General features: G+C 43.8%; 1 protein-coding gene across 1 annotated transcript; it reads right to left on the bottom strand.

Moving 5' to 3' along the window:
* Window positions 1-22,388: 22,388 nt before the first annotated feature.
* On the bottom strand, window positions 22,389-71,270 carry LOC144752124 (indolethylamine N-methyltransferase-like). The gene is made up of 3 exons (XM_078640067.1): window positions 71,123-71,270; window positions 41,711-41,918; window positions 22,389-23,040 (listed from the first exon to the last, which is right to left on the bottom strand). Exons 1-3 carry the CDS (start codon window positions 71,268-71,270, stop codon window positions 22,614-22,616), a joined length of 783 nt encoding a protein of 260 aa, XP_078496193.1. The 3' UTR covers window positions 22,389-22,613.
* Window positions 71,271-144,179: the final 72,909 nt, after the last annotated feature.

Raw genomic sequence — 144,179 nt, forward strand, 5'->3', positions numbered from 1 at the left:
CAGGGTGTGATTCTCAGGGAAGAGCAGCGCAGATGGGGGGAGGTTTATTACCCATGCATAAGACAGAGAGCGGGGGTGACCACTGCCTGGGTGAGATGCTTGCGAGGGTGGGGAGCCATGCTAAGGATCGACAGCGTGCACAGAGTGGGTCTGGTCAAGGCATCTAAAATGGCTGCCGTGCACGACAAAAGTGTGGCATTTGAAAAAAGACAAGATGGCGCAGACAATGTTTTTCAACACTTCCTGATTTCCTTCGAATCGAACGTTAACAGACGTTGGGGCATATTACCAAAGTTAAGCGATATTTATCCCAAACGATGCATTGCAAAGATTTTTTTACCGTCAGAAATTATCGCAGATAAACCTTGCTATTATCAAGGTTTATCGCAAATACGATAAAAAACGACCGCAATGCATTAATATCGCTGAAAACTCAGCGATATTCATGCATTACCGAGCTAATGCTCTTAGCCATGTTATCCACCTCCCATTGGATAACATGGCTAAGAACTGCTCAGGGCAGCTGTTACTTTTTGGAGATATTCGCGCTTATCTCGAATATTTCCAAAAGTTGATAATAGGAGATAGCGATGTTAGCGACTGTTTCCAGTCGCTAACATCTTGGCATGCCCACTTTGCATGTCATTAGTGATAAATATCACTCACATGCAAAGTGGGGCCCAAGATGGTCGCTATCTCCTACTAGCCGTCGCTAACTGGTGTTAGCAACAGCTAGGTAATACAGATATAATTTTATCTCCGCGAAGCGGAGCGCTGTTACAGATATATATCTTGTTTTTGAACGTTAATTTCTCAAAATGCACTGAAGCACATATATTGAGACCTAGCAAAGGCACATCGGGCTACCAGTCCCTAATATTTTACCAAGTTTCGTGCAAATCCATTCAGCCGTTCGATTATTATTATTATTTTTTTTTTTTGCCCCGCGGGGCCCTTTTAAAACCTCCACATCAAACCTAGGGGGTCAGCGAGGATCTACTATGCCCCCTTATGGTCATTTGCCCCTTCGCTTTGGCCTCCTCTTGTCTCTCGATCCTACCGAGAGACAAGATGGCGGCCGCTACGTACTGTTTGGAATGTTTACAGACACCGGAGAGCCAATCAGCTTCGCTTCGCAAAGCTCCGTAACGCGAAAAGTACGCGAAGCGGTGCGCTGTTACAGATATATATCTTTTTTTGAACGTTAATTTCTCAAAATCCACTGAAGCACATATATTGAGACCTAGCAAAGGCACATCGGGCTACCAGTCCCTACAATTTTGCCAAGTTTCGTGCAAATCCATTCAGCCGTTCGATTATTATTATTATTATTTTTTTTTGCCCCGCGGGGCCCTTTTAAAACCTCCACATCAAACCTAGGGGGTCAGCGAGTATCTACTATTCCCCCTTATGGTCATTTGCCCCTTCGCTTTGGCCTCCTCTTGTCTCTCGATCCTACCGAGAGACAAGATGGCGGCCGCTACGGACTGTTTGGAATGTTGACAGACGCCGGAGAACCAATCAGCTTCGCTTCACAAAGCTCCGTTGCGCGAAAAGTACGCGTCCTGGAGCGCTGCCCGGTCCGCTGTTACAGATATATATCTTTTTTTAAACGTTAATTTCTCAAAATCCACTGTAGCACATATATTGAGACCTACAAAAGGCACATCGGGCTACCAGTCCCTACAATTTTGCCAAGTTTCGTGCAAATCCATTCAGCCGTTCGGGCTAAAAGTGAGGCCAACCGCCCTATGGAAAACTCAATGTTAAAAACACGTTTTGGGACCCCCCTTTTTTCTCGACCCCCCCTGGACGAACCCCCCCCCCCAATTTTCAGGGGCTGCTCAGAAACAAAATGTGCCATTTTCCTGAAAATTTCAGCCAATTCCGACCACAAACGCCAAAGTTATTAGACATAGAATTTTCAAAAAACCCATAGAGAAAAAAATCCTAACTATATATACCTACTGGCGACCGCCAGTAGGTAATATATATATATATATTCACTGAAAAAAACATAGGTTTCAGGAGTTATATAGTTAGGAATTAGCTTTTACAAAACCTTTGAAATTCACTCAAAAAACTATAAGTTTTAGTGGTGTTATAGTTAGCTGGACATTTTACTCATACAAAACCATTGAAATTGCTCCTATATAGTTAGTTGTACTAAGTATATATCGCGCACCCACAATCCACTGCTGATGATGTCACATATTAGATCATTCATGACATGGTCAGTGACATCACTGATGACATCTCAAATGACATCACTGATGGGGCACCCCCTCAAAAAAATAAAAAAAATAATGAGTGTGTCTGTGTGTGTAGGATGTGTGTGTGTGGGTGTGTGTGGGGGGTGTGGGTGTGTCTGTGTGAGAGGAGTGTGTGTGTGGGTGTGTGTGTGTTAGGTGTGTGTGGTGTGTGTGAGGTGTGTGTCAGAGGTGTGTGTGTGTGGGGGAGGGGTGAGGTGTGTGTGGGGGATGTGTGGGGTGTGTCTGTGAGGTGTGTGTGTGTGTGTGTGGGGGGGAGTGAGGTGTGTGTGGGTGTAGGTGGGGGTGTGGGGGTGCCCTGAGCTCAGTCACTGACGACATCTGATGCTTCCTTGACCAAGCAGAAACCGCAGCCTTCATCCTTCTTGACCTCTCATCAGTCTTTAATACAATCTCCCATCACACCCTCACATCAGACTCCACCATTTGGGCATCCAAGGCACCTACATCCTCTCCAACTGAATGCAGAGGTTTGACCTACCACCTTCTTCTTTGAACCCAAAAAGATCATTGGCGGCATCCCCCAGGACTCCTCACTCAGAACACTACCAGCACAAACTTCCAGAACACCTTGTCTAACATCACCAACTGGATGCAGGCCAACTGCCTGAATCTCAACTCAGTGAAAGCAGAGGCACTCATCTTCAGAAACAACCCCTCACCCTGGGATGACTCCTGGTGGCCCCCGAACTCATACCCACTCTGGCTCCTGCCAACCATGCACGCATCCTCGGATTCAGCCTGTGCAGCCAACTAACCATGAAGAACCAAGTGAAAGCTGTCTCTTCCTCCTGCTTCCTCACCCTCCACAGGCTCCACATGATTTTCCGTTGGATCCCCATCTCCACCAGGAAAGCAGTCACCAAAGTCCTTGTCTCCAGCCACATCGACTATGGTAGCGCACGTTATGCCAGGACCACCAAGCAACTACTCAACCATCTCCAAACCATCCAGAGCAGCCCAACAAGATTCATCCTCAATCTCCCCAGGAGTTCCATCACCTTCTCTTACCTCAGAACCCCCACTGACTCCATGTACAGGAAATATGCCTCTGAAAGCTCCTGACTCATGCATACAAAGCCCTCAAGAACTGCTGGCCCACCTCCATCAACCGTCTCCAGACATCCCATCAATCCACCAGGGAACTCCACTCTTCCTCCCTCACCCTGTCCCAGACCCCCCACATTCGCTGGGACTGCAGTGGAGGTTGCTTTTTCTCCTACGTGCCAAGTCACGGAATAACCTCAATCTTCACACCTGCCCTTCACTTAAAGAATTCAAGAAGAAATTCCAGACATGGCTCTTTCACCAACAACATTAGGACCGAGTGGCCGGAGACCCATGGGGTGACAGGCCACGCTTTATAGGAACCCTGTGATTGATTGACAGAGTGATCGATTGATTGATTGAATATTGAATGATTGACTGAATGAATCATAGAAGGCCAACAGTTTAGTGATAAATTTAGTAATGAGAAGTGTAAAAAAATGCATTTGCAGAGAAAGAGACGTGACATAAATTTTAGAGTGGGTGATGTCTGAGTCAAAGATCCTTTGTTGCTGCAAAAAGGAAAGTTGAAATTCAGGGAACCATCTTGTATCATTGAAGTACGAGGCCAGGCGGTGAAAACTAGTAATGGACAATGGTGGAAAACAGCTAGTTTAGTCAAAAATAAACAAGGTCAACTATGATGTATATAATGATCAGGAATTGGGAAGTCAAGAAGCACCAGTGTTGCGGAGAAGTAAAAGAATTTGAAAAATGCAGAGAAGATTGAACAGTTAATTTTGAGCAGTAGTGGATTTCTGTAATGACTTTCAGATGCATATATAAATGTTTTTTTAGTTTTTTTGTTTAAAACAGTGATGAAAAATGGTAACCAGCATGCCAAAGCGTTTCTTTCGTAAGTAGTGTACATGTGTGGATTGGTGTCAGTATAACGCGTTGTATTACAACGCATTCCGTTACAACGCAGATTTTACAACGCGGGATCCATTACAACGGATGTCATTACAATGCATGGCATTACATCGCAGATGCTATTACAACGCATGGCATTACATCGTAAGTATAGGTAAGTTGAATTTTTTGTTAAAAATGTTATTTAGTTTATTGTAAATAATTTTTTTTAAATAATTTAATTAAAAGACATTTAAAAATTGTCATTAATTTAATTTAATAAAATAATATCTATTTAATAAATGTAAATATAATAAAAATTGTAATTAATTTAATTTAATTAAAAAAGTAATTAGTTTAATGTACATATTTTTTATAATGAAATTAAATTAAATTAATAATATTAATTTATTTAATTTAATTAATTTAATAAAAAATGTTATTAATGTAAAATAATTAATTTAATTTATTAAATATATTTCAATTAATTTTAAAATGGTAAATATAATTTAATTATCCCTAAACCCAAACCCTGCCCTAAAACCTAAAAACACCCCTGTACCCCAAAACCCAAACCCTGCCCTAAAACCTAAAAACACCCCTGTACCCCAAAACCCAAACCCTGCCCTAAAACCTAAAAACACCCCTGTACCCCAAAACCCAAATCCTGCCCTAAAACCTAAAAACACCCCTGTACCCCAAAACCCAAACCCTGCCCTAAAACCTAAAAACACCCCTGTACCCCAAAACCCAAACCCTGCCCTAAAACCTAAAAACACCCCTGTACCCCAAAACCCAAACCCTACCCTAAAACCTAAAAACACCCCTGTACCCCAAAACCCAAACCCTGCCCTAAAACCTAAAAACACCCCTGTACCCCAAAACCCAAACCCTGCCCTAAAACCTAAAAACACCCCTGTACCCCAAAACCCAAACCCTGCCCTAAAACCTAAAAACACCCCTGTACCCCAAAACCCAAACCCTGCCCTAAAACCTAAAAACACCCCTGTACCCCAAAACCCAAACCCTGCCCTAAAACCTAAAAACACCCCTGTATCCCAAAACCCAAACCCTGCCCTAAAACCTAAAAACACCCCTGTACCCCAAAACCCAAAACCTACCCTAAAACCTAAAAACACCCCTGTACCCCAAAACCCAAACCCTACCCTAAAACCTAAAAACACCCCTGTACCCCAAAACCCAAACCCTGCCTTAAAACCTATAAATACCCAAACACCCCAAAAAATTTACCTCAGTACCCCAAAACATATACTCCTATACTCATACTTATTTAAAAAATCACTTAAATTAATATATTTAATTTATAATATTTATAAACAAAAATAAATATTTTTTTTTATAATTAATAATAATTAAATCAATTAAATAATATTAAATGAAATAAAAAAAAATTAAATACTTACCAATACTTACGATGTAATAGTATGCGTTGTAATAGCATCTGCGATGTAATGCCATGCATTGTAATGACATACGATGTAATGGATCCCGCGTTGTAAAATCTGCGTTGTAACGGAATGCTACGTAAAAGTTGCGTTGTAGGTGTAACGGGGTGTAGAATGTAATGATGTAGTGGGAAACTACCTTTAATTCAATTGGTGCTGATCTCCTTGTCCCTTCAGACCTACTACTTGTAGTCAGTGCTTTCTTCAATGCACCCATATATTTTTGAAACTATATCATTGGCTGGATTATATGTCTTCAAAAGATAGTCTAATATATTTTCAAAATGTGTATGGTACAAGGAGTTTCATCTATGCCCATTGAGACATATTTAAAACATAATCTAAGACTTAAATCTGTTATTACATGTGGCCTTGTCTGAAATGTGTTATTCAGTGTCTGCATAAGTGCTGCTTCCTAATACCTTTGATATCTATAATTAATTGAACAGTGAAGAATATAGAATGACTTTAGTGGAAGATGCAACTGAGCTATGTAACTAGCCGTGCTGTGCTGTGCTGTGCTGCATGACAGAGAGAGTGGCTGTGCAAAACAATCAAGCTATGCTGCATTCCTGATCTCTTCTAGTGCTGGTGCACTCTGTGCATTTTCATGCATGATTATGTGTGTGCATTAAGGGGCAGCTTCCTGTACCAAATATCCTTTACATCCTTTATCCTCTCACTGGGGATCTTTTTGCCAACATCTCTCTGTCCAATAGTGAATAAAAAAATTTACTGCACCCTTTGATGACTGATAAATTCCCCCTGAGAGAGCAGGAAGGCCCCCGTTTGTTCTGCTTTGAACGTAGATGAAGCCAAATTGAAATATTCATGGGCCTGCCTGTGTTCACAATCACTCATAGCCTCACAGACAACTGTCATAAGTTGTTGGCAGAATTTCAAATATGCCCTATTCTTTTTAAATTCTGTCTTTGAGGCTCAAATTCTAATCGAATGTGTGATGTCAATGTCTGCTGAGGGAGATTGAACAGGAAACAGAAGGTTCCTGTCACAGGCTGATCTAGGATGATATCTGCCTTCCTTTTTAAAATCTCCACACTGTGTGTCAGAGATGGAACATGTCTGGCTGACACACCTTGTAATTGTGGTATTCTGGATGGTGGCAAATTCTGCATTTAAAGAATTGTTCCTTCTCTCTAGGGCAGCACACTGATTCTTAAACAAGCCCCTTGTGTCTAATATCACACTCAAGTATTTATACTCCAAATCCGATCCAGCCAGGACCCGTCTATGCTCAGAAGTGGGCGAGCTGCTACACCCCTTGACATCAGCATGGATTTTGTCTTTTTTAAGTTCAACTTGAACCTGTGGGATGAGGCATACATAACAGTTTCACAAATTACCCGCTGCAGCCCCAGCTTTGTATAGCTCAGCAGAACAACATCAACAGCAGACAATAGGTGGAGACCTTGAAGCCAGCCATCAGCAGAGAGTGTGATTCAAGGCTATTCAAACCTGAGGAAATATCAGCCCCTGTCTTTCAAGTCTATGACGCCAAAGCAGCCAGCTCTGCTCTTCACAGAGCAGAGTTTGGGGATTTGACAATCCTGACGACCTTTGCAGATCCAAGCATGAATCTTTGAGAGATCTGGTGATGTTACTAAAACATCCCTCTCACCCCTCTGCTGTTGGATATGGGCAAGCGGTCGATTGGAGATGTATCCAGGTTACGCCCATTGCCCTTCTGGGCTCGCATCAGGCAGACCTCAGAGCTTCTCCCTATGCCAAAGCACTTACCGAGATCATCCGCTAGATACCGGCTGCAACATAGGTTGGATTGCCAATGTTAGAATAATGCTGACAGCTGTGGGGCTGCAAGCTCATTGGGAAAGCCAGGAACCCCCAGGGAGAAACATGCCTCAACAACTCTATGGGGAATGGGTGGACCAACAGGAAAGCCATAAACCTAATGTGCGCAGACCATCAAAGGAATTTTATTTACATAAACAAACTAGATGTCTTGAGCCCTTTCTTGACATAATTCAGGTCCCTAGACAGAATGTGGTATATTTATTTTAGGTTTGGAACTCTCCCTGTCCGCAAAACGACCGTGAAATGGCACTCATGTAACGAGACATCAAAAGATTGCCCATGCTGCAGAGCCCCGATAGAAAGCATCACCCATGTCATGTTTGCCTTACCAGCATATAACTTCCCGTGGGCCAAATGGCTAAAATCAATTTGTCAGCAATTGGGCACACAGGACTACCATACAGCCCTACTCATTCTTAGGTCTGATCCCAAACCTCTTTTTGTTTGATGCATAGCAAAGTTTCTTGGCCAGGCATGGCTTATCAGGTGGGAAAGCCCTTTCAAGAGTGGCACAGCTTCAACTTGATTGAGGTTGTGACGAATTTGTGTCCCAACTCTAAGTCTGCTCAATCAAATTGCAAACCCAGATTCCATGCACAAGCACTTTACTTGTTAATTTTTGCTGCTACTCCAGGAAAATCTAAAAGTCTTCAGCAAATTAAAAATTAACTATAACATTACAAAGGCTCGTTATCAAGATGAAGTGCTATTTATTTTTAAACATGATATCTGTTTTTATCTTGTTTTTATTGTACATAATGTATATTTTTATTTTATGTATCAACTTTTAACTAATTGAATATGACAAATGTATTTTTTGTGCCAAGGGTTTCACAGGCTATTATGTTGTATTGTCTGTGCATACAAGTTTTATGACATTGTACAGTACACTCGTCTTGTTTGTATTTCTCTTTTAATAAATGTATTTCTATAGCTTTTATGGCAGGCATTTTCTGTCAAATAAAGCTTATACAACAACATTCATACATCCTTCTGGTTTTTCGTTCTAGGCACATATTTAATACTCAACTCCTTTAGCCACTGGCATGCCATTTTCCAATCTCTGCACATCTGCACAATCTTACATCATATGTATAGGTCTTCTGGAAACAGTTTTCATTTATGAATCCTAGAATTTCCTAGTCACCTAGTCCATCTGACATGCCAACACCACCATATTGGGTGACTTCATTCTCCAATACCAAAGAAGTTCCAAATAAGAGGGACCACCTTTGCACCTGAACACACTCAACAAGTTACTCAGTTACTCATGTCATACAACTAGCACATTCCAAAACCAGCACACTCAACCTTGTCTTCTCAGCAGCACAAACACCACAATGTTCCTCTTCAGCACAAGGTCAAGGTCAACAGAATGAGAAAATCAAAGCTTTACATCCTTCAGTGACAACTCAATGCTTTAACTCTTCTCTCACCAGAGCAAGGCCACAACCAACACTAAGAGTATTCTAAACAACTGTAAATCTTTTTGTAAAACATCACCACCCCAATTAAAACAGGCAAGTGCAAGACAAAACATTCAGCACTGGTGTATACTTTGTTGACAATAAATTATTGATGTGCAGATGTGAAAGAAAGTGGTAAAAAAAATAGATCTCTTGATAACCTCATGATACTGAAGTTCCACTGTATAACACACAGAAAACTCAACACATCAGCCAAATTAAAGTACTATATCAACAACAGGAATGAAGGCCCACATATTCCTCAACTCCACAGACAACTGCAAAGCCGTCAACCTTTTTTTCAGTGAAATACACAGAAGCTCGAACAGTAGATTGACAACATCATTCCTGCTATAACACTTAAGCCCACCCTGCCTATCGATCCAGCAATGGCCAGCCTTCAAAGCCTTATCCATTAAGAATCCCACTAAAATACTGAACTCTCTCACAGTCATTTCCCGTGAAAATTATGTTAAAGTTGTCTCTGAGGACATCCTCTCACCCTGCTTACCATAGTCAACTCCTCCCTAACTCAACGCATCTTATCAAAACCCCACAAGGCAGACCAGATCCTCCCACTTGGAAAGAAACCTACAGTAGACCCCAATCGCCCTGTCAGTTAGTGGCCCATCACTTCCCATCACTTCTCTACATTTGAGAAAGCAGTCTATTTCCAACTCCAATATCACATCAGTGCTAACCATCTCTTACTTGACTTTCACTCTTTCTCCAGATCATGCTGCAGCACTGAGACCACTACCTTTCTCACTGTAGATAATGCTTGCCTGAGGACTCATGAAGAGTACCCTGCCTCCTGATATTGCGCAACGCCTACGCTGCATTTGATACGGTCGACCTTTTTACCCTCAAGCAATCTTTGGAGGCTTGAAAGGGAATCCTCAGAAATGTCCTTCAGTTGATCCCCTCCTACCTTTCCAACTTACACCAGTTTTCTGACATGGTTCACTGCAGAGTGCCCTAGGAGTCCACACGTTTTCCACTAGATGATCTATTCACAGATAACAGTATCAAGCCTCAACAGTATGCTAAGTATATATATATTCAACACCTCCACCACTACCTGCCTTTTATACAGACTTTGACTTCCAATGCCAGCCTAAAGTGCCATCCAACCCAGGCAGATTTCCTGTTATTTACCAAGAACAATAAACCAGATACTGTGCTCACCTGGCTCAATGATATGAGCTTTGATGAATACCAACCTCAACTTTCACCCAATGCAGAGTCACCAACCTCATCCTCAAGGAACACATTGTCAAAAAAACAAGAAACATCTGCTGTTCAAGCCCTTGTACATGTGAATCAGGTAACACCCTGCTCTGCTGGCTCACAGATTTCCCATTGGCATGCCTTGCAGTCAGTCTCTTCCATTGCCGATAGACATATAAACTAATCACTCACAACCAGATAGAACACCATGGCCCCCCCTTGATAGCGAACACCATCTTCGACCTGTTGCGTCATTTACAAAACAATGATTATCAGCACACTTGCAGCCGAAACACCATCTCACTACCATTGAAGAAATCAGGTTCATTACGGTTACCATTATCAGAAACATTTAACTGAGGATCTAACATGCAAAATGTTATTCCTTTACATTTAGGGGAATAGCACAATAATCATCTATGCAGAAAGTTTGTAGAGTTTACGTGTGAAGTGCTGAAGACAAATGAATTGTAATGTAATGTACTTTATTATCATTCATGTTTCATGCAGTATTAATATAATGATGTCATATTTTGAAAATGACTGTGAGGAAATAGGGTGTATTTTATGGTGTGGTTGTGCTGCCTCACCATGTAATAACCAACCCTGGGCGTAGTTCGCGAAGTGGCGCCACGCGTAGCTACACAAAGTGCACTTCTCACTACACGAGCTACACGTAGTACTACGCGAACTGCGTAGTACCCTGTTCGAGATGATTGCACAGTGCCGGATGCTTGTCCGCACTGTGCAATCATTGAAAACGGCATCTTGCACAGTGTGAGCTGTTTTTTACTGCCGCTCAAGTAGAATTTTACTCGAGCATCAGCTTTCTCAACGCGGACTGGTAGTTTCTCATCGCGAGCTGTCACGAGCATACGCGACCACCCGCAATGAGAAACCTGACCTTCCCGCGTTGAGAATCTCACCGGGAGGTTTATTTTCCATGCTTGCGATCGGCAACTTGATGTTGCTGATCGCGAGCGAGGAAAAAGTCTCGCCGGGATGTCATTTTGCTTGCTCGCGGTTGCCAACTTGACGTTGAGGACCACGAGCAAGCAAAAAATGACCGCTACGCTACGTGAGTTTGCACTGTGCTACGTGCAGTTCGCGTAGTGCGAAGTAGCGCAAACTTTACAAACTACGCTAGTGTAGTGTAGTGCTTTGACCAGGGTTAGTAATAACCATACCAAACCTTTTGGGTCCTGTAGGTTTTGTTTGTGAAAAGCTCAGTGCAACCCTGGGTGGCTGTGGGTCTGAGAGATCAAGCAAACACAAAGGAACCAATGTTAAGAATGTTTGTTTAAGTTATCCTGACTGCTCAGCTACACAAAAACAATTGCAGTAGAAATACACAAGACAGTCAAGATATAGATTTTACAAGTAAATATGCAATTTTTCCTTATCTGTTAGCAAGCTTTGGCAAATTCAACAAAGATATGGGCTACCAACTTGCCCCATCAGGCTTCTTAAGTTTTGGTGGTTGTGTGCTAGGAACAGGTGGCAAGCTTGCTGACCTTTGGAGTTTCTTGCTTAGGCTGGTTCATAACACAGCTGTTCCATGAGCAGGATACAGCAGGAACAGTCTCTTCCACTTTAGTAGCCACAAGATCCAACAGGAGCAGTCCATGTTAGTGCAGCCGCCCTCCGGTGGGTCCTTGGTGCAGCAGGGCAATGCTTCTTTGTACCACTTCTCCAGTCTATTGAGATGTAAGTTCTGGGTGCCAGGGGTACCCTACATACTTATGACTACTAACCCTCTTGGGTCATAAGTCATCAATCAGTACTCCCCTGCCATCCCTGTCTTGAGCTTTTCTTTCAATCTGTAGCCCATCTCCAAGTAGCCAGCCTCAAGGCCTTGGCACCTGGTGTTTCTTGGCCTTCCTCTTCCCCTTTTCCCTTGAAGGATGCCGTTCAGGTCTTGCCTGATAGTGTTTTACACTGTGTTGTGGAGGGTGTGACCGTTCCAGCGACAGGAGATTTTCATGATTTCTTCATAAGCACAGAGTTGGGATGTCTGCTGCCACATGTCATTGGTGTTTAGCCAGCTTATTTGATGGCTTTTCCTCATATAGGTGTTTATGAAGTTCTGGACTTTGTTGGTGGCGGTCACTGTTGTCCTCCAACTTTCTGCTGCATTCAGAAGGGCAAATTCTATGTTGCAATTAAAAAGCCTGACTTTGGCTTGCCATAATAGGTCTTTATAGAACCAGATTATCTGTAGCTGAATGAAAGCAGGCCTTTCTTTGCCAATTCTAGCCTTGACATTGGCATTGGTGCCACCCTCCTTGTCTATGACACTACCCAGGTAGGTGCATCGCTTGCAAGAGTGACAGCAGCTGTACTGGCCATGTTAGCCTTCATGATCTTGGTTTTTCCCTTGTGGATGTTGAAGCCAACGTGTGCTGCTGTGGCTGATACATTATTAGCCTTCTCTTGCATCTGCTTATAGGTATGGGACAGTAGGGCCAGGTTATATGCAGTAAAGTCAATGGCAAGCATAAAGAGAAAAGGCGAGCACAATAAACCCTGGAGGGGACTTATCCTCACTTAGAAGGCTTCAGGAGTTGTCCTCCTTACAGGTCATTCCCTCATAAGAGATCCTGATGAGTCTCACAAGTTTATCTAGCACATCCTAGTGGTGGAAACATTTCTAAAGGGTCTTTCTGTCCACACTGTCAAATTCCTTCTCATACTGTACTGGGTGGATTGTGTAGACTTGCACTGTTGTGATAATACAGTTAGTTCCACCCACAGATCTGTATAGGTTGTGTATTTCCCTCCATGAGTTGCAACGGCTCTGGGCTCAGTGAAATTGACCCACTTAAAGATTGGGGGCACCTGGACATGAACTTGTTGGCCTTCACGTGGGGTCCGGGTGAAGTAGGTTTGGGATTGGAGTTAGGGTTAGGGGTCATCAGGGGTATGATTCTTTGGAAGTAGCTATAGATTTTCCCCTGTGGGAGGGAGCCCAGGGATTAAACTGAAGTACAGGGTGCTGTTTGTCAAGTAAGCATGGCAGCGTCCCCCAGGGCAACGTTTTTGGGACACACAAGATCTTGCCCAGTGGCCCCTATCACAGGGATGCTTAAGCACCCTAGAAGCCCAAATAGACACACAAATGGAGCATCCCTAACTTAAATGCCATTGTCAGTGAGCACATAAGCCACAAACAGCAAGCTTTACCGGATACTCCAGTAGCATGACGAGAGTTATGGACAAGCTTCCCCATCTAGTCAGTCAGTCGCTATTCAGGTGGGTTTCTCCTCCTTTCATAAACAAGACATATTATCCAAAGCCCTATTGTTGCAGGCGCATAAAACGGAGCTCCAGATTGACCTCATACAATAGATAGGAACAGACTAAGCTCAACAGACCTCACATTTCACCGGACAGACGCAGGCCAATCTTGCTTGTGCACCCAATTAATGGACAAACTGATTTCACTTCCAAAAATCCTATGGGCCTTACTAGACAACGTTAAGAATAACAAATCATCAGAGACTAACCAAAAATAAAAGGGAGCAGCTGCGATTAGACCCTCAACAGCACTCCAGTTGATAAACTCATGCCCGGCTACAGATATCCATTCCAAGGAAAACGTAATTTGTTTGACAAACTTACAGCCATCCGTGTGCACTATTCAGCTAGACTTCACGGCCCATGTCTCTGAAGAGCCTGCCCTCAGCCCCCTTCAAGTTTATAATTCTCCTGTTTCAGGGCTGCTTTCTCTCCCCGGAAGGGCAAAAAAGAAACTGAGAAAACCCGCCAAAAATGTGTGCCTACGAAAAAGACACAGGGAGCTATAGGCCTAAGACAAATACGCTACCAAAGATCATGAAGAGCTAGTCAATTTATTTCCAATCTTTAACAAGAGATACAAACTGGGTATCTGATCTAATCTAATCAACTCAGATGACAAGGAAACATTGGTCAGCACCCAGAGAAAGGAACTGCCTCCCACTCCATGAATCACTCAGAGCCAGCAAAGATCACCAAACAATGACTCAGCACATGGCATGCCACGTGACACATCATCGTCTTCAACCTTAATACCAGCTGTGCCTGAATGAATGGCCGAATTTCCATTGTAATCCCTGGCCGGCTCAGGAAACCTCTCTATTCCGCTGAGTACACATGCTCCCTCTCAAATCGGGAGCAAAGCACAGACCTAACAACAATCTCTGGCTAACTCTCTAGAGCTGAAGCACCGGCCCCTTCAAATGGGGCCGACACCACCTCGGTTCAGCCTCCAGCATCTGTCTGCTAATCGCAGATGATTATTCAAATTGGACCTACCCGGTGAAATATAATGATCACCGTGGCCAAATCCACGAGGGACAACAACCACTCCGGGACCGCACATCAAGTCCCAGCCTGCCTCAATCCAGAAAATACTCAAGATCCCACAAGAAACTGTAGCCCCCTGCTCCACCAACAAGTATGGTCTAACCAAAAATTTGAGCCCAGGACACCAGCTCCATGAGATAATAAGGATGTTGGCCCACCAGATCTTAATAACTGTGCACTTTAAAAACTTCAAACCAGAGAATCCTCTCACCCCGTCCCATCAAGGATTGGCAAAAAAAGGGCAGAAAAGAATCAGGCTGGCCTAATATTTATCCCTCACTACCCTTCCAGTGGCCACGCGGACATTCTGAACAGAGGGATCCTGCTTGAGATCCGGTCAATTGAAGCTAATTACTGTCCCCAGATTTAGACGAGATAGCTGGGTTGGAAGAAGCTTCCTTGTACATGCAGCATGAACCTGGAATCAGCTGCCTTTTGCCGTAAAAACGTGTCCATCTTTGGAATCCTTTAGAAAGGAAGTAAAAACCTGGCTGTTCTCGGCATAACTCTAGACACCGTTCTTGAGATACGAGGATCTATCATAGCGCCAACACGCCCACGGGCATTTGCGCGCTTTACAAGTTGATAAATCAAATCAAATCAAATCTAAAACTACTTCATCACATCCTGTCGCTGTCACACACCACCACGGTGGAACTACACTCCGAAAAATTAGCCTACATCCCTGGTACACGGGTCCTCAAATCTACCATCACACAATGCGACTCAAAAGCAGCAAACAATGCCATACTGAAAGAAGCCTCAACCTTTGATTAATGGGGCACAGTACTAGCACCTACCTACCCACGGAAATATCTACACATCTTACTTGAGGCCCCTCAGACAATGCACACTGAAGGGAGCTTGGGGCGTATTACACAACTGGTTTGTAATCTCATTGCTGACTACAAACCCCTCTGTGGTGAAAAGGAGTGGATTATCAGATGGCAAGCAGTAGCGGAGTACGGCAAGGGGATATTCCTGCATCCAAATCCTAGTGGAAAAAAGCCACAGTATGACCCAAGCACATGGGAACCCCCAACCAGGCCAATCACCTAACTCACCCAGACCGGGAATTTGGCTTTGAAAGATCATCTCTCCATCCTCTCTTGGAATATGTTCGGGCTGGCCTCAACACTTCGCTCCAATCAGGGGCATGAATTTTTAAGCAGGTACAACATTATTTGCTTGCAGGAGACATGGGAACTGACCCCCATTTTAATCTATGGGTTCCACAAAGTCTTCCAACCGGCAAGGCAAACAAGCCTATTTGGGCGGCCCTCGGGCCGGTATCCTTCTGGAACAAACAGTTAAAGCAATGATCTCCTTACCCACGCAGGTTCAGAAGAACATACAGGCTTTATCCATCGAAGGCCTACAAAGTGGCCAGAATTTCTTCTCCTTGATTTTTATTATCTGCTATTTAAATCCACCCAAAATATCAAAAGCACACGGTATGGGGGCCCTGTGCTCGCACATCAAGGAAATTATTGAACCCAATCTCAAACAAAATTGAACTGGTAGGGGACTTCAACACCACACTTGAGCCTTCGTCACAACCCCGCCCAAAGGAATAATGAACAAATGCAATTCAAAAACTTACTTACCACAACTGTTCTAAAATCAGCAGACAGGACTCCATTAGCTGCTCACCCCATTGTTTATGAATATCTTGACAATTGATTATATCTTCATGACAAGTGGCTTAATTAACCTTCTACGGAGCTTTCACATTGTAAATCGTACAGATAGGGATCACAACCCTCTGGTTGCAGGCTTGAATTTAAATGACCTGGTAGCAGATCCATGCCAAGACCTTGGCGATTAGATGGGAGACAAACTGGCATGATGACCTGAGAAGCTGTCTTCAGGAACACGCGGGAAACTTCCTTTTAACAAATTGGGACCAGCTGACCAGAGAGTTGGGAGTTCCTTCAATAAGACAATCATGCGGATCAAAGTAGCCCTGTATAGGGGCATTCAATGTTTCCCAAACAAACCACTGGCATCATGATGAATTATACTTACTTGAAGGAATCTGAGGAAGAAAACCCGCCATCTCAAATGAAACCCAACATCAGGAAACATTTTGGTAGCAAAAGAAGCGAGGAATGCTCACAAAAAAAAGTTTGGGCCTTGAAACAAGCCCAAGAAGACAAAGAATGGAACACAAATGTTTTCATGCTCAAAGATGGATCCCTAGCTAGATTCTGCCAATGTATAAACTCCTTAAAATCCCTTGGACTTCCGAGATCTAATGCAGTTCCATCAGCAGCATGAGAGAACCAATGGCAAGGATGGCGGAGGTGGTCAATCCACTTGTGAATCCTGTGCTGAATTGTTCCTTGACCAGCGGCGTTGTTCCTGGTGTCTGGAAAGAGACGAGGGTGGTTCCGCTTCTCAAAAAACCGGGCCTTGACCCTGACCTTCATGCTAACTATCACCCGATCTCTCTCCTACCTGCTTTTGCTAAAATCGTCGAGAAGCATGTCCATAAGGTCCTCTATGCCTTTCTTGAGTCACATAGCCTGCTGCATGCCACCCAGTCTGGCTTCCGTACCAACTTCAGCACCGAAACGGCGCTTCTCGAAGTCAGTGAGGCTATCAAGGATGTGCTGGATTCAGGGGGCAGGGCCATGTTGGTCATGCTTGATCTGTCGGCGGCCTTCGACACCGTCCCTCATGAAGGTCTTCTCCGCAGACTGTATGAGATAGGTCTGCGTGGGACGGTGTTGAAGTGGTTTCAATCTTACCTGGTCGCCGGCACGTGGTCTGGGCCCCCCCTTACTCAGCCGAAGTGCCGCCGCTGGAGGTTGGAGTACCGTGCTGAGCCGTGCTGAGCCCGACACTCTTTAATATCTTTCTGACCCCTTTGGCGGTGCTGGCTGAGTCCTTTGGGGCCCAGATAATATCATACGCCGATGACACCCAGCACCTTTTCACGTGCGCAAAGGGGGCTGAGTTCGATGGAGAGAGTATCTGTGGCTGCCTGGGAGCTGTATTTGAATGGTTTCAGGGTAATAGTCCTAAGTGTAACCCTGGAAAATCTGAGGTGCTCTTTTTTGGGTGCCAATCTGACCCGAGTTGGCAGGAATGGTGGCCGCATGACATGTTTCCACCGGCATCTTCCTCCACCGTGGCGAAAAACCTGGGGGTCAAAATTGATAACGGCCTGACTATGAAAGCCCAAGTTCTTGGCCTTGTGGGCGTCTGCTTTGGCTTGCTTAGGATGCTTCGGAGCTTTCTCCCTCTGCTCTCATTTGACCATCGAAAGATTACCGTCCATGCCCTCATTGGCTCGAGGCTGGACTACTCCAATGTTCTCTACCTGGGTTTGCCCGACTACCTGCTGCAGCGTCTTCAGGTAGTCCAAAATTCGGCGGCCCACGCCATTTATGGTCTTCCCCGCCGTGCCAGTGCCTCTGACCTTTTATCCACCTTGCACTGGCTCCCTGTCAGAAAGCGAATTGCCTTTAAGGCCCTTACTTTGGCCCACAAGGCGCTCTATTCTACTGGAGCGACCTATATCCGAAAAAAGCTAGCCTTTTATAAACCTACCAGGGCTCTGAGATCAGAAACTCTCTCTCTTGCGATGGTGCCAGTGGTGAAGAAGGCCCGGACTGGTGGACGCTCCTTCAAACGTCTTGCTCCTCAGCTCTGGAACACTCTCCCCTTATCACTCCGCAGCACTGCCAATTTGCTTGCTTTTAGAAAGGGACTTAAAACCTGGTTGTTTTGTCTCTAGTTTTCTGTTTTCTTTTTCCACTGGTCCTATTTCCTGTTGTGTTATCTGTTAGTTGCTGACCTGTTGGTCTGAAAGCGCCGGAACACTTCTTTGGAGTAGCTGAGCGCTATACAAAACCCCCCCATAACATAACATAACATAACATAACATGTGAGAAGCCAGTTTTTGACCCCCAACAAACGGTTACCACGGCTTTCGAGCTCATCGGACACAGAAGATTTACAAACACCATTCCAACACTGGAAAAGTACAAGACTTATAAAATATATGAAACCAAGCGGTGTGCCGGTTCCAAACGGAATGCTGGCCAGGATCTTTCAATCCACCCCAGAGGCTTGGCAGTGGTTCTGGCCCCACTATTCACCACTGCCTACACCCTCGGAAGGGTACCTGATGAATGGAGGGGCTCAATATTTTGCCAATTCACAAAAAGGGAGAGTATCTAAACACTAGTAACTATTGCTTATATCACTATTAGTCTTGGAAGCTACAGCATACACCTTTATCCTTGTGGAAAAACTGGAAACCTGGAACAAAGATAACAAATTGCTCTGCTTCTTTCAAACTGGCTTTCGTGGAGCTACTTTGTTGACCTAACCACAGCTTTCAATAAGGTTGGCGGACATTCGCTGTGAAAGAAACTTGCAAACTGGGGCATACCACCATCACTTCTAACGGCCATAATATCACTCCATTCAGAAACCTGGGTACAGATAAAAAAGGACCCACATCTCAGTCAGCAAACATCAAGACACCCAGAGGTTTGAAACAAGGGTTTCTGCTTGCCCCTCCTCTTTAATCTGTATACAGCAAACCTGGGAAACGCCCCAGCCAAAAGCAGCCTGGCTCCTCATCAACTAAGTAACCGAACTTTACACATTATGCAGTATGCAGATGACATTGTCATCATGGACAACAACATAGTGGGTGTCCCACGAGCCTTGGCAAGCTTAAACAAATATATAGTACACTGAACCATCTCATTATCAACTCCGATAATACAAGATCGTAGTAGTAGATTGGCAAAAGCATAAATATTACATGCACTATAGGTTGTAGGAAAATTAACTGTTTGCAGAAATACAAGTACTTGGGGGGTCTGGATCACAGAAACTGCAAGTCCCATTGCCCACCCAAAAAAGTGACCAAAAAATCAGCGGCTATCACGTATGGTTTAATAAAACTGAACAAGAAGCTCAAAACTCCCTGAGCAGAGTGTATTAGGAAAGTTACCCAAGTTGCGCTTCTTCCAGCATCAAGCATTTCCAGGCCAATGCATGGCCTACAATAAATTCTTTCAACTGCCAAAACACCTCTCCAGGGCAAGACTCAGGTTGGAGCCCGGGCTAGTCAAACCTTCACTTACCCTTGAGGCCGACTACTTGAAATACTATATTTAAATCTTAAAAACGCCGTCTGTGCAACTACAAGCAAGAGTCTTGGGTACACCCATTGTGCTGCTGCCTAGCCCTAACAATCAAAAGGTGGAATCTCCCTAGATAATTATGCCTATGTGAAAAAGCAAACACCTGCCTCGAGGCCTCTACTATATGCTTCACACAAAGAGAACCTAACATGGCCCACTGTGGAAGATTGCACAAACAATCAGGCAAGCCGTACACCCCGCCTTACAACTGCACCTTGGCCTTGAATAGTGCAAATGCTGATCCCAGATTACTTCAAACAAAGGGCTTCAAAAGGGAACAAACCAAGCCTAGGAAGCTTACTGGTCGCGGCCACCAGACAATCAAACCTACAAGTCCACGGAGCAGTATCCCCAGATGGCTCTCATAAGTCATATGTGATCATTCACACATCTGGATTACCAGGGCATGAATTAGCCATGTAAAAGCACCTTCCAAAAAGAAAAATCTCAAAATAAGATGTACTGCAATTAAAGCAGCCCTGGTGCCCGGAACATCCTGGGCTGTGATAATCCCCCGTTGGAAGGGGCCACAGTGCTATGGTCCAACCCACATTTGAAAACAAAACCTGAGACAATTGCTGGCACTTAAGAACCGTATTTTATCAACTTATTTTGCTCTACAAGAACATGTTTTTCCTTTTTAATTTGTAATGCAATGGTTTTAGTTAACTTATGCAAATAAACGTATTCACTGATTCATAGTGCCTGACTCCCTGTCAATTCAAATACCGTTTGCAAAACACTTTCAGGACTCAATAATGTAACACACACTCCTGCAGCCTTGCATGGTGGTTTGTGGGTTCCAGTCCATCAGATTCCCTAGCTTGGAGCCTGATGGTTTGACAGACGGGTTATGCTTTCTAAATCTTTGCAATTTGTTGCAATTCAAGTTGTAAAAACATACAAAGAGGAAAGTGTAACAAGGTAGATGTAGAGGAAGGAAATGAGGGTGGTACAGGCTATAAAGAGGGCTGGTGGGGGATAGTGATTGCTTGTTAGAGTCTGGAGATGGGAGCACCAGAGGGTGGAATTCTGGTCAGGGGAGGGTGGATATGGATAACAGAATCCACAGGGGAGTTGGCTTTAGGATGGTTGAAGTGATTGTAGGTATCAAGATAGCATTTTAGGGCTAAGGTAGCAGTCTGAGAAGTGATTCAGGTATTACAGCAATGAAGCCAGAACAACCTCCTGCAGCTTAAGGACCCTGCCTTGGTGAGAGAGTAGTGTCTGCTACATCTACCCTGAAAGCATTGTGGACATTGCTAAGCCTGTTGAGGGTTGGGCTAGTATGGTCACTATGATGAAGGCAGTTGAAGGGCTGCAGAGCTTGGTTTCCATGGAGGAGTGGAAGAAATGATGCCACCTTGTTTGAATGGTTTGAGGGAGAACAAGGCTGCAAGGTATCATGAGAAAATACTGAATTATGAGTAAGTTGAAGCTGGAGATTTGGAGGACTTGGATATCCTTGGGACCCACGTGATAGGGCAACTGAACACAAGGGGATGAGTGGCATAGGTGGGAAGAGAGCCAGGCACACACTGGAGCTCAGTATTACATCCCAGGATGTTTATGGGTGTCCTCTTTTTGCCAGTTCCTATCTGCATGGTGGTGAGAAGGTGAACACCTGAGATGTTTGCAGATCCCCAAAGGGTGAAAAGAGGTGTTATTATTGTGCAATGCAGCATTGCCATCATGTATACAATATGTACCCATGAGAGGGAAACTTTTGGGGGCTACTGTTATTGGAGCCATGTGCTGCCCACTGCCCACTGCTGCCCACTGCCCCTTCAAGTAGACTCAACAATTGGATGCAGTGGCAGGTTGAAATTCCAGAAGGCCTTTAATGTGAGTGATTATAGCAAATTGGGAAAGGTTTCTTGATGAATCTTGGCCAGTTTTCAAAACATGGAATATAAAAGTCAATCAAACAGCAGTATCATGAGATATGTGGAGATATAGGCTGAGAGTTCCTGGATGTTTTATTTTATGGTGCGGTGATAGCAGGTGGCCAGAAATTATACATGTGCACATAGTTGCATTTATTGTTAAAACAATACAAGAGATTGGGAGTAATTGTGCTGATCGGACTCACCTGGAAGAGTTTAGCACAATGTGTTAGAACCTAGCCTGAGCAAGTGACAAATATGTGATGTGGGCATACGTGTGGTGGTGAACATAAAGGGAGGATGTGACCTAACTGGAAGACGAATTACATGCTCCCGGCCTTCAAAGAGGGTCAGACAGGAAAACTCACTCTAATGTCCATTTTACTGCTTAGATTTTCTGGCAGGTAAAATAAGGGCCAGTGCTCATGTACACCATACATCTGGGTTCAGGAGCACTAGGTCACTTATGTATAGATAGAAGAACATCTCCCCTGGAGAAACCACTCTGCCTAACTAGTAATAAGGCACTAACTGGGCTATGAGTATGTGGACATCTAAACTAGTCTGTGCTATAAAGGACCATCTAGCACTTTCATTTTCATAGATTTACCAAACCATTAACCAGTGTTATCATAGCTAACTTTATAAGTGTTTTAAAATGTAGATGAGCGTATCCTTAAGATCCGTGGGAGGCAGACTGCAGCCTCTTTTTGAAGAAGGACAGTTGTGGTTCTAGGTGTACAATGATAATGTGAGGTGTAGCATTGGAAGAGTAAACGTTTAATTGTAGAATGAAGCACAAAACTCAACAATGGCACAATTTATTGAAAAGTAAAGTAATCAACACTATGATCACTGGGCCACAAAGCCACAGAAAGGGAACTTGACTGAATGATAACCTGGCTGTGTTGAGACAGGTCAATAACTGGAAAAGTAAATGATCAAGTAGTAGGAAAAGAGGGAGAAAGTAAAGTAGAATTAGTTTGAGCAAACATTAGGTGAAACAGGAACAATTTGCTGATTGATATTCCAATTTATCAATTAGCTATTTCTTTTGGGCCCTCACATACATAATACCTTTATAATCTGCCACATCATGCAAAAAATCAACTGTCCTATGCAACAACTCTGACTCCTGAATGACATATCCTGCATCAAGCATACATGTTCTCACAAAATCATCTTCGATAGATAGATTTGGAAACTTGAAGCCCTCAACCACGTAATATGTTTGTACCAGGCATGCTATAAATATGAGATGTCCTCCACTTTTTAACTGTGATGTGACATTTTTCAGGGAGCTGCAGAATTCCTTTTTGTTGGTCGTGTGACACTCCAAGCAATGTTTCAAGAAGAGGCAGTCAACCGGGGGCAGGGTCGTCGGAGACAAGGGGTTGCAATTGTTGACATTATATTTAAGAACTTTTGTGGTTTTTCCTCGCAGCACATCTTGCTTCTCCACCCATGTTTCCCTAAAAATAAAGATATATGTACAGTTAGTACCTGTATTGGTAATATTTAATAATGTTTTTTTCTCCAACTGATGAATCCCTCTTGTTCTATGTAAAGCCGCATCATGCACTTACCTTAGGCCAGGCCCTGCACCCTTCACTGTGTGAATGCCCATCACACATTCTAGTCCCTTTGATTTCTTAGTTATATTATGTTATAACTTATTTAAAATAACCAGAACACGCTAGTGGTGAAAATATTGTTTTTTGCTGAGTTTTTACTAGGATATTTCAGTGTTTTTAGTTTTTTTTTTACATTTCCTCATGTCTCATTCCAAAACTTCAAAATAACATCTATTTCGCCTTTGTTATTTTTAATTTCAGTATTTTTTTTACATCAGCATGTGTTAAGGCTTTAGAATGTAATCTAACTTATAATATGACTTTAAATTTTGAATTCCTGGGGTTAATTGATATTATTTTTAATTGGGCTAATGTCCACCCTATGGCTAGGTTGCAGGGCCTGTCTTTTGGCCATGCCCTGCAACCAAGCCTATATATGGCCAACTACCTCGGTGCTTGGGTTCCAGCAGAGTGGGAGTATTATTTTTTTTAGTAACTCTCACAGACATCAGATCTCAAGCTTTTTCCTCAATATACTTTGATACTATACTTTTGATGAAGCTTCTAAGGTACTGCCTTACAATGGGGTGGACGCATGCAACATGGGCACCACAAGTGTACCACAGTACCTCACGGGAGGGCCACACTGGGTTGAGTGATTGTACAGCGATATCGCTGACCTGATAAAATGATTTAATTTATTATGGGAGGGCTCTCTTTGGGACTCCTCCACACTCTCAACAAGTGCCTGGGTGTCAGGGTTTCCCTGGCCTGCCACCTGAGGTTCCTTAATTTTGACTCCATTTTACATTCAAACTCCATTTTGTGTTGCCTTTACGCAGGCTGCATGATTCACGAAGTGTTTCTGACCTTTGGACTGCAACGTGTTGAAAACCCCCTCTGTCCTTGTCTTGAAACCCATCTCAGACACCAGCTGGTCTAACTAATTCTTGTCTGGAGTACCTAATCCTTGTATCAACTATCTGTTAGCCTTTAGTATTCTTCTCTTGTCGTATCTTATCGTTTGGCCTTCGCTATTCTCTCCCTGTGTTTTCCTATTCCACAACCTTTTCCTTTGAAGCACGCAAACATGTCCTGCCATTACTGATTGACCTGTAGGTGGTGTAATTGATTGACTTATCGGGTTGGGCAAGAGCACGACTCAAGGGGGATGTTCTGGTTACATGATGCCTTGTTTTGAATGTTTTCCTATTCGCTAATATTTAGCAGATCTTGTATGTCCATATTAGGCATTTTGAATGCTTGCAAAAGCTAGGACTGCCCCTTTCTTTTATGCTGAGTTTGTAACCCTAAGCATTTAAAAGGCCTCTGTGTTGTGTACTCTTTAGACTGCCTCATTCAGTTGCTAAGGCTTCTGTGTGACGTAGTCTCACTTATAAGTTTAATAAAGATGTCTTTTCATATTTCAGCTTCTGTGCCAACTTCTTTATTATCAAGTACCCCTGAGAATGAAGACTTGAGTTTCTTCAAATCGCGCGGCCAACGTGGGATTCATCAGAGAAGTGACTTTCTGAGGGAGTGATCTTGTCAGGAGACTGAAATCTACTGAGGAGGACAGGACAAGACTCTACTACGGAGGTACTCTGTGCACAGGGATTCTGGAGATTCCTTGTCTCTGCATTCCAGTATATTTCTGATCTTCCTGATTTTGATCCTCCACATGATGTCACTCCTGACTGAGAACCTTTTTGGCGTGAGTATTCTAAAAGAAAAAAGACTGTTAGTTCATGTAGAACTTGGCAGTTACTGTAGCTTTGGAATTTTGGAATTTGTGTTGGCCAACTTTGAGTTTAATATGGATTTGATATGCAAATTGCAATTTGTGTAGGCAGGTAATGAGGAGATTTTTCTCCATCTGGTTTTGTTGAACGGTGCACGTACGAAAAGTACATTAAGCACTACTTTGATTGTAATACTTGCATATTCTGCAGTATTTTTGGCATGCCTGTTTTCAAGCTCACATTGAAGAATGTGTTGCTTTTTCTGAAAGGTACCATGGTGTGATGTGAAGTAACTTAGCCAGGTTCCCCTAGAGGGAATATCTAAATAGGTTTAGATTTAAAACCATATTTCTTCCTTGGTGATTCTGTATCCCAGGGAATTAAAATATGACATAATACAAAACAAGGATCCTTTGTTCTGTGCATTTTTTTTTTATATGCAGAATGATTTTTTGGTGTTCTGCTAGCCAAAGCTAGTGAATTGAGTGTATTTTCGTTTCTTGGATATACATCAGTCTGTTGGGCTGTTTTTTCAGTCTTTTGGAACATTATTGAGAAGCGCTTCTTGTAAATATGGCTTACAACTAGTATTTACAAATGGTTTGGTTTAAGTACAGTCTGTGGGCTGTCCTCTGTTTTGTCCTGAGTATTGATTTGTGGGTTAAATGTGTGTTTAAATGTCTATGTGGTTTTCCCATTAGTGCAACTTCTGTAAGTGAATAGCGATGGCGCTATTCACGAAATAATTGGCTACAGCGCGCCATATTGTGTGTCCTGAGTGTTTGACACCTTTCTGTTTATGTCTGAAATGAGCTCAATGTGTGGTTGTGTTTTTTTCTTGAAGTTTTCAATCTATTAGGCAAAATATCTAAATGCTTAAAAACTAAAATTAAACAATTCACATTCACTAGGAATTAAAAAGGCCTCAAAACGAATTGTGTGTTTTGTAGAAAAATAAACTTATAGCATTTTTTACTTACATACATTGTATTAGATATTAACAGGCAAACACTTCAGTTGAAGTACATTTTTTGCTGAACTCAGACGCATATTATAGAACACGCATTGATGTGTCGTAGTTTGAAAAAGACTGCCACCATGCTCATGTTACGATACTGAGAGGAGAACTTTTATTGCCACTGAGCAAATAGCTGTCTCCTTTGTAGGTCACAGAATAGACAGGAATATTTACTCAAGCCTGGACTTTGCCATCAGTTAAACACGGGTGAATGTTTACATTTCAGAATGTTGTTTTCAAAAGGTTCCAAAAATAAGGTTCATTATTTTGTATTACAGGAAGACATTTCAATTAAGGGGTTTCCTCTCTTTAAGCATTTTTTTGTACGCATATTCTTGGTTCTGTTGCTAAATAAAAATTTTCCTTTTTAGAAAGAAAAAAATGGCGCAAACATTTTGTCATGTTATAAGTTAGGCTTCTGTGCTTATGCTTATAAATTAATGCGTCTAAAATGATAGTCAAGTGTTGCAGCTTGCTTTTATATGTGGTATTATCAAACATGATTGGGTTTATTAAAAATAATTATTAATTATGAAAAATAATTATTGAAAATAAGTGCTACAAAATTCTTTTTTTAATATTTACAAAGCTTAATACTCATACTGTGACCTCCTAGCATTATAATTTGATTTACGTTGTGTTGTCCTGCGTAATGAGGACATTAGCATATGGAATTTTACTTAGCGCAGGCGTAAAAAACTCATTTTTCTAAGGATTTATATGAGATATGTCTAATGTCCAATCTCTGCAATGTGTAAAGAACATTCTGAGGATGATTAATATGTAACAAAATTATAGGATATTTATTTTTAAGTGCCCCAAGTATCAAAATCGAATGTGTGTAAAATAGACCCTTTGGTGGTTTCGAAAGACCATTCAAACAGCATTCTTGCCATTTAAAATAGCTTTAAAGTGCCTTAGGCTTCAGTAAATTCACACATTTAGGTATAATATATATTTGCAGGTTGTTCCCATGTGGGGTTGCTTTTTATGGCTCAGTGAGCCAATGTGCCTGGTGCAAAGGTTTGAGTGTAATATCAGGGTTGAAGGTTTTAACTCTAAGCTAGATCTACTGAGACGTTCATCCATTTAAGGTAGATGAGCTGAGTACTGTTGCATAGGGTAGTAACACACATTTCTTCTAAAGCTGGTATGTTGTGTTATTAGGTTCTGTGAATTATTCACAGTAACTGTTTTAATAATCTAAGTATAGAAATAAATTGTAGCCCCTAACAGAAGTAATATATATATATAACATGTGTTTTTAAATAGAGTGAATTATTGCAGGTTAGGCGGAATTAGGAAGGCCTTTTGTCTTTGACAACTCCAGAGTGAGCAGAAGCTGGGGGCTACGAGAGCTGCAGAGGCCGGCTCAAGTCGCGCTGAGGTGTTATCTTTAGTTTCCCTGTAAACAATGGAAGGAGGCTGTCATGTCGACATCTGTGACCTCGTAAATTAGGGCCTTGTCTCTGTGAAGTGCACAATGACCTTGCTAAGCGGGCCTCTAAAAGGAAGGGTTTCTGGTTTCTCCGTAAGAACATCAAAAAAATTAAAGAACTTAATTCCAAAAGGACGATATGAAAAAGGGTTTCTTTGAAAGTCCCAACATCATGCTAAATGCTCTGCAGAACTGATATATTTGTATCTCTGCTCTGGAAAAATAATGTCCGCTAGTTGCTTTTATTTGACAGAAAACTAAGTATTGCATTAAGTCTTACACAGAAAATAAGACAAAGCTCTTTATTAAAATTTTGAAAGCTACATGCCTAAGTGAGAACGATTTGCCAATTAAGAATAAGTGGAAATTGTGGCGCGAGGCTAACATGGAGTGTCAGTGAAACAATTTTACTTTTAAAAAGTTAAAATGGCTTAATGTTGCAAGCTCACTGACAAGATGGTAACAGTTAAGTAATGGAAATTTATTTTTGTGTCTGTTCATGTATATCATGTTTTGTCTTCTGATTACAAGTTATAAAAGATATTTGTTTGTTATAAGAAATGTCTCTATTTTGTGTGTTGTGTATTTTTTTTTTTTTTTGCTTCTGCCCACAGATCATTCATGGATTGTTCTGGGTGATTTTAAGGCTGACAAGACACGTGAGGTTGAAAAGAGATGTGTTTTTGCATAACTCCTTTGGAAAGAAATGTTTATGTGCTTTTTATGTTTGTGTATTTGGTCCTATCATGAATTTTTCTTGTTGGTCCTGTATGGCAGAAGTGACATAGTAGATTGTATTGATAGCCGATCACCACTTACTAGTGTCCAGCTGTCAAAAGGAGGGTGAGGAAAGTAAAAGAAAGTGAGTAAAAGAAAGTGTGAGGGAAGTAAAAGAAAGTGTGTAAAAGAAATTGTAATTAAACCTGACAAATTAAGCAGGCCTGAATATTGGGTTTTGGGCTGCAGGTTCACAGTGCATAAAGTACATGACATGAAGTGTGTGCGTCACCGCTCATTTATATATGCTATTGTTTTGTCTATTCTTTTTGTGCTTGATATACAGCAAGTATATCTGATGGCTTGACATGTGCGTTTTTTTAAATGTTTTGCATGTGTTTGTTTTATGTTGCTGCTTTTGATACTATTATAAGTTTACCTGTGTTGTGAAGGAATATACATGACGATGCGTATCGCTGCACAACAGGTGGGTAGATTTGCTCTGACACTAAATTTCACAGATATGATATTCTCATACTGTAAACAAGACAGACAACACTTCATTAGTGTATGTCAAATTTGGCTATAATGGTATTTGAAGAAAAATAAAAGAGATATACAGGATCAAAGTGTGTCACCTGCTGTTAGTCACGTTACTGCCCCCTTCCCTTAAGGAGCAGGTAGCCCTAGATTTATGTATCCTGATTGGACGTAAGGATAAATTATAGATCTGTGACTCTTGTACATGGTGACCTAATTTCTATATCACATTAGTCAGTTTTGTTTTGCTTCCTAAGTAGTGTATGGCTTTGTACCATAAAGGAAACAAGGTTTCATTTTTCCCTGAAGAAAGGAACTGGAACATTAGCTGAGATTACTGTATATGGTGTAGCGGCCAGCGGTAGAGTTAACATTTGTGAACTATTTTTGATTTTTGTTCACCGAAGTAATTTCTTGTTCTTCCTATGGATTTTTCTTTTGTCACTTCTCCCCTGACCGATGTCGCATCGTGCCTAGTTATTGGGGATTTTTGCTGTGTACTAGTTCCATTTCCCTTTTCCATATTCCTTTCACCAGTCAGCTTTTATTATTGTAGGTGTATTGTTCAGGTTCACACTTCCAGATTTCAGTAATGTACTAGGAACCCCTATATTATGTATAATTCCCTTTTGTATGACTAGACTGGTTTTCAAGAATTTTCTTTAGGCCTACTTCGATGTTTTCCAGTCTGACTGTCAGGGTAGTGATGGACTGGTTAACTGACTCAATACTATAGTAAGATGCGTTTTCCACCTCAATAGGAGATACCTTACATTTATTTTTTTGAACATGACAAATTTTCAATGACAATTTTAATTTGGATTTTTACCCTTTTGTTCCTTTTGCACTATGATACTAAAATTGATATTGAGATGAGAACATAAAGAGATAAGAACGGAGATCATGAATATAGTGAAAGAAGAAAGTGAATGGAGGGACAACAAGGAAAGGGAAGATCATGACAAGGAGAAGTCACATAGGATAGCCTTACTTACTGTTGTAGTTAGTTTGTGTCAGTTGATGGATTTGCTGTAGAATGATGAACATTGGTGTAAGGGATTTGATTATGTGGAATAAGGGATTTGACCAAGTTGCAGTGTTTGTTTGATGTTCATGGGGGCTCATGGGGATGACATGTAATCAACACCTCCCTGTGTTCTGCCAGCCAAGATATTCCCTGTGTAGGGGATCGGGCTATACCAGCCCTCCTATACGCAGAAGATGCAGTATAGCTAGCACGCTTTAGAAGCTTTTGGATTCCTTTGGGGCCTTAATGGGATCCGTGGATCTAACGGTTAACATAGCCAAATCACATACTATGATCATGGGCCAGAGAACAAAGAAGCCTAAAACATTCTATGTTGAAGGTGTAGACCTGTCTAGAGGGGAACTCTTTTACTTATCTGTGGGTATTGTTTGATGAGAGGGGTTTGTGGGTATCTCAACAGAAAGCTAAAAAACATTCTGTGGCAAGATCGATACCTGCCGTTCATGGTATTACACAGCGAGCCAATCAAAGCCATGCTTAATATCTACAGATCCAAATGTATTGCCATCGCAAAGTATGGGTCTGCAATCTGGGGTTATAAACCAGTAGGGGGTTGACAAATAGTCAAAAATAATTTTCTCAGGGACCTGCTTTCGCTCCCTTAATCTACCTCTACGTACATTGTACATCAAGAATTAGGACCTGGCTTTGTTTCAGACTTGATAGGTCGGGCGCTAGTTGTATGTTGGCTAACAATCTGGTTTAAGCCAGAATTGGTATTGAATCGAGAGATTGCCCGGGAATGTGTTTCCATGGAGAGAGCAAGCTGTATTCCATGGCTACGATATGTTAAAATGACTTTAAGTAATCTAGGGTTAAAAAACACTTTTTGAACATGATGTTTTAAGAGAGAGAGGAGAGTGAGATAACAAAAACCTCAGTCAGAGTATACCACTTGCTAAAAATGTCACCACTAGTTGATACGTATCTGAATATTGTCACTAAGCCTTACCACAACTTCCTTATTATCAGATTTTGTTTTAACCTTATGCAGAACCTCAGGGTTGGGGAAGGGTGAAAGACTTAAGGCCATGCACATGTGATATTTTTTCTACTCAGAACACCATGCACTTTACAAAGTTTTGAGATCACTCTAGCGATATGCATAGAACGTTTCTAATACATGTTTTGAAGGGACATGGCTTCACTCAGGTCAGACCTGCACTAGTATATTTGTAGATGCTGTATGACTCTTGGGAGACTTTTAGTGGCCGCAGTTAGTTTCTGCCTGACTAAATTAATTTGTCTGTATTCCCTCCTGAGAAGTTTCGCTGGAAATATAATCTGGATTGTTTGCCTTCTCCTGAGATCTTATAGAGAATTATTATTATTTTTCTTTTCTAGCGGTAGCTTGTTTTATCTGTTTTTATCGATTTGGCAAAGACATTTTTTATAGTACCTTATTGTTGTGGTATATGCTGTACTATGTGTACTTTTATGGCTTTTATTAACCGAATAGAGTGGTTTTGACTAACAGACATATAATCATCGAGCTTCCTCCAAAGGATAGTATTTGATTGAGTCTTTAGGTGGAATGTGCTGAGGGTATTTTTGGTAATTCTGGTGAATTGCGGCTAAGCCCACCAGTTTTGTACAATTAATTGATGAGAATCTTTCCATTCTCATAGAACGGATCGAATATGGTGTGAAACAGTAATTTCTCTTTTTATTGTAATTGGGATACCAGTCTCAAAATTGTGGGTATGAGTAATGAGTTCATTTTTTAAAAGCTACATGTCCGCTAGAGCTCAGATTATATAGAGTAGGTCATGTGTCCATTTCTTGATGGGGGTCGAGTTTATATATTAGAACATTGATCTGTAAGACATTTGAAATGTCCAGATCACCAAGCTTAAATGGAAATTTAATGGTTGAGAGGGGAAGGGATCAGAAGGAGGGCTATGGCCCTTTCTCACTGCTATTCATTTTTCTGCAGAGTCATTAAAAATATTTTTCCCTTCAATCTTGCATTTGATATTATGCCAAAGAGAAGCAACTGAGGAGTTTGATTTTGTTTGATTAAGTTTGCAATCTAGTTTACAGATAATATGGGCTGTGCTTAAAAGCATTATTAAGGAGATAAGGATGGGGAAGATAGGTTGAACCAAGGTATGCCTTGTCTATTTGGTACCTGTGATGATCCGGTAAGTTAAGGCCATCAAGGTGTTTTGGTAGTCTGACTTTCTTAACTGCCGTCCTCAAAGTTTGAAAAGTATCATGATATCCAGCGTTTTAAAGGAATCATCAGATAGAAGAGAGGGGGACGTGCTTATGAGGGAGTGATCAATGGAAGATCACCCTTCTGATGGTTTCTATGTAACCTCACCATGTGATGTGCTTGGGGGGCCATTTCTCTAATCATTCTTTAATGTGTAGGACTGTTTATTTTCATTTTATCGTATGGATAGCATCAACTTATTTTTTCACCCTATACCCAAGTATTTCATTTGCTTGCTTATGTTTTAATCCTGTATTGCTAGTTGATGACGTAATGCAATGGTAACTAGGTTGGAGAATTTCTGTCCTGTCTTTATTGAGGTTTTATACACAGATCGGTGCATATTCGTGTATTGTGTCAAGGATAGCTGGCATGGCCAATGTGGCTCATTCTGGAAATATCAGTACATTGTCTCCATATGCTGTTAGTTGTTGAGGGCCCACTGAAAACATTATACCTGGAATATTTATGTTCATTCTTAAGCTAGTGAGGAGGGTTACTAACCCCAATAAAGACAGTAAGAGGGAGAGAGGACAGCCCTACTTGGTACCTTCTTTAAGGTTGAAGCTGCTGGTTAATTTACCATTTATATTTATTTGGACTGTAGGATGGTCATATAGAGATATATTAAGTTTGCATGTTGTGCCCTAAGTTGAAATCATCTAAAGTGACTTGTAGAAAAGTCCAGGAGACTTTTCCAAGCACTCTTCAGCATCTAGTGCCAAGAGATGAGAGGGGTTCCCCAAGGTATTTGCTTTTTCAATAGCATGACTGAAGAGACTAATGTCTGCACTGAATCTGCCTTTAATACAGCCAGTTTCTGAAGGCTGTATAATCAATTTAAGAATTGGTTCCTGTCTAAGAGCTATTTTTTCAACAGAGTTGCAGTCAGTATTTATAAGAGATATCAGACAATAGTTTGTCAGTATTTTGGGATCTTTGCCTTACTTTGGGATGAGTATCATAGTTGCATCTGACGCTGTACCGATGACCGCCTGTGTGAGTGATCAAAATGAATCTAAGGAGGCTGCAACTAAGATGGCCCGCAAGTGCTTTAAAATGTAGAAGGGAAGCCGCCAGGTCTTGAGCTTTCCGTGTTTTTTTTTTTTTGATTTCAAAATATTTTATTTATAAAGAAGTGTCAAAGAAAATAAGGAACAAAATACAACAAAAGTGATACAATTGAATCAAGATAAATACTCAGTCAGGGGATAAAAAATAAGATGTAAACAAAATAAGCGCATAAAAAAGTAAAGGCAACGTAGTATATAATACAGAAACTGAGTAGGTAAAACTTATCATCAAAGCAGTAAATAAAAGTATCACTATCAAATTTTGAAATAGAGATAGGGGAGGAAATAGCAGAAAAAGAAAGAAGAAAAAAAAAAAAAAAAGACAGAGCACTAGGAAAGATGAAAAAGGATAGAGGAAGAAAAGAGAAGAAGGAAGAAGGAGGATTCCCACAGGAGTAACCCATCAGATAAACTCATAGAACACCACGGAAACAGACAACTCAAAAAGGATACTGAGCAACCAACCCTTTTGATGACAGATCCATATAATCATCCAAAGCTTTCCAAACCCCACTAGAGATAGAAGGAGAGAGATGAGCATGATCAATTGAAACGTGAGCGCTGCGCAAAAAGGAAACCCACGCCCACCATGTATGATAGGAAATCGAAGAAAAGGATTTCCACTCCATAAGTATAATTTTCACCGCAACAGTCAAAAGAAGATCCATCAATTGTATTTCCATGGGAGTCAAGGGGAGAGGAGTAGGGGCAGCAAGTGGTCCCAATAATATTAAAGGGAAAGAGAGTGGAACTCAATACCAAAGATAAGAGAGAGATGTTTATGGATGAGGCTCCAAAAAGGCTGAAGCAGGGAACAGCCAAAAAACATATGTTGAAAATCGCCCGGCAACAATCCACAGCTCCAACATAAATTGTCATCTTTAAGATTGAGCGAATGTAGACGCACGGGCGTCCAGTGAAGGAGATTGAGAGAGAAAAATTTAGACTGCATCAAAGATGGAGCAATTTTATTGCGAAGAGAGAGTTTACCAATCAGATGCCAAGTATCTGAGGAAATATGATCCGTAATGTCAGGAGGAAAATGATGTAACCATTTTTGCTGAGCAACCGTCTGTGCGGGTAGTGAAGCAGATGATAACAATTTATAAATCTTGGAGGCAACGTGACCAGATTTAATCCATATATGAAAAAGTGAAACAGTAGAAGAGGTAGGATGAAGACGTACCTTAGCAAGGGCTACTTTAATTTTGAGAAAAGTATAAAAATCAAGATTTGTTAAAGAGTGTTTCGTAGCCAAGGTGGAAAAAGGTAATGGCTCATCAGAAGCGCCATAAAGGTGATTAACAAGAGAGATCCCTTTAGCTGCCCAGTATGACATGCGGAAGGGAGTAATGTCGAGTTTAAATTTAGAGTTCCGCCAAATAGACATCCACCTAGTTTTATGTAAAGGAATTGCCATTTTCTTATCTATTTTCCTGACCGCCGCAATTGTATCTATAATTATAGCACGAGAAAACAGGATATGCAAATTAGATGTGGTGCAAAAAGAGGCAAGAGGCAAAGGAGATGCTAATTCCTGTTCTATTAGCAGCCAAGAAGGAACATGAGGAGATGGAGGAGAGAACCACAAGGCACCTTGAGAGGCCAAAAAGGCAGTTTGGTATTTGTCCCAGTCAGGAAAATTGCACCCTCCCATATCGCAAGGCCGGCGTAAAAATTTGTATGCAATTCTAGCACGTTTGTCGTTCCATAGAAATTTAGACGTCAAAACATCAATTTCGCGAAAGAAGGAATCTGATAACTTAACTGGAAGCATGGATGAAACAAAATTTATAATAGGGGTGATCATCATTTTGAGAGTCTGGAGGCGACCCCACCAGGAAATATGTTTCGGAGACCATGTGTCCAAAAGACGACGCACTTTAAGGAGAGTCTGGGATTCATTATAGGCAGTAGTGGCATAAAGGGTAGAGCAAAAGTAAATCCCTAAGTATTTCAGATGTGTAGACTGCCACTTAAAGCCCGCAGAACCCATATGCGAAGGGAAACAGTAGGCATTGAGAGGGAACATTTCCGTCTTATCTCTATTTAGGGTATAACCTGAAACCGATGAGAAGAGGGAAATGATATTTGAAATAGCAGGTATTGCTAGGGGTATATTATCGGAAAAAATAAGAACATCATCTGCGTAAGCAGCAGTTTTAATACAATGAGATCCGAACGAAAAACCTTTAATATCTGGGTGTAAGTCAATTAGTCGAAGAAGAGGATCAATAGATAATAAGAATAAAAGTGGAGATAAAGGACAACCCTGTCGAGTGCCCTGACGAAGATTAAAAAATGACGATGTAGCCCCATTAACTCTAATGTTAGCTCTAGGTTGGGAATATAAGGACATTACCATGTTAATGAAAGAGTCCCCAAGGTTGTGAGCGCATAAAACCGCTCGAAGAAAAGGCCAAGAGACCTTGTCGAAGGCCTTTTCCGCGTCAAGGGCCAAGGCCGCGGCAGGGAGTCGAGATCGCTTAGCTGCACCAAGAATATGACAAAATGTGCGTATATTGTCTCGCGCAAGACGACCTTTTACAAAACCGGTTTGGGAAGGATGAACAAGATGAGGGATAAGGGCTTCCAATCTTTTGGCCAGGATTTTAGCAAAGATCTTAGCTTCCATATTAAGAAGAGAAATAGGACGGAAGTTTTTGGGATCTGAATGGTCTTTCCCTTCTTTTGGGATCACTACTATAGTTGCTTCCGCAGCAGTACCAGAAACAGACCCATCTTTAAGAAAAGAATCAAACACAGATTGTAATTTGGGAACAAGTGTAGGGAGAAAAGTTTTATAAAATAAAATAGTATAACCATCAGGGCCTGGGGCCTTACCAGAGCGAGTAGCTTTAATCGCGGCAAAAATTTCCTCAGGGGAGATTGGTCTATTTAATAAAATGCGATCATCCTCAGAGAGCGACTGAACCGGAACCGATTTTAAGAAGTCCTGACAGTGATCAAAAGAGGATTGATTAGAAGGAGTATATAATTTGTTATAAAAATCACGAAAGACTTCAAGTATTTCATCAGTTTGGAATTTTTTAGATCCCGAGTGGTCAGTAATAGAAGAAATGTGCGAGGACTTAAAGGAGCAATCTTGGAATTTCAGTGTAGCCGCCAGAATTTTCCCAGCTCGATTTTTTAACAATAAAGTTTTGGATTTCTGCGCTTGTACTCCAATATGGGCTCTTTTAGTAACAATAGTATTATATTTGTATTTTAGTTGTTTTATTAGCTGTAGACAAGATGAATCCTTAGAATGTCTAAAAGTGGCTTCCAGAGTTTTGATTTTAGAGGATAAATCTGTGAGCTCTTTTTTAATAGCAGAATTCCTTTTTGACATACAATTAATAACTTGACCACGGAAGGTGCATTTAAACGAATCCCAGAGGACGATTGGGGAAGAAACAGAGCCTTCATTCTCATGGAAAAAAGTATCTATAGCCTTAGAAAATTCATGAACCTGAGATACATCTTGCAAAACCTCGGTATTCAATCTCCAGGAACGAGCATGTGATTTAGGGGCAAAGGAGGATAACGTAAAAGTAACCGCAGCGTGATCAGAAATCAAAATAGGATGTATAAGCGGAGAAGAGGCAGATGAAACAAGAGAAGAATGAACAAGGAGATAATCAATACGCGAAAAGGAGGAATGAGGCGAAGAAAAGAAAGAAAAGTCACTACCAGTGGGATTGTGAAGACGCCATATATCTTGAAGGTGAGTAAAGGAGCACATGTTAAGCATTTGTTTGTGGGATTTAGGGGGCCGAAACTGAAATGCAGAATTTCTATCTAAAAGAGGATCCATTGGTAAATTGAAATCTCCGCCAACAATCAGATTGCCAGCATGCGGGGTGTCATTCAATTTTTTGGTAACAGATTTCCAAAAATTCGGATCGTCAACGTTAGGAGCATAGATATTCATCACATAGAGATCATGATGCCCATCCGACAGTTTAGATAGCAACCAACGACCCTCAGAATCATGATCAGAAGAGATTATAGATAAGCCAGAATTTTTTGAAATTAAAGTAACAACCCCATTCCGTTTGCCCAGGGCATCCGAACAGCAAACATCCGCAACCCATTCTTTCTTCAGAAATACTGCCTCTCTGGCAGTAACCTTGGTCTCTTGAAAAAGGACCAGATCAGAAGATAGAGACTTACAATAATCTAAAATCTTCGACCTCTTCACCGGATGATTCAATCCCTTAACATTAAGGGATAATACATTTAAACCCGGCATGGAAGTACATAAAGATAGAGAAAAGACGCCATGGACAATAGTGAAGCAATCATCCTCACAGAGACAAAAAAACACTCAGAAAACAGAAGGAACAAAGTGGGAGAAACCATGTGGGGAATCCGAAGAAGAAAAAAAGAAAGAAGAAAAGAAGAAAGAAAAGAGAGAAGGGAGAGAAGAAGCAGAAGCAGGAGGGGAGGCCTAAAAAAGACCAACTTCATACTAGGGAGAACGTGGAAAGGCGAGCAAGGGACCCGTACAAGGAGGAAAAATAACGAATAACAATAGCCCCAATAATATACTACGCTGATGGCATATAAATGAGAGCTGGGAACAAGCAAAAGTATCAACGAGCAACAGAGTAACATTAGAAAATATCATAGTGCAATGAAAAAGCATTACAGTCTCAATGAGTCATTACTCCAATAACAAGAAATATAAGTATACTAAGGAATAAAACTAGACGATTCAATAAAGAGACAAAACACTGTGGTAAATCATGAACAATATATGAATGCATGCAGATAACCATGTATATCCTAGAAATAAAGATGTAATTAATGAACAAGCTATAACTGTATAAAGTAAACAGTAAGTACCAGAAATTGAGAATTCAGGAACATATAAGCAAATAGGAGAAGAAAAGGAGAAAACATGAGAATAAAAGTCCAGAAGATAGAAAATGACACATGACAGGGAAAAAAAAAACAAGATATCAATTAGGAATAGATAAAAATCAAGAAAAGAAAAGTGGACCTGAAACGAAGAGTGAACGGAAAGAGAAACAAGAGAGACAGCAAGGGCAGTACCAGAAGAAAGAGAAGAGAGGCGGACATATAGAAATAGAGTAAGCAACACTAGTAGGAAAGAGATGATAGTCTAGAAAGGAGAAAGAGGAGTAAAATAGAAGATCGGAACACCTATAGAAAAAGGAATACGAGGAGTAAGTGAAAGAGGAACAGAAGGAAATCGAAAGAAACCTAGATCCAAGGAAGAGGGATATGAAGACCTTGCGGACACAAGGAGAACAGAGAAACTTCAGCAACAGAGGTAGAAGTCAAGAGATAAATAGAAGCTCAAGAGGAGCAAGGAGAAAAACTCAGGCATATAGAAAACCATCACCAAGAAGACATAAGGAGACATTTCAAGTGCCCGAGGCACCAGGAACATGCGATGTCGCTCTTTGAATCTCCATCTCGATCTCCAATTGGTTGTCCAGGAATGTAGCTAAGTCAGCCGGTTCATCGAAAAGTCTGGAACGCCCTTTGTAAGTAATGCGAAACTTCGACGGACCAGAAAACGAAAAGGGAATGTTCATCTCAGAAAGACGTTTCCGAAGATTAAGGAAGCCCTTTCTTCTTATAACCGTGTCTCTGGCAAAGTCCTGAGAAATGGAAATTCGATGACCTTCCCAGACGACCTGTTTCACTTTCCGCATATGAGAAAGAATCTGTTCAGTATGTTGATGTCGCAACGGCTTGACAATTATTGCTCTTGGCTGGGTTGCTGCTTTAGATCGAAATGTTGGAACACGATGTGCTCTTTCTATCTCAAAGTCTCTCAGGAATGAGATTTGTAAGGTGTCCGGAAGCCAATGAGATAAGAAGTCGATCATAGACGAAGATGATTTCTCTGTATCTTCCGGCAGACCAAAAAGGCGTAGGTTAGATCTACGGTTACGGTCTTCCTGCTCAGTGAGATCTCTTCGCAATGCCGCCATTGAACGCTCCAAGTGGCTGAGGGATCTGGATTGTTTCTGCATACCATCCTCTGCACAGCTGATTCGTGATTCCGTAGCAGATACACGAAGAGAGAGGGCTTTGAAGTCAGATCTAATAGCAGACACCTCCACTTGCAGTAAATCCGTATTAGTTTTAGTTGACTGCGCAATATCATGCACTTCATTAAGGCGCATTAATATTGTGTCCAGAGTGGAGTTAGTATCTGACTGAACCGACTCAGGCGTAGGGGACACTGCCTTAATCCTCTTAAGCGACGTGCCAGCATCCTTTGAATCCTTGTTGGTCGAGGAACGACCCATATTTGCAGCCATGTAGGAGCAGCCTCCAAGAAAAAAAATGCGCAGCCACTTGAGGAGAATAACAAAGACTGCGCAGTCTGTGCCTCAAAAAAAGAAAGACAGCACACTGAGCACACTGGGCGTTAAGTAAATACTAGCGGCGGACTTATATGCAAGGCAGGCAGACACCACAGTAATGCCAGAACCACAAACAGAGCAGAAGGGCACAGCAATGATATGTAGTAAAGAGCTCCACACCAGCCAGGGATAGCAGCACTGAAGAAAAAGCGACAGCGCAGGAGCAACCTTAGTATCCAGCCAAGCAGCAAGAAAAAAGCAGGAAAAAGGATTAAATGTTACCAACTGGAGACATCCTAGAAGAAATGTCCTGAACAGCCACCACAACCGGCAATAATGTAACCAAAGCGGCACTTCTGAGGAGAAAGATGCCAGCTGCGTCAGAAGCGCGAAAATGGCGGCCGTCCGTGAGAGGAACAGGCGTCACAGGCGCTCAGCAAAGAAATCATGCCTCTGATGTCCGGAAGCTCCGAAAATGCCGTCATTCAGCTCCCAGCATAATACGCTGTAGAAGGCTGCCGTTTCGGCACACAGGGGCAGTCAGGAAGCGGAGAAAACAGTCCGACGGGACACCCTCGCTGCGGAGCTCAAGCGCGACCCGCCATACTTCAGCGGCGCGCAAGCCACGCCCCCTGAGCTTTCCGTGTTTTTAATGAAAAGGTGGCTTTAACAGTCTCTTGATGGGAAATGTGCTTGTTTAAAAGTGTTCATGAGTGATCCTAGTTTGAGGGATACACATCCTATGTATGTTGCTTTATTGCTTCTGGAACAGAGTTTGAAAATGAATTTGCAGAAAGATCAAAGAATATCCGAATCTTTAGAGGACAGATTTATTGTGGACACAGAAATTAAGGCCTTTGTTTTTCCAAGATGAGAAGGTAGGGTCTGTTACTTAATATTTTGCTAAAGTTGCATTTACGTTTTACTAGAGTGTCCTGTGTCTCTTTAGAAGGCTTACAAATAAGATTCTTTTCAGGATTTTTTAGGTTGTCCTCTATGTTTTTGTGGCTATAATTTGGATCATGGTTCAGAAAATTTCCATCAATTTGGGGTCTTCTGAAAGGATATTGTTCATGCTCCAGATTTTGGATGGGGGCAGTTTGTGAGGGAGAGTATTCGATTAAGATAGTTATGCAAGCCTGATCAGATATCAAGATCACTTCAATAGTAGAGTTGGAGGTGTTGCCTACGCGATCCTCATCTACTAGTAAGTAGCCTATTCTTGAGAATGAGTTAAGAGGGTGGGAGAACAATATACAATCTTCTCCAGTAGGATTAGCTAGGCTGCATAAACCCTTAAGTCTACATGTGTTTCACAGGTTTAGCATTTATTGTGTGACTTGTTAGTGCTGAATATACAGTTAGACATTCTATCAGTAGTTCCATCCCAAAAGAGATTATATTCCCATCTAATATTAGTTTGGATGTATGGGAAATCATAGATAGCTTTTTAAATATTTGTAAACAAAGCACAGGTTTGTCAGATGTAAGAACGTATATATTCATCATGTAAACTCAGTGTCATTCTTTTGTAGTTAGTAAGTAGCCATTCCCCTTTATATTCCCATTCTATAGATGTGGTTTGGAGGTTTGAATATTTGGATATGAGAGTTGCTAGCCCATTCTTTTTCAAGATAGTTAGAGAGCAAACAACATTGTTGACCAACCTCTATATGATAAGATAGACTTCTCAATAAGATAGTTTCCCTCATTCCTATTCCTTTTCTTGAAGTTGCACAATATTTCCTTTCAGTTTGCAGCAGTATTCTAGGGTTTGAGGCTAAATCTTTTCACCTCTAATAACTCCTGTAATTTTAAGGGTCAATAGACGTCACCCCCCGCAATCCCTGGCTTGTCCCGCCCAACCCTAGAACTACCTTTCCAAACTTTAGTTTTTGAGGTCCCTGCCACACAGGGGCAGTCCTGTGTTTTCTGGTATTTTTATATTACAATATTCATGAATAATAGTAATTGAAACCTTCATATAGTGTCAATCACAAGGCTTTTAAATGTATGTAGTGTGGGTGCAGGTGAAAAACAATGCTAATACCCATAAGCATTGGTATGTTCATTCTCAAATAGGTTTGGCTTTGGGTTAGCAGTACAAAAGTAACACTAACATGATGTTAGACCTTTGTGAATCTGAGACTCATTACGCTAAAGCAGGGAGAAGTGGAAGTGGCACATTCTTTCTCTTGTCCTGTCATGCAACGCAGCACAGTAAAGTTTTTTACTACGTTGCGTTGCGTTGCGTGACTTTTTCTTAAATCTTGTCATGAAATCTGTGGCTTTTCATGAGTTTTATTACACACGTTTTTTAATATCAGAAATGTTGAAAGTGCAGAAGTCTGTCCAAAACCTCACACTTTTAGTCATTTATTGTGCCCTCTATTTGTAGTACGCCAATCAGTACAGAAGACATACCTGTTGCCTTGAAGCTCACAAGTCAGCTTGGCAGTGTGGCTGCAGTCAATAGCCCCAGGTGCATTTTTCAGCCATTTCTCCACCTCTGCGATGCCTTTATCAGTCGAGACACTGATAATGATCTCTGTGAAATAGTCACAGGCTGGAAACATGTAAGGGAAGTAAGGACCAATGGACAACAGCATCAGAGTTTCTCCTTTCACTTCACCTTGTTGGAAAAGAGTTCATGAATAGAAATATTAAAATCAATAGAAATGCCCTAGGGAAATCATATTCAATTCATGTTAAATTATACATTAGACTAAGTTAATTCAGTGCATCCATACTTTGAACAAGTGAGATAATCTACACTTTGTTAAAATATCTGGAAAACAATTAGAATATCCCACGGAATGCAGGAGAGCTTGAGTTGGAAAGCAATACGGAAATGCCAACAAATAATAGTGGGTAACCCTCTCTTGCCTACCAAAGATATCCTGAAGTCGTTGTCACAGCACTGAAGGAGTAAGCAGTTTATCATTTGAACTTCTCTCAACACTTAACCACGACCTCTAAGAGTACCTCAAGGCTCAGATCTCTCCATCACCTACTTTGGTGACATAACCCTCTCTTGTTTTTTTGTCATCTCCATTCTGATTTCACTGAGGTCTTTATCACCCAATTCAGTTGCAATGGTCCATCAAGCAAAGCATTCTGTCACTCCTGCTGCTAGCATCTTTTTTCTTATTTTTAATCCTTTAATTTTTTGCCTTTTACTTTTTCTTGGTTAATATAGTGTTTTTCTTTATAATTGGTCAGCACGAGACAGCAGCAAGATCAGTGAAAGCTTGTCCTAAAACTTCAAACATGCTCAACCACAGCAAGAGGCATCAGCCCTGATTGCTTTGGCAATCAGACTGGGGAGGCTTACCTTATTCAACCCTGTCATATCGCCTTAGGAGAGTGTTTTGAGGCATGCACCCTTTTAATATAACAGTCATTGCACAGTGCTACTGGGAGGGTGATTAGGGAGGGCACAGGACCTTCAGGTGGACTAGTAAGGTGAGTGTTCTGTGCTGCTGTTTTGCCACTGTGTCGTGGACTTGTGGACGTAGATTGCTCCTGGAGAGGAGAAAGAGGGCCTGCTTAAAGTTACCTATGCTATTAAAGTGCCTGACACCTCCCGCAGCTTGCTACATGCACGCGCTGCACCCGGGCCAAGGATGTGCCGGTTCAGTCCCAGGAAGTGACAGGGCTTGGTGGCTGGGTGTCATCAAGCTCCTTCAAGATCTTCATCCTCACCCTCTTCATGCCCAGGTATGCCTATAATTCCTGGTTTTGGCCATGATTGCACTTTACTTTTAGACTTGTAAAGGGATATGACTTTGTTATCTGTGTTGTCTTGGCCTAGGAACCAGGTGTAAGCTTTGTGGGGTTTTGCTTGGGAGATTCTTTGATCTGCTGCACAAGAGTTGGGGGTCTAACTCATTTCATAACCTTGCCTTTAATTTTAGCTATGGATCCCTTTGTGACGCTTTAAAGAACATTTCTCTGTGGCTGTACTTCTTGGGGGGGGGGGGGGGCAAGGTCCTGTCTCTGTGCAACCTGCTATATATTGCTACATACTATTCATCTTCCTGGTTTGACATGTTGTCCTGTACATATAGCATTTTATACCATCAGCATGGTGAACAGAAAAGAGGCCCCCTCAAAGACATGACCCCCACAAATGGTCCCAAGTATCACCACCATTGATGGCTTACTGGCACGAGCGGTAGAGATGGTCCCTCTTTTGCTCTTCCAAGTTTCCCCCGGCATTCTGGTTATTCCACTGAGCATCATAAATCTCACAACACAAATGAGGCCAGTTCATTAGAGGGAAACCAGAACATGACTCCAGTACCAATAACCACACCTTTGAGGTAGGCGTGTCCATTTTCCTCACCTATGATCCCACTCAGCCAAGCTTAAGCCCTAAGAACAAGCACAGGAAACAGGCGGCAGCCCCCAAACAGGGGTCCAGTCACTTATGCGTGAGCATGAAAACAGAGATAATGCAACACTCCTCCAACCCAGGGGCTACTTGTTTGATGCTTACTCAGAAGAGTTTAGCAATGTTTTCAATGATGTGTTCAAAGCCAAAATGGAACCCATCTTCTCAAGGCTTACGCCTATTGAATTTAAATTGTTACAGATTTCAGACTGTTAGAAATATCGTTCACCAGGACCTTATAATTTATTGTGTGGTGCATTGAATACGGCCTTTCCTGCTCAGACATTGAGTTTGCAATAGAATATGGTTAGGCCAGAACTTTCTCAGCCTTGTAGCATGATAAACATTGTTTTCCTGGGTACCTCTGTCCCATTAGGCCCATCAGTCTCTACCTCGGGATTTAATTTACAACAAGTCTCTCTGCCTATGCCTGCCAAGTCAGCTAACCTGCATGTAGCCGTCTTGTGGAATGTTCCCTCCTTAATGATATCTACAACAGAATCATTTGAGAAACTGAAAATAAAAGTGGTTAATTGGTTAGACTTGCACTCTAGTTTCGGCTAGCAGATATATGGTTTTATCAATATGGTTTGAAGGGTGAACTGGTTGGGCTCTGATTTTCAGAGGTGGTCTGTGTTGTGATAAACTTAGTAGACCCACCATAGCCTCACATCTTTTGACCATGCTAGACTCATTTTGATCTTCCAAATAGTCTAATGATCATGTACTGCCCCTTGGATATTCATGTAGGCCATAAAGGGTTTGTTCAACCATCTGGAAACAGGTTGCACAGGGGCAGGTCTCTCTGAGCTGACCAATATCTTCTACCCTTGTGTCTCCAGTCTTACAGAAAAGGAACTGATGTGTCCATTTGACTAATCATGATACCTGTGATTGACGTATTCCCCCTGTTATATCCTTGCCCCCTGCTGTATCCTTGGGCATAACCCACCTGACGATGTCTTGGCTAATAACTCTTTTGATTTTCTGTTGTTATCTTGGAATATTGTAGGACTGGCAGCCAAGTTTATTCATTATAATTGGGTGCATTTAGTCAGGATATACCATGTGATTTGTCTTGAAAAAACATGAGAGGTGCAAACAATGTTTTACCTAGAAGGATATAAAACTTATTTACCTCTGGCTGTGTCATTAGGTATTGTCAGGGTTGCATTTTTGCAGTTGAGATTTTTTTATTGTGGTGGTATTGTTATACGGTTTTATACTCATTTATGTATAACTTGTATTTATATTGTGTGTATGTTACTATGAATATATTAAGATACTATGTTCTTTTATGGTAACTAATCTAACCGAATAAAGATCTACTTCAACTAGTAAGGCATGTTTAATATTTTTTTGTTGTTATATTTGATGTAATAATTTAATAAAGTTGCTAAGACACTTGCTTTGAATCTTGGCTTTTAAACAACTTTTGATATATTTGAACAGTAGCAAAAAACAGAAAATGTTTTCAGAAATGTGTGGGCTTGGTAGGTTTCCCTAGATGGCCACTGACCCGGGGCCAAAAACCGAGGTGACCCTTCTTGCAAAACTAGGTTGAGTTGTAATGGGTAATTTTGATGTCTTCTCAATACATTTTGGGCCTTTGCCTGTTGCGGGTACTTGACCCACCCACACAAGTGAGGTATCATTTTCTTCGGCAGACTTTGGGAAACACAGGGGGTTGGAATTGTGTGGATCAAAGCATATGCCAGGACTTTCCACCACAGAAATGTGAAGAAAATGTGTTTTTTAGTACTTTTTTTAGGTTTGTAAGTGATTCTGGGTAACAGAACCTAGCGAGAGACAGTCAAGTCACCCCAACCTGGATTCCCCTTGGTTTTTAAAAAGGTTCAGGGTGTGGGGTTGTCATGCCCATTTTGGGCTGCCCCCACCCTAATTACATATGGCAATGAAAAATCCCTGGCGTCAAGTGGGATTTCTGCGCCCTGGAAGGGCAGATTGGGGGCTACTGCCCCATTTGTCCCCCAGGGGGCAGAATGGCTGAAATGGTGGCGGGGGCATTGAGGTGCCCATTTCAGTTAGCCCCCACCCTAAAAACAAATACGCAAAAAACAAATCCCTGGTGTTTAGTGGGCTTTCTTCCCCCATCTACCCCCGAGGGAGGGGCAGGAAGACTGAATTATGCCAATTATTTATGGGGAGAGCAAAGGCCCCTTGCCCAAGGGGCCGCTCCCCCTCCCTGGTGTCTAGTGGGTGGATCCCTGCTTGGGGATGTAGAAAGTAAAACTGAAGGCTCATTTCAGTCTTGGTTTCAGTGAAATGACGTCAGAGCGACGTGCGCGCTGATCGTCATTTAACTGAATTGGGGGGCCTCAGGAGCTGGGGAAGCTCTTTCCCGGCTCCCGAGGCTACACGGGAGAAATAGAATTCACTCTGGTGCCTGCACCAGAGAAATTTCTGGGGTCATATGATGTGACAGCTGGGAGCTGTCATGCTCACACGAGCACTGCTGCACCCGTTGGCCCCCGGCTATCGTGAGCATGAAAGGGGTTAAACCACATACTCTTTCTGAGCTGTGCCGACATAAGGAGCAATTGAAATCCCCCACCCAATAGATACACAGGGGCTGCACTTCCCCGCAATCTTATCAATTTCCTCCTTAAGATTAACAATAATGTCACATCTATTTGAATCAAAGACATAGTAGTACCAATTAATTAAAAGGGTCTTTACCCGAAACAAATTAAAAATCATAATCAGTTGATACCAAGGTGAATCTCTAACAGACTATGCTTTGCTAGACCCGTATTGGAGAGCAATCAATGTCGCCAGTCCTACTTTTACTCTGCCTGCTGGTGAGGCGATTTCACGGACATTGAGGGAACAGTAACCATCTAACTCAATAGTCTCCCTGGACCATGTTTCCTGGGTACAGATAATATCAAAATCATTTACATATTTTACCTTCTTTGGTGCTCATGGCGAGACCAGCTCGTAATGAGTCACAATGGAGCTGCCCTCATGACGAGCTGGTCTCCTCATTATGGCTTCGCTCCGCCGAAGCGCGATTGATTTGCTGCCTGTGTGGGCGAATTAATCAATGGGCGGGGTCGTGATGAGACCGGCTCGTCATGAGCACAGCTCCACTGTGACTCATGACAAGCTGTCCTCATCACGAGCACCGCGGTGCCGCGCTCACCCCCCGCCCCCACACGGTAGAGGAATTACCCACGCAGGGAATTGGCTAACCACATTTCATCCTCTAATTTAGTGCGGATGCCGGCGATGTTCCAAGAAAGAATTCTAAAAGGACAGGTTTTTGCGGCCTTGTACCTGTCTCCTCCCTATGACTAACCATCATGGAGACCAAGCCTGACCCCCCAATCCTACATTTTGTGAGATAGAGGAGCCGGATAAAACATCCCCAGCCCCCAGCCTCCAACTCCTCGTCACTATTAAAAGTGTCAGATTGTTTATGTAAGTGAAGATTCAAGTAGTTTATCCCCAGCTTGTTCCCTTCAGTTCTGTCCACTGAAAGATGAAAATCCCTGGTTACCCCTCCTGTCATTAACATCTTGCTTGGGCTAGTCAATAAGGGTAGTCAATCACTTTCTTTTAAACCAGACAATGCTTCAAAGCTATTGGAGTGGAACCATATGGGGGGCTGAGAGAGGGGGCAAGGCATAGTGCCCCCTTGATGGGGAGGATAAAAGAAGAGAGAGATCCCTTAGGGAAAGAGGAGCACTCAAATATTTTCCTTAAACTTAGTTAAACAATGTTTGTACAAGGGTGCTACACTACTAAAGTGTGATGGCTACACACACAATTCAATGACAGTACCAGAACAGGAGTTATCCTGAATGTAGTGTGCACTGTGCCTTATGAACCTTAAAGTTCAGTACATTTTTATCACAATTTCACTATCAACGTGTTTATACAAAAACCAAATGTAAATTATTTATAACCACAATAAACCTAACGATTTGCGTTGTTGAAAAAAAAATATTTTTTATGAACATTTGTTTTCCTTTATCATGTATAACATTAATGTGTTTTCTCTTCACATATTAATGTATTGTACATTCAATTTAAATAAATCAAATTGTTGAACCATTCTCATGAATACATTTATCGATTTCATAAATTTTTCGTTTTAAGACATCTGTCAAAGGCTGGCTCAATGCATTTCGGAACACATCGGTTCCTTCTTCAGGGGAAGTGCTCTAATATGTCTTGTCTTGAACCTCCAATCAAAATCTGATGCCTCTATCAAAGCGTAGAAGTCCACTCAAAGCTGAACTGGGGTAAACAGTGCAGCTGTTTCCTTCACAGTGTCGCATAAGGTAAGATACGTTCTCGATCGTGACTGTTTTAAAAAATGAATCCTCCTTTCCATGCACACCATCAACCTCTTAGGCGCGCAGAATCCCAATATCGTGTATCCACCCTTCACTGTGTCTTTCCTTCGTGACTCTATCTGCCGAAAACAGTACATTAATACGTGAAGAGAATAGTGAAATTGTGATAAAATGTACTGAACTTTATGGTTCATAAGGCACAGTGCACACTACATTCAGGAGGATAAAAGAAGCCCAATGGGTGGGTCTGTATCTGTTCCAGAGGGGAGTATCCTAAGATGACATTGGGCAAAGTCCACCCACCTCTCATCATTACAATTTAGGACCACACAATCAAGCAGTTTATGATGCTAAGAGGCAAGATGGCGGCCGTGGTGTGGGCTGTGTGAGCAGCTCTGTCCACTCTCCCGGTTCCCTTTTGTCAAGCAACGTTATCGGGTCGGAGCGGATCACAGCGTCTTTTCCTTAAAAGTGCACGGAGAATGTAACCGCCTCTTTTCGGCGCTGTGGGAAAGCTTCATACCGAAGGGAAAGGAAAGAAAGGCAGTAATGGCATTTTCCTTATGGACGGACTGCTTGTTTGGAGTGGCGCATAGAGGTCCTCGCTGCACCTGAGCGAGGGCGCTAACCTGACTGAGCCGTGAACGAGTAATGCTCGACAGCGGTGTTTGGCAACGTTTGTGAGGCTGACTGAACAAACTTCGTACGGAGCGAATTATCATTTCTCCCTGGAAGGAACCGGACATTGGAGAAGGGAGAATGGAAGCGCCTTGTCCTGGAATCGTGGCTAAGCTCTGAATCAAAAGGGGAAAAAAACACTGAATCGTATTTCGCTATTGCTGCACTCTGAGTGAGGGCGCTCCCACAAGCGAGATGTGTCAGAGCAGCGTTTGGCAGCAGTGTTCGGCATCTTCGTGGGACTCGGTCTTTTAATGTTTGGACCGTTGTTTCTATTGCACAACAAGGAAAGTGTTCGGTGGCTGCACATATTTCACTTTTGCCACAGATTTCCGGTGGTCCGTGGTCGTGGGGGTGCCGCAAGACGGGGGAAAATGCCGCCGAAGGGTCCAGCCAAGCAGACTGATACGCCGAAAGTTACCACACGGAGTGGGAAGAACAGAGAACAACCGGCTACTGAAGGTTCTGAGAACCCGGCTGGTACTTCACCCCTGGACGCCACATTGACTGGTGAGCCTCTTGATAATATTGCAGTTAATAATGCTGCAATAATAAATGTTAAAAAAGGTGGAGACAGTCAGTCTAAAATGGGACTTGCAGCGCGTGCAGTTAGGCAAGGAGGCGCTGCCGGGGTACAGACTCTCCCTGCTATGTTCGAGCGGCAGAACGCTCGCAACATTGTATCTGCACCACTGATTGAGCTACCTGAGGGAGAGAATGAAAGTACTGTATCTACTGCAGTGGCCCCCCAAGTGCTTTGATAATAGCAGAGGAGCTTACGGCTGAAACATTAAGAGAAATGGCTCAATCAAAAGATATGAATATAGACTCGGAGCTACGTTGTACTGATTGGTCTGAGTTAGCACACTAGACGCAAATTATGGAGGTTGGAGCCCTCATGGGTACAGATGAAACTATTAGAGAGCACCAAGATAATCTAATTCCTGAGAGGGACTCTTCAGATATATGTGATCAGATGCAGGATGGTGTAGTGCTAAATGAAATGGGCGAACATTTTTACTCGCTGTCTGAGGCCTCGCAGGAAGAGGAGTCGAATGCTACTTATAATTCTGATGACGATAGTGCAGCGAGTAGCTCCGAAGGTGATTCAAGAGCAAGCATGAATTCTACAAATGTGACGGCTACCACTGTCAAACGGCGAAGGAAGAAGAAAAGATCTCAGCAAGAAAATCTTACCCCTCCGGGGGAGAATTTGAATGTGGCAGAAGCTATAATGGGGTGTGATAAAGGGGCGAATCGTACTTATCCACAGGCAATAGTGACGCAGCTAATAACTGACCCACCACAGGAAATCACTTTAGCGACAATATATGAGACTATGATGAATCATAGAAGGGAGAGTAAGGTGGAGAATGCACGTATGCAGGTGTCGTGTATTTCTATAGGTTCTGAATCAGTCCCCCTATTCCTGACCCTATTCTGGTTAAACTAACTATCAAGTTAACTAACAGTCAGCCCATGAGGCATGAAAACCCCCATGATGCAGATACCGTTATCTGACGCAGTCACACTACGGCACAGGAACGTGTTATCTGATTAGGTCATAACGCTTGAGATCTAATTAGACAAGCGACATTCCTCCAGCCCCTGATAAGGCATACGACGTTCTCATAACAAATCAAACCTATGACAACCTGGAAAATCCGTGCGGCCATTGTTTTGATTTCACAGAGAACTTTAGTAAAGAATGTGCTAACGAGCAAGTCGTATGACATCTTTATTGACGTATCTATGTCCATCCTTACGTCAATCTCGGCACCTTTAAGGTATAAATATTGCCGACCTTGCCCTATGCAAACCCACGCGTGGTGACAAGACGGAGCAGCCATACTTGCCGAAGCCGAGAGCAGAAGCAGACCCCGCTGGCAGCAGCCCCGCCTTCCTGACGCGCTGAGAGACGCGCTGCTATCTCAAGCCGAGAGACCCAGCACCGGCGTTTCTGGGCAGCCCTCGCAGGCAGCCTGGAATATCGAGAGCAGAGAAAGAGATACCATTCCTCATTCATCCTAACTTCCAGGTACAGAACTGAATAACCCCTCACAGAGAATTCTTTAGTTATTCACTTGGCAAAAACAAACTTAACTTAAACTGTAACTTTCTATTCCCGCCCACGCATTAGACTTAGGTCAGGTACACGGGGTAGGCGTATTTAGAAACACCAGTTGAGTACGTTTAGTCAAATGTATATGTGTATGTAAATATATTTTAATCATTTTAAACATCATATGGCTCAGAAACCATATCAATGTTTTTACAGTATTATTTTATACTATTGCTTTTAATGTATGCACTTTACTTAACTATAAGTATTGCAATAATATCGATCCATTTCTCTTGTACGAGAAAAGAGACTGATCAATAAATAACACCTTTTTATTGAACACGCCCGTCTCTTCCTTTTCTCTACATTCTGATGAGACTAAGAATGCACGTACTGACTGAGTAAAATAATTGCCTTGTGCTCACACGACTCTTGAGATTGACTCTTGATTAGGGGAGAGCAAAGTTGTCATGTTCTATGGTTGTCAGAAACTAAATCCCTTCTTGTCTAATCAGGGGAGTTAATCCTTCCTTGAACATTCGAGAAAGTTTCTAGCGAACTCTGAGCTTAGCTGGCAAACCCAAAAATTAAGTCTAGTATCGACAGTAGTAGACCTAGTTAACGTCTGGCCTAGGCCTTTACTGCTGTAGGTACTATTCCAATGCGCAGAGCCTATTGGGAAAATAGGAGCTACACTACATGGCGCCCAACGCGTTTGGAAAGGGCGATAAAACTAACGTAAGACATTTAGAGTAACTCAGTCGTGCTTTCTCACTCAGACCCCTTTTCCCATTATACTCCAAAGACGTCTGGAGTGGGTGAAAGGTTATATCCTCCAAAACCTCGCAGGAGGGAACTCCTATGTATGGTTCTTGGTATAGTCAACGTTGAAGGATAAACAGTTCCAAATTATTGTGCATCTAATCTCTGTTTCCATAAAGAAACCTGATCTGCAAATAGACATAATACCATCCTGTCTGTAAAATGGCAGAGAGTGATGACGAAAGAGAGGCAGTTAGATTAGCTACTGAACTCGCAGATGCTGATGCTACCATGCAAGCAGCAGACCCAAATATAACACTCATTCCGGTCATTAAAAGGAGATCTATAACCTTAAAACTTATAGAAAATGGACTGACACCTAGAGGTGGCACAGTCATATTCGTAATTGAGGCACACGAATATCGGCAGACAGAGGTATACTATTCATGGATACATTTTCCAGCAGCAAATGCTGTAACAAAGTACTTCCACTATTACAAAGTAGAGGAACCTCCTGAAACATACACTCCTTTCGAGGAGGTGGAAGTACCACTCAAATTCCAAGAGCATTTGCTCTTATTTGATGGCGCCCTAAAACATAATAATCACATTACAAGGCTCGGTCCTTTAGGAAGACCAGGAGCAACGTGGCCGGTCTTAGCCGGATACACACCACATCCAGACATCGAAAGAATGCCTGCAGCAGAGCTATTAATACAGCTAAAACAACTACTAAAAATTCATAGACAATTAGTTCAGTATGTAATGCGGACTTCAACAATTCAGCCAGCGATTAAACTTCCACAGCTGACCCCTCACCAGGGGAACACAAATAAAATTACACCACAGAACATCCAATCCTGCCTAGGTAAAGTTCCAGCTAAACGGGAACAAACACCATTCTGGTTGGCACAGAAAATCACCCAAATAGAGGCGGTGTTTCCTGACACCACCCCGCTGGAAAAACACAGGATTCTGACTATATGTCTCCTAATGGGAATCGCACCACACATTGAGGACTGTGACACTTGGGGTACAGTCTTTGCTTCCATCTACACAAAAACGCACGGTGTTCCATCCATTTCGGTAATACCAGATGTGCTAAAACAAATTCAAGATGAATACGGTCCAGAACCTGCTTTAACTCTTGGTATGAAATTACTGAAAGACTTCAAGCAGGTCTCGGCTATATTACTAGCCAACATAAAAGGTGAAGCAGCAAACGTGGCGATCCGCCAGAGGTTAAAAGAGACAGATATAGCAGACCAACCAGCTGAAATTGCAAGAATCATAGAAAAATCCTATGAAGAACTAGGCAGAGATAGTCTAGGTGGAATACCAGTAAAACCGCAACTGACTACAAGTCCAGAAAAAATATTTTTTAATAATAATAATTCACCAAAAAAGAACTGGGATGGAAATAAACAATCCAATCCTAAAGAAAAGAAATTCCAGTCCAGAGGAAGGTCTCCGAGGCGAAGAGAGAAATCTCCAAACCAAAGACAGAGGTCACCGCAGAGTGACCCCTCTGGGAATAGATATAACCTTAGAAATAGGGATAATATTAAAAAACCTGATAGATATCAAGACATTGATACACGTCCCTCTCAAACTTTTCAGAATTCCTCGCAGAAATCGGAAAGAAGAGGACGATCAGAAGACCACGCCAAGTCCAAAGACAAGGAAGCTGCTCAGCAAAAAAAGAAATTACAATTTCCAAAAAAGAAGGTAGCCAGTATCAAGGTAGTTAACAATGCCGAGAATACTGAGGACACAACTGAAAAACGGAGAGTGGGCTCAGACAATGCTAGACAGCGCAGCAGAGGTGAGCATAGTTCGCAAAGTCCTTATGAATCATCTGGAGACAGTGGACACGAATGAATACCTTCAAGTGGAAACTGCAGACACCAGAGTTAGCAAGCCCCACAAGATATACGAGATAACATTACGTATAGAGGGAGATAAGACTAGGAAAATTAGGGGACTATTTTGGGATAACCTGTCCAAAGGCTATGACATCCTTCTAGCTGAAAAAGACTGGCCACCAGAGTTTGTCAGAAAATGCCCTCATGGCGAAGAAGTAATTATGCCGGCCTTCTCGAATCAAATACCGATTCATAAAAAATATACACTTGCTAGAAAGTGGGCAGTGGCCTTAGCACCTGCTTTATATAAAAATCATGTAGGATAGGATGAGGATTCTCCTCCTCACAAAATCCAGTTAAAAACACAACCAACTGCACAAAGGCAGTACCCAATTAAGCAAGAAGCTAAAAAACAAGTAAATGAAATACTAGATCAGCTAGAATACCAGGGGGTGATTGAAACTTGCACCTCACAAATGAACAACCCTTTGTTTCCGGTCTCCAAACCAGACAATTCATACCGTCTAGGTTTGGATTACCGACACCTTAACACATGTTGCAAAACCTTTGCAGTGCAAAACTCACACAGTGCTGCACTAATGAATAACATAGTGCGCAAAAAATACAAAACTACCTTGGACATCTCCAATGGATTCTTTTGTCAAAACATAGCACCAGAGAGCAGATACTTAACTGCATTCTCAGTAAATGGCACTCAAAAACAATTCTGTCGGTTAGCCCAGGGGTACAAGAACAGCCCGGGGGTATTCTCAGCGAGAGTAACAGAATTACTACAACTATATGATGATGAAGCATTATCTTATGTTGATGACATTTACTTAACAGATGATGACTTGGAGACTCACTTGAAAAGGGTGAACACCATAATACTTGGGTTCGCTGCAGAGGGTTACAAATTCAACTTCAAAAAATCCAGAATTGCCCATCTAAAAATTCTATACGAAGGATATGAATTATCAAGTATAGCTTGGTTGACAATTTTTTAAGAACTAGAAGAATTAAAAAATCTAAAATATGAAAAGACGTATCCTCTGCCAATCGACATTCTGCCTCTACGACATTACGCCTGTGTAATCTATACAGACGGACATGCTCAACCCTCCGTTTGGGGAGAACAAGCATACAACCCCACATGTGAGATTACAAAAGAAGTGTGGCGCGGAGGTATATTAAAACCTCTATTTACAAAATCACACTCAGTAGAAACTAATTCAGAACAACAAACTGAAATAATCGCATTAAAAATGGCGCTAGATAATGCGGATCGCGAATTCCCGACACTTATAGTGTCAGATTCATATTACTGCGTCAAATCATATAACAGCGATTTGCAGACATGGATTCAGAACGGTTACAAAGATGACACAGATGCACCAATAAAGCAGAGACTGCTCTGGGAACAAGTAGCTCTTTTGAAAAAAGAACTACCAAAGACTCACGTGACTCACTCACTGAGTCATCAGCGTGATGGCGTTCACGTTGTGGGGAATTCATTGGCTGAAACAGCCGCAGCGGCAGCCACTAAATCGGCTCCCGTAGATCGAAAAAAGCGTACATTAAAATACATTGACGGTGAAACATTGCTGGCGGTGAAAACGTCATCAAAAGGCGACTGCTCAGCGTTACCGATCAACTATCCACTCAATTACACATACATAATCGATGCGAACTCCGTCCCTTTTGCTCGAATCCCTGGAGTGGGGGATAGAGTGATTCCAAACATGGACAGGAGACACTTGTTAGTCGCAGACGCACATATGGGTGAGGGTCTTGGACACCTCAAACTAAAAGATTCTCTGGAAGATTTACAATCACGGTACTGGTGGCCAGGCATGAGCCTACATCATACCATGTTTGTAAAAAACTGCCCAAACTGCAACAGAAATCGCAGTGGGGAGAGAAAAAATAAAATACGGTGGAATCTGACTGCAGATAACATCACCAGTAAAAAGAATGGCTTGCGATTAACATATACAGGCTAGTTTCCACTTATAATGTAGATCCACAGCACTCGGCTGACGTCCGGACTATTATACAAGATTTGCGAGTCTAAATGGCATATACGCTAAGAGCATGCTACGTTCGACCATTGTTTTCACTCAGGCAATCCAGCCTGGGGGGGAAACATGGCCGAATGAGCACAGCCCAGCGGGAATCTTCTCACTTCCTTCCTGAGGGTACTGGATGGTGTAAAGAAAAAACCAAGGCAGAAAGCAATCTATAATGGAAAGGATATTAGGTTCGGGAGCTGGGTGGGTCAAACATCTAATAAGTGTCCAACGTAGTCTAAATAACTTGCCAAGAAATTCTCTGAAGGGATTCAGTCCGTACGAATTATTATTCGGAACTAGGATGTTGATCTCTGACCTTGATAGTCAGACTTCAGTGGTAATAGAAAAAACCTTTGATGTCAAAGACCGTTTGGCTATTTTGCAGGACTTAAACAAAACAAGAAAAGACCTGAGCAACATACAGTTGAAACAACAGCCAACAACCACTGAAGAATTACCACCTGTCCCAGCAAGACCTGTCTGGATTCCAAAAGTCGGGGATCTAGTCAGGGAGAAGATCGCGGTAAAGAAGGAATTTGGGCCTTCTTACAGAAAAGCAGTTCCTGTCTTGTCTGTCAACGGGACAAGATCAGTTGTACTACCGCCACTTGCTGGAAAAAAGGAGAACCGAGTTGTATCCATCGACCTGGTAAAACCACAACATGTGGCCGATAACAAACAGTAGGCCAAGTGGACTCCCAATAAGTAGCAGAACACCAAGGTTTGCTACCAGTACAGAGGTCCTAACAAAGAGGCTCATCACATTCGAAACGCCTACAGAAGAACAAGAAGGACTATGCAACAATGCAATAGAACTGAGACCTCTGAAAACCCAAATAAAAACATTTAGCAGAGACACACCAATCTACAATGAAGTACCAAATGACAATGCAAGAAACAAAAATCCTGAAGCAATTGGAACAATTGACAGAACTGCATCCGGGTACTTCATCAACTTCGATGATTCCTCTGAAGGCTTCAGTGAATCAAAGACACAGCCCTCATCAAAATCCTTTAAAGTCAAAGCTAAGGAACTTTTGAAACAACTGAAAGAAACATATCTGGTTTCACCATGGATTGAATTTTGGGTGGGTTTTGGTGCATTTATCCTCATACTTTGGCTCATCATGGTATTTACTTTGGGACGCTTCATTGAGGGAAAATATGCTAAAATGGACACAGCAAGTCAGAACATCAACTTGGTCCTCAAACCACACACATCTTCACACGTCGAGAAAAGAGAACTTTCTCCAGAACTTTCTTCAGCCAACTTCACAGCCAATCCAATACCTGGTGGGGTAGCCTGGGACAACACTGACTATGAAATTTATGGTCCGGTCGAGATCCTTAAGTATCCACACCAAATCAAGATCTCTTTGAGTGACTTTGCAAAACCAAACTCATTTGCTGATGATTGGGACTTCGAAAGCATCAACAACATGATGTCTGACTTAGTAATGTCTGCTAAATTTACAAAACATGATTATTTGCAAGGTTCTACAAATTATGATAGTATGTATTGCTATAACCACTATGGTAACAGTTTTTTGCATAAATCTGCACAACCTAGAAATGTTTTAAATTATAATCAATGGGAACATTGTGCTACACCTCCAAAAGGGAGCTCTAGAACCGTTTATGACAAATATTCATATTTTTCAGGTTTTAACATAAGTAATGCTGAAACATTTTATTTTAAATTGTCAAACAAGACAGGGATGAAAACCATGATAACCAACACAAAATTGATATATTCAGATTCATTCTTTGAAAAAATTAATACTTTTGGATTTGATTATTGGGACAAAAATGTTGATTTGAAAAGTGTTTGGGGTACAAAAGAATGGCAAGTACAGGGTTTAGAAGCTTTGTTTAGAGCCTGCATGATCCCAGAACAAATGATATTTTTAAATGACACTGTTCAACAAACCACCTGTCTTGGCTTAGCCAAAATCAAAGATTTCAATAATCCGTCTATTCCAAAGCCAACAATGTTTAGCAATAGCTCTGATACAGATGAAGAGATAGACGTAAACCATATATTAAACCAAAACAGAACACATCCTGATTGGAAACAATGGTTGATCTGGCCCACAGATACAAATCACTGTCAAGATAGATTCCTGAATAAAACACAGGGTTTTAAAATGACCAGGCCAGACCCTAGATATCCCCAAAGACATCACCCAGGGATAATAACAACCTACAGTGTGGGCAAATTATGCCTTCAATGGCTACAGACTTCCACACTGCCTGAAATGAAGCAACACCTTACTTTACTTACTGATGGTGCTGACTTGCGTGATTTCATAATGGGACCACGCAAACAGCGTCAAAAGCGTTTCATAGCAGCCTCTGTATATGCAGCATACAATGAGGCCTGGAAGGTTACTCAAATTGAAACAGCAGAGAGAATACGTGAAATTGATCGTATTAATTTGGAAAAATCACTTTCTGTAGTGGACAATGGGTTAATGACTCTGTCCTCCAGAATTTTTTCTTTGGACAGCATTGTGTCGTCAGCAATCGATATATTATCGCAAGACTTACTGTTATTACAACATGGTCAGTCACAATTGCGTTCTATTGTACAGCTTGGCTGGACGTTACAAAATCTGCGTTCAGGCTATGTGCCTTGGCGTTTAATCAACACAACGTCACTATTCCAAATCTTTAACCTTACTGATAGACAAATCGGTATGGCGCAAAAGGGTGCTGATTATACAATCTTGAGCATTGAAAAACTAGAAAGATTACCAATGACAATGTCAGAACGACCTGTCAGTGAATGGATAATCCACGGAATCATAAATATTCCAATCTCAACCTTCAGGTTTCAATACTGCCAAAAATATATACAGGCTGGCATGTACGAGAAATTGGGAAAGGGGTACCTTAAAACAACTTGGAACCTGCCCTATTCACATGCATGTGTCAGTAATAAAGGACAGAAAGTGTTTCTTAGTGGCAACAATTGTGCTATGTCACTAAGCGGCACGCTTCTGTGTAACGGTATTAGTTTGCATGGAGCCTGTGAAGGGAATTCATACAACCTTTCATGTCACCAGCAAGGCGCACCTGCAACTGAAATAGAACCATTCTTTCAAAGACTCTATAATGGGAGTTACATTCTTATTGTAGACCGCAGATGTTGCAGTCTTATGCCCGGGACTCCTTATCTAGTCACTACAACGGCGAAGGTCAAGTGCTGTGGACTTTCTTTGTTCCCCAGCTCCTTTCCAGACAGGGAGGCAAAGGCATGGCCCAGTTTGAAAATTACTTCTATTCGAATAGACACTTTAAGCAGAATGAAAACAGTGCTTCTTCAGACGCCTACAAGGCTCACGTCATCAAAAGAAACGTATGATCTACAAGTCGCAAGGACGACTGCAGAGATACATACATTATTATCAACTAATTCCCCCGTACATTTCGTGGAAATCCTAAGCGAAATCTTAAATATTTCCGATACCACTGGGGTCTCAAAGGTATTTAAGACAGTATTTTCGATGGCATTAACACTATTCAAAGCCATACTGGGTATTTTTCCAGATTTCGTCCATTCGATTTTTGGCGGACTTCCCCTGATCCTGGGACTAATTGCAGGAATCCTATTCCTAGTCCTTATTTTTCGTTATGGCAACCCATGTCACAGATCAAACTCTCGCGACAATGGAAGATACGATCCTAGCCATTGGATACCGGGACCGGATATCAAAAATCCTGGGACTCTCCCGGCTTAGAGACCTGAACATGACTTGGTTTCTATCATTTCGACCAATGTTGCAAAGGTGTGTTTTACCTGTACTAAGGTGTCTGCTATGCGGAGAAGAATGCGTGTTAGACACCTGTCTGACGCTACAATCGGATGCGCCAGTGGATGCAGATACACTGTTGGTTCCTACCAAGGTTCACGCTTTGTGCTGCCCTCAAAGGCTGCCAATCCTGATGACGGCATTCCTGGAATCTTCACCACTACGATTGAAGAGTAGTGAAGTTCAAGATGAAAGCAGCATCGAACAGGTACGACCTTCTGTCAGCAATGCGAATCAGAATGTCAATGCAGACAATCATGCGCATGAATGCATGGTTACACCTATTTCCGACTTAGTGGAACTTTCCCATGAAGCTGTTGACAGTTTTTTCGAAAGCCTGAATGATATGATGTTCTCTCCGGAACAGAAATAGAGACTTTTGAGTAAACTCGCACACGGCGTTCCCTGAATTCGGCCTTCAACTTTAAAAATAAAGTCACATGAACAATTTCACTCCAGTTCACGGACAGCCATTTTTTCAGCATGCCCCTTAAAATATTTTTCTACATATTTTTTTCCCGGGACACTGATCTTCTGCTTAAAGTAAGAAACTATTCCTAGAGAACTAAAATTTCTATTTTTAGATACTTTATAGACTTTAGCTGCCCGCTGGTATGTTCACAAATATTTTATTATGTGATGAAATGGTCTCGGACTTCCTTTCTGTATAGCCATATTAAGAGCCATTTCATGTGTATTTCTCATATACCTATAAGCAATAATGCATAAAAATGCGTGTTTACTTTTGCATTTAATTCATAGCTTAAGTGCATACAATATATATGACTGCAATTTTTCAGTATATTTGAAAATTTCGAAATGCATTTATGTATTTTGGGGTGGTAAGGTATACACTGTACTCTATAGTATGTTGTACTATGTTATACTATGCATAGATTAGTAGATATGACCATAGTTAGCGTGGAGTGGGTGTCGTGTATTTCTATAGGTTCTGAATCAGTCCCCCTATTCCTGACCCTATTCTGGTTAAACTAACTATCAAGTTAACTAACAGTCAGCCCATGAGGCATGAAAACCCCCATGATGCAGATACCGTTATCTGACGCAGTCACACTACGGCACAGGAACGTGTTATCTGATTAGGTCATAACGCTTGAGATCTAATTAGACAAGCGACATTCCCACAGCCCCTGATAAGGCATACGACGTTCTCATAACAAATCAAACCTATGACAACCTGGAAAATCCGTGCGGCCATTGTTTTGATTTCACAGAGAACTTTAGTAAAGAATGTGCTAACGAGCAAGTCGTATGACATCTTTATTGACGTATCTATGTCCATCCTTACGTCAATCTCGGCACCTTTAAGGTATAAATATTGCCGACCTTGCCCTATGCAAACACACGCGTGGTGACAAGACGGAGCAGCCATACTTGCCGAAGCCGAGAGCAGAAGCAGACCCCGCTGGCAGCAGCCCCGCCTTCCTGACGCGCTGAGAGACGCGCTGCTATCTCAAGCCGAGAGACCCAGCACCGGCGTTTCTGGGCAGCCCTCGCAGGCAGCCTGGAATATCGAGAGCAGAGAAAGAGATACCATTCCTCATTCATCCTAACTTCCAGGTACAGAACTGAATAACCCCTCACAGAGAATTCTTTAGTTATTCACTTGGCAAAAACAAACTTAACTTAAACTGTAACTTTCTATTCCCGCCCACGCATTAGACTTAGGTCAGGTACACGGGGTAGGCGTATTTAGAAACACCAGTTGAGTACGTTTAGTCAAATGTATATGTGTATGTAAATATATTTTAATCATTTTAAACATCGTATGGCTCAGAAACCATATCAATGTTTTTACATTATTATTTTATACTATTGCTTTTAATGTATGCACTTTACTTAACTATAAGTATTGCAATAATATCGATCCATTTCTCTTGTACGAGAAAAGAGACTGATCAATAAATAACACCTTTTTATTGAACACGCCCGTCTCTTCCTTTTCTCTACATTCTGATGAGACTAAGAATGCACGTACTGACTGAGTAAAATAATTGCCTTGTGCTCACACGACTCTTGAGATTGACTCTTGATTAGGGGAGAGCAAAGTTGTCATGTTCTATGGTTGTCAGAAACTAAATCCCTTCTTGTCTAATCAGGGGAGTTAATCCTTCCTTGAACATTCGAGAAAGTTTCTAGCGAACTCTGAGCTTAGCTGGCAAACCCAAAAATTAAGTCTAGTATCGACAGTAGTAGACCTAGTTAACGTCTGGCCTAGGCCTTTACTGCTGTAGGTACTATTCCAATGCGCAGAGCCTATTGGGAAAATAGGAGCTACACTACACAGGCAACATGCAGCAAAGTAAAAAATGCCATGAGACGAGCAATTAAAATTGGGACTGAAACTGCCGAAAGGGTTACGGAAGCTTAGGCTCGTATATCAGCTCTTAAAGATCAAGCGACCATACAAAAAACGGAGTTAGAAGCAATCAAGGCGCATAGGGATGACTTGACCCACAAGTTGTCTGAAATGGAAAATCAGGCCCGTAGGAATAACCTATGCTTTTTGGGGATCCCAGAAAAGAAAGAAGGAACTGATGTTCGGAAGTTTATTGTGAAGCTATTGGAAGAAGCATTTCCTGAACTGACTGCCTGGGATTGGTCTAAGGAGGTCCAAAGGGCCCATCGGTTTCCGTTTAAAACTAAAACCCCCCGCCAAGGGGAGCAGATCCTCCCGAGGGCTATATTGGTTTGTTTTAACAACTTTCGAGCTCGTGAGGATATTTCTGTACTTGCACGACCAGATAAGAAAGCCTTAGCTAAATATTGTAGCTTCTTCGTCAGACCCGATTTTTGTCAAGCCGCGGTCTCCAAGCGATGGCACCTTCGTCAACTGATCCCAGACTTTCAGAAAAAGGGGCCTGTGTTTTTTTTACAGAACCCGCCAAATTAAAGGTTGTGTTTAAGGGCCAGACGAAATTCTTTTTGTCTGAAGTGCAGGCTAAAGACTTTTTGGACACATTGGGGTGATAAAGTGTTGATTTATTGGTATTCCTTGCAAGATTGAACACATTTTCTGGTCTGAACTTTCTTTTCTTTCCTATTTTTAGGGGCTACTCTGGTGCTGTTATTGCTCCAGGGGGGGAATATTTATTGAGCTTTCCACTTCAATTTTTTTTTCCAGGGTTTTAGTACCGTTACTTTTCTTTCTATCTTTCTTTTTACTGGTTGTAAATTGAGTATAAATAAGCTTGTGTGTCTTGGTACTTGGAACTGGGGGAGAGGAGCCCGGTAACCATTGTAAACAAGGACTTATGGTCCCTGGGCCTCATAGGATGGAGCGGGAGGGGGGGGGGAGAGGGGGTAGGCGTGTACCAGGGTGGGAGGACAGGGGGGGTCACGGGGGTTTGGTGGTTGGGGGGTAGGGAAAAACCAGCAGACAGGAGGCAGTTAATGAAGAAAGAAACAAAACAGCAAGAAAGTATGTTAGACATATCTATAAAAGTGGTACGAATCTTAAGTTTTTTTTGTTTGTAATATGAACCAACAGCAGAGACAGTTCATAGCTGAAACAATTATTAGTTATGTTACCATCTAGGAAAATTAAAATTTGTTCTTTAAATATTTGTGGCCTTAATGATCCTAAAAAGCGACAGGTCCTGGGGAAACTCATGCAGATTTTACAGGTAGACATATTATGTCTACAAGAAACACATATTCCATTGTACAATAGAGGGTATCTAAAATCAATGGGTATGGAACTGATAGTGTGTTCCAAACAAATGGGTATGAAAAGAGCAGTAGCGATTTTGAAAAGATGAGGGTTTGGAAGTATTCTTAATGTAGCAGCCGATAAATGGGGTCGTTGGGCCATTTCAGGGATTAAAGTAGGCCAAACGAGGTTTACGCTTTGCAATGTGTATGGACCAAATCTAGATGATGCTGAGCTATTTAATTGTTTAAACTTAGAACTAGCCCAATGGACTGTGCCTATGGTATTATGTGGAGATATGAATATCAACCTGGAAGCAACTGTGGATGTTAGATCTAACTATGTATTTAAGGGTTGAAAGAGGCTGGTGTTTAAATCACTTCAGGCATTGATTCTGGACCATGGCTTATATGTTGTCTGGAACTCAAAATTTCCAGAGGATGATGGCTTTACCTTTTATTCCGCTCCCCATGCAAAATTTGTACGACTGGATTATTTTTTATTTCAACTTTATTTTTGACAAGTGCTAATATCGAGATCCAACCCAAGCTGGTTTCCGACCATAATCCGATGATACTTGTGCTACATCTTGACCAGGGAGAAAGGGAAGAACCTCAACAGTGGTCGTTTGATAGGAAACTATTGTTGGATGGCGAATACTGTCAGATTATGGCCTACAAGATACAGGAATTTACTGAGATAAATAAAGGCACTGCCCCCATACCGATTGCTTGGGATACATTTAAATCTGTGGTCCGTGGTGAAACTCTAAGTTTTTCTAATTTTAACCGGAAACAGACCCTGTTAAAACATCGACAGAATTTTGATAAAGTGTTTATGGCTGAGAAAAAGTTGGCTGAGGCGATAAGGGTCGGGCGGAAGTAGCTGTACTCAATCTAATCCAGAAGGAGCTTTCTATTCTTAGGTCTAGGGCTTATGCAACTATAGCTGACGATATAGCAGCACAATTTGTTTTACATAAGGAGGAAGCATATGAATTTGGGGATAAAACGGGTCGAGTATTGGCCAAAAGGGTTAGGGAAAAAGCTTCCTATACAGACATTTCTAAAGTAAAAGACGTGCAGGGGGTGCTTCAAGAGACCAAGGAGGGCGCGTTGACCGCCTTTCAAGGATACTATCAGGACCTCTACACGGAGGATGTTGGAGAGGTTTCATCTGAGGAATATTTAAATGATGTAATCCCAACTACATTGACTGAAACAAAAAAGAACAGCTTACAAGAGTCACCAGGATGGGGGGAAATAGAGAGTGCTATATTAGGACTTGCCCAAGGGGAAAGCAATGGGCCCAGATAACATCCCCCTAGAATTTTACCGTTTTTTTAGGCACAGTATGATAACAGAGTTGGTTGAAATTTGTCAAGAAGCTTTCAAAGGGAATCCTCCCCAGTCCTGGTCTAATGCTATAATAGTAGTTTTTAAAAAGAAGGGCAAAAAAGATATAGAGATGGGGTCATATAGACCAATATCTTTATTGAATTTGGATAATAAAATGTATTCAAATATGATAGCTAATAGGCTGAAGGATATTATGCTGGGCCTGGTGTCATTGAGACAACATGGCTTTATACAACATAGGGAAACCACGGACCACATAAGAAGAATTATTTCAATGTTGGATTGGGCACAGGGAGAGAACTCTCCGGTTTGAGTGGCCCTGTTGGACGCTGAAAAAGCGTTCAACAGGGTCTCGTGGAGCTTTTTGTGGCAGGTCCTGGTGAAGAAGGGGTTTCCAGATGTTTTAATTAAAGCAATAAAGGCATTATATAAGTAACCAGCTGCATTTATAAGGATAGCTGGGAAATTATCAGGGAAGGTATCGATAGAAAGAGGGACGAGGCAGGGTTGTCCCTGCTCCCTCCTTCTTTTTGCTTTATATATAGATCCTTTTATTTTGTCATTAGAGAGAAACTATGCTATTAAACCTGTTCAGATTCAAAATTCCGAGTTTAAAAATTGCGCTTATGCAGATGACATTGCGGTTGTGTCAAACGATATTGCAAGTTCCCTTCCTATTATTATAGAAGCTGCAGCGACGTTTGGACGGATTTCTGGTTACAAGTTAAATGTAGGCAAGACCCAAATTATACATTCTGTAGCAGGTCGACCAGAAAATATCAATTGTGATCAAGAGGCCACATACCTGGGTGTAAAACTTATGGCTAATGTTGATAACATCATTGCAGCTAATTTGGATCCGATAATTGTTTCCTCGAATAAAACATTAGAGAGATTAAACAACTTAAAATTTTCGCTGGTAGAACGTACTAATATATTGAAAATGCTTATCTTTCCAAAATGTTTATATATATTTCGAGCTATTCCTTTCTTAATACCCTCTCATTATTTTGCCCGAATAGATAGAATGTGCTCAAGATTTCTATGGGGATATCACCGAGCAAGGAGATCTTTTAAAAAATGCACTTTATCAAGAGAGAGAGGAGGCTGGGGTATTCCCAATTTTCAATTTTATCATTGGATAGCATTATTCCAACATATGGGGGTGTTGGTCTTACCAGATGACCCTATTGAAGAATTTTCGGCCCCTTCCATTTATGAGATGCTTTTGGGTGAAGAGGCTAAACAATGTCTGAATAGAATTGTGGAACCAAGCTATTACAAAAAGACTAAATTTAAAATATTCTACACTGCTTACCTGGTTTGGAGGATAATTAAGAAAAAATTTGGAATCTCTAGCAAGTTAACATTGTATACACCACTTCAGAAGTGCCCTCTCTTCCCTGAAATATTTAAAGATCAGGTGATGTTAAGATGGGACGAGCGGGGAGTGCAGGACTTGGGAGATTTGTTTCAGGGGAAGAGATTTGCCTCCTTTGACTTTTTATTGGGCAAGTATAAATTGCAGCGTGCTGGCTTTTTCAAATATCTCCAGCTTCGGAGTTTCTGCGAAGAGAAGCTGTTAAGAAATATGTTTTTTTAGACAAAATAGAGATTATCGAAGCAATTAAAAGGAGGCTTAAAATGAGTCCTCTGTATCAACTCCTTTTGGCAACGGAGGAAGATGATCTTCTGGCTATAGAAAAGAAATGCAAGACAAGCTGGGTGCAGAGGGAAGTATGCTGGAAAGAAATTTGGAGATAGCCACCAGTGTATTGTTAAATGGCTCTCTTCAATCCCAACATTATATGTCAGTGTTTGATCTGTACTACATGCCAGCTAAACTAACAAAATGGAAGTCTGGTCGGGGGACCTATAGTAGCCGTTGTAATCTAAATGCTGCAGATACTATTCATGTCTTTTTCCTATGTCCAAAGCTCTCTAAATTTATAGGAGATATTGAGAGATATATTAAGGAAAGCCTCGGCATCTGGGTAAAACTAACTGCACAATTGGTTATATTTGGTGTGGAAGAAAGTATATTGCCCAAATGGTCGACAGCAGAAGAAGCTCTTGTTTTTTTATGCATGTCTGTATATAGATTCTGTATTACTTCGCAATGGATAGACCCGGAACCACCAAATTTTGTAAAATGGCAAGCTAAATTATTATCAATATACCATCTTGAATCTTCTTTGTACAAACTTAAGGGTATTAGACGGAAAATATTTGGGTATAAATTATGGTTACCAATTGTGAATTGGATGGGGCAGTAAGGATTTTGTTGGCTATATTTGTGCATTCATTTTTGAGTCTTTTGCTGTTTTTGTTTCATAATTCATGAAGCTTTAATGTATCCATCTGGGTATCTATTTTCTTGTCTGTCTGCTGGTATAAAAACTCAATAAAAAATAATTTTAAAAAAAAGGACCACACAATCACCTTCTCTAACTTTTTGTATTTTCCCCAACCAGCTCACCCGCCTTGCCATTATGATGTGCTTGTGCCAGTTTACCTGGGCCTGTATTTTACTGGTGCACCAATAAACGCATTTGTTGATGAGGCTCAGACAGCTTTTACGGTGACCTGGTGGACCTGTTCGAGCATGAGGAACCCCTGTCAGGACCATCGTGCAGGGGGTATACTCCAGGGGAGGTTTAATATGATATTATTGTCCTGCCTGGATGACTGGATGCCCATATTAGGCATTTTTTGTTCCGTAGGTTCCCTCTACGATAACTTTCAGAGCTCAGGGTTAGGTTCCCTTTGCTCACTGTTAACCCTCCTCTATTGACCACTTGCCTGGTTTTACGGCACTATTTCAGGAACGAAGACGTTATCCCTATTCTGAGGAGGATCTCATATATTGGCCTCCATACCTATGAATATAACTTCGTCTAATGCTGTCCTTCCACTCTTGGGAGCACCCAGGTTAGCATTTTCTCCCCTACCTATCACGCCTTTACACAAAGAACATCTTTCATTGAAACCATTTTTTTCGCTGTGCTCCCCCCTGTCAACAACAATTGGCCAAGCTCTCTGCTAGCGATAAGATAGGCTCCAGGGAGTCTGACACTATTTTATCAAATCAGGCTGACATCATGTCCACATCAGACAAAGTCTTTGACTTTACAGGCCCTTCTCCCCCTTGGGGTCTTCCCACAGAAGTAGGGAGGTTTTGTTTTGTTCTCTTAATCCTTGCCAAAGTCCAATGATCAGTCCCAGACCCAGTCCCATTTTGGTCTCCCATGATTGTTGGTATCACAACGCCCAAGCCTTTTTGCTAACCGTCAAGGGGTACCTGGCTTACGATAATGACGGTGGGTGATAGTGCAATTGGGGGTTCTTCTTGGAGAATGGGGGGTTACAGGTGTTATTTGGTTAGAGTCCTCTATCAGAGGGACAGCCTGGGCAGAGACCGTGTTCATGGTTGCATGCAATGGTATTGGGCCCAGCGAACGACTGCATTTGTCCACTTCAATATCTTTATTGAGAGCCACCACAAACTTCTGTAAGAAGCCGTCTAATGTGGCATCTGAACATTGAAGCACAGGCATAGGTTTCTTTCTCCTCATCTCAGTGAAAAACATAAGTCCTCAATGTGCAAATGCAAATTTCAATGAGGGTGAGTGTTGTTTCCCTACCATTCCGACCCCTCTCCTTACTTCTGCTTTTGTCTGATGTCTCCCCAAAAAAATCCAAAGAATGTGGCCCACCCTGGCCTCCCCTGGCCGCAGGATCCCGCCGCTGCTCTTATAAATATTTTTTAATTTTACTGTATGGTACCGCTTTTATTCACAGAGCTATACGGTAAAGTTACACTACACTTGCACAAACCACCTTGACTGTGATTCCTGTCAATGCTTGAAATGTTCACCAGCCAGATGGATATTTAAACATTTGTCTGTCATGACCTTCATAATGGTGACTGAGTAATTTACTCAATCATCCTGGTGAAGTACTATGTGACCGCCAAATTATACATCAGACCCCAAGTCACTGTTCTCATTACACAACATTTAGCTGAGGCCTTCGCAGGATTTCCATAGACTGGTAAAGCTAAACATAGGAGTCCACACTACAAAGATAGTAGATACACCTTCAAGTTGGGTTTTGATGCTAGAGGTGAATGTGTTGCACTGCACCGTGCCTTTAGCAGTTTATTGTGTACCTTCATGTATTGTGTTTAGGGGTAGGTGGAGCTCACAGAGTTTCCCTCTGTGTGATTCCACGGAGTTACATGAAAACTCAGCGAGATTCAGCAAGTTCCTTGAACATGCGTAAATCAGCATTTTGCATTGCTCATGCTGATTTTTAGCGCTGGTTGCTTGTTCTGTGCTGTGAGATCAATGCAAACAGCCCTGTGTGGTGTGCCAGAATGCACTTCTTTGCTGCCGCTCGAGTAGATTTTATACTCAAACAGCAGCTTTCTCTCTGCAAACCGGTCGCAAACGCCTGAAGGAATTATTCAACATCGTCAAGGAATTTACCAACCCCTCGGCCAACTCCAACGACATCACCCCCTCTCAAGCCCTTTGCGACTCCCTAGCCTCATTCTTCCACAACAAAATTGCAGACATCCACAACAGCTTCGACAACCGACCCGTAAACCAACCCACCCAACCCCCTGCAGGACCCCCACCCCCCCTGAACATCCTCAATGACTGGAAGCCAATCTCTACTGAGGACACCATCCGTCTGATGAACTCTATCCACTCAGGATCCCCCACAGACCCATGCCCTCACCACATCTTTAACAAAGCAGACTCCATCATAGCACCGCACCTCAGAGACGTCATCAACTGCTCCCTCAACTCCGCAACCTTCCCGGAAAGCTGGAAACATGCCGAACTCAGCGCCCTCCTGAAGAAACCCACAGCTGACCCCACCGAACTCAAAAACTACCGCCCTATCTCACTCCTTCCATTCCCGGCCAAAGTCATCGAGAAAGCGATCAACAACCAGCTCGCCGCAATCCTCGAAACCAACAAATCCCTCGACTCCTCACAATCCGGCTTCCGATGCAAGCACAGCACGGAAACCGCCCTCATCGCAGCAACAGACGACATTCGAACTCTACTGGATAATGGAGACACAGTCGCCCTCATCCTCCTCGACCTCTCCGCATCCTTCGACACGGTCTGTCATAGCACCCTTCTACAGCGCCTCAAAAACATCGGAATCCAAGGAAAAGCACTGGAATGGATCACCTCGTTCCTCACCGGAAGAACCCAGAGAGTCCGCCTCCCACCATTCAAGTCAGAGGCCACTGAAGTCATCTGCGGCGTACCCCAAGGGTCCTCACTCAGCCCCACCCTCTTCAACGTATACATGAGCCCCCTCGCGGCCATCGCACGCCAACACAACCTCAACATCATCTCCTACGCCGACGACACTCAACTGATCCTATCACTCACCAAAGACCCGAACACGGCCAAAACCAACCTGCATGAAGGAATGAAAGAAGTAGCCGAATGGATGAAGCACAGCCGTCTAAAACTGAACTCAGACAAAACAGAAGTCCTCATCCTAGGCACCTCCCCCTCCGCCTGGGATGACTCTTGGTGGCCAGAGGCCCTTGGAAAAGCACCTATCCCGACGGACCACGCACGCAACCTGGGCGTCATCCTGGACTCCTCACTCTCGATGAACAGACAAGTCAACGCCGTTTCTTCATCTTGCTTCAACATTCTCCGCATGCTCAAGAAAACATTTCGCTGGATCCCCACCGAAACTAGAAAAACAGTCACTCACGCTCTGGTCACGAGCCGACTGGACTACGGAAACACCCTCTACGCCGGTACCACCGCAAAAATCCAGAAAAAACTGCAACGCATCCAGAACGCTTCAGCCAGGCTCATATTAGACATACCGCGTAAAGAACACATCTCTGGCCACCTGAAAAACCTCCACTGGCTCCCCGTCAATAAGAGGATTACTTTCCGGCTCCTAACCCACGCACACAAAGCACTCTACGAAATCGGACCCGAATGCCTCAACACACGATTGTCCTTCTACACCCCCTCCCGCCAGCTACGATCCTCCAACCAAGCCCTTGCCACTGTACCTCGCATCAACAAAACCACCATGGGAGGTAGATCCTTCTCCTACCTGGCAGCTAAAACCTGGAACTCACTTCCCACTCATCTTCGCCTTACTCAGAACCACCTAGCATTCAGAAAGCAACTTAAAACGTGGATATTTGACAAGTAATTCCCCTCCCTTCTTCAAGCGCCTTGAGACCCTCTGGGTATGTAGCGCGCTATACAAATTTACTGACTTGACTTGACTTGACTTGAATTGATAAAATCTCACTGGGTGCCCTACTAGTCCCTGAAAATGGAACTAGGGGATACCAATTCTCATTTGTGCTTGCCAACTTACCATTGGCGAGCTGCCCATGAGAATAAACTCTGCCATACGGCGGTTGGCGGAGTTTGGCTATAACTTTGCTTTTCTAGTGTAACACATAGTGGCCACAACTCCACAAACTCTGCTGGTGAAGTGGAATTCATCACCTATCCCTAGTTGTTTTATCAGTTTTTGACACCTTTCCCTGTTTTTTATTACATTCACAGCACACTCATCTCACAGCTGCTTTTTCTGATTACAAGATCAAGTAATTAATATACATATTACATCTTTTTATCAGGAAACCAGAATTGGAAAAATCTGTGATTGTCAAATTAAATCTATTTTCACCAGCATGTTGAGGTGTCAATGAATACCAGCATGTTATCTCAAGAGAAGTGCTACTCCAGTCACCCACTATAAGCTTATATTGTACTTAAACACACATATGGATGTGATGGATTGGAAGGGCCACTTACCCAAAGAGAAGGTTTTGTTCAATCGAGTGAATATCCATTTAACAGAATCTTCTTTAAAGCCAGAATTCTCTCCTGAGTATGTGTCAAGCATTGCCTTGGGATCCAGGTGGAGGTCATGAATTGCTTGCAGGGCAGCAAAAGACGCCATTCTTGATGATACAAAATGATAGGCTGTACTTCTATGGCATGTGCACTGACATTTATACTGAATAATTTAAATTGTAGATTATCAAAAAACAGTCATAAATCATTTGTAAAAGTCACATGCCCCAAGGTTCACAAAGAATGAATTCCAGACTTGTTGACAGTTAACAGCTGACTGAAGTTGTAAATTGCTCATCTTGTTCGCAAACATAACTATTTGAATCATAAGACAGACAGAGCAAGACAAACAAATGCCCTATACACTTAGTGGGAACCGGTAAAGCAGTGATGTTTCACGGTCCTACTGCTACAGTAATGTTAAAGTTTAAAGTGTTTATTTGTTATCTTCATTGAATACTGAAAGTAGGGCAGAATACAATCAGTGACATACATCCCAAACTCTGCATGTAGCAATGCACCCCCTTCTGTATCCCTCATGTCCAGTTTCAAGCTTTGGTATATGAAATAGTTGCATTTTAGCACTTTCCAAAGATAGGGGGGGGGCAGGGAACAAGTAAAATGTGGCAGGTAAATTATTGAAAAATGCTAATTTATCACATGCTAAAATATTCCACTCACTTTCACCGTCCATCCCAAGATGGCCACACCTTATTTCCCCAACATTTCACTGCCGCAGGCTTGTATGAATAAGACAGCACAGATTTCCTTTTCTGGCCACTGCAAAAATGAAATGGAGCAAACCTACCCTTCCGACAGTGACCCCTTGACAGCTTTTGATTTGCCTCACAAATCATGCATTTGCATGCATAATTCTGCAAGATTCTTCAGTCTGTGTGGCTTTTCTTTACTGGCTCAGCTTCCTCTTCTGTTGTACCTTCTTTTCGAGAGCAGCCCCCAATGCAAATATCCGTACAAGACTGACCCTATAAGGTATCTTGAGTCTGTGCAGCTTCTCTTCCTCCTCAGTTGTTCCCTCTTTTCCTGAGCTGCCCCCCAATGTAAGCTTCTGAACATGTCTGACTCTGGATGGTTCCTTGAGTCTGAATAGCTTCTGCTCACCTGGTCAGCTTCCTTCAAAGTTGCACTCTCTTTCCAAGAGTTCACTTTAATTGAGAACAAGGCAGGGTGGAGTCACAGGGTCTCTTCCTGTCCTTATATTTACACCACCTTGAAAGGTGGGGTGTCATCACACTTCTCTTCTTGAATTCTCAATAAGTACTCAAGATTTTTATGACAATCAATTGGGCCAAAAGTCTTCCAAGTGTCATATGTATCTTAAGGAAGAACAGCATTTTGACCCCTTGATCTGTATGGGACATCACTCCTCTGACTGTAGTTTGCTCTTTTAAGCTCTTTGCTTTCTTCTCCAGAACAGACTTTGCATAGAAATGGAGTATAAACATCACATGCCACCGCTCAGCGCTCAATTTGAGCTGCGGGTTGATGGTAGCGCGCGCCACCACTTTTTTTTGGGGACTGGCACATTTTTCCCTGATCAGATATTGACCGAAAGTAAGACAAAGAAAGAAAAAGATTGAAAAAACACAAAGGAAGAAAACAGGAACATACTCATGTGAGATACAGGAGCAGGGAGTGCCTGCTAGCGAATTAAAAAGGATTGTGGTGAATTCAATGCTATACAGTCTTGGTATTCCATGCACCAATCCTTTAACACCTTCGATGCTGATGACGAGCTGAGCTCGTCATGAACCGCGGTATTTTTGAAAATGCCGCACACAGCGGGAAAAGCCGCCGCAGCGAAGCGGTTAATATTACCACAGGAGCAGGGCTTTGGGCAACAACACCCATTCTTTTACAATTTAAGTACTGACACCACTCACTTGCCCCTCCTCTCTCTTGTTTTCTGCTTTTCTCTCCTGTCTCCCAGTGCCTCACTTAAGCCTCTTCCTCAGGCTCCTAATCAGAGAAGGACCGGAGTGGGTGGTAGTTTCAGTTGCACTCACAGTGAGAGAGTCTGTCTCACACTGACCAGAAGAAGCCACCATGGTGTGTCATGTATCTAACTCCTGAGAGGGGCACTCTCTTTGCTGTCTCTCGGCTCTGGAACAATGATGAGCTCTTGTTACATGATGGAATCCCCTTTCTACATCCATCTGGGGATGCTGCTCACCTTCCTACCACAGCAACAGCCCTGGCAGTCATTTAAGGCCTGATTTAGATCTCGGCAGCAAAACCATTGTTCATCCACGGTAGAGTTTAAAGCACTCAGTCAAGCTGACATTATCATACCCACCCATGTGTGCTGTCGGAACTACTGTCCGCATCAACAAAGCGTTTCCCTCCTACTAAACGCTCCACCGCTTTCGACACAGTGGACTTCTCTGCTAGCTCACATTCCTCTGTCACCATCAGGGTGGCAGAATTGGACAAGCCTTTTTAGACTTACAGTTGTGCTGCTTCTGTTATAGTGGCGGGTTGCTGACTGAGTGATTCCTTCACTGGAATCTGTCAACACTGTAATATTCCTCTTGCTTTATGAAGGATGCTCGTATCACACACCTATTTTTTTGTGGCTAATTGTGTTCACCTGCATACCACACTATAAAACACACTCCATGTCAGTCCATGATCCTTTGCCATTCCACTGCACCTCAATATTTGCAAGCAGAACTCTTGACAGTTAAGTCAGGACTGTCACTGTTTCTTGTCCATATTTCTTCTCTAATTTATCTTCTTGTTGGGTCATAACATTTATTTAATTTTGTTTGTACAATAATGGCAAGGAGGAGAAATCCCTGTTTTACAGAGGGAGAATTGGTAGCTAATGTGGATGAAATAATTTGAGTAGAGCCACAATTGTTTGGGGCCCAATTCTAAAATGCAGCCATATCTCAGAAAATTCAAGTGTGGGCCAGAATAGTTGACAGAGGGAATAAGGAAGAGGTGGAAAGTGTAATCACTGACCTCCAAGCATCAGCTGGAGGCCCAGAAAACTGGTGGTGTTTCACCCAGCCACCCTTAATCAATCAATCAATCAATCATTTGTAAAGTGCACTACTCACCCGTGAGGGTCTCAAGGCGCTGGAGGTGGGGCGGTGCTGCTACTGCTCAAAGAGCCAGGTCTTGAGGAGTCTTCTGAAGGTCAGTAGGTCTTGGGTCTGCTGTAGGTTTGTGGGGAGGGTGTTCCAGGTCTTGGCGGCGAGGTGGGAGAAAGATCTGCCTCCGGAAGTCTCTTTTTGGATACGGGGGACTGCGGTGAGGGCGGGGGGGGGCGGCTGGGGGTGTAGAAACTGAGTCGCCTGTTGAGGGACGTTGGCCCGGTGTTGTGGAGTGCTTTGTGTGCATGGGTGAGGAGCTTGAAAGTTATCCTTGACGGGAAGACAGTGCAGGTACCTCTGGTGGGGTGTGATGTGGCTGCGGCTGGGGATGTCGAGGATTAGATGTGCAGAGGCTTTCTGGATGCGTTGCAACCGCCACAGGAGTTTTGCCGAAGCTCCTGCGTAAAGTGAGTTTTCCTAGTCCAGCCTTCTGCTGACGAGGGCCTGGATAACCGTTCTTCTCGTATCGGTGGGGATCTATTTGTATCATACATTAATCAAACAAGGTACATGGAAAATAAAATGACATTGCATAATCCCTGAACAATGAAACATTTCCATGACATTGTCAGCCTGAAAAGACAAAGATGGCAACCATAGTCAAATGCACAACAAATGTATGTGGGTGAAAAAGGTTGGGGAAAAGTGCATACATCAGTTGCAATGTGCATTAACCGGCCGCCAACTCAGAGAGTATGCATAGTATATTTTTTACAACAATGAATAAGTTACCACCAATAGCCCCCCCCCTTGGTAAAATATTAAAAGAAGGATAAAACTAAGACCATGCGTAAAAGATGCAAATCATTACAACGTGGTCAATGATCTAAGCCAAAGTCTTACTACACTCACATGGGCCTAGAGTGCCCTCAGTGGCCCAAACATTAGGGAGAACCAACAGAAGGTTTGGCTAATCTGCAGTAGGGCCTTATAAACAAATAAACAACAACCAAATGCCAATACTGCAATTTGTTCATCTCATGACTGACCCATGAAGAACAGACTCAAACTGATTCTTCAGAAGATTTTTTCATTAGAATTAATCTATTTATTTCAAATACAAAAACACCATGCAATTACTCATTCTCAAAAATGCTATTAGATTGTCAGGAGAGAAGAAAGGATAAGAATCCTAACTACAAAGCATTTTAATTCGATAATCACTCGCATTCTTTCAAACATTCGCTCATGAATCCTCGTTCATACTCATACATACAATTCTTCTCAGAAATCGTGAAATGAGTTAGTATGAAAAAAAGGGAAACAAAAGAAAATCAGACAATACTCGTAAATAATGACTCTGTTCTACACAATTTGATCCTAATCAACTGGAATAGCTAAAACGTACTTTTCAAAAATATAGTCACAATTTTAAACTGTAGGCCATCTAAATATATAAAGTATTCAAATAGTTCTTTGAAGCATTTTTTAGATGATTGGCCTAACGCGATGATGGTCGACGCGTTTCGAGTTCCTTGGAAGAGGAACTCTCCTCAGGACCTCGGAGTAATTTCTCAAAACACATCTTACACTGTTGGCTTTCATGGGGACAATCACTTTTCATGTAGCATATGATGTTTCTCTAAGCAGGTCGTCAGTTGTTGAATAACTTTATTCGATCCAATGACTGCCTTATAGGCCGTTTTTTTCTTGTGTTTCTTTCTTTAATTTAGTAGTTCGCGTAAATCTTTCAGGTTCACTGTTCGCCTCTCTCATTTCGAATCTCTCTGGCAATCAGTCAAACATTAGGGAAGCATTAGTTCCTGTTTGCCCTTCTTCAAACTGGCCCAGAATGCAATGTGTCTCGGCAAATCCAAAATAGCAAAGATCTTTAGCCATACTAAATTTGAATTCTGAGGTTGAGGTGTAAGTGGGGAGTGTATTAGTGTATTCCTACATCTAACACTAAATTCGAGTTTGAAGCAGGCACTATACGTGCCCACAACAAGACAAAAGCAAGTCCCTTCAGCGACCAAACAGGGAATACACAAAAATAGTTTTGGCATCCTTTCCAAAGCAGCACAGGTGTTAAATGTGGGTCAACAGACCTACCAATCACGATTTGGCTGTGTGGTGCAACGGGATACCAAAAAGCCCTACTCTGAATATTCTGTGGAGTTCAGAGGAGTCATCTCTGACTAGTAAAGTCACATCATTGTTTGCAGGTATGAGGCACTTCACACCTCTTTCATATATGAATGAATGAATGACAAGATTTGTTAAGCATACACCTACTCAAAAAAGAGTGTCCCAGCGCTAGACAGAGAGTAGCAAAACAAAGGGAGGAAAAGGGAGGCTAAAGTTTAAAGTGCCATGTCTTGAGTTTCTTTCTGAAAAGAGTCTGTTCTTCCATTTGTTGCAATTGTACTGGGATTCTATTTAAGGCCAGAGGCTCCAGCAATGAGAAGGATCCCCCCGATTTAGTGATGTAAATGTAAATGTAAATGTAAATGTGTTGGACTTGTAAAGCGCACGGCTGCCCGTGAGCGTCCCAGCGCTGAAGACCGCTGGGGAACCCGTCCTGGCTTTCCCTGTGAGATGGTCCTTTCTGGGTATCTCCAAGGTGAAACCAGGCATCCCCAGCATCTGTGGGGGGCCGTTGTAGAGATGAGGCAAGCTTAATGCCCAGAGTTGCCGAGTGTGATCCCTGGTTAGAGTAGGCACGGAGGCCAGAATTGTCGAGTCCGTTGACCCTGGTCCACGACCCTGTGGATCCTAGGAGTTGCAGTGGCCACGGGATGAGCACAAAGTTCTCCCAGATAAGTAATGGCGTATCCTGGATGATACGTAGACTGGACCAGAGCTGTTCATTGCTCGGTGCATTTGGAGAAGGATCTCAAATGTGATCCGCTTGGTCACAGGAAGCTAATGCAGGTTTCTCTAATGTGGCGAGACATGTGCTTGGTACGGTAGCACCAAGCAAGCAGCTGCATGTTGAAGCATCTGCAGTTTTTTCAGCAAGTATAGCGGGAGACCTGCATAAAGGACATTAGCATGGTCAAGTCTGGACAGAATCTTACTGATACAGAGAGAAAATGCAAAAAAAGAGCAGAGCACAACAGACCAAAGCACGTGCCTAAAATAACATAAAATGTGTATTTGTACAGCACACGTCCACCCCGAAGGGTACCTTGGCACCCCGAAGGGTACCTTGGCACCCCGAAGGGTACCTTGGCACTGGATAACAGATGTTTATTGTTACCCAACTCAATGGTACTGATTTTACCGACCTCGGGAGTATGAAAGGTTAAGTGAACCTACCGGAATTTGAACTGTGACCATGAGCTCAAACACAAACCTCAACAGTGGAGGAATTAGTCCGCTAAGCCACTACACCCGGTGCCGCATTTTGATTTGATTTCATACCTATTCCAGGGTTCGAGCAAAGGATAAGAACTGGCATAGATATATGCTAAATACGATTCTTACAGTTCATACAGATATAGGGCTATTTGTCAACATACATGTTTCTTATTAACCATTGAATTGGATTTTTAATTATGAGAAAACAAGTGGTTTCAATATTTTGCTATAGAGTGCGGCACATTAGGTTCAGTGGTCAGGCTACCCTGAGTATGTTTGGAGCGCTAGTTATGGACAGGCTACCCTGGGTAGGTCTGGAGCCCCGTTTACACAGCTACTATAGCGACTGGCACAAAAGTGTAGCAGTTTGGCCACCTTGGGTAGCTACAGCAGTTGGGCTAACCTTGATAGGTCTGGAGCCCTGTTTGCACTGACACAATAGTGATCTGCAAATTATGTGCAGTGGTCACTCTGCCCTGGGTAGGTCTGGAGCACTGCTTGCACTGCCACTATAGCGAGTGGCACATTAGGTGCAGGGGTCAGGCTACCCTGGGTAGGTCTGGTGCCCTGTTCACACTGTCACTATACAGTATTTCACATTAGGTGCAGAGGTCAGGTTACTCTGTATAGCCCTTGACCCATAATAAATGCTGCCTCTATGGCAGGTGGCCTGTTAAGTCTGCCCTCTGTAGGTTAGGAGCAATGGTTTTAAGGTACGACTACCCTGGGTAGGTTTGGAGCCCTGTTTGCACTGCCACTTTTGCAGATGGCACATTACGTGCTTCGGTCGGGCTACCCTAGATAGGTAGGCCCTGTTCACACTGCCACGATAGCAGGTGGCATATTAGGTTCAGCAGTCAGGCTACCCTGGGTAGGTCTGGAGCACTGTTTACTCTGCAAATATAGCTGGTGGCACATTAGGTGCAGCGGTGAGCAACCCTGGGTAGAATAGCAGGCCTCTTCACACTACCACTATAGCTGGTGGCATATTAGCTACAGCAGTCGGGCTACCCTTGATAGGTCTGGAGCCCTGTTTGCACTGACACAATACTGATCTGAAAATTATGTGCAGTGGTCACTCTGCCTTGGATAGGTCTGGAGCCCTGTTTACACTGCCACTATAGCATGTGGCACATTAGGTGTAGCAGGCTACACATGGTATTACGTTTCCAAACCCTTGGTGTACTTTCTGCACTATACACTAGATTATTTTTGGCAAGTTAGATGTGCCTGTCAAACAATACTTTGATGTATTCATTTATAATGGGGGAGCATGAGAGCTCTACTGCTTGTTAGCAGGGGTAAATTGCACTTGGTTCTAAAGGCAGTTAAAATATGTATTCCTGATAAAAAGCAATACAACAAGCTACAAGAGGCCTTTCCTGTGTAAGGTAAAATCTATGAGCAGGATGAACCTGGTTGTTGTATCTGATCTGCACACCTGGTCAGTTTTAAAATGCACCTCAGTGCTTGTCTAGAATACCCTTTGACAATCATTTTTAAGCATGGGCGTAAAATCCGTTCCGTTCGCGGAATTTGCAGATTTTCTGCAATTTCGCGGTCCGCGAATCTTGCGAAATTGCAGAAAAATCTGCGAAATCGCGTTCGAGACGGATTTCCAAAACTGAAGTACATGAAGCACTTACAGGGTTACAGCAGGTGCCCAAATTAAAGCTGATTTCTTTGTAACCATTTACAAAATGGTTAAAAAGAAATTAACTTCAACTTGGGCACCTGCTGTAACCCTGTAAGTGCTTCCTGAGTGGCGCCTCCAGAGTAGTTGCCAACTATTCTCTGACACTGTTCTGACCCTCGAAGCAGGGTCAGAGAATAGCTACAAGTATGGCACAATGCTCCAGGCTGTCACAAAAATTAAACCACAACAGAAAGCACTTACAGATAAGGAAGCAGGTGCCGGACTTGAAGCTCAAATTCAGTAACACATTAACCAGCGCCCGGTTGAGGCTGGGCAGGTGTGCTTTCTCCCCATAATCTACAGTGGTGAACCAGAGGGTGCTGTGATGAACCAGAAGGTGCAGTGGTGAACCAGAGGGTGGCAGTGGTGAACCAGAGGTTGCTGTGATAAACCAGAGGGTGGCAGTGATGAACCAGGGGTAACAGTGATGAACCGGAGGGAGGCAGTGATGAACCAGAGGGTGGCAGTGATGAACCAGAGGGTGACATTGATGAACCAGAGGGTGGCAGTGGTGAACCAGAGGGTTGCAGTGGTGAACCAAAGGGTGGCAGTGATGAACCAGAGGGTGACTGTGATGAACAAGCGCAGCAGAGCTATCTTGGACATCTGAAGGATTCTGGGGTCCTGTTCCAAAAGTATTTTTGCATCCATGAGTTTCCCGAGCGCCATCCCCGTGTTGCTCCTGAGACCAGGAGGCTGCTTTCTCCTCATCTGCTGCTCTGCTTGGTCTCTGACCCTTTATAAACAAGATGCATGTGAACTCGCATTGAAGCCCCGCCCGTTTGGCCCCGTCCACCACACACTAGCGGTATGAAACGTCTTCCCGCCCGTCCCCACTATAATTGTCAGGTCTGTCAGAAGGTACCAATCTCTTCGCAGAGGCAGTATAGAAGCTGGTCCCAATCGCCCACCTCCCAGTGTCTCCGCAGTTAGCCGAGTACACCAGCAAGGTGGAAAAGGGGAAGTGGATGAGAAAGAAGAGACACCTTGAAAACTGCTGACACCCTCAAGCTGCTTGCTCTTGCGGTATTCTTCTGCTGCTTCTACAATGGCGAGGTGCCTAATACACAGAAGGGAAAGAGTAAACACAACAACCTACCTTTGATTATTACTAACTCTCCATACCAAATAATTAGACTTCTCCTACCAGCTGTTCCCAGGGCCTTGCTACTCTTCTGTATTAATGGTGGAATTCTGTCATGTGCTTTTAACTGTGAAGAGGAGAGTCTACATTAATAAAGGTTTGTACGGTGAAATAATTACCCCCCAAAACAGAATTATCTAACTATATCTACCTGATAAGCTTCCTGACAAGATGTATAAATCCCTTCTGGTGAGTAGATTAGTTCTTGCTCCAGTATATGCAGTCTTTAGGCTTTGTAATCCTTCGAGCGCGCAAAAAGGTATAGGGTAAGGAACAGAGGGGGAAAGGAGAGAATAGGGCAAGCGAACGAAGGGAAGGGAAACAAATTCCTAATAACGCCGCGTTCAAGAGGCAAGATGAAAGTCTTACTGTCTTTTCTTCTCTTCTTCTTTGCCGGTGCTTTGAACTCTCGACTTATCTTCGAGAAGCTCACGCAGAATTCAATAGTTGGCAGATGATTATAGAGATGTCTCTGATAATACTAACGAAGTATTCTGGCTGAAGACTGATGTGATTCGCCCATTGCTTCCCAGACGAATATCTACGAATACAAGTTCTCTGAAGTTTTTCCAAATGAATTACAGGAAATACTGTGAAATACAGACTATGTATCACAAGGAAATACTCTCGGAACTAACTCAACATGAGCGGCTCCCGTCATGAGGGATAGACGCGGAGCTCGGATTCCGTGCTGCTATCTCTTCACGAAAACCGTTGAAGTGCGCAGTTTAGAACTCGCGCATTCTTCAGGAAACACTAGAATGAGCGGTCTGCAAAGTCTACTCTCAAGTCCACAATGGCGGCCATCTTGAGAGAAGAGAAACTATGTACAACCCCTAACGGAATAAACTCTACCTAATGGGGACTAAATGCTAGTAACAGATAATTCTCTATGAGGGGCAGGGATACCAAATGTTTGCCCGCTTAAGTTGGGACACTGTCTGAGATCCACATCGCCACTTGGAAGCACGGATGGAGGCGATTCGATGAATCCTGACAGTACCCCCTCTCAATCACCGATTTATCGGTCCCGGCTTGGATGGGTAACGTGCATGAAATCTTTTGAGCAGTTTTGGAGCATGAAGATGGGCTACAGGTTCCCAAGATCTATCCTCTGGGCCATACCCCTTCCAGTCTACTAAGTACAGAAGTTTACCTTTCTTGTATTTAGAATCTAAAATGTCCTTGACTTCATATTCTGAGTGACCTTGGATTTTTAGGGGTTCTGGAGGTTTATTTAACTGCATTTGGGGTTTAATCTTTTTCAATAAAGACACATGAAATACAGGATGAATACCTATCTTGGTTGGTAGCTTTAATTTCACTGTCACTGGTCCCAAAACCTTTTCTACCTGGTACGGACCCACATATCTTGGTTGAACTTCCTGTTTCCTTTCAAATACAGATTCTTGGTAGAAAGCCACACCTGATCTCCCACCTGATACTGAGGAGCTGACTGCCTATGTCTATCTGCAAATCTTTTGTAAGAGGTCTTAGCTTTAGTTAAGTTGTGCACTGCTGATTTATGCAGTGAGTCTAAGTCTGTGATCAAATTCTTCACTGCAGGTACTTTTAAGTCTTCCTGAGTTACAAAGAAATTTGGGTGACGACCAAAATTCAAATAAAACGGAGAGGAACCGGTTGACGCACTCTTCGCATTATTGCAAGCGAATTCAGCCATCCACAACCAATCGGACCAATCTCCGCCCTGATCGAAGAGGAACAGACGGAGATACTGTTCTAATTCCTGGTTAATTCTTTCCGTCTGTCCGTCAGATTCAGGGTGATAGCTAGTGGACAGCCTACTCTCAACTCCCAAACCTTTGAGGAAAGCCTGCCAAAAGTGGGAAATAAATTGAGGACCTCGATCTGATACCACTATCTTGGGAACCCCATGAATCTTTACGATATTCTCACTGAATGCTCTGGCCAGCTCTGGAGCAGAAGGAGAACCAGCCATAGGAATGAAATGACTCATCTTAGTGAAAGTGTCAACAATAACCAAAATGGTATCAAAACCCTTACTAATTGGTAAATCTACTATGAGATCCAGGGATATCGTATGCCAAGGATGAGTAGGCGTGTGAAGTGGTTGCAAAAACCCTTGTGGAGCCTGTCTACTCGGTTTACTTTGAGCACATAACTCACAGGATTGCACATAAGATTTGACATGAGAGGACAACCCAGGCCACCAGAAATAACGCTGCACCAACTCCAAATTCTTGGAAATCCGTTTATGTCCTGCCAACGGATGGTCGTGGCAACCTTGTAGCGCCTTCTGTTGAAGAGTAGAGGTAGGCAGATACAAGGCCTCCTTGTAGTAAGGTAGCTGCTGATAAATACGTCTTCCTTATCCCAGCTGAACTCACTGTTGAATATCTTCTGGAGACAAACTCTTATGAACGTCATCTTGAAAATTATCTAGCGATAGAGTACAAATTATCTTCTCTTCAGGAATGATAGATCTCAGTTCCACAGAATGTTCGGACTCTTCTGTATTCAAACGGGACAACGCATCTGCTTTTCCATTCTTAGGGCCAGGACGATAAGTGATTACAAAATCAAAGTCTGCAAAGTATAAAGACCAACGTAACTGCCGTGGAGTGAGAGTTTTAGCGGTCTTTAAAAACTGAAGATTCTTATGGTCAGAAAATACCGTAACGGTATGTTTGGCCCCCAGCAAGTAAGGCCTCCAATCTTCGAAAGCATCCTTCACTGCCAACAGCTCTTTTTCGGTGATGGTGTAATTCAACTCGGCCGGATTCAATTTTCGGGAACGGTAAGCTACCGGATGAAGTTGTCCAGTCTTAGGATGTCTTTGAGAGAGTACTCCACCAATAGCCTGATCGGATGCATCTGCTTCCACGAAAAAAGGTTCTGCAGGGTCAGCATGCAATAAAATAGGAGCAGATATAAATTTCTTCTTCAAAGCTAAAAATGCTTGTTCTGCCTCATTTGACCACTCGAACTTGACCCCTTTTTTCAATAATCGAGTAATTGGAGCAATTAGCTGAGAAAATCCCTGAATAAAACGCCTGTAGAAATTGGCGAAACCCAAGAATCTTTGTATCTCCTTGATATTATGTGGCATAGGCCAATTCTCCACTGCTTGCACATTTCCAGGGTCCATAGTAATTCCTTGAGAGGAGATGACAGATCCTAAGAACTCCACCTGTGACACATGGAATACACATTTTTCCAATTTGACGTACAAATGGTGAGATTGTAATCGTTCTAAAACCAATCTGACGTGTTTAGAATGATCCTGTGGGTTCTTGGAGAAAATTAAAATGTCGTCCAAATAAATGATGGCAATCTTGTCGATCAGATTCCCCATGACATCATTAATGAAATGCTGGAACACTACAGGTGCATTGCACAACCCAAAGGGCATCACACAATATTCAAAGAGACCAAACTTAGTTCTAAATGCAGTCTTCCATTCGTGTCCCTCTTTCATCCGAATAAGGTGGTAAGCACCCCGTAGGTCCAGTTTGGTAAAAATTTGAGCTTCCTTGATTTGATCCAACAATACTGATATCAATGGTAAGGGGTATCTGTTTTTAATTGTTACTTGATTCAGGGCGCGATAATCAATGCAAGTTCTCAAACTTCCCTCTTGCTTCTTAGGTATAAAGAATAGGGGAGAAGATACCGGCGACTGAGATGGCCTGATGAATCCATTGGCGAGATAACGATCCAGGTATTCTTTTAGATGATCATTCTCGATTTCTGTCAACGCATAAATCCGACTACAGGGAAGGACAGCTCCAGGCTCTAAATCAATGGTGCAGTCGTATGAGCGATGAGGTGGTAAAATCTCAGCTTCTTGTTCACTGAAGACTGCTTCCAGATCTCGATACTCACAAGGAATTTCACCAGTATTTATGACCCCAATGGACTGACCTCCAAACGAAAGTAGAGATGCTTGTGAAGGTTCTTTTACCTCTTCCTTAGGACCAAAACAATGTTCCAGACAAAATCTAGACTGCATGCAGACAGAGCGATTCTCCCAATCAATGGTCGGGTTGTGCATTGTTAACCACGGTAAACCCAAAATCAATTGGAACTGTGAGGCGTCGATCAGGTTAAATTGCAAAATCTTCCAATGTCCATCCGCTTGAATCAGCTCTAATTCTTCAGTATGACAGGTGATGGGACCGGAAGTCAAATTAGTTCCATCCACTGCACGAACAGATTCTTGTCTTTCTTTCTTTATGGCTCAAATTCCCATTCGTTTTGCATATTTAATGTCGCAGAAATTCCCAGTGGCCCCAGAATCAAGCATGATAGCCACTCCCAATATCTGGTGCTCTCGAAACTTCAACGTCACATGGAGGATCACGTGTGGGGTCAAAGTCTGAAGAGTGTTTAGAATCAGATGAGCTTCTGGAGTCGACTTTTCTTCCTTCACCATCAGAGCGACTCCGCCTACTGATGGCTCGCATCGTTTCCCTTAAACGGTAATTTCGGTCGCTTGGTGCATTCTTTCACAAAATGACCTGAACCTCCACAATAGAGACATAACTTCTTCAGTCCCCTCTGTTCCTTCTCTTCTTTACTCAGCGGACCTCTCACTGCTCCAATTTGCATGAGCTCTGGGTCGTTACTGTTCCCTTTCTCTGTTCTCATACGATCAAAACGAGGAATGTTTACCTTCCAATCCTTTCTCCTTTCTCCTTTTCGTTCAGAATTGCGAAAATCCAACTCCAACACCAAGTCAACCAAGGCTGATAATTCTTTAGGGTGGTTCGGGATTTGGGCTAAGGTATCCTTAATCTCATCTCTCAATCCACGATAGAACAATGCAGCTCTTTTCTCTTCAGGCCAATTAGTTTCTAAGAGGAGTTTATTAAATTGAGTAAGGTAAGTAATCAGATCCTTTGAACCTTGACGCAACTCCAGCAACTCGTTGTCAGTGGCCTGGGAAATCCTTCTCTGGTCAAAAATTCTAAGAAATTCACTCTTAAATTTGTCAAAATCACAAAGAAGAGGATCATCCCCACTCACTAATGGCATAGCCCAATTGGCGGCATCCCCACCAAGATATGACAAAATGAAAGCAACTCTAGACTGGGCATCCGGAAATAGTGTAGGACGACACATAAAGTGCAAAGAACACTGAGTTAAGAAGTGCTGTGCTTTTTGGGGATCTCCTGTGAACCTTTCTGGGGCTGCCAGTGGAGGACTGAATGAATTACTTGTGCCACTGTCTTAGAATCAGAACTGGGAGTACTGGTCCTAGGAGCGGAAGGACTTTGAACTGGGTTTCCCATAGCTAACCCATCTACCTTCTGCGCTAAGGTTCTAGCCTCCAAACGAGAAGCAACTAATTCCAGTTTTAAATTTTTATTCTCTTCCCGCACTGCTCCTATCTCTCTTTGAATTCCCTCAAGTATGTTTCCCAAGGCCTTTAAATCCAATCCTTCAGCCATACTGCCCGGGCAAAGAACAACCTTGGGCACTTCAATCTGTCAGGTCTGTCAGAAGGTACCAATCTCTTCGCAGAGGCAGTATAGAAGCTGGTCCCAATCGCCCACCTCCCAGTCTCTCCGCAGTTAGCCGAGTACACCAGCAAGGGGGAAAAGGGGAAGTGGATGAGAAAGAAGAGACACCTTGAAAACTGCTGACACCCTCAAGCTGCTTACTCTTGCAGTATTCTTCTGCTGCTTCTACAATGGTGAGGTGCCTAATACACAGAAGGGAAAGAGTAAACACACCAACCTACCTTTGATTATTACTAACTCTCTATACCAAATAATTAGACTTCTCCTACCAGCTGTTCCCAGGGCCTTGCTACTCTTCTGTATTAATGGTGGAATTCTGTCAGGTGCTTTTAACTGTAAAGAGGAGAGTCTACATTAATAAAGATTTGTACGGTGAAATAATTACCCCCAAAACAGAATTATCTAACTATATCTACCTGATAAGCTTCCTGACAAGATGTATAAATCCCTTCTGGTGAGTAGATTAGTTCTTGCTCCAGTATATGCAGTCTTTAGGCTTTGTAATCCTTCGAGCGCGCAAAAAGGTATAGGGTAAGGAAAAGAGGGGGAAAGGAGAGAATAGGGCAAGCGCACGAAGGGAAGGGAAACGAATTCCTAATATCGCTGCGTACAAGAGGCAAGATGAAAGTCTTACTGTCTTTTCTTCTCTTCTTCTTTGCCGGTGCTTTGAACTCTAGACTTATCTTTGAGAAGCTCACGCAGAATTCAATAGCTGGCAGATGATTATAGAGATGTCTCTGATAATACTAACGAAGTATTCTGGCTGAAGACTGATGTGATTCGCCCATAGCTTCTCAGGCGAATACCTACGAATACAAGTTCTCTGAAGTAGTTCCAAATGAATTACAGGAAATACTGTGTAATACAGACTATGTATCACAAGGAAATACTCTCGGAACTAACTCAACATGAGCGGCTCCCGTCATGAGGGATAGACGCGGAGTTCGGATTCCGTGCTGCTATCTCTTCACGAAAACCATTGAAGTGCGCAGTTTAGAACTCGCGCATTCTTCACGAAACACTAGAATGAGCAGTCTGCAAAGTCTACTCTCAAGTCCACAATGGCGGCCATCTCGAGAGAAGGTAAACTATGTACAACCCCTAACGGAATAAACTCTACCTAATGGGGACTAAATGCTAGTAACGGATAATTCTCTATGAGGGGCAGGGATACCAAATGTGTGCCCGCTTAAGTTGGGACACTGTCTGAGATCCACATCGCCACTTGGAAGCACAGATGGAGGCGATTCGATGAATCCTGACAATAATGGCCAGCTCACTCAAGGGACCTCAGTGCCTTTTGGCACGCTTGTGGTAAATAAATAATTAATTACCGGTACTATTTTTCTATGCATAAAATAAAACAGGTAGCTCAATAAATAAGAGGCAGGATCCGGGGTATCTGAGTCGAACAGGCTTTAATTAGGCATAAGGGAAGGGACAGGATCGGAACAGCCTGAAATAGAATGGCATGGAATGGCAGCTGCAACGTCTCATTAACAGTACATAGTATATATAGGAAAACATTACAATTGCATTGAATACAGTAGGCGTAACAAGTGACAAACGTAAGATAAGAACAAATGGGCGTACAAAGAAGGCGTGTACGTAGACATGTGATGAAGACGTCACAGAAGTGTCATAAATGGGTGGATACATGGAGGGGGCTACCTGGGTAGCTGGAACCTTTAACCTAGTGGTGCGCGCAAACGGGCCATGACGTGTAACTAGGGAGAGCTGGGGCTATGACTTCTGCACTAGAAGAGGAGACTAAAGTCTGAGATGTCAGGACGACATGTACCTATAGCATATCTGATATCTTGTGTTTAGAGAACATGTTGATAGAATCTAAAAGTCATCAGAGCAAAAGCTACTTGACACTAAGGCTGGTGCATGCATATATTCTCCGTGTATTGCGTGTGCTATGAATCTTCTATGGATACTAATTCAGTAATTCACTTGCATGGAGACAGAAAGACTAGACTATAGCTGAAGATGTTTATGCGGTTCGTTAGCTTAGGAATGTGAAGACGGAGAGCTGAACTGATAACTGTAGGCATAACATATTCTTGGCAGACATGCAGGCAGAGCCAGGCCGGGCACCGCGCTGCGCGGTAGGAAGTAAGCGAAGGGTCAGGGATGCGGGAGGGGCTGCATCGCTCCTCGGAGTGGGTTCAGGAGACTGGAGCTTGAATCTGGTGTTCAGGCCCTTTGAGGCCTAGTAACGGGGAATTAACGTGGCATAATATAAAACGTTGGCAACATAGGCATAATACTCGTTGCTTTCACGAGAACTGGAAACTGGCATACTAACGTTGGACACAACTATAATTGCGTCTTTAATCGATCATAGGGGGATATATGCATATCGATCATGCACATATAACATAGGATGGGGAACACGTAGGCACACATGACAAGGCAAAATTCAATTTTCCTCATTCCCTCCTTGTGCCCTACGTTTCCATCAGGAAACAGCAATATTCATGATACCATCTATCTGTTCATAGAGCATCATTTGCTCGTCTCTTATCTTCTTGGAATGGGACTTTGGACTTGGAATACAAGAGGTAGCGCACAAGCCGCAAATCGCAGGGCCACATTGTAAACATAGACAACAACTGAATATGATCATTACTGCTATACCCAGGAACGACAATACTTTCCATCCCCAGGCAGATATTATACTCCAGAGCCAACCGGACCATGTCCAGGTGCCTGGATTCTGGTGTAACTAATGGGCTATCTTGTGAAGTCTAGTTATAGCTGAATAAACAGACGGTGCGTTATTAGGAATGAAAATGCAGCAACTAGATCCGATGACTCTACAAGCTCCGCCCCTATCGGCCAGTATGACGTCAAGAACGAGACGATTTTGGAGCACGACAAATCTCATAGCAGATTGTTCTTCAGTTAAGTTACCTAGAGCGGAAGTAGTCTCATTCACTACTGCTTCAAGAGTTCTGGTTAACCTACGTATTAACTTACTATTCTGGACAGGACCTATGAAGAAAAAGAAACCTTTATTGAAGTCTGTATACTGTTCTAAGGCAGTTTCAGTTTGATCGACAATTGGGGACTCGATCTCCCTTCTATGTCTAACGTGTACTAGATGTGTGTTTCTGTGATAATCGGATGGGGCTAAAAAAACTGGTGGCAGTAGGAAGGCAATGTAACATGTTCCATCCCAATCTAGGGGCAGACGTACATATGCGGTCTGGCCACATACAAAATACGAATGACCTGAGGCTTTGAAAATAGATTTCCCACTGTCACTATACTCGACCACAGTAGTACAATCACTATGTCCTAGATGTACTGAACCATTCTTTCGGACACATATTTCGCCTTTCACTGGTAGAACTGTAATAGCAGGTAAATCTGGAGTAGTCTCGGACTGAACATTCAAAACCATGAAGTTCGAGGAATAATTACCTAGATCATATACTTCATTTTCTAGATCTAACCCTGTTCTATGGGAAAGACCTTCCTTGTCTGGGAAACATGTTCTATTCAGAAGGGACATATCGTTTGTGGATGACGTTATCGTGGACCATGCTCCACATGAACCATTGTGTGAAAACGGATAGGGAAAGAGTGGCAGAACTCCCTTCGGTGTCTGGAAAGGGGGGAGTCGACCACACACCCAACAATTAGTGGCATTGCTAGTCTGGTGTGAATGGTGTAACATTCGGATAAAAGTATTATTGCGCATGGCAAGTCTGTAGGATAACTCGTGAGGAGGTAGTTCACTAAAAGTGTGCTCTACTGTAACATTAGAGGAAAAATGTGCATGCGGCATGATAGGAGGAAAATATATATATAAAACATAACTTATGCCTGTAATCGTAAAACTCAGAAATAACATAATTAATAGAGTAACAATGCATTGACTTCGAAGATTTTTCTGATAACGTATTCTCTTAGAGTTTCGACTAACTCTCTCACTATGTGGGTCTACCTCATACATGTCAGGAACCTGTCTAACCGTTTCACCCAAGAGGGACTTAGACAATTAAACTGGCTGACTTACTAGACCTTAATTTTTCTTTATATTCCTGCTGTGGAGTTTTCTCTAACAGGGGAAGTTTAGAGTCAGTGTCTGGGCAGTCCTTGAGAACGGGGCAGTCCTTGGAAGAAGTCTTTGGACGGAGTCAATGGAATCGTTTCACGTGACTGGAATGCAACCAGCCTTTGCGGCCCTCCACCTTGATCGCAGTCCTTGTTGTCATCAGTACGAGCTTCGGTTCTTTCCAGCGGGGCTCCAGCGGACTTGAACGATCAAAGTTCCTAATCAAAACGAGGTCGCCTGGTATGACCTCGTGCGGTTTCACTTGAGTGTTGTCTGGAAAAGCAGCGGCAACCTGTGAACGACAAGAGAGTAGTGCAGACATCAAGGAAGCCAGGTAATCTGTCAGCATATTACTGTCAACATCAGTAATTGTACGTGGCCTAGGTGTACCCCACATGTTTGGGGGACGACCGAAAACTACCTCGTAAGGGGACAGACCTGAACGGGAGTGGGCAACCATTCTCATGTAAAAAAGGGCGACTGGCAGTGCTACCATCCAATCTACGCCTTTCTCTGCGCATACCTTGGCAATGCGGATTTTCAGGGTCTGATTATGTCTCTCTACGAGACCAGCTGCTTCAGGATGTCGTACACAGTGGAACTTCCACTGGTACCCTAACAGAAGGGATACTTGTTTCATGAGTTCGGATGAGAATGGCTGGCCGTTATCTGAATACACGACCCTCGGTAATCCATAGCGAGGGAAATACTCACGAACCAACTGCCTGGCAGTGGTCGCGGCAGTGTAATCTGGGACTGGATATGCTTCTGTCCATCTGGACAAAGCGCATACGACTACGAGGACATACTTGAAACCTCGACATCGATCCATCTGAATATAATCCATCTGGAGGACTTCAAAAGGGTGGTCAGGAGGATGGAATCCACCTTGTTCCACCGGAACACCTTTACCTGGATTGAACTGACAACAGATCATGCAGGTACGCACTTTCTGCTTGGCTGCTGCTCGTAAATGCTTGTTAAACCAGAGGTTCTGAATACTGTCTAACATGGCTTTTTCTCCTAAATGTGCTGGACTATGTGCAGTGTTAATAATGACTTGAACCATAGAGTCGGGGAGAAACCATGTGGCTTTTCCCTTCCTCAACCATCCTTGATCTGTCTGGACCCCTCCTTGTTCAGACCATTTCTTGATTTCATCTGGGGTAGCATGTAACTGTATATCTAGTACGTCTTGTGTAGGGTCCTTAACTGTCATACAAGTAGTCTGATCTGGAATATCCGTCTTGATCGTGTTAACTGGAATGTCTGGAGTCTGAGCTGTAAGCTTGGCTGTTCGATCTGCTAGATCGTTACCTTGGGAAATGGTGTCAGTGGCTTTCGTATGTGCTTTGCACTTCATAATGGCAATAGCTGTCGGTAAATGTATTGCATCTAACAGGGCTTGAATTAGGGGACCATGCTGAATCTTGGCTCCATGAGAAGTCATGAAACCTCTCTCTTGCCAGAGTATTCCAAAGTCGTGTACGACTCCGAACGCATAACGTGAATCTGTGTATATGTTTACTTTCAGGTTCTTGGCTCGTATGCAGGCTTGGGTCAGAGCGATGAGCTCTGCTGCTTGAGCAGACAGGGTGTCAATACCATGTGTTTCTATAACTTCAGTTTCAGTAGTCACTGCATATGCGGCGACTAGTTCTCCTGTACTTGTTCTCATACATGAACCATCCACATAAAGTGTCAGGTCGGGGTCAGGTAATGCAATGTCTGTCAGGTCTTGTCTTGGCTTTGTCATGGTGTTAACAACTTCCACACAATCATGTGTGGCAGGATTTGAAATAACTGAGGGTAACAGTGTAGCGGGATTTAAAATGTTGCATCGTCTGATTTCTATGTGTAGCTGAAACAGTGTCAGTTCATAACCTGTTAAACGTGCAATTGTCAAGTGCTGAGTCTGTGTTCGGTTCAAAAGAACTTCCACGGAGTGTGGAACTTGTACTGTCAGGGAGTGTCCTAACACTATGGGATCACTTTGTCTGATAGCTAGGGCTGTGGCTGCAACTGACTTGAGGCACGCAGGCAGAGCCTGGACCACCGGATCTAATGTGCTAGAGAAATAAGCACAGGGCTTGTATTGTCCCGCTTGATCTTGTGTGAGAACAGATAATGCTGTACCATCACGTTCAGTGACAAAAAGTATAAAAGGCTTACTGTAGTTTGGTGTCGCTAGAACAGGTGCTTGGCATAAAGCTTTCTTTAACTCATTGAAAACAAGTGTATGTTCTTGGGACCAAGGGAGGACAGTCGATGTGGCTGCCTCCTGTGTCGTTAACTGTATCAGTGGCTTGGCTAGATATGCGTACTGAGGAATCCATTGTCTGCAGTAAGAAGTGAGGCCGATAAAAGCTCGTACCTCCTTCTGAGTCTTGGGCTGTGGAAGATGTGCTATTAACTGGATACGGTCAGGTGTCAACTGTCTACCCCTCTTGGACAGTAAGTGTCCAAGGTACACCACTTGCTGGACACAAAATTGCAGTTTCGAAGGGGACACCTTGTGCCCCATCTCGGCCAGGAAATACAAGACTGTAAGTGACGCACGTTCGCAGTCACGCTCAAAACGGGCTGTGATCAATAGATCATCGACATACTGGAGCAGGGCAGTGTCAGTTGGCATGTGAATACTGTCTAGTTGTCTTTTAAGCGCTTGACTGTAAATGCTAGGACTTTCCGTGAAACCTTGAGGAGCTCGTGTGAATTTATAGCTTCTTCCATTTAAACAGAAACCGAAAAGGAATTGGCTGTCTGGATGAATGGGGACACTAAAAAATGCGTTCTTGAGATCAATAACAGTAAAGAACGTTGCTTCGGAATCAATGGCAGTCAATAGGGAAGAAATATCTGGAACCACTGGGTACTGGGGTATGATACATTTATTAAGTTCTTGAAGGTCAATCACTAATCGATAAACTGGAGGTGCATTGGGATCAGTACGTTTAAGAATCGGAATGATAGGAGAATTACATACATTGGAGTCAGTTTCTACAACCACTCCTTGAGCAATGAGCTCGTCAATAATTTTGGATAAGGCTGCTACAGCCTCAGGTGGCAATTTGTACTGTCGGATTCGTGGTAATACAACACCTTGCTTCAGAGTGACACGATATGGTGTAATGTGCATACAACCTACATCAGTTGGACCTTGCGCCCATAAATGCTGAGGTACATTCAATAATCTTGGATCAAAATCACGTAATACATAATGACCTTTAAAATCACGTAAAAACAATCTCACACCTTTTGGGGAACAGCATATAACTGCTCCTAATTCTTTCAGGGTCTTAATACCTAGTACATTTTCTGGACATGATTTCGTAAGTAACAAGTCTGTAGTTCGGGACAATGGACCAACTTCTAGGGAAACTGGTTTCGATATTTCATTAACAATAGGCTTTCCTGAAAATCCAAGGGAAACATTTCTAGAGCCTGAGAGTGGAGCCCCTGGAACCTCGTCATGACTGATGGTAGTCCTACTTGCCCCTGTATCAATCAGAAACTTTCTGTCTTTCCCTAATACTTGACTGTGTACATAGGGACCCTCTTGATCTACAGGAACCTCGATGAGAGGCAAGCCAACCTCCCTCTCTAGGCTGTATCATGAATACTGCTGATATTCTGGATAATCTGACTGTGCATACTGGTACATCTGTTGTGTAACGTGTTGTGTGGCAGCTATAGGCTGCGGTACTGTAACTGTCTGTTGTGCGTTCTGCGGTGGCTGGGAATCCTGTGGAACATGTTCTTGTCTAGGAGGACGTGGTCTCTCTTTCGTCTTACCTGTAGCTATGTTGTGTTTCAGAACTGCACATTCGTTTATATAATGACCTGGCTGTAACAGTAATTGCATGTCCCCTTAACGGGAGCTGTAGAATGACTAGTTTGATTCGGACCCCTCTTCTGACTGTCTTGTGGAACAGACTGTGCAACCAGTACATTCATTTTCGTGTCTTTCATACGTCTCCTTTCATGTTCCTGCTCTTCCCTGATTCTATTCTGGTGATACTGTAACATCTGGAGCATTTGAGACGGAGTATTAGCTTGCCAGGTACTTTCGACTTTCAGTACTCGATTTTTAACTTGTGGTAAAGAATTTTCAACTAGTTTGGTAACAAAAAGATGTGGATACGATTCACTACTTGTTTTCAGGCCGCTATTTATAATGAAACATTTCTCAAATCTGGAATAAAAATCACTAGTGTCTTCATCTTGTTTCTGTTTACAGGCTGAGATGGCATCCCAGTCTTCCTTTTTCGTGGCTAGTAATCTTGGCAAGACTTGTATTAACAACTTGGGCAATGCTTTAGCTTTATCCCCAAGACCAGTACCTGGGACTTGTGTGTTATCTTCGTTCTCTAACGCGGTCCAGTCAATCTTTTTCTCTCCCACCTCCCATTCTTTTTCTTTGAGTTTTTCATATATGCCCGCAGGCAACAGGACCTTTAACATTTTAATGATATCGGGATACGTGTATTCTCCCATACGGAGCATGTCCTTTAATTCACGATGGAACCCTGCTGGATCTTTATCGTGACAGGGCACTAACTTTTTCATTTCTCGTAGTTCTATTTTCGTGATAGGGGTGTAAACAAATACTCGTTCGAGGTTACCTCCCTCTCCCTTAACTGGATGTACTTCTCGCAACGGATTCTGTCTGTCTATGTAGAATGATTTTCTTACTGGGGGTGGAACAGGAACAAAATGTGGATTCAGGAACGTTCTGTATTTGTGGCGCTGTTCTAAAATAACACTAATTAAATCGGTACCTAGACCTTTCCATCTGTTTAGGAGTAACTCGTTCAGTACATCATGTAAAGGACCTGGATCAGAATGCTGATCCTCATACAGTGTGATGAGGTGTTGGATCATATACATACCCACCAGTCGCTGCTCGGCTGGGGCAGCTTCAGAAACGTTTGGGCCACTATTTCGTCTGGAAACGTGGTAGAATCACTAACCCATCGGACTGCTGATCGGGCTAGTTCTTGTTCATGCATGGTACTAAGCTCACTATAGCCTATTCGTAATTTCAGAACTTTATCGGTGGCCTGGAATACTTGTTCAAGAGAACACTGTTCTGGTACGGGAGGAGGAAAAACTTTCTTGTAATCTAGACGTGAATGTCTGTCGGAAAATCTAGTTCTACCTACATACGCTATTCTGCTGGGATTCTCGGTGTCTACCTCTTCGTTTGAAGAGTCATTCTCTTTCTCGGCTACTCTCATTGCTTCCTCCTTTTGGTGTATACTTATAATTTCCTCACGAATTTTCCTGTACATACTTTCTATACTACCTTGTGTCTTGTGTTTTCCCTCGGCTATGTTGTCACTCCACCTAGTCAGGGCTTTCATCTCGTCTTTGTCTTTATCAGGATAATCTTGTTCTCTTATTAAACAGTTAATCAAGAATTGTAAAATCATATTTTGAATCTCGGCTTTCCTGTGTGCCATAGCTTCGTGAATACTTCCGGGATTCTCCCCTGTACGGATAAAATGATATATTCTGTCTAGATGTTCCTTCATCTCGGGCAGGGTGGCCAAAAAGTTGGCAACTCGCCTTAAACGTACTGAATATAATATCATGTGATCTTCGCCTGGAACTGAATCATATATGCAGTCAGTAAGGTGTCGCTTGAGGTCTGCGTACGTAGTCACTTTTGGCGTGTGCTGTAACGCTGCGTCTCTCAGCGTCAGTCGTTTTACTTGAGGCGGGGTGGTAGGAGCACCTCCCCCCGCTCTTCCTGAACTAGAATCGTCTGTTAATACTGTACGTGCTGGTAAAGTGACTGGCAGAACGGGCACACGTAATGTGGGCTGGTCCGGGGGTACTGGCACATTAACGGGGTCCCCGGGACCAGTGGCTGGAGGAACAGGAATTACATTATTAACAGGGTGCTGAGGGTGAGCAGGCGGAATAGAATTTGCATATTCTGGGACTGTATCGTCCAAATAGGACGAAAGAAAAATTTCAGCTGCAGTCGGTTTATGACGCAGCTTAGTCGGGACCAAGGGTGGCGGTAAATTACAGGGTGTTTCCGGGGTCGCTTTAGACAAACCCTCGGCGAGAAGAGGATACATACCTTTAATAAGGGCATTTCTCTGTCTGTCTGATTGTTCTGCTCTAACTCGTTCACCTTCTTCTAGTAATTCCCTTTCTTGGGCTTTTTCGGAGGATTCCCTACTTAATTCTGCTTTTCTGAATTCTTTCTCTGTTCTTTTATGCGATTCTTTACGCCATAATTCTATGGCGTCTTTCTGGGATTGTCTGGCTTTCTTTTTCCATAATGCTTCTTCTACTCTCATGATGCATTCGGCATCCCATGTTCCTGATACAGGCCATCTATATTTCTCTTCAAGATGTTTGGTGTAGTCCACCCATAAATCTAGATACAGTATGGCATCTAAGCCATGCTTATGATACATGAAATGTCCAGGACTGTCCCTGGGAGGGACAGGAACTGCTTCTTCGAGTAACCCTTTTCTGGTTTTTATCTGACGTAACTTTGAAAACAGAGGCATATTTGAGTCGTACTTGAATTAAACACAATACACAATAATCACAGTAATGAAATGGCAAACAAATCACTCATACCACGACATAGAAATACATTAATAACAGTTCGAACAGAATACTACCTAATACACTGAAAAACATAACACTTGAATTTCTCGAGAAACGGACTTACTAGAATTACTGGATGCACTGCTAAAACAGTACAGAACATACCGGTCTCATAAAGAGACACGTCATACCGTATCCACCTAGATGGACACGTCGGACTGGATCTGCGTACCCAAACCCATCGGACCGGAGACAAACTAATGACCCCGTCTAGATACTCCCCCAGCAACGGTACTCACCGGGAAGCAAAACTTGAAGGCCTCGGACTGGACTGGACTGCTACGACGTCTGGTTACTACGCATGCGCTTCGAACTTCGGGCTTCGGAAACAGGTGGGCCTCCGGATACCTCGGACCTTGCTCTCTCGGCTTGGGCTCTGGTCGGGACGAACCGCATTCCTCACCGCCTCGTCTGGATGCCGGACCGCAGTCTCCGTCTCCTCCGTGGGCCTGAGGGAGACTTGAGCAGAAATATCTGCCGGTGCGCAGTAGAGGTTCCGTCACGGCTGTAGAAGGGTCAGGGGGCCTGCGTTACATCGCCGGCGCGTGGGGAAGGGGCTCGTACCTGTTCGGGCGCCATTATGTGGTAAATAAATAATTAATTACCGGTACTATTTTTCTATGCATAAAATAAAACAGATAGCTCAATAAATAAGAGGCAGGATCCGGGGTATCTGAGTCGAACAGGCTTTAATCAGGCATAAGGGTAGGGACAGGATCGGAACAGCCTGAAATAGAATGGCATGGAATGGCAGCTGCAACGTCTCATTAACAGTACATAGTATATATAGGAAAACATTACAATTGCATTGAATACAGTAGGCGTAACAAGTGACAAACGTAAGATAAGAACAAATGGGCGTACAAAGAAGGCGTGTACGTAGAAATGTGATGAAGACGTCACAGAAGTGTCATAAATGGGTGGATACATGGAGGGGGCTACCTGGGTAGCTGGAACCTTTAACCTAGTGGTGCGCGCAAACGGGGCATGACGTGTAACTAGGGAGAGCTGGGGCTATGACTTCTGCACTAGAAGAGGAGACTAAAGTCTGAGATGTCAGGACGACATGTACCTATAGCATATCTGATATCTTGTGTTTAGAGAACATGTTGATAGAATCTAAAAGTCATCAGAGCAAAAGCTACTTGACACTAAGGCTGGTGCATGCATATATTCTCCGTGTATTGCGTGTGCTATGAATCTTCTATGGATACTAATTCAGTAATTCACTTGCATGGAGACAGAAAGACTAGACTATAGCTGAAGATGTTTATGCGGTTCGTTAGCTTAGGAATGTGAAGACGGAGAGCTGAACTGATAACTGTAGGCATAACATATTCTTGGCAGACATGCAGGCAGAGCCAGGCCGGGCACCGCGCTGCGCGGTAGGAAGTAAGCGAAGGGTCAGGGATGCGGGAGGGGCTGCATCGCTCCTCGGAGTGGGTTCAGGAGACTGGAGCTTGAATCTGGTGTTCAGGCCCTTTGAGGCCTAGTAACGGGGAATTAACGTGGCATAATATAAAACGTTGGCAACATAGGCATAATACTCGTTGCTTTCACGAGAACTGGAAACTGGCATACTAACGTTGGACACAACTATAATTGCGTCTTTAATCGATCATAGGGGGATATATGCATATCGATCATGCACATATAACATAGGATGGGGAACACGTAGGCACACATGACAAGGCAAAATTCAATTTTCCTCACGCTGGCAAAGTTAGAGGTACACGTGGTCACATATTTGTGCAAATGGCAGTTTTGCGGGAAAATTCGCGAACTCGCAGATTTTTCTTGCCATTTCGCACGAATTTGCGGACCGCGAATTCTCAAATTTTGCCCATACTTAATCATTTGCAGTTTCTCTTTCTTGGGATGATACCTACTGTGAACTTTAACACTTCATATCCCTTGACCCCCTAATTAGATTTTGGTCATTTTGGTCCAAACTATTTATTTAACTTTAGTTTAGCTTTCTAATTAAATTTGGGATTGGTATTGTGCTGCATTTTAAAATTGCTAGTGTTTTGATACTACATCGGAATGTTGTACATTTCCTTACGTCATGTGTTTCTGATCTGTGCCTCCCCATAATATAATCCAATATCTTATACTCACCTTACTTGGCTTAGCCACCTCACTATCCCTTTTCCACAACAGTAAAATCAAATATTTTAGGATTTTTTTTATCATATGTGGCTAGAGGGTCTAAGCACTACATTCCTTTATGAGATTATGAGGGAGCTACACACGGTGCTACAACCTTTTCGATTTGTGATGTGTTGATGTGCACATTACATCTCACAAAAGTTTCATAAAAGGCAATGATTCCACGCCCATAGAAATTACTCCTTACTACATTTTGAGATCCACAAGGATTTCCAGTAGGATGTCTGAAAATCTAAGCCAGGTATAAGATTTCAGGTATACTAGTGGGAATGTCATGTAACAAAACCACACCTTGTGCAGCCCACTGCCCACTCTTGCATGCCTGCTGCTAGTGTGCGTTTTTCCATTCTCATTTTATGAACTACCTATTTATTATTTTTACTAGGAATGGTACAGACTGGACATTGATTTATCAAACTGTGCATAAGCTTAAACTCCTCCATCCTGTGAAGTACACATTAACTGCACTCACAACCAGCCTTTTAGAGCGGTGAATACAAGGGAATAGTTTATTATTCAACAGAAGGAAAATATTGTCCGAAGTGTGAGCTCTGTGGCAACTGGATCTGGACTGGATCCTGATGGACAACATGTGAGTCACACATCAGTAGGAGGCCCTAGACTTAGCCCTCCCCGTGCTGCTTCATCGGTCTTGGTCCTGTCGTCTCCTTGCTTTTTCTCGGGTTCATGACCGCCTTCTTCCTATTTTCCCCTCATTTTTAAGGCTTTCTCCTTGCTTTAGCCCCTGATTTTAAGTGCCTCCTTTTTGCTGTTCCCTCATTGTCACTGATTCCTTCTTGCTTTTCCCCTGTTCTTTGAGTGCCATCGCCTTGTTTTCCCCTCACTGTCATTGGTTTCTCCTTGTTTTTCCCTGTATTTTGTGTATTCTCCTTATTTTTCTGTAATTTTTATTGCTTTCTCCATATATTTCCATTGTTGCTCCTCCTGCTCGCTACCTTTTTACTGCTGCCACCTAGCCCCATCCTGCTCTCTGTACCTATGCAATGTGATTGAGAAGGCTCCATGCCAAATTCTCCCCCAGCTGCTGCATCATTCTTGCTCCTGTCTTTTACCTTGCTTTTACCCTAGTTTTTGTTTTGGTCCCTCTCCATACATCCCTCTAGTTTTCACTGCTTTCTCCTTACATTTTTGCAATTTTTTGAGTGCCTTCATCTTGCTTTCCCTTCATTTTTATTGCTTTCTCCTTGTTTTTATCCCATTTTTGAGTGCCTTCCTCATTGTCATTGCTTTCTTCTTATTGTTCCCTCATTTTTGAGTGCCTTATCTTTGCGTTGTCCTCATTGTCATTGCTTTCTTCTTGTTTTTTTCCCCATTGCTGCTCCTGCTTGGTGTCTATTTCCAGGGCTCTGCCTAGGCCAGCCCATTGTCTCCAGCTCTCCCCTCCCATGAACTACTTAATGGAGGTTCTTGTTCCTGTCCTCCTTGCTTTGTTCCCAATTTTATGAGTGCCTTCGTCTTGCTTTCCCTTCATTTTCATTGCGTTCTCCTTGCTTTCCCCAAATTTAAAATAACAATAAAAAACATTTAGCAACTCCAGTGCTTTGAGACCCTCACAGGTGATGTTCTGCTCTTTATAAATCCTTATTTGATTGATTGAGTGGCAACAGAGAGAACTGTGTTACTGGACTTTGTTACTGACTGGAAACTGGCCAAGATGCCAAGAAATAGGCATTATAGAAGGAACACCTGGATTTGTATTGAGTATTTCATTCATTTTCCCCAAGCTTCACCTTTCCATAAGGCCGTCCAGCCAAAGATGTCTTCCAATTCAGAACAGTCCTGAGGATGGGTCACAAGAACAGGTGAACGGTCCTTCCTCTTCTTAAAACTCTTGAGGGTGCAGTTGCCATGTGCAGATAAAGACACCACAGAAGCCCATGGAGAATTATGAGTTATAAAAGTATATAGTAAGTGTTTGCACCAGCATTTGGGTGCTTCATTGTCCCCCCAACTGTTCACATAATCCAGTGACGTCACGGGCAGGGACGGTTCTTCAGGTAAAGCAGAGGAGCCTCACCCCACTGATCTGTGAGCAGTTGAGAAAGGAAATAAACATATTATCATTTTTGTCCCTTTGTGTCTCAGCTGACTAGGGGGTGGATATCACAGGAACAGTGGTGGCACTCTTTTCAGTGCCCATGAATGTTTGGTCGGCCATCTCGAGCTGTATTACCACAGCGCTCAGACCAAGCACAACACTGCTGTAAGGCAGCATTTTGATTGGTCATGGGAAGTCTGGAAGCCTGGGTGCTTCCTGCTTCCCTTCTGCATCTTGGAGTGACACAGAGGACCGAGCGCAAAGGCTGGCTGGAGTAAGATTTTTTCCTTTCTTTTTTCATTTGCCCCCCTCCTTTCTACACCACCCCCTGCACCGCCACTCCTTTTAAGTAGCAGGCGCCACTGGTCACAGGTTTGGATCAATGAGACCTCTGCTGTCCTGAGCGTTGAGATAACATTTTTTGGGGTCTGAAGAATAAATGCCCAATTGGACCATGTCTGATGTATAAATCTGTGTTCTCCTTATAGTATTGCTGAATTATGCTGCTGACAAGAGCGAGGAATCTACTGAAGCATAAGGCATGTTATACACAGTGCTTGTGAACACAATCTAAAATAGATTTCTTTTTTGGGGACTTCATTTCAAACAATATGCGTCTGGAAGGAGTGACTGTTCTCTATGCACTGTAAACCTCCAAAGACAACTCTCCATGTTCCTCATAAAACGTTGTATGTCTACCTCCCCAGGGCCAGCACTGCTTTCAATAAATAAACCTGTTTGTCAGATGGTGCCCATGGCCCACCTCTGGGTGTGTGCTGTGTGTCAGGTGATTGACTCTTCAGAAGGTAAACTTCAGCTTAGAGGAAAGAAATGTAAATATATGTAAATACATGCGTCTGCATAAGGCAGGACCTACATCCGGTCTTAGTGGGCTAATTGTGATGCTCTCAGGACATGTAGTAAGAACATGTATGTAGCTTTTTACATACAATGCTTCCTACTAACCATAAGGCCCCATCAATTTACATCAATTCACATTGAGGTGTGGTACAAGTGGGATAAAAGTGAATAAAGTGCACATTACAGCAGTAGAGAACTGCATGTAAAAGGACTGAGGAAGGAAGCGTAATCTGAAATATACCTAAAAAGCAAGATGCATATGTGAAAGAACAAAAGGGGTGTTACACTTCCTCAAGTCATAATCTGCACTGTAATAAAACAGAAAAGGAACATTGTGTAAGGTATCACTCACTGAAATGGAGCGGGAAGGGAAAAGTGCACAAAAGCTGTAAAAACACATGACCAACAGGTAGACATGGCTCATGTGTAATATTGTATGTGATGTACCGAGAGCCTTGAACCAACCTGGAAGAAAGTATGGGAGGATATGATGGGGTAGCAGAGAAAGAACATGAAAAAATATAATAACCAAGTGCATGTACCGCTGACAGCTCAAGGGTCAATGAGTGCATGTGCCACTGACAGCTCAAGGGTCAATGAGTGCATGTGCCACTGACAGCTCATGGTTCAATGAGTGCATGTGCCACTGACAGCTCAAGGGTCAATGAGTGCACGTGCCACTGACAGCTCAAGGGTCAATGCGTGCATGTGCCACTGACAGCTCATGGTTCAATGAGTGCATGTGCCACTGACAGCTCAAGGGTCAATGAGTGCATGTACCACTGACAGCTCAAGGGTCAATGCGTGCATGTGCCACTGACAGCTCATGGTTCAATGAGTGCATGTGCCACTGACAGCTCAAGGGTCAATGAGTGCATGTGACACTGACAGCTCAAGGGTCAATGAGTGCACGTGCCACTGACAGCTCAAGGGTCAATGAGTGCATGTGCCACTGACAGCTCAAGGGTCAATGAGTGCATGTGACACTGACAGCTCAAGGGTCAATGAGTGCACCTGCCCCTGACAGCTCAAGGGTCAATGAGTGCATGTGCCACTGACAGCTCAAGTGTCAATGAGTGCATGTGCCACTGACAGCTCAGGGGTCAATGAGTGCATGTGCCACTGACAGCTCAAGTGTCAATGAGTGCACGTGCCACTGACAGCTCAAGTGTCAATGAGTGCATGTGCCACTGACAGCTCAAGTGTCAATGAGTGCATGTGCCACTGACATCTCAAGGGTCAATGAGTGCATGTGCCACTGACAGCTCATGGTTCAATGAGTGCATGTGCCACTGACAGCTCAAGGGTCAATGAGTGCACGTGCCACTGACAGCTCAAGGGTCAATGCGTGCATGTGCCACTGACAGCTCATGGTTCAATGAGTGCATGTGCCACTGACAGCTCAAGGGTCAATGAGTGCATGTGCCACTGACAGCTCAAGGGTCAATGCGTGCATGTGCCACTGACAGCTCATGGTTCAATGAGTGCATGTGCCACTGACAGCTCAAGGGTCAATGAGTGCATGTGCCACTGACAGCTCAAGGGTCAATGAGTGCATGTGCCACTGACAGCTCAAGGGTCAATGAGTGCACGTGCCACTGACAGCTCAAGGGTCAATGAGTGCATGTGCCACTGACAGCTCAAGGGTCAATGAGTGCATGTGCCACTGACAGCTCACAGGTCAATGAGTGCATGTGCCACTGACAGCTCAAGGGTCAATGAGTGCATGTGCCACTGACAGCTCAAGGGTCAATGAGTGCATGTGCCACTGACAGCTCATGGTTCAATGAGTGCATGTGCCACTGACAGCTCAAGGGTCAATGAGTGCACGTGCCACTGACAGCTCAAGGGTCAATGAGTGCATATGCCACTAACAGATCAAGGGTCAATGAGTGCATGTGCCACTGACAGCTCAAGTGTCAATGAGTGCATGTGCCACTGACAGCTCAAGTGTCAGTGAGTGCATGTGCCACTGACAGCTCATGGTTCAATGAGTGCATGTGCCACTGACAGCTCAAGGGTCAATGAGTGCATGTGCCACTGACAGCTCAAGGGTCAATGAGTGCATGTGCCACTGACAGCTCAAGTGTCAATGAGTGCATGTGCCACTGACAGCTCATGGTTCAATGAGTGCATGTGCCACTGACAGCTCAAGTGTCAATGAGTGCATGTGCCACTGACAGCTCAAGGGTCAATGAGTGCATGTGCCACTGACAGCTCAAGGGTCAATGCGTGCATGTGCCACTGACAGCTCATGATTCAATGAGTGCATGTACGACTGACAGCTCAAGGGTCAATGAGTGCATGTGCCACTGACAGCTCAAGGGTCAATGCGTGCATGTGCCACTGACAGCTCATGGTTCAATGAGTGCATGTACGACTGACAGCTCAAGGGTCAATGAGTGCATGTGACACTGACAGCTCAAGGGTCAATGAGTGCACGTGCCACTGACAGCTCAAGGGTCAATGAGTGCATGTGCCACTGACAGCTCAAGTGTCAATGAGTGCATGTGCCACTGACAGCTCAAGGGTCAATGAGTGCATGTGCCACTGACAGCTCACAGGTCAATGAGTGCATGTGCCACTGACAGCTCAAGGGTCAATGAGTGCATGTGCCACTGACAGCTCAAGGGTCAATGAGTGCATGTGCCACTGACAGCTCATGGTTCAATGAGTGCATGTGCCACTGACAGCTCAAGGGTCAATGAGTGCATGTGCCACTGACAGCTCAAGGGTCAATGAGTGCATATGCCACTAACAGATCAAGGGTCAATGAGTGCATGTGCCACTGACAGCTCAAGTGTCAATGAGTGCATGTGCCACTGACAGCTCAAGTGTCAATGAGTGCATGTGCCACTGACAGCTCATGGTTCAATGAGTGCATGTGCCACTGACAGCTCAAGGGTCAATGAGTGCATGTGCCACTGACAGCTCAAGGGTCAATGAGTGCATGTGCCACTGACAGCTCAAGGGTCAATGTGTGCATGTGCCACTGACAGCTCATGGTTCAATGAGTGCATGTACGACTGACAGCTCAAGGGTCAATGAGTGCATGTGCCACTGACAGCTCAAGTGTCAATGAGTGCATGTGCCACTGACAGCTCAAGGGTCAATGAGTGCATGTGACACTGACAGCTCAAGGGTCAATGAGTGCACGTGCCACTGACAGTTCAAGGGTCAATGAGTGCATGTGCCACTGACAGCTCAAGGGTCAATGAGTGCATGTGCCACTGACAGCTCAAGTGTCAATGAGTGCATGTGCCACTGACAGCTCAAGGGTCAATGAGTGCATGTGCCACTGACTGCTCAAGGGTCAATGAGTGCATGTACCGCTGACAGCTCAAGGGTCAAAGAGTGCATGTGCCACTAACAGATCAAGGGTCAATGAGTGCATGTGCCACTGACAGCTCATGGTTCAATGAGTGCATGTGCCACTGACAGCTCAAGGGTCAATGAGTGCATGTGCCACTGACAGCTCAAGGGTCAATGAGTGCATGTGCCACTGACAGCTCAAGGGTCAAAGAGTCCGCGTGATAAAACTCCCTGATGATCTCATTGAGGTCATACTTCATAGGCGGAGAGTATGCTCCTGATTACTTATATCTCAGATTAGGATTACTTTCAGTTGTTTTACAGTCATCTCTTGTGCTCCACATTTGATTGAGTCCTGATGATGATTCTGTAATTACAACAGGGTCAAAACATTATTGACTTGCACACAACCCCATTATCTTGTATTTTATCATTTCTGGGCCATGCTGCACTTTACTGCTTTAATAATCTTTATCCCATGAGGGTGTAACAAATGAAAGAGTACCTAGCACAGCTGACACCAGCACCCACTCCATTACTTTTTACATTTCTGCGTTATACAAAATAAAATAAAAAAGGTTGTTTTTCGGTGAGAAAAAGTTAGGTTTGTCCAGTTGAGAGTCAGACATTAAGAAGAATGATTGACATTTACTTTGAATGGATAGATGCCTGCCTGCCTGGATGGTATCGTCCTCATAGTTAGCATAGGTGTATGTAGACAGAGTAGACGGTCACTGGATGAAGAGTGTTACTTTGAAGAGCATGTAACACCGCACGTCTGTGCCAATGTAGCAAAGCCGAGGAAAGTAGAAGTTGTAATTCTTCAGAATACTACCATGACTAGTAACAGTAGTTTGCAAGCACAGCAGATATCTGTCGATTACGGTGACCACTCACTCACTACCTCTGTTAATAACTTAATAACTCATTCATGTGTGGCCTATCGGTGTTCAATCAATCAAAAACAAAGCACCTAAATGTCATCCCATATGTAAGCAAATATCCTGTGAAGTTATAGATGATCATATTATTTATCTTCTTCATTTTCCTTTTTTAGTGGTCAGGGGCAGGGTAGGGTGAAAGTTAAATTAATTAAGCAGTAGCCCTTGTAAATAAACATATGTGTTGTGCATAATTGTGAAATGTAATATTGTTGAGATCATTATGTACTAGATGTAGGGATTCTTAATCGATATGAAAGTTTTGTCAAAAAAGAATAAGCAATAAGCACAATCGCAGAGTCAATAAAAGGGACATTCGTGTTTGAAAACATTTTTGTACGATTTATGGTGTCAGAGGTAAAACTGCTGTTACACCCTCTTGACCACAAAATGCTTCATACGTGAGGCACTTAATTACCAGTTGACTTGGCCAATAAATGGACAATTAGTCTGTTGAACTGTAAATAATGCATCTTCTAGCTATTGAGGTAACCTTGCATGGCTTGAGAAATTTCATGCATGGTTTAAAATCAGTGCAACACTTTCATAAATATGGCTAAAGAGCTTTCAACAAACATAATATTTACTGAAACATCAGTACTGAGCAATTGAAATTGTGACATTTCTTTCTTAAGTTATTAACAAAAAAACATTAAAATGATATACAGGTTGAAATTCTCAAGAACTATTTTACCTAAATCTCGATTTCTTGTCATCTTATTGCTATATGACAGATGCTTTCCCACAAGCATTTGCATTAATTAGTGAGCATTTTGTATATTATTAGAGTGTCTCCTGTTGGCATGGACCTATTACATTACAGCTGTCACAATTGACAGAGCTTGTGATGCACCCTTATTTCGCTCATAGGTTGTTGATGGAAATCTACTTTTCTTTTTGTCTGCTAAGCCTCTTATACTGTTAACTATGTTGTATTTCTTGCCTTAAATGAAGCTTATTCTGTGACACTTGCAATGTATACCTCTGTGTGTTTTGCAGTTTATTTGTTTATGGCATGCCTGCTACTTTGCAGTTGTAAAGCATGCTGTGCTAAATTGTACCATTTCATTTCTGTGCTAGTGGGAAGGGAAACCTTCTTTGTCATTCTCTGTTCTGCTTGTACTGCTTAATTTACTGCATTCTGCTGAGGTGGAGAATTGTGGAGGGGGTTGTGTGTGTGTGTGTGTGTGTAGTTAACATTAATGTTAACTGTACTGAGCGTGTTCTGAATGTGTGATACAGATTTTGCCCTAGAGCATTTGTTCTAGGTTGCGAAGCTTCTAGTCCCTCAATCTATCAATCAGAGTTTATAAAGCGCACTACTCGCCAGCTACGCTCTCGAGGCAACGGGGGTGCGGTGGGGGGGCAGCTCTGAATCAGTCAAAGAGCCAGGTATTGAGGTCTTTTCTGTACTTATGCAGGGTTGGGGAGCACGTCTGATGTGCACAGGGAGCTCATTCCAGGTCTTGGCTGCGATGTAGGAGAAGGATCTCCCACCTGTCTGTTCCTGTGGATGTGGGGGATCTCTACCAGGGCGAGGTCGACACTTTTAAGGTGCCTCCATGATGCAAAAGGCTAGCAGATGGTTTTGGTGATTTGCACTGCCTTGCTTGGCTCTGTAAATTAAATGTAATGCAATGCAGCAGCTTGCACTACATTGCATTACATTTCTTTCTAAGAGGTGTACCATGGGTGGAACAAGGGTGTTCCCGTTCATCCACTTATGGATTTCATGCATTGCTGGAATTGTGTCAAATTGTCATGCCTCCCAGAGAATGGCGTAAGTAGGAGAAAATCTTTTTTTTCTCCTCATTATTTCCTCTTTCTATGTGTGATACACTCTGCGGCACATAAAGAAAGAGGAAAATGCCTTAAGGGATTGTTTTTGTGTAGGAAGGTGTCTCATCCATGGGCAAGATGGCGTCCATGCGACTGGACGCGTATGCTTACCACTCCTGCCAGCTCTCTAAGGGAGAATATCGGAAAAGCCATGAAAGTGCTCTGACGCAGCCTTAGCTCTAGAATCCACTCGGATTTTGATTCTCTGCATTAACAGTACTAAACTTCCTCCGGGCCGTGTAAATTTGTCTCCTGAGTCTCACCTACGATTATCGCTGCAGCAGAGAAGGAGAAGGACGGTGTCCGATGCTGGAAATTTTCTCTGCATTTGTGTCTAGATTCCTCAGGTGCCGCCGCATTTGGTGGGCGGGCGCTTTCACGCCTACTAGCAACTCGTGGAGATAAGGGAGCTCCACACGGCTGTCTAACTGGGGAGGCTGTAACGGCTTCACGATGCCTCCAAAGGGAACCCGCGGGAAAACGAAGAATGCGAAGTTAGTGAATCAGGAGGCTGATCCGGAGAGAATGGAGCAGGCTGTAAAAAGCACGACAGGGGACAACAAAAAAACAAATGACAATCACAATTTGAAAAGTAAAACTGCCACCTCTACTTCCACTGGTGATTACAGGACGATACCGGCGATTTTCTCTGCTGCGGAAGAAAAGCGTAAAGGGAAAAAGACTCCGGTGGTTTTGCTGACTCACCAAACTAAGGCAGGTACGATTGATACAGTTGCTACAATTGAGGGTGCGGATGGGATAGACGGTATTGAGGAGGCCCGGGGGTGTGCTGGCCTCGTGCGGCTGCCCTGTTGTTTCGCGCTGTGCTTCCCTGATGTTCTATCTGGGGCGCGACGCGTCTGTGGCGGGGGGTGGGTACGGTGAGCACAACCCCCTCTCTGCCTCGAAAGCAGCACTTCCCTGGCGCAGTGAGGTAACTGGGGTTACGCCGTGTGACCCTAGTACTGGTGATACGAGGCAAACCACAAAGCCTTATCCTGTCTACCATCTTTGGTGGTTAACCTACATAGCCTCCACTTCCTAACCCTATCACCTAGTCCTCAGTATTCCAAATAACAACCGAAATGAAGTTATTATGATTCCCTTCAATTAGGTACCATATCTTCCCAGCCGGTCCCACGGGAGCAGACTGTGAGGTACCTCAGGGAATCTTCTGGGGTAAGGTTACTCATATAGCCCTCCTCCGTTTACACAGCACTGTTTTTGCAATTGTTTCTTGATGTCACCTTCCACCGATGCATGGTATGGCATGAACTAGTTGGTCACATCAATGATTCACCAACTGATTACAATGTATATGCTTGGTTTTTAAATTGACAACCACGGTCTGTGTGTGTGTGTGTGCTTACACTTTTTTTGATGAAGTAAAACTTCACTGATGCGGTTATCCTGTATAATGGCTTCATTCTCATCTCTACAGGTAACAATACTGCAGCAGGACCAATTGGCCTGCACCCCGGTATTATTGACCAAAGAAGGTTGTATACCACCTTGCAAGTCTTTACCTTTCACTAAACTATTTTCACTGTGTGGTACTATCTACCTAGGTCCTGAAGAATTGCCGCTAGGCATGAAACATGTCGACCATAATTGAGGGTAGTAGTTAAAATTGCTCTGAAAATTTTAGGGTTTATTTTTTCTCCCCTCATACACCACCACCTCCTTTTTAACCAAGGGAGTCCACCACGAGAATAAAATTAGGTTGTGGACCGACTCACCTTTTTTAATTTATCACTCACATCACGACCACACTCCCCACGCCCTCTCACACGCATGCACCATATGGCGGGAACAAAAGAACTCAGATAAAGAGCCCCGGTTTCGGGAGCCCGTCAGACATTGCAGCGCCAGTCTGACGAGGAGCAGAACCCATATGATGAAGCATGACACCTAGCTTGCTGGGTGTGTGAGGGTTCTAGTTCCAACTAGGGGATTCCCCCTCTTACTAGCACACACACCTCTCCGTCACTCTTCCCCGGGAACTTTGTACATCCTTTTTGTGTCACTAGTCTATGGACCAGTACACTGGACCCCGTAAAATATCGTCCTACCCCAGTCCCCCCATTTTGTACTAAGGGTATTGAGGAGTTGCAACATACTAATTCACCCATAGCAACACTTAAAACTGCTTCTGGGTCTGCTCTCACCTTAGGGGCAGAGACTTTTATCTGCCCAAGTAACGAGTCTGTTAACAAGAGCAACCTTATAGCTCTGCACGGCGCACAGGAGGCAAGTCTTCAAAAAGAACCAACTCAGGTGTCTGGGCAGTCACAGGCTCAATTGCTGGGGAATGAGGGGAATCCGGTGATTTTTACTCCCTCTCGGAAAACTCTGCCTCATCTAGTGAGGATCTGGCACAACAATACTCCAAACAAATGTGCATGGCAGATGAAAGTTTACCTAGCGGAACTGATTTAGAAATAGATATGGAGGATTCCCCCGGCTTTACAGAAGATAGCCCAGCAAAGTGCTTGGTACGGGTGAATCCGCAACGGAGAGAGATGCTACAGGACTGGGCCAGTTTTACCCTCTTGATATGGGGGTAAACGAAATAGCTGAAGAGGATATAACTTTGATAACCATTTATCAAACTATTTTATCACATATGGATAAAACACAGCAGGAGAGCCAAAAAATCCAAAACTCTTGCAGGAAATTGCAAAACTCGATACGGCGATTAGTGAAATCTCACTCAGACTTTACTGCCAGAGTTACAGAAGTTGAATCAAGAATATCGACTATTGAAGATGAACTTATTCAACAGAAAGTGGTCACAGAGACGTTGACTAATAATAAGGTTGATAAGCAGTGGAAGATGGCAGATTATGAGAATTGATCAAGGTGCAATAACCTGAGACTTATGCATATACCTGAGGGGAAAGAGGGGCAAGATCCCCGAAATTCATTGTAGAGCTATTTAAAACTGCTTTTCCTGATTTGATTAAATGGGATTGGGATACAGAAATTGAAAGGGCGCATAGGTTCCCATTTAATATACGACTTTGTCCAGGTCAAGCGGAACCCAAGCCCAGACTGTTTCTCATATCTTTTAACAGTTTCTTGGCTAGAGAGGATGTTTATTTGAACACTAGGCCCAATAGGAAAAGAGCGGGGGATGGTTTTGTATTTTTTGGTGTCCCTGACTTCTGTAAATACACATTGGAAAGTCTCTGGTAACTCCGACAGCTGGTCACCCAATTTCAGAACAAGGACACACAAGCTTACTTAATGAATCCTGCTAAGTTAAAAATTATTTACCAATAGCGCACTCGTTTTTTCACAAATGAAGGTGCTGCTAAAGATTTTCTGCAATCTATGGTTGCTTAGCATGATATTTAGAAGTTGTGGTATAACCAATTTAGCAAATTCTCTGTTAATGGGTATGGGACTGTTTCTCTTCTTTTGTTAATCCCTATATTCTAGTTTGTTTATTCATGTGTAATATCGCATGATTATGGCTGTGATATTTCTTGTTTTTTTTGTAGATTCTATGGAAGAAATATCCCTTTGAGAAGTGGCAGGGGGCTTAGGGAAGCTTTACATCTACAGGACAATAAGTCCTAACGCCTTGGTAAGGGGTGGGGAATGTGGGGTGGGTAAGGGAATGGTTTCTTTTGGGGTATGGGTGGGTGGAGATGGGTGTGGTGGTGGGGTTAACAGGGGTAAAAAATTCACAGTCAGGGCTACAGGAAACAATATAAAAATGGTAAACAGTCTTATGGTTCCTTTTCTTTAATTCATTGTTTAATGTTATTTTTTCATGTTGGCCCGTGGACTTAAAATGTGTTCTTTTAATGTATCCAGCTTGAATAATGTAAATAAAACAAAGAGGGTAGCATCGGAAATTCTATACATTCAACCTGATATTCTATGTCTCCAAGAGACACACTTAGCTTAGGGTAACAGGCATTTAGTATCTGATTTAGGATATTGTGGGATTTCGTGTGGATCGTCGAACAGACTCACTGACAAAGGAGTCTTGGGTAACGAGGGTTTTATTATTTTATACAGACGTCTCTTCTGTGCAGGCACTCGGTAATAGGGGAAGGGGTTTTCTGTGTCCTCCGCCACTTGTTGCGCCTTTCCGATCCTCCGTGTTTCCCGTTGCCTCCTGGGGGTCGTAGGTCTTGTTTCACCGTCTCGGCACTCACCCGGAACACCGCAGCAGAAAACCAAAGAAACCAATATTAGGCAGGGGTTTTGATGCGGTTTAGGGTAGGGGAGTGAGGGAACACACATGCTCTCTATGCTTCCAGTGCCGATATGGTGCAAGGGGGGGTGCACAGAGGGTCGAGTGTTTTGTCTTAGGGCGGTTTGCCCCACCTACGTCCCGCCCAACCCGTGAACCGTGACCGTACCTGCTCTAGCCACACTTCGTGCGAAGTGTGGCTGGGCGATGCACATTCCCGTTGGCCTCCCGGCTTGTCGCAGTTGTCTCGGTTCTTTCTCCCTTCCCCTCCGCTGTTATGGGCTTCGCTGCCTTCCGCTTCTGCTTCCTCCGTCCTCCGCTGTTCCGCTCTTGCCTCCTCCCCTCTCCGATGTTCTTCGCTCTTCTCCTCTCCCGTCCTCCGCCTCCTCCTCGCTCGCCACCTTCGTCCTCAGCTCCTCTTCTTCCGTACGCCACTCCGATCCGTCCTCTCGCCTCCACTCTCCTTCTCTCCCTCCGGGTGTATCACACACCTGAGTGTGATTTGGGCGTTGTTTTACCTCTGGTAGGTGGGCGGGTTCAGGGTCCAGCTCCGCCCAATTAAAGTAACATGAGTCTCCAGTATCCTGCGCGGGGTTGTACCTGTCTTCTGCCGTCTTCCATGAGTCGGTGTGCTGTTCGAAAAGAGGGGACACAGGTAAAGGTAGGCCTGGAGGGCCCGAGTCCGGGTCCTCCTCGTCACAGATATACACGTCTTTTTGCATCACAGCAAACTTCAATGACCCGGGGGGTTATGATACTGACTAAATCTCACAATTGTATAGCTTGTCGAGGTTTATGTGATAAATGGGGACGATGGGTTATAACTGAACTAAAGATAGGTAGCTTTCAATTTACTCTGTGTTCAATTTAAGAATCCAAAATGGATGAGGCGGAGGTCTTTGAGGGGCTGAAGCTAGAACTAGCATCCTGGGCATCACCCTTGGTGATATGTGGTGATATTAATATTAATTTGACACCACAAGAGATAATAGAAGGACCAGGGAATTATAAAGGACGCAAACCCAGGGTTTTCAAAGCTCTTCATAATCTTTTAACTGATCACGGCCTGGTTGATGTGTGGAGCAATTTCTATCCTACTAGCCCTTGCTATACTTTCTATTCCTTTCTCCATAAAAAAATGGCCAGGCTAGATTACTTTTTTATTCCCCTCTCCATATTAAGCGGAGCAAATATGCAGCTTTTTCCCAGAATCTCTTTGGACCATGCTCCAATATTGACCAAAATAACTAATATAGAGATGGAACATTCAAGGAGAGGTTTTACTTTTGATCGAAAATGGTGTTTAGATGATCAATTTAAAAGCCATATGATAAACTGGATATCGGAATTTTTTATATTCAATCTACATTCTACTTCACTTGATAATGTTTGGGAGTCATTCAAAGTCTGCTTCAGAGGGGAAGTCCTGAGTTTTGGCAATTTTCCCCCCAAAAAATTAAGGGCAGAAATGCAAGATCTTTATATCGCATTAACTAGTGCAGAGGAGAATTTAATGAAAGAAATTTTAAAAAAAACAAATCAAGGGAATATCCTAGATTTTGAGGATATGGTCGCTCGATGCCGGGTCAAAATATTAGGGGTTTGGAATTCTGAAATAGCTAGGAAATATTTGGTATATAAGAGTCAATGCCATGAATATGGTGAGGCTACAGGGAGATGTCTTGCTTTACGGCTACTGATGCAGGAAACCTCAAGGATCATACTGGGACTAAAAGATAACAATGGGAAGTTATGTCATGCTCCAGAGCAGATATTAGCTATTCTTCATCAATACTGCAGTGAATTATGTACAGAGCAGACAAGGGATGTAGGAGGTGTTTTAATACCACAGCAAGAGAATGTTATACAACTAGGGGCTAGTGATCAGGAATGGTTAGACAGCCCAATTACAATGGAAGAGTTGGAGAATGCGATAAACAATTTAGCGAATGGGAAGGCTGCTGGTCCTGATTTTATTCCGGGAGAAGTTTATAAGGTATTTTTTACTCAGTTAAAAGAGGTAATGTTGGAAACTTTCAGAACTGCGCAGCGAGGGGTGGCACCCAAATCTTGGGATGAAGCTGTTATAGTGGTTTTTAACAAGAAGGGCAAACCCCCCGAGTTACCAGGCTCTTATCGTCCCATCTCTTTGCTCAATTGTGACAGCAAAATCTACTCCAAAATTTTAGCCAACCGCATATCAAAGGTCATCACCCCACTTGTTTCGACAAACCAACATGGATTTATACCCAATAGAGGAACGGTCACACATAATAATAAAGTTATAACTTTATTTGATATTGCCCAAGCAGAACAAAGGAAATTAGGACTGATATTATTAGACGCTGAGAAGACGTTTGACCGTGTCGAGTGGCATTACTTATGGGAGATCATGAGGCAAGCAGGATTTGGTGAAAATTTTCTGAAGACAATTCAGGTATTATATACTTCACCAACAGCCAGAGTAGTTACTATGGGGAGGAGATCGGATTATATAAAAATCACGAGAGGCACCAGACAGGGGTGTCCCTGCTCTCCGCTGTTGTTTGCTATGTATATAAATCCTGTCATTGAAAGGCTATCTAAAAACCCACAAATAAAACCATTCGTTGTGCAAAACTTCTCACATTCAGTGTTTGCATATGCAGACGACATTGCGGTCACCACCGTTGATCCAGTGATGGCCCTGGAAGAGATTGAGCGGTTAGCTTCAGAGTTTGGCTCGATTTCAGGGTACAAACTAAATGTTTTAAAGACTCAAGTTTTATGCACTGATAATATACAGATGTTGGATTCTAGAGAAGTATCAGAAGTTGTGTATTTAGGCATTAAAATTAAGACAACTATGAAAGAAATAGTAGATGTGAATCGGCTGGATACACTGCAACATATTAAACAGCCATTGGATAGGTGGGGGCGTCTTCATTTAACAATAATCGGTAGAGGGAATATTATTAAAATGAGTATTTTGTCAAAAGTATTATATTTCTTTAGGTCTATCCCTCTTGAGATTCCTCTTACTCACTTGCAGCAATTACAGTCTTTATGTTCAAAATTTCTCTGGACCCCGGGGAAGCCATGGCGGGCGATGCGATTGATGACACTTCCTGTTGAGAGAGGGGTTCGTGCTATTCCTGATTTTACTTTATAATATTATGTTTGTTTTTTGCAAAGAATTCACCTACTGTTGACAGGGGAATTAATAGAGGATAGCGCAGCAGCACCATCTATATTTCCGCTTTTGATAGAGAGTCAGGCGAATCGGTGTTTTTTAGAGAACTGGAATGGAGTTACTACAAAATAACTTGTTTTAAGGTTATGGAATCAGCATTCAAAATTTGGAGGTAGGTATCGAGAATGATTGGTCTAGGTAAATTGACATATTATACACCTATGAATGTTAATACAACATTACCTCCTATATTCTGGGATAATATATCTAGGGATTGGGTCCATAAAGGTATTAAACAAATGGGGGACTTTTTTGTAGCCGGAGGCCTTATGTGGACATTCGAAGAATTAGCTCAGAAATGTTATTTGATTAACACTCAGTTCTTTAAATATATTCAAATTCGTGACTTCTTCATTCGGAAACAGGTCAATTCTGAGCCAAATGTCTTGGTTGAGGCAATTCGTCACCAGGGTAAAATTGGAGATCTCTATAAAATACTGATGACATTTAAACCTGACGATCTAGAGAAACACAACTTATATTGGCAGACAATATTTGGAGAAAAAGATTTGGTTATAGAGGATGCTATTTCAATCTCCCAGGAAGTCTTTCTGTCAGTCAATTTGAAGGCTCAATATTTTAAAACTATATTCAGACTATACTATACTCCTGACCGCATGCTTAAATGGGGTACTCGCTATGACGGCAAATATTTCCGCTGTGGGAGCAACAATGCAGATAGTATACATATATTTTTTAGTTGTGTTAAACTACTTTCTCTTTTTGCATAATATTGAAATGTTTTTATCCTATATAACAACGATGCATTGTTAAGATCTCTCCAGCTCTCTTGTTGTTAGGTGTCGGACAAATGGTTAAAATAGGTATGCCCCTTCATAAATACAGATATCTTCTTTTTGTAGCGATGACTGCAGCTCGCCTATGTATTGCATCTGATTGGCTGCAAACTGAGCCACCAGCTTTTGAATTTTGGCAGGCTAAATTGTATAATTTGTATAAATTAGAATGGAATCTTTACGCTTTGAAAGGGGCAAAAAATTGGAAACTCGGTACGTTGATTTGGGTGGCAATTCATGATCATGTGGAAAACGGGTGTTATAAATTGTTTTCTTTTTGATGATTGTTGCCTTGATGCAACATGGTGCAAGTGTGCTTGTGTTGGTGCTAGACTGCTTGAAATGCTCCAGTTCCAGGAGAGAGCAGAAATGCTCCATATCTTTGTAAATATGGAGCAACTTGCTGCCTTGCATTGCTGGATAGTTTAGTAAATGTGCTTCCTAATCTTTAAAAAAAATAGGCATTCATAGTCGTTCGTTTAGCCAGCTGTTTTCAGCCATTGGTTTGTTTTAGTGTTTAGGGTTTAGTGTTATTTATATTCTGCTTCCACCCATCCTGGCATAATGTTGGCAGGTATTGGCATCTTGTGCTGTACTGCATTCTCCGAGAAAGTGTGCGGAACCATACGTCATGACCAAGCTGGCTTCTTTAGTCGAGCATAGGATCTCCTCAGGGTCCTAGAGATTATTTGATGCATTATTAATGACTGAGGCAATCAGCGTCGTCTTCTGGACCAATGCAACATTTAGCAGCCCTTAATTTCCAGCAGTGAATACCTTCTTTATCAATCCCTTGGCCTGGGGACACATCTAGGTTTCCCCAGCGGCTCGTCCTGGTTCCGCTCCATTGGTGAACTAATGTTGTTCATTCTTCCAATGTCCTGAAGAGGCTCTGGATCATAAAGGGCCAAACGCGTCAAACCTGCAAGTTAGAGGAGTCTTTCTTTCAACCATTAAACCTCCAAAAATATGACTTCGGACACACACTAGGAAACATAGGGCAAAATTGTACTCCTTGTGTGCACTTCTTACAAACAACCTCCAGTATGGACTGTGCAGTAAATAAGGAGCATAGCCATATTATGCAAGAACAACCGGAAGACTGGAGGAAGTTTCTAGCTGTTGCATGAAATGCAAATAGTATTTCGTTGATAATTTGTACAGCACAGACATGTCTACTATTGTTTCTTGCTCCCTTTCTTCTTCACCTTCTGTTAAGTATGTATATTTGTATTGTCAAGATTCCTTTACTATGCAAACCTCAGGTCCCCATACCCAGAGTAAACACTACCGTGCTTGTCCAACAAATTCAACATAAATTATGCGACAAGCCTGCGTGGGACAGCTCGGGACCGACTCCTGGACGTCCTCGACCCCTCGTGTCCACGTGGCTGCAGAGAGAAGCTACACCTCGACGCCTGTTTGCACCCGACATCGCCTGGTTCCACTCTGGTTCCACGGTAGTCACTGGCTAGTGACTTTGAACATTGTCCCCTCTGCTTTCAGGTCTTCACCTCTTCAGATCCACCCTTGGATCCACCGGAACTCTTCACATCGAGCCGCCTGCAGCATCTTCAGCTCCAAGCACCATCGACCTGCGTGACGAAACCCGACACTACTTCGACCCTATGCACCCGCTTCCTGTGGGTGAGGTAACTCAGCTCCGCCGGTGTTCCCACACTGGTACACACCTCTAGTGTCTGTGTCTAAAGTTTCATCCTTCTAGGTCACTCAGAAGGTTCCTTAATAACTAACTTTGTAACTTTTACGCACCATTGTCATTGCATTGGTATTGCGTGCACTTTCCGCACTGCACCCGAGTCCCGCGGGCCTTTCCCGACTTCTTCATTGCTAGTCCAGAACAGCTCCAGCGATTTCCCAGGCCCTAGGCCTCTTCACTTTCCCCATAGTGGTTCTTATACCACTATTTTAGTATATGGTTTAGGTGGCCCCTAGGGCTCATCCATAATTGTGCAACTTTTGTGTATTTAAACTGTGTTTTGTTTTAACGCATTTGCTTCTGTGCTCATAAAGAGTATCAGGGTTATTTGTAGAAATAAATCTATATATATTTTCAATATATATCTGTGTGGTGTCCTTTCATTTGGTATTCAAGGGATTGTGTATGGTAAAACAGCTTGCTTCACATGCCTTTACAGAGTTTAGCCTAAGACTGCTTAGTCCATGCTACCCCTAGGATAGCTTGTCTATAAGGTTGACTTTACAACCTACACCATAAGGGTTGCTTGGCATGGTAAAAGGTGATCACTAGAACTTGTGAGCATCATATACCAGGCCAACTTCTCACATTGGTGAGCAGCGGATTGGGATCTGAGCTTGCTGTTGTTTTACCATTACAATCTTTGAAAATATCATTTAAAAGATCATACAGGTACCTGACAGGTACACTAATACAAGACTAGATATACTTAAGTTCTACTGAACTTAGTTGTTGTAGAGGATAGAGAGTAGCACACCCTGACTACAACGACTAGATAGGTTTTGTAGGAAAACACAAGTGTAGGTAGATTGCAACACATCCACCACACTAGAGCAATGTCTGGAGCAGAGGGATCCACTGGATCCACCTCTGTTGAGAGTGACCCTCCAAGGGCACCATCCAAATTTGCTATCTTTCCATTTAAGGAACTGAGGCAACTGTGTTCCATGAGAGGAATCAAAACAGGTCCTACTCCTACAGCAGGACACCTCAGAGAGCTATTAGACCAGTCTGAAGCTCTAAAGAACTCCAAGCCAGGCCCCTCAGGGACTGGTGAGGGAGTTTCTCCTTCTGAAGATGATAACCCTGATGCCCCTACCCCTGTCATCCAGATAGATGAGGAAGACCAGACCCCTGGGAATTCTCAGCCTGAGGAAGAAGAAGGGGAGGAGGTGGAAAAAAGTGATTCTGATAATGATAGAGATAGCCAGGTGTTAGTCAGCAGGCTTAACCAGGCTAACCTAAGCTTATTTGGGACTGAAGGTGGGTCCAACCCATTCAGACCCCCCAAATGGACTTAACCAGGAGCATAGGAGGAGGAGGAATCACTCAGCTGAGTCCAATACTTCCCATGTTTCTAGAGGTTCTCATGGCAACCCCAGAAGGGAGTTGACTAGCCCTCAGAGAAGGGAACATGAGGCCAAAATGAGAGAGGCTGAACTTAGGATCCAGAGACAAGAATTAGAAGTTGCCCTGGCCAAAGAGAAACTTGCTAGAGCAAGGCAGCCTAGAGAGAGTGGGTTAGAACCCACTGGTGGCAGCACTATCCCTAAGGATAAAGACAGGTCCTATGACAATAGAAACCTGAGTAAGATTGTGCCCCCCTACAAAGCTGGGGATGATATCCACAAGTGGATGACTGCACTTGAGAGAGCTTGCAAAGTACAGCAGGTCCCTCAGGAGCAGTGGGCAGCAATCTTGTGGCTCTCCTTTGAAGGTAGAGGCCGAGACAGACTCCTCACAGTTAGTGATGGGGAGTCTAGAAACTACCTGGTCCTGAAGAGTGCTCTGATTGATGGGTTAGGCTTAACCACTGAACAGTACAGGTTAATGTTCAGAGACACCCAGAAGACACAGACTCAGGACTGGTCTGAATTTGTTGAATGTGCCACTAAGGCTCTGGAGGGCTGGTTGCTGGGAAGTAAGGTTACAGACTATGAAGGATTGTACAATTTGCTTATGAGAGAACAGATTTTAAATAACTGTCAGAACCAGCAGTTGCATCAACATTTGGTTGACTCAGATCTAACCTCTCCCCAAGAATTGGGAAAGAGGGCAGACAAATGGGTTAGAACCAGAGTTAAGCAAAAGAACCAGAACCAGAACCAGGGTGGTGACCAAAAGAAAACAGACCAGAAGGGTGGGGAGCAGAAAGCTAAAGACCAGAAGTCTTCAACAGGGCCCCAAACTAATACTGAGGGTGGGTCCCAACCTTCCAAGAAGAAGAAGAAAGAAGGTCAAAGAAAACCCTGCTGTAGCTTTTGCAAAAACACCACTCACTGGACAAGTGATTGTAAAAAGGGTGGAGCCCCCAACACTGCAGCCCCTAAGGCACCTGCACCCACTAGTACAGTTGGCAGTGTTGGTCCACAGACTAAGGGGGTAGTGGGTATCACCTTGGGAACTGATGGAGATTCTGACCTAGTCCCCACACAGGCTGTTCTGATTTGTGATGGGGAGATTGATTTTTCCCCTACTGTCAGTCCCAATAATTTGGGCAAGTACAGACAGACACCTTTAATTAATGAGAAAGTGGCTCAAGCATACAGGGACACATGTGCCAGTGTCACCATGGTGACGCCTAGCTTTGTGGACCCTGGACAGTACATACCAGGTGATAATTACCTGGTGAACAATGCCAGCAATGTCACTACTACACATAGTGTGGCAATTGTTAACTTTTCCTGGGGAGGGGTAACTGGCCTAAAAAGAGTTGTGGTTAGTGCTGATCTCCCAGTAGAATGTTTGTTGGGCAATGACCTGGAGAGCTCTCTATGGTCAGAAGTTGAGTACAGGACTCATGCAGAGATGTTAGGGATATCATCACATGTCCTTGCTTTGACCAGGTCACAGGCCAAAAAGTGCCTCTCTGAACCTCAGGTCTTGGATCCTGGAACAATGGACCAAGTACCTTCCAAGACAAGGAACAGGAGGGTAAAGGCTGTGCCTTCCCAAATGCCTACAAGTGAGGATCAGCCTTCACAGGAAGATGATTCTGAGACCCCTGAAGGAACTGTCCCTATAGAGCTTGAACCTGTTCAGGTTGAGTTTCTGGGGACAGAGGGACCTTCTAGGGCAGACTTGGGGCAGGCTCAGTTATCCTGTCCTTCTCTTGAACCCCTCAGACAGCAGGCTGCTGCTGAGGCTGCTGGGAATGCTCAAGGTACCCATAAGGTTTATTGGGATGATGGGCTCCTTTATTCAGAGGGTAGAGACCCCAAGCCTGGTGCAACCAGGAGGTTGGTCATACCTCTGCAATTTAGGGGCTTCCTTCTTACCTTGGCACACGATATTCCCTTAGCAGGACACCTAGGCCAGAACAAAACATGGGACAGACTTGTCTGTCACTTTCACTGGCCTCACATGTCAGAAGATACAAAGGAGTTTTGTCGCTCCTGTGTAACCTGCCAAGCAAGTGGCAAAGCAGGTGGTACCACAAAGGCACCCCTGATACCACTACCTGTGGTGGGGGTGCCCTTTGAAAGGGTAGGGATTGACATTGTTGGACCAATGGATCCCCCTACAGCATCTGGACACAGATTCATACTGGTGGTGGTGGACCATGCCACCAGGTACCCAGAGGCAATTCCACTTAGGACCACAACAGCTCCTGTTGTGGCCAGGGCCTTACTTGGAGTTTTCTCCAGAGTGGGGTTTCCTAAGGAGGTAGTATCTGACAGAGGTGCCAACTTCATGTCAGGATACCTGACAGCTATGTGGAAGGAGTGTGGTGTCAACTATAAGTTCACCACTCCCTATCATCCACAATGCAATGGGCTTGTTGAGAGATTCAACAAGACCCTAAAGGGCATGATCAAAGGATTACCTGAGAAGCTCAGGCGAAGATGGGATATCCCTCTGCCCTGCCTTCTGTTTGCTTACAGAGAGGTCCCACAAAAAGGTGTTGGCTTCAGCCCCTTTGAATTGTTGTTTGGGCACCCTGTAAGAGGACCCCTATGTCTGGTGAGGGAAGGATGGGAGTTACCTCTCAAAAAGCCCAAGCAAGACATAGTGGACTATGTACTTGGTCTCCGCTCCAGGATGGCTGAGTATATGGAGAAGGCATCCAAAAACCTTGAGGCTAGCCAGGAATTACAGAAAGCCTGGCATGACCAAAAGGCTGTCCTGACTGAGTACCGGCCTGGACAGAAGGTATGGGTGTTGGAGCCAGTGTCCCCAGCAGCACTCCAAGACAAATGGTCTGGACCCCATACAATCCTTGAGAAAAAGGGAGAGGTTACCTACTTGGCGGACCTTGGAACTCCCAGGAGCCCCTACAGGGTGCTCCATGTTAACAGGCTGAACGCATATGTTGACAGGGCAGACATGGGCTTGCTCATGGCTACAGATGAGGGGCAGGAGGAAGAGAGTGACCCTCTCCCAGACCTGCTGACTTAGAATCCTGAGGATGGCTCACTTGATGGTGTGGCCTTAGATGGCAGCCTCACTGAACATCAGCAACATGACTGTAGACAGGTTTTGCAGTCATATCGACATATGATCTCCCTGACACCCAGTCAGACTAACTGGTGTACCCATGTGGTGGACACTGGTGATAATCTTCCTGTAAAGAACAAAATTTACAGGCAGCCTGACCATGTCAGAGACTGTATCAAGGCTGAGGTACAACAGATGCTGGAGTTAGGTGTCATTGAGCCTTCAGAGAGCCCCTGGGCTAGCCCAGTGGTACTGGTCCCCAAACCTCACACCAAAGATGGAAAGAGAGAGATGAGGTTCTGTGTGGATTACAGAGGACTCAATGCTGTCACCAGGACAGATGCACACCCAATTCCAAGGGCAGATGAGCTCATAGACAAATTGGCTTCTGCCAAGTATTTGAGCACATTTGACTTGACAGCTGGCTACTGGCAAATCAGGTTAGCTGAGGAGTCTAAGGCCAAGACAGCATTTTCTACCCCCAGTGGACATTACCAGTTTGTGGTGATGCCCTTTGGTTTGAAAAATGCACCTGCCACCTTCCAAAGGTTGGTTAATCAAGTCCTTACTGGGTTGGATGACTTTTGTGCAGCATATCTGGACGATATTGCTGTCTTTAGCTCCACCTGGGAGGATCACCTGGTCCACCTGAAGGAAGTGCTAGAGGCTCTGCAAAAGGCAGGCCTCACTATCAAGGCAACCAAGTGCCAGATGGGGCAGAGTAAGGTTGTGTACTTGGGCCACCTTGTGGGTGGAGGCCAAGTTCAACCACTGGAGAGTAAGATTCAGACCATAAAGGACTGGACTCCTCCAACTACCCAGACTCAGGTCAGAGCTTTCTTGGGCCTGACTGGGTACTACAGGAAGTTTGTTAAGAACTATGGGTCCATTGTGACTCCTCTTAATGATCTGACATCCAAGAAGATGCCCAAAAAGGTTCAGTGGACAGAATACTGTCAAAAGGCATTTGATGACCTGAAGAAGGCCATGTGCTCTGCACCTATCCTGAAGAGTCCTGACTACTCAAGAGAGTTTATTGTCCAAACAGATGCTTCTGAGTTAGGAGTGGGAGCTGTGCTTTCACAACTTAATGTAGATTGTCAAGACCAGCCCATTGCTTTCATTAGCAGAAGGCTGACCCTCAGAGAGAAACGTTGGTCAGCCATTGAGAGGGAGGCCTTTGCTGTGGTGTGGGCCCTGAAGAAGTTGAGACCATACTTGTTTGGCACTCACTGCAAGATTCAGACCGACCATAAGCCCCTCTTATGGCTTAATCAGATGAAGGGTGAAAACCCCAAACTGCTCAGGTGGTCCATTTCCCTACAGGGGATGGACTTTACAGTGGTGCAGCGCCCAGGGACTGACCATGGTAATGCAGATGGTCTCTCTAGGTACTTCCACTTAGAACATGAAGACACAACTGGTCAAGGTTAGTCTAATGTCCCTGCGTTTGGGGGGGGTTTGTGTAAGAGAGTAGGGTCTGCTATCATATGGTCACCCCAAATTTTTGCTTTTTGCTTCACTGGTTTATGACTTAATGTGGCTGTGGGCCTGCTAATCAGACCCACAGCCTGCTGTTCTCTCTCTAAATTGTTACCCATGTACTTTAGGTACATAACGACATTGGAACTGGTACACCTTATTGGCCCCTGTAACAGTGTACCCAGGTACCCAGGGCATAGGTGCTTCCAAGGCCTACCAGGGGCTGCAGCATGTATTATGCCACCCCTGGCCTGGCCTCCATATTTGACACAACTGGCTGATCACTCAGCTGGGGTAAGTCGGTGTAACCACCCCTTACTTAGGTGTAGTATGCCTATACCTAACCTAAAATGGACACATATGTTCCTATCAGTCACTCCTATGGAAGGCCTCATCAATTCTGGAGGCAGAGTGCTTGGAAATATGTGAGATGGTGCTCTGGCATGAGCTGAGCCTGTCTGCAGCTTTCGGAACCATGTCCTTTAGCTGTTTCATGATACTGCCATACCATATACTCTTAAGTGCATTATGAACCTCGCGGTTAAATGCTATCTTGGGTTTGGCTTTATCAAAACATGTCGAGTAAGGTGTCATACGAATTGGAATACTACCCCCTCGCCAGTTCTGGCGACGGGGGTAGCATTCCACCCTTCTAGAGGGACACGACATGTACCTAGCCTGAACCCCGGTTAAAGTTAAACAGAGCCTCAGCATCACAAAATGGATGCTGCCACCGCAGACACAAGTCTGACCTCCTGCTGCTGGGAGTCCTTCCAGCGAGGGCAGCTTGGACAAAGGGTTTCCTGCCTTGGGAGGTGCTAGCACCACCCCAGACAGGATTTTGTGTATTGGGTAGGACAGGGCTGAATAGAATCAGACATGCCTGGGGCACACAAGGTGTCCCTGTGCATAGGCCAGTTCAAACCAGTGCTGGGGCCTTCCTGCCCCAGTCCTGGCGCGAAACTGGACAAAGGAAAGGGGGTGTAACCACCCCCCTTCCTGGTTCCACCCAGAGGAGGGACCTAGTAGGTGATCCGGCCCCCCAGATTCGAATAAGAGTGGGAGCTGTGTCCTGAGACTTCAGATCATCCTGAATCAACTTGAAATACAGAAGAAGACTGGACTTCGACATTCTGTTGCACAGAAGACGGAAGAGAATCTCCCTTGTGGCCAAGGAGTGACCACCCTGTGAACACAGGCACCAACCAGCAACTCGACGTCTGCTTTGCCGCCGCCTACCACCGGAGCCCGAGCCCAGAGCCTGACAAGACCCAGACTCTCAGACTTCTCACCGCCCGATCCACAGTCCCTGCAAAGAAGGGACCCGTGGAGGCACCGAGAGACGTGGGACCGGACCTCTTGGAAGACCCCCTAAACGCTGACTACGCAGCATCAGAGGCACCCTCGATGCTGTGCTTTGGGGTTTGAGAAGCCCCAACCTCGAGCAACTCTTGCACCGAAGATCAGCCCCCCAGCATCTCCACGATCTGCGTGGGGCCCTTTTGCATCGTGCCACTCGACGCGCCATCCCGTCCACTTGCCACATGGCTAGCGGCCATCTTGGCGACAAAACCTTCAACTTATACTGCGGTCTGGTTGCTCCAGATTTGCCCTCGCTCCTGTAAAAAGGAGCACCTGCTCTGACCTTGCTGGTCCGAGTAACAAGCCTTTTTCGATTCCTGTGTGGCTTGCATTAGCCAAGGCCTGTTGGCTCCAATCGAGTTGCCCACACCGCCCACAGCGACAAGCCTGCGTGGGACAGTTCGGGTTAGACTCCTGGACGTCCTCGACCCCTCGTGTCCACGTGGCTGCAGAGAGAAGCTACACCTCGACGCCTGTTTGCACCCGACATCGCCTGGTTCCACTCTGGTTCCACGGTAGTCACTGGCTAGTGACTTTGAACATTGTCCCCTTTGCTTTCAGGTCTTCACCTCTTCAGATCCACCCTTGGATCCACCGGAACTCTTCACATCGAGCCGCCTGCAGCATCTTCAGCTCCAAGCACCATCGACCTGCGTGACGAAACCCGACACTACTTCGACCCTATGCACCCGCTTCCTGTGGGTGAGGTAACTCAGCTCCGCTGGTGTTCCCACACTGGTACACACCTCTTGTGTATGTGTCTAAAGTTTCATCCTTCTAGGTCACTCGGAAGGTTCCTTAATAACTAACTTTGTAACTTTTACGCACCATTGACATTGAATTGGTATTGCGTGCACTTTCCGCACTGCACCCGAGTCCCGCGGGCCTTTCCCGACTTCTTCATTGCTAGTCCCGAACAGCTCCAGCGATTCCCCAGGCCCTAGGCCTCTTCACTTTCCCCATAGTGGTTCTTATATTTTAGTATATGGTTTAGGTGGCCCCTAGGGCTCATCCATAATTGTGCAACTTTTGTGTATTTAAACTGTGTTTTGTTTTAACGCATTTGCTTCTGTGCTCATAAAGAGTATCAGGGTTATTTGTAGAAATAAATCTATATATATTTTCAATATATATCTGTGTGGTGTCCTTTCATTTGGTATTCAAGGGATTGTGTATGGTAAAACAGCTTGACTCACATGCTTTACAGAGTTTAGCCTAAGACTGCTTAGTCCATGCTACCCCTAGGATAGCTTGTCTATAAGGTTGACTTTACAACCTGCACCATAAGGGTTGCTTGGCATGGTACAAGGTGATCACTAGAACTAGTGAGCATCATATACCAGGCCAACTTCTCACAATTCATAGCAGGTAATCATGCTTCTTTATGATACTGAGGTAACAAAGAGTTTACCATGAGACCGAAGCAGCAGGTCCTACTCCTTTTCCTCAGACTCCCATTCCAATGGACTCCCAGCCACTTTCTGTTTTTCTTGTGTCCTAATCTTTGAATCGCCCACTGCCCTGCGGAGTCTGTGCACCATTTAGCAGCAGATTTGTAGGGCCATATAGACGTCAACTTTTCACCATTTAATGTGGTGCCTGTGAATCACAACCCCCAAATGTGATTGATCAAGTAATGCAAGGCCACTGAGTAGCTTGATAAATCAGGAGTAACAGCACACCGAGCAAAATCACTGCGGAGTGTTGCAATATCCTGGGAAGGCACTCCATGGGTGTTGCATTGTTGTTCCGTGCACCTCCCATGGATTTTGGTGCATTCCCAGAATTTCCATTGCTGGCAGACTGGCAATGCGCCAAAATACTTTGGCTTTCAAGGTGAAGTGTAACAAGCTGAAAATTTTAATTTCTCCTTGTTACTTCCTCTTTATATATGTGCAGCATTCTGCTGCAAAGTTGGTAGACGAATAAGCCGAAGGTGATTGTTTTTGTTTAGGAAGGTGAACTTCCGGCACAAAAACAACCTTGCCTGCAATGCTGGAACCCTTGCTCCATGATGCAATAGTGCCTGAATTGGTGCTAGTTAGCCCATTGTGTGCCAGCTCTGGGGAAAGGACAGGAATGCTCGTTAGTGTAATAAATATGGCCATTCCCTATAATACAGCACTCTGCAGCAAGGTGAATTGCTGCACTGCATTGCATTACTTTCTGATAAGTTTGGAGCCTAGTACCTTCAATTATGAAAGGAAAAGAGCACAGGAATGGTTTGATGAGAGGATACAGCAGCAATTAAGATTAAGCCCACACAAGAATAAAATGCATATCATCAACCAAATGCAATCTCAATCATGTATAGAGACAAAGAAGAACAAGTCATTACAGTAACATAACTGAAATAAATTACACAATGTCAAGTGAGAGGCAAGGCAAGATTTGATGCCACACGCACAATTTACACAAGAAAAATATAGAACATTGGGGGATGATGGGAAAAGAAGACAGAAAACAGCAAAAGAAAGCTGGGAAGTAAACAGTTGTAATGGAGGCCCACAAACACTTCAGTGAAAATGTCATGCCTCTAGGAAAGAACAGAATCTCAAAGAGACTCAAAAGTTGAAGCACCATATCGACACATGAAAGAAGCAATACCACAAACATGCTTTGGATGTGGTGTATCATATCCCAATAGTAGTTTAAGTTTACATTTAAGTATCTATACAAATTAAAATGCCCAGCTATGGGAAACACACAACTAAGAGATATGGTAACGAAAATCACTTTAATTGACATATAAGCACTGGGAAGAAACCTGTAAATGCCAGGCTTTTCCGGTCCCAAAACTGCTCAAAACCTTGTTTTTTTTAAATGTAAATTACCTTAGTGGATATATTAATCAATTTGGAAAATGTCAAGAAAGTAAAAAGTTCTTGATTCTTCTAGTGTACTTCATTCTTGACATTGGTGCATCAATACAGTGAATGTGCATTGAGGAATTTCAAAGAATGCAGCCTCCACTAAAGCTAAACAAAATGAATTTTACATGTAAATGTTTCCTATCAGGAAACCTTGCTCCAAATCCCTCTTCCTAGCAGACACACGTGGCATTCACAGGATGAACATTAGAGCTGATGCTTTTACCGCCTGGTGGCTTAGACCTGGAACAACCGCACATTGCACCTCAGAGCTTCACCATCTCTCCACCAGTTCAGGAAGAACTTCAAGACTTGGATGCTTGGTCAATAGGAGAACAGGCAGCTCATTCTCCCAGTGCATCAAGACCCTCATGGGTAACACAGCTGCACTCTCATTGATTGAGTGGTATTTGGGCAGCATATGACCCTCTATAGTGCATAGGCTTATTTGAAGCAATGTTGACCTCCAAATAATTGTCATTGTGAGCCACCTCACACACTACGTACTAAAAGGAAAACATTTTGTCATATCGATTTTAAGTTTTGACATAGCAGAAGAGATGTGTCTGATTGTCATCAACTACAAGTTGTAATAGTGACCTTCAATATCCCATATAATCCAAAGCTTAAGGCAATGGAGTAAAATTTCACATTAACAGCAAGTTGTGGCTCAAGGCCAGATGTAGGAGAGAAGTAATGTAGAGATGTAGGAAATAAGTAACATTCTCAAAATGTACATCATTGAATAATCAAAGCTCCAAAACCATGAGTCTCCAAATGGTGGTAGTAGCACCAATGTTGCAGTAAGGATACATATTGACATGAACCAGGTCAACAAAGCTGTCAAGAGAACAATATCCAAGACCTTACATCTTGGAGATTAAAACTCAGTTAAATAAAGCCAGAACTTGATCTGAGCAAACGCAAGAATCGGCTGCAGCAGAAGGAAAACTGCTATTACACAATGGTATTCTCGACCCTTCTATGAGTATTCTGATGCAAATGCCTACAATTTGAAGGGCGGCTGTAACCAAACAATTCCAGGTCTGACATGTAAGAGTGAATGAACGAATGTTAATCTCATCTGTGTGGGTTTGTATCATTGCAGGCAGCCACACTTTAGCAATGTTTTGACATTGATTAGGTGCTATCTTGAAGCTCTGGTGCAAGGTTCAGTGGCTTTCCCTTCAATTTCCCTGGTGGAGGAATCACTTATATCCACATTATTTACCCCATCAGTTATGTAAGTGCACTATATGACATGCTGATGTCACAATCCCCTCCGAAGAAACAAGGAGGAGCAGGTGTATTGATTGTGTCCAGTGGGAATACCTCACCCAAGGCATCACCCTCAAATGTGTGGTAGGCATACCTGGAAAGGGGAGATTTGTTCAAACTCTTTCAAACTTATTCCTGCTTGTGCAATGTGATTTAATGAGCAGAAAACCACTAGAGGCAGTCACCCCTTCATCAAGCATCAATCCACTGTCACATTTCAGTTTGTCATTTTTGTTTCCCTGGGCGGGTGATCAGGTCCTAGTGGGGGAACAATAACTCCCCTCTAGGTAAAAGAAGATATGGCAGCCATTTTGTAATTTGCTTAGACTGGTTAGCACCACCCTGGAAAAAAAAAAGACTATTTTCATGGCTGGTAGAGGGGAGGGGTATGCAAAGGTCGTCAGCTCACTGCTTGTCCACACAATGTATGCTGTGAAGTTCAGAAGCAGAATATAAATAGCACAATATATGATCCATGGCTGGAAAGGGCCAACACATTGTCCTACACTGGGGTGGGTGGAAGCATAATGTGAATGGAAAAGTGATATAACTAGGGGTGAAGTAGGCAACTCAGTGTCCTACAATGCTGTGATGGAAAGAAGGAAAATGTAAATGGCACAGTAACTGATCACTGGCTGGAGTAGTCTAAAAAATTGTCCTTCGGTGTGGTGGGCAGAAAGAGAATACAAATAGAACAGTGGCAGACTATGGGTAAAGTCTGAACACAGTCACACACTTCCCACCCAGCCAGACACACACTCGGTCTCCCATACAAATACTCAGACATTCAATCAGTAGCCCATATAAGTAAGTAAGTAAGTAAGTGCTTTATTGTACAGTTAATAAAAACCATTATAAGTAGCCATTGGCAATAAAAAAGAGCAGGTTGTAAAAAAAGAAAGAAAAGACAGTTAAAAACAGTTAAAAAGACAGAATAAAAAATTGGAAGTGGGGGAATGTCCGTCCACCACGAGATGCACATGTGTTTCTTTGAAGAGGAATTCGTATATCTATCCTGGGTCTTGCTCCCAACGGGCGGGGTGTTCTGTCAACTCTGTTCCCCATTTTACCTTTTGGAGGACGGTCTAGCACTCTCCCTAAGTGTTCATAACTCTTGGAGATGGTGCTTCAGTGTTATGGGCCAGTTTAAATCTCAAGGCCGGCATGATGTTTAGAAGCTGACGATGTTGAGGGAGTGGTGTCGGTATCCGTTTGGTCTTTCGTTGTTTTGAGCCTTGTTTCTACCACTCCGAGGTATTTTACCAGTCGGCAGGCCGTTTGGACGTCCCCTCCGCTGAAGCAAGTCAAGGTTGCTTCTCTGCAAGACCTGATTTCTTTTTTTATAAATAGGGGTCTCAGTAAGTTCTTGTGGTCTTGCTGCAGCTCTTTGCAGATGGTAATGAGGTGTGTAATGTTTTCCTCGTGCGTACCGCACAGGCGGCATCTTGCTGGTTTTGTTGGGCGCAGCCACGGGGCCATGTGGCCAGCTGCTGGTAATACTCCCAGTCGTAGTTTTAAAAATGATTCTTTTGTTGTTTTGGTGGAGTAAGTTTGTTGTAAGTTTGTACTGTCAGCCAGCCATGTGCTCTCTTAACTAGTGAAGCTTTATCTTGAAGGAGGGATTCTTTCTTAACGATTTTGTTTACAGTTTTTTTAAAACCCGCCAGGTTTCCTTGCAGTTCCCATAGCTGCCTTGCCCCCAAGTGGTTGATGGCGTCCTCCAGAAAGAGTTTTGCTGGACAGTCATTTTTGCTTTGTAGGTCTTTCCAGAGGAGTGCGTTAAGGGCGTTTGCTTCCCCTCTGCTTATTTTGTACCAGGTCTTCAGGTATGTTCCCTTTCGTGCAAGCTCTTCCTTAACCAACCAAAGTTCAAGTCGGATCTGCGCCGGAGAGGTGTATTTCGGGAGACCAATCATTATCCGCATTGCTCTTGTGACTACTCCGTTCAAAGTTCCTGTGTCCCTACCTCTCATTGCTTCGCTTCCATAGGGGATGGATGGAATCAGTTTTGCTTGGATCACTTGGAGGAGTGGATTGAAGTTTGGGCCAATGATTTTGTTTTTGAGGTTCCTTAGAGATACTGCTATCATTAGGCCTCTCTTCTTTACCTCCTCCAATTGTGGTTTGAAGCTGCCCCTGTCATCTATGATCACTCCTAAGTAACAGTATTTGTTTGTAATTTCCAGGTTATTTGAGTCCAAGTGCCATCTGAATAATGGTTTCTGCTTGCGATGGTTGAGGCGCATGACTTTTGTTTTGCTGTAGTTGATACTGAGTTTGTTTGATTTGGAGTATTCCGCAGTGATGTCGAGAATCCGCTGTAGACTGATCTGAGTCCGGCTGATTATCACCAGGTCATCAGCGTAAAATAGGTTGGATAACTGGATGCCCCCTAGTTTTGGAGCATGTGAATTGTTGTAATTTAATATAGTTGATAGTTCGGCCATAAAGAGATTGAATAAAGTTGGCGCTAACACGCACCCTTGTTTTACTCCTGTGCAGGTTGGAATTTTCTTGGTTAAGAAGTCTCCGGAACCTAGTTTGACCTGGACCCACGTGTCACTATGCAGGAGGATAAGTTGGTTCAATAGAGCTGCTGGAATATCCAATCCAATCCAATCCAAAAATTCTTTATTTCGGCCACATAGGCCATAAAAGAAGCAGTAAAAATACATACAGATAAAACACAATATATACAATAAAACCAATTGGGCTGCAATGTTTAGAAAGTACAAGGTAAAATAAGTTAACCTGACATTTTCTTCCTTATTAGCCATGCTGCCATTAGGAATTTAGAAACCGCAAACACAATGTGGCCCAGGGTGTTAGTTTTCAGGACCCTGTAAGCCTGTAAATAGTTCCTGAAGCCCAGGTTCCGGCATAGTGGAGCTAACCAGCGCCTCCTCGGGCTCCGATAAGCATAACAACAGAACATTATGTGCAGGTCGTCTTCATCCCTAGCTTTGCAGCATGGACAAAGCTTGTCGCCCCCTGACGCCCATTTGTAGGTAAAAACTTTAGTAGGGAGCGTGCCAAACCTCCATTGCAGGAACAATTTCCTCGCGAGAAGCGGGTAAATAAAATCCATAAAAGGTTCAAAGGCATACGAATTTTTGGATGCTAAAAAACGCCCCGTCAGAGTTCCGCTGTCATGTGCATTGGCCATATCAACAAGGCTTTCATTCTTATAGAGTTGAGCGAGGGACTTGCGTGAAATCCTTCTGCAGCCCCGAGCAGGATCGTCCCAAAGGTCAGGCAGTTTCAGGCTAGAGCATTCCGACTTGATGTATGCCAACCAAGGGATCTTATCATTAACGTCCAGCCTCATGATGTGTATAAGGTCCTGCCTATAATGGTGCAGCTCATCGGTGGACCATACCCGGTGCCAGAACTTCATGGGTTTCGACCGTAGGTCCTCTGTGATCGACGGAATGCCCAGGTCGAGTCTTAGAGGGAGGAGTGGTGTGCCCTGCGGGAGAGCAAGTAAGCGTCTAAGGAAACAGTTTTCCACCCCTACCATAGCCTTCCCAGCTTTGTGACCCCATAGCTCACTGCCATACAAGGCAGCTGCCTTCGCCTGGGTCCTGTACATTTCAAGAGCCGGGCTAACAGGTTTAAAAGTAGATCTATTGGACACCCTGAGGAGAGCGCCCGTTAGCTGGGAAAGTTTCAACCTGGATCTTGCTACCTGAGAGTCCCATGTCAGATTTTCTTGTAGGGAAACCCCCAGATATATAAAAGTGGAGACCCTTTCAAGGCTAGTTCCCCCCAATTTTGGATTGGGTCTGGTCTTGGATGGGGGGTTGAAGATCATGAACTTGGTTTTATCCGTGTTCACCTCCAACCCATGTTGTCTACAGAAGTGGCCAAAACCATCCACAATCCTCTGGATCCCCATGGGGGATTTGGAAAGAAGGAGGGTATCATCGGCAAACATTATTGCCGGAACCCTCCTTCCTGCCAAAACCGGGGCATCATTGTCCCCAACAGCGTCAAGGTGTTGTATGACACTGTTGATGTACAGACAGAACAGCGTCGGAGCCAGAACGCAGCCCTGTCTGACACCTCGGCGGACTGGGAATTTACCCGAGGGCTTGCCATCCCTCCCACACCTCACTACCGCAAAGTTGTTCTTATGCAGCCTAATGATGATTCTGAGGAGGTGGGGGGGAACTCCTAGCTTCTGAAGAACCTCCCACAACTTCCCCCTTGGGACCAGGTCGAAGGCTGACCTCAGGTCCACGAAGACCATGTACAGTCGACCTCCCTCTAGCGTGACCGTCTTCCAATACAGGAGAAGGAGGCGAAAGATTTGGTCCATGGTCGACGTGTTCTTCCTGAAGCCAGCCTGAAGGGGGCTCATGATGTCGTTGTCCTCGACCCAGTCCAGGAGATGATCCAAGATGAGGCGCGCAAAGACCTTCTGGGGCACATCTATAAGACTTATAGGCCTGTAGTTGGAAGGGAGCAGAGTAGAACCCTTCTTATGGATGGGCACGATCTCTGCCCCCAACCACGACTCAGGAATCGCCATACCTCCAAGAATAGCATTGAAAAGAATAAGAAGGTAAGGGCCCCAGATGTCCGGATGGTGCCTAAATAGATCCCCGGGTAACCTATCCAAGCCTGGCGCCTTCCCCACTGCTAGACGTTCTAGGGCGAGCTTTACTTCCCCCAGGGATAGATCCATTCCAGCCTCCTGAATACCCAAGGGCAGTTGCAGCTCTGCAGCCGGGCAGGAACTAGTTTCTTGGTAAAGAGCCCCAAAGTGATCCTCCCAGACCGCGGAGGCTATATTAGGCTCAATCGCTTTACCAAGATCCCTTGAACCATTATTTACTAGGGCCCAGAATTTCCTGGAGTCCCTTACTTTAAGGGCATCATAAAGATCCTGCCAATGGTTCCAGTCCCACTCGGTCCTTGCAGCCGCCAGCACCGATTTATAGTGCTTTCTAAGGTCGCATACTTTAGTCTTATCTGACCCCTCTTTTATTGCTGCAACGAGCTCAGATTTTACGGCCCTGCAATCTGAGGTATACCAGGAGGGAACAGGAGTCCTTTTCTTTCGGATTGGGACTTCCGGATGGAGGACCTCGGCCAAGTACCTCACTAAATCCTGGTGAATATTTTCCAGTTTCTCATGGAAATCTGGGGTTCTCAGTCCATTCAGGAGAGCATCCACTTCCATGAAGCTGGGGAGGGCCGCCTCATATAGTTTTTTGATGGACTCTTCCGAGTTCACCAATTTTCCCCACTTAACCCGGCGCCTGTTTGTAGTGATGGTCAAGTCCCCTGGATCGTCCCCTAGACCGACTGGGGGTAGATCCGTCTTAGGTAGAGGACACAGGATATTTAGGCACAGGGCATTGTGGTCACTGTCTGACCTCTTAATTACCCTGAAGTCAAGCACTTTGGGCCAAAGAGTAATGTCCACCATGATGTAATCTAGCCTCGACTCATGGCCCCTCCTGTTGAAAGTGCACTCTGAGGGGGCATCGGAGGGAGTACGACCATTACACGCCCTCAGTGCGCAATTCAAGGTAAGGGACATAAGTTGTAAGGCTAGGGGGGACCAGACTTTAGGGTGAGGAGAAGCTGAGGGTGGGACCCCCCAAAGGTCATCCTCGGCCGTAAGGACACCATCCAGTAGTCCCTCCAGAGGTTCAAAGTGGCAATTGAAGTCTCCTCCAAGCACCACCTTGAGATCACCTGGAAGTTGGCCCAAGAAGGAGGCCAAATCATTTAAGGTAGGTGATTCATTTAGCGAGGGCACTGGACGCGAGTAGACATTGACAATGGCCCACTGCGTCTTGCCAGGCCAAATGAGCCGCACACACTGGATGTCCTGCGAATTCGTGTGGACCTGCTCCGCCTGGCACCCAATGTGACTCGCGATCCAGATTGCCAAGCCACCAGATGGCCTCCCCCTACCAGCCCATTTGGCAGGGATTTCGAAAATTTCAAACCCTCTCCTGGATTGAGCGACCCTCGCCCAAGTCTCCTGGAAGAGGAGTATATCGCCTCCCTCTACCAAGCAATCCCATTCCGGAGAGCCTTCCTTGTTCGCAATTCCTGCCACGTTCCAGGAGAGAATTCTCAATCCAGGGTCAAGCGGCAGAGTGCCCTGAGCTCCAGCAGGAGCTTGCGGGGGGAGCACGGATAAACCAACGTCTAGGAAGCCAGCTCCACAAACTGAGTTGGCGGAAGGGCCAGCCCGCACCACTGTCCCTGCTTGCAAAGTATGGGCAGGCCCGATGTCAGGTGATGAGCCCATTTGGCACAGATTGGCATCCGTGTCAGCCCCTCGCTCATTGTCGGTGTGGGGCCGGGTTGGTTCCAACAAGGGATCCGCACCAGGTCCCACACAACCTTGCACATCGTCCACCGTCCTCACAGGGACCGACATGCCTATCCTGGCTTGTGGTCAATCGACCTGGTCCAAACAGGAGAACCTGTTTTGATGTATGAAGCTTGTCTGAGGTGTTGGTAGGGGGTGCCTTGGTCTGTAGCGGGAATATCCATTCTCTTCAGTTTTTTCCACAACAGATTTCTATCTACGCGGTCGAATGCGGCGCTGTAATCTATGAAACACAGATACAAGGGGTGATTTCCCTCTAGCGCTGAGTCGATCAGTAGTGACAGGGCTAGGATGTTAGTGGACGTCCCCATATTTTTCCTGAAGCCAGTTTGATTAAACGGGATTGCTGAGGTTTCTTCTGCCCACAGTGTCAGTTCCTGAAGTAGGAGGCCTGCAAAGTACTTAGCCTCATTGTCTAGAAGGGCTATTAGCCGATAACTTCTTGGATCTTTTCTGTCTCCTTTTTTGTAAATTGGTGATATTTTGGCCCCCTTCCATGATTGTGGGATTGTCGAAGTTTGCCAGATTCTTTCGAACATTGGTTTAAGAGTGGTTGCCCAGTATTCTGGCTCCTGTTTGAATATTATTGGGGGTATTCCGTTTGGACCGGGGGCTCCATCTCTTCTCCCTTTCATGATCCTGTTAATTATTTGTGCGGTCGTAACTGTTACTGCTTCGTTAGCTGTCGAGGGTTCTTGACGTGGGGACGGATGTTCATTCGTCTTTACGTTAACTTTGCCAGTTTCTTTCCCTGTTTCGTTAGCGACACTGAAGTGAGTGCTGAAGTGGATTATCCAGTCCTCTTCTATCACCTGGGATACAGTCCCTCGGTTTTGTTCATTGATCTGGCCATTGATCTTTTGCCAGGACTGTGCACTGCGGTTTGTTTTGGCGTAATATAGGAGTTTTCCCCAAAATGCCTCATCGGCGTCCTTTTTTAGCTGCCATATTAGTTTCCTACGCTCTCCTTTTAGCTGTCTGAGAAATTGGTAGGAGGAGGGGTCTGTTTTTGCTCTTCGTAGGGTCCGATTAATCAACGTCTTCAGTGTTTTTAGCCTGCTGTTGTTGCGGAAGTTGTGATGACTCTTCTGTGTCATGTTACAGCTTTTCCTAGGTCGTATTGCGTGCTCTTTTCTTTCGGCAGAGTCTCTCATTTGTTTTATGAACGCTTCCCTGCTTGTTATCGGATTTTGTGTTGTAATTTGCGCTTCAATGAGAAAGCGTTTCGCTAGCTCTAATAGATTTTGTGGATTGGTGACTTTGCATTTTACCCGTCTTTCGTTTGATACAAAATCTGTACCTAAGTTGTTCAAGCTGGGTGGGTTTGGTATTGCTGATATGTTCATCATTGTTTCCTGGGGCAGGTGGTCGCTGCAGTCAGTTGAGCCAATACGGAAGTCTTTAACTCTGTAGTATAGACTACGAGAGACAAAAGTAAAGTCAATAGTGGAGCTTGCCTGAGTGCTGTGGTATGTTGCTGACTGCGGTCGGTCTCCTGAGAATCTTCCGTTGAGTGCCCTGAGGCCCAACTCCTCTAATTTGGCCAGCAGGGTCCTTGTGGTTTTTGTGCTTCTGCCTCCTGAGGTGCGGTCTTGACAGTTAACTTCCCAGGCGAATGGGTCCTCGTCGTATTTGGTGTCCGTGTCCGTGTGGCTCAGCATATTTAGATTAAAGTCCCCTGTGATGATTATATTGTTCATGGGCTCGGTTTTCACTAGTTTCACGAGTTCTTCCTTCAGTTGTTGTGCTCCCTTCTTTTTCTCCCTGGGGTGCAGGTAGAGGTTTATTAGAATGATGTCCTCTTTTGGGTCTTGCGCGCGAAGTGACAGTCGCAAAGCTTGCATTGCGTTTGGGGCGGCTATAATGTAGTCTAACTGGACTACGTTTGATATCAATGAAAGCGCGCTGTATGTGGCAAGGCCGCCTTTCTTGTGGCCGAACAGAGAGCTCTGGGTGGGTGGTAGCGAGTTCAAAGTATACCCAGACAGCACTGGAGGCGATTCGGTCTAGGTTTCTTGTAAAGAGATGATACTAAATTTTTGCAGGTAATTGCCTAGGTCAGTATCTGTGAACTTATCGCCTGTGCCGTTAATATTCCATGAGCATATGCTTAGGATGCTAAAGATATTAGCTGTTTTTGTTTTTGTTTGTCATTGACTTGTCTCTTTTGCATTTAAGGACTTTGCGAGCCAACTCCAGTTGGGTGAAGGCCCTGTGTCGTTGGCCAGTGATCTAATTTCAGCCTAGTTTGAGTGCAGTTGTCTCTCTGGCGTTTTACTTCGAGCTCCTCTTAGGACAGTTCTTTTAAGAGACGGCTCCTTGGGCTTCTTTTGAAGATTGTCATGTAGTAAGGGCTCAGGGTATCTTGAGTGCGAGAGAGTTTGCAGTTTTATTCCCCAAGAGTCGAACTTTACCTTTTCTTTAATTATTCTCTCTGGGAATTCTCCTGTGGTCCAAGTAGTTTTTGTTGACTCAACGCCAGGGTGCCTCAGAGATTCAATGAATTCTACGGATTCCAAGTCAGCCGATGTGATTGTTTTGAGGCTTTCTATTGTTTTCAGTAACCGCAGGATGTTTCCCCTGTTTAAAAAGTCTGTTGGGCCTCTTGAGTGATACTCTGGGTGGAATATTACTGTCGTTGTTGTACCGTTTGGTCCTTTCTCGATTGGCTGAGTGTTTTCGCGGTCAGTGGATTGGGTTTCCCTTTGTTTGGGCGGTACCATGGGTGCTGCTTTTTTAATTTAGTCATTCGTTGTACTGCTTTTCCGTGGATCTTGTCCTGGGGGATTTAAACTCATCGTTAAAATCAGCTCGGGGCTTGCTGAGATTTGTTTTTCGCCCCTGTTCTCCGGGGAATTTTTTATGTGGTTTGCCTTGCTCTGTCTTGTTCTTTCTTGTTTTTCTCCATCTGGTGAGTCTGGAGTTGTTTGTGAGTTATTCCTCTTGTCGGTTTCGTCTATGCCGGTGTTTTTTTCCGCTTTTGCCATGCTCAGCGTGTCTTTCAGAGTTTTGGGTGAGGTGCTCTTGATAGGACAACTATGTGGAGCTGGGCCTATCACAGGTTTATTCGCTGGGCTGGCGTTTTCACAGGTTGTACTCTTGGGGATTGGTTCTTCATCCTTCCCTGGCGTCCTTGCTTGTGGGAGGTTGGCTGCTGTTTGGTCACTGTTGCAGCCCTTGCACCATGCTATAATCTCTGTCCATTTCCTTTGATTTCTTCCCTTCCTTTTCTGTTTTCTTCCCGCTTTTCCTTGAGGGGGGGGGCAGTGCTCCGTCTTTTTGGTTGGTTTTGTCTGAGTGCGCTGTGGTCGCAGCGAAGTTTTGACCTCATTCGGGTTGGTGTCTACTGATAGTCAGTGTATTCGTCTTATTTGTTTTTTCCTTTGGCCGGAGTGAATTATTAGGTGTCTTTGGAGACTCTTGCTTTGTGGACTGTGGAACGTCTTGCCCAGGTACTGCAATTTCTTGCATTCTCTCCGGTTGATTATAGGGATGGCTGTTTTTGACTGCCATCTTTATGTCAGATAGGAGGTTGTCCAGAGCTGTTGGTAACGTTACTAGTTTGTCCACTATGGTGATACAAGAACAGTTTGATGCTATCAACTGTGTCTCTGCTTGCGCCCTTTTTATCAGTCCATTCAGGTCTGCTAGCTTACCGTCTATGTTAGAGACGAATGTTGCCAGGGAGTTGAGGACAGAGAGTTGCAAGTCCATCTTGTCGGATTGGTACTGGATAGCATTTACTGAAAGTTGCATTGTCTGCAAGAGGGATGCCCAGATATCTCCATTGTTCTTAGTTCTTTCTTTTCCCAGGCTGTCGTAGATGCTGGCTCTTTACTTTTCTTGCTCCGATTCCGCTGGACAAGATGCAGCCAGAGCTTCCCACTCTTCCGGAGTGAGGGGCTAGCTATCCGGATCGTGTGGCCTGGGTGTTGTAGGTCCTGTGCTGGATGATGTAGAGGTGGCTGGTTGAGACCGAATATTTGTGCCGGGTGGTAATGGTGCTTGCTCACCACCCGCCTTTTTCGGCTCGATTTTGTCATGGTTCAAATGTTCTTGATCAGTGGTGAGGGACGTCCTTCGACCGTTTTACCTTTGCTCCTGTTTTGTTTTATCAGTTGCTTGCCTGGCCTTGTCGTGGTCCGCCTCTGCGCTCGGATCATGCTTATTGCCGCGGGCAAGGTTTACTTGTGTCTCCACTGCCATTTTCCATGTGTGTTCGCAGGGTGATGATTCCCTTTGTCCCTCTTGGGCTTTGATCGTTGGAAGTTTGCTCGTGTCAGCCCAGAGAGGTTCATCCATGGACCCCCTATTTGTTGCCCAGTCTGGCGTCATTACTTAGCCGCCCAGAGCCTCAGCGGTCCCTGGTGGTCCCTGGGATCTCAGCTGGGGTGCTTGGTGTTCGCATTTAGCTCCGTCCCTCCCTTTGATTGTTTCTCTTTGTCTTACTGGACTTATGGGGGTTGTGTTGTAACTCCAATTGGTTGCTTTTGCTATATGATTTGCAGTTGGGCTCTCCCTTGAGTCCACCGTTGAATCCTCCTTGTTTACATTATTTGAGTTGTCGTGCACATCGCCCTTTGCAGTCACTTCTGGGTCGCTCCTCTCTTGTTTTGTTCCGTTCTCCAGTTCCAGTTCCGGTTCCAGTTGGCTCGCCTGGATTCCTGAGCTTGCTTCGTCGGACCACGATGGAGCCCACTTTTGGGGGTTTGCAATATCTCTCTCCTCTGACTCCGCTATTTGCAGCCCCTGCTCCGTGGAGGTTATTCTGTGTGTTTTGGTTGGGTTGAGTGGTGTCGGTAGGTTGGTTTTGTTGGCATTATTTAGATAGAGAAGCGTGTTGGGGTCTTTGATGAATGCGAATTTTGTATACATTTTTGGTTGAACACAGAATTTATTGCTGGTCTGGTTGCGTAGGTGCTCTTGTGCTTCCGATCCTCCTGGCCCTCCGGGGCTGGAGAGCAAGGCGAGCAAGGGGGAGAACTGAGGGGGATCATCCTCTCCTTCTTTCTTCCCTCCACCCTCCCTGCATTCATCACTCGTATCCATCAGGTCCTTCTTAAGCTTCTTTTTTGATTGCCTTGCCCTTTTCGCGGGATTTGGGGGTGCAGTATTGTCCGTATTATCCCTTTGCCTCCCCAACCTCATTCTGTAGTTCCTTTTTTCCTTTTTTCTTGAGACCACGAGTCCAAGTGTCTTATGTCTTTTGAGCCTTTGTTGTTATGGCACTTGTGCCGCTTGGGGACCCACTGCTCGCCTTTTTTGCCGCCTTTTTTCCTCCCCCCTCCGAAATGGGTGGAGGGTTAGTGGAGGGTTTGTGGTTGATTGTAGCGGCAGGTTGTAAGAGGCTGTGGGAGAGGCTGTGGGAGCGGCTGGGGGGCGGCTTATTATGGATTGCAGGAGTGGGGAGTGGCACCTGCTGTCACTACCGCCTCTCCTTAGGTCCTTAGGTCTCTGAGGTCGCTAAGTAGGCTCTGCCAGGCTGCCAGGCTTGAGGCTTGAGTCTTGATGGGCCAGGGGGGCCAAAGAGTCTGAGGGGTGATGGCTCCTCACCCTGCTCCTGACCTCCTGACCTCTGATGAAAATGCTCGGCCGCTACCCCAGCCCCTGCCGCTCAGACTGCTTGCGGCTCAACCTCACTCAGTGCCAATCTCGGGACAGCTGCAAACTCCGTGCCGGATCCTTTGACTTAAGATCTCACACAAAGTCAGTCAGTCAGTCAGTAAGGAGAGCTGTGCGGGGTGCTGGACAATGGGTAATGAGTTCTGAGGCGCAGACCGAGATTGCCGAGGTGACCTGCTGAATTGGCCACCTCCAGAGTCTCGCCGGGTCCTGTTTTTGTGCTTCAGGCTTCTGGCTACTGTGGCTACAGTGTGAATATTGTAGTGCAAGGCAGTACGAGGCGATACGAGAAGCCGTGGGGCCGCGGGGCTTGGGGCTCTCTCCTCTTCCCGCCCGCCCCCGCTTTCGCCTCTTGCCGCTGCTCACCTCTCCTTTGGTTCTGGTGACTGCCGTCGCACTGGATGCCGGGTGCCGGGGGGGCCGCTACCGCTATTACTGCTGTTTGGCCTGGCTCGGGCTGGCTGAGACTTGGGCTCCGCGGCGCTCACGCGGCTCTCACGGCTTCTGACAGTTCACCCAGTTTTCACCTGGGTTTCGTCCGTTTCGTCCGGTCTCGTCCACACAGACGTGGTTGCGACTTCACTGCTTGCTCCGCTTGCTTGCTTGCTCTCTCAGTAACCCATATAGACACTCATGTAGCTACTCACCAACCCATGCAGCAGCTTACACAACAAAATACAGACTGATACCGACATTCACACAGTTTAGTCACTAACCCATGCATTCAAAAAGACACATTTAATCACTCACTTGTAAAGTCAGTCATGCACCTACTAAATCTTCCACCCACACACTTATACATCAACTCATTCTTCAATAAACCATGTCGTTAACATATATAAACATATTTGAGCTTTTCAGAAACACACAGTCACTGTATGATGACATCAGCGATGTCATCAGTGATGTCACTGACCATGTCATGAATGATGTAATATCTGATGTCATCAACAGTGCATTGCGGGGGCGTGAGTTATAGTTAGCTCAACTAACTGTAACAGCGGAATTTCAATGGTTTTGTATGAGTGAAATGTCCAACTAACTATAAAATCCCTGAAAGCTATGTTTTTTTCAGTGAATTCCAATGTTTTTTAAATGCTAATTTATAATTATAATCTTCTTTAAACCTATAGTATTTTTCAGTGATTTTAAATTGTCACTCCATTCTCAACCTAGTGAAAACAGTCAATATCCCTAGTTTTCCAGCAATAGCTTTCACAAAAAAATTTAGCCTAAAATGAGAGCAACAACTAACTGTAAAAATATGCAGAGTAGGTCTTCCCGTGCAAAAATAACACAAAAACATAACTTCCCATTATTTTCAACGAGCAGCAAAATCTGGGGTGCGATCTAAAAACAGGCAAAAAGCAGTGTTAGCAGCAGGAATTTAACATTTGCCTTTTACTGGTGTAAACCAGGATGACTACCTACTGTGTGAAAGGGAGTCCAACCGGGAATCACATCTGAAGACCAACAGATGTCATAGAGGTACTGATCATGCAGCTCAGACACCCATGAAGGCCGCAACACCCACTGACACCAGCCTCAGGACGCCCCCCTGGATGACCCCCCCCTACTACCACAGGGGCAGCACAGAGCAGGACAGCAGACCTTCTAAAAACAGCAGAGTCCCTCATCCACACAATACTTGAATGTTGGCAGGTATGGCAACTAAGTATGTGTGAAGGACGCAAGTCACCCATCAATAATAATAAGGCACACAATACAAAGTGAAGCAATGATTTGCTGGACAGATCTCACAATGCAGAGCACAGACATCTCCATGTGTACATATACCGCTGCTGCTTGTAGTGTTGTCAATGGGGAAGATCTCGGTCATGTAGCTGTGTTGTCCCCCCCCTGCAAGCGGAAGCGCAGTGGGCTGGTCCAACGTATGCCACTCCAGCATAGGAGTATGAATAAGTCAGCTGGGGCTCTGGGCATGGTTCACTTGTGTGAAGGCCAATGATTCTGCCAGAGCGGTGAGCCTCACCCTGCCACGTGGCTGCTGCCATGACCGCCTCCTGGATACAGGCCCTCTGCGAACCCAGCGGCACAGCACCTCAGACTTATGTCTGGACAGACTACTGCCTTTGATCTACACTGTGGACAGCAGGCCTCACAATTCAGATGGAGTGGCGATTGCAGATGACGCAGTCCAGTACGCAAGACAGATTGCTCCCAGTGCGGCCCCCCAGACCACGCACCATCGCAGGGTACACACACGCTGAGTGCTTCAGGTGCCACTAACGCACTGCACCATAAGCCATCGCTACATGGCCCTATTGAGGCAGAATTCAATAGACAAAAGTAATTTCTCCCAGTGTGGCTCATCTGGACCACATATCATCACAGGGTGCCCATACGCTGGTTGCTTCAGGTGCCACTAACTCAGTGCACCATTTATCATCGCTGGTTGCACATACTCTGAATTGCTAATACTGTGCAGCTCTACTCAATGCCACGTGGCTCTGCATCCTTGCTCACTGCTGCATCCTGTCTACACTGCGGTCATCAGGGCTCGCAATTAAAATTTTCAGTCAGTACTTACAGAGTGAAGTAGGCAACTAATTACAACGTCCCTAAAACCTACATACTGCTGTGGTAAATATTTTAGTAATTTATCTTGATCGGAATTTCTAGACAATATCAATAAGTTCAAGTATGAAGAGCAAAGTCCGTGGTGGTTCGAATTTAGGGTCTTTATTCAGTAACTCGAGTTAAGGGAGAGCTCCGTCACCTGAGGAGGATCGGAAGAATCTCTAACTTTATTCTCAAAACATACAGTATATATAACAGAAAAAGAGGAAGGAGCTTCCCTTCAATGCATGCCCGGATCGTATGTTGAAATAGAACAGAAGTCATGTAGGCCCGGATCATATGTGGCAATAAAACAGAAGTCATGACCATAAAAGGAGGCAACGTCGTGAAAAAGGGGCACATGGTAGAAGAAATAAGGCTGAGTCATGATTCAGAATGAGGA

Source organism: Lissotriton helveticus, chromosome 4_2, assembly GCF_964261635.1.
Source record: "Lissotriton helveticus chromosome 4_2, aLisHel1.1, whole genome shotgun sequence".
Lineage (NCBI taxonomy): Eukaryota > Metazoa > Chordata > Amphibia > Caudata > Salamandridae > Lissotriton > Lissotriton helveticus.

Excerpts from the sequence above, each read along its gene's own strand:
- LOC144752124 (XM_078640067.1), bottom strand. The coding sequence starts at position 71,270 with ATGGCGTCTTTTGCTGCCCTGCAAGCAATTCATGACCTCCACCTGGAT. Across the intron at positions 41,919-71,122 it reads GAACAAAACCTTCTCTTTGG|GTGAAGTGAAAGGAGAAACT; the intron begins GTAAGTGGCCCT and ends TTTTCCAACAAG. Across the intron at positions 23,041-41,710 it reads TGTGAGCTTCAAGGCAACAG|GGAAACATGGGTGGAGAAGC; the intron begins GTATGTCTTCTG and ends CTTTATTTTTAG.